General features: G+C 46.2%; 7 protein-coding genes across 10 annotated transcripts; 5 read left to right on the forward strand and 2 right to left on the reverse strand.

Moving 5' to 3' along the window:
* Positions 1-25,499: 25,499 nt before the first annotated feature.
* On the reverse strand, positions 25,500-61,516 carry COL11A2 (collagen type XI alpha 2 chain). The gene is made up of 68 exons (XM_036768449.1): positions 61,203-61,516; positions 61,014-61,102; positions 60,190-60,363; positions 56,769-56,918; positions 56,373-56,583; positions 56,031-56,193; positions 53,081-53,272; positions 52,139-52,216; positions 51,442-51,504; positions 50,664-50,843; positions 48,528-48,587; positions 48,359-48,400; positions 47,732-47,794; positions 47,350-47,424; positions 46,753-46,839; positions 46,373-46,429; positions 46,109-46,162; positions 45,907-45,960; positions 45,649-45,702; positions 45,382-45,435; positions 44,761-44,814; positions 44,563-44,607; positions 44,362-44,415; positions 43,915-43,959; positions 42,964-43,017; positions 42,598-42,642; positions 42,307-42,360; positions 41,945-41,989; positions 41,705-41,758; positions 41,529-41,573; positions 41,215-41,268; positions 40,678-40,785; positions 38,527-38,580; positions 37,916-37,969; positions 37,417-37,461; positions 37,276-37,329; positions 37,060-37,104; positions 36,823-36,876; positions 36,594-36,647; positions 36,350-36,403; positions 35,722-35,829; positions 35,482-35,571; positions 35,221-35,274; positions 34,826-34,933; positions 34,486-34,593; positions 34,264-34,317; positions 33,373-33,426; positions 33,027-33,134; positions 32,642-32,695; positions 32,298-32,351; positions 31,988-32,041; positions 31,734-31,787; positions 31,180-31,287; positions 30,833-30,886; positions 30,472-30,525; positions 30,234-30,287; positions 29,738-29,791; positions 29,356-29,463; positions 29,141-29,194; positions 28,897-28,950; positions 28,516-28,623; positions 28,224-28,277; positions 27,892-27,927; positions 27,513-27,566; positions 27,081-27,345; positions 26,494-26,606; positions 25,994-26,200; positions 25,500-25,760 (listed from the first exon to the last, which is right to left on the reverse strand). The coding sequence occupies exons 1-68, from the start codon at positions 61,514-61,516 to the stop codon at positions 25,620-25,622; spliced, it is 5,703 nt and encodes a 1,900-aa protein (XP_036624344.1). The 3' UTR covers positions 25,500-25,619.
* Positions 61,517-61,610: 94 nt separating this feature from the next.
* Positions 61,611-69,135, reverse strand: RXRB (retinoid X receptor beta). Its single transcript, XM_036766200.1, has 10 exons — positions 69,018-69,135; positions 67,816-68,066; positions 67,257-67,413; positions 66,530-66,709; positions 65,057-65,229; positions 64,545-64,674; positions 64,214-64,346; positions 63,998-64,089; positions 63,323-63,428; positions 61,611-62,996 (listed from the first exon to the last, which is right to left on the reverse strand). Exons 1-10 carry the CDS (start codon positions 69,034-69,036, stop codon positions 62,849-62,851), a joined length of 1,389 nt encoding a protein of 462 aa, XP_036622095.1. The 5' UTR covers positions 69,037-69,135; the 3' UTR covers positions 61,611-62,848.
* A 302-nt stretch (positions 69,136-69,437) lies between these two features.
* On the forward strand, positions 69,438-73,442 carry SLC39A7 (solute carrier family 39 member 7). 4 transcript variants are annotated; one of them, XM_036766199.1, is made up of 9 exons: positions 69,612-69,676; positions 69,952-70,119; positions 70,192-70,647; positions 70,763-70,931; positions 71,055-71,126; positions 71,289-71,438; positions 71,598-71,741; positions 71,964-72,160; positions 72,584-73,382. In XM_036766199.1, the coding sequence occupies exons 2-9, from the start codon at positions 69,961-69,963 to the stop codon at positions 72,854-72,856; spliced, it is 1,620 nt and encodes a 539-aa protein (XP_036622094.1). In that variant the 5' UTR covers positions 69,612-69,676; positions 69,952-69,960; the 3' UTR covers positions 72,857-73,382. The 4 variants fall into 4 exon arrangements, with proteins under 4 accessions (XP_036622091.1, XP_036622094.1, XP_036622092.1 ...); XM_036766197.1 differs by having other exon boundaries at positions 70,156-70,647; positions 72,584-73,381; XM_036766196.1 differs by having other exon boundaries at positions 69,438-69,676; positions 69,952-70,647; positions 72,584-73,442.
* Positions 73,443-73,746: 304 nt separating this feature from the next.
* On the forward strand, positions 73,747-76,078 carry HSD17B8 (hydroxysteroid 17-beta dehydrogenase 8). Its single transcript, XM_036766202.1, has 9 exons — positions 73,747-73,853; positions 74,116-74,333; positions 74,432-74,548; positions 74,696-74,788; positions 74,863-74,948; positions 75,141-75,225; positions 75,360-75,402; positions 75,642-75,716; positions 75,894-76,078. The coding sequence occupies exons 1-9, from the start codon at positions 73,808-73,810 to the stop codon at positions 75,908-75,910; spliced, it is 780 nt and encodes a 259-aa protein (XP_036622097.1). The 5' UTR covers positions 73,747-73,807; the 3' UTR covers positions 75,911-76,078.
* A 1,568-nt stretch (positions 76,079-77,646) lies between these two features.
* On the forward strand, positions 77,647-80,688 carry RING1 (ring finger protein 1). The gene is made up of 7 exons (XM_036766201.1): positions 77,647-77,786; positions 78,008-78,158; positions 78,310-78,470; positions 78,608-78,823; positions 79,001-79,396; positions 79,682-79,955; positions 80,279-80,688. The coding sequence occupies exons 2-7, from the start codon at positions 78,081-78,083 to the stop codon at positions 80,378-80,380; spliced, it is 1,227 nt and encodes a 408-aa protein (XP_036622096.1). The 5' UTR covers positions 77,647-77,786; positions 78,008-78,080; the 3' UTR covers positions 80,381-80,688.
* Positions 80,689-80,982: 294 nt separating this feature from the next.
* On the forward strand, positions 80,983-85,649 carry LOC118858023 (zinc finger protein 436-like). The gene is made up of 7 exons (XM_036768450.1): positions 80,983-80,995; positions 81,357-81,373; positions 81,459-81,732; positions 81,846-81,977; positions 83,036-83,107; positions 83,659-83,772; positions 84,355-85,649. The coding sequence occupies exons 1-7, from the start codon at positions 80,983-80,985 to the stop codon at positions 85,647-85,649; spliced, it is 1,917 nt and encodes a 638-aa protein (XP_036624345.1).
* Positions 85,650-100,438: 14,789 nt separating this feature from the next.
* On the forward strand, positions 100,439-100,917 carry LOC118858239 (ATP synthase F(0) complex subunit C2, mitochondrial-like). Its single transcript, XM_036768724.1, has one exon. The coding sequence runs from the start codon at positions 100,492-100,494 to the stop codon at positions 100,915-100,917; it is 426 nt and encodes a 141-aa protein (XP_036624619.1). The 5' UTR covers positions 100,439-100,491.
* The last annotated feature ends 39,801 nt before the right edge of the window (positions 100,918-140,718 follow it).

Here is a 140,718-nt window from a genome sequence, read left to right on the forward strand (position 1 = left end):
AAATTATGGCATATGAATATAATGAAATACTGTTGTGCTATAAGGAATGATGAAAGAGACAGTTTCAGAGAAATCGATGAACACCTGTATGAACTGATGCAAAGTGGAGTGAGCAGAAGCAAGAGAAAAATGTATACTAGAACAGCGTTACAGAGCCAAAGAGCTTTGAAAGACTTAAGAACTCTGTTCAGTGCAGTGACCGACCAACCATGATTCCAGAGGACTGATGCTGTAGCGATCTCCTCACAGAGAGATAGTAGGCTGAAGATGCAGAACAAGACATGTATTTCTGGACACAGTCTGGTTTGCTTGACTATGCGTGTTTGTTACCAGAATTTGGTTTTTCTTCCCATCCACCCCCTCCCTAGGGGAGGAAATGAGAGTGAGGAGATGGAAGGGAGAGGAAAATAAATAATTGTAAAAAAAGAAAATTTTAATTAAAATGTTTTAATTAAAATAAAAAAAAACAAACCTCCAGCACTAGGAGGGTGGCAGCCTCTGCTTACAATAAAGTACCGCTCTCAGAGGACAAGACTTTTAGGCTCAAGCTTCAGGTTGGCAGGCCTCTGGAAGAAAAGAAGATGCAGGAGCTAGCATTTTTTCCCTCCTGGCTGGTTCCTGTGAACCTCTGAAGGGTCACAGGAAACTGAGGGAATACTTGGGAGTGGCCCTTCAAAAGGAGGGCCATGCAAACCAGTCCTTCAAAGGAATGGCAGGACGAAAGATCTATACGAACCAAAAACAGAGGCTGCTCACCACAAGTCCACCACATAGGGTTTTGTTTTCCTAAAGAATTGATTCTGGGGAAAGTGAATGACCAACAAATGACAGCTGATCCTAGATGCCTGGAAAACACACTGCAAGCCAATGGACTATTAATAACAGCATTCGGGGGCAGCTAGGTGGCCCAGTGAGGAGAGCACCGGCCCTGGAGTCAGGAGGACCTGAGTTCAAATGTGGCCTCAGACACCTGACACAATTACTAGCTGTGTGACCTTGGGCAAGTCACGTAACCCCAATGGCCCTGTCTTCTTCCCTCCAAAAAAGAAGACTATATATAATAATAGCATTTTAAGGTTTGCAAAGCGCTTTATACAGGTTACCCCATTTGTTCCTCTCAACAAGTCAGTGAGGGAGGGGCTGTCATTATCCCGATTTTACAGATAGGGAAACTGAGGCTGACAGATGAATTGACTTGCCAAAGGTCAAATAGGAGACTTCTGAAGCAGATCTCCCTGATTCCAAGTCCTGCGCTCTATCCACTGAGCCACCTCAAACGAGATAATTCGTAAAAAGCACTTAGCACAGCGCCTGGCACGTAGCAGGTGCCACATGCCTCTTCCCACTCAGCGGCCTCCGTTGCCAATGTGAGCGACTTCCTTCTGGATACACGCAGGGAATTTGGATCACATGTGCCCTCATGGGAATGGGCTGGGAAGAACATAGAAAGTAACTAGACCAGGGCAACCAGGCCTTTACACCAGGCACTGGCATCCAGAGGGGGCACATTTCCTCCTTGGCTGAGTTTACAGTTTATAGTCCTCAACTGGCCCACGGACCACAAAGGTTAGGGGAGAACAGGGACACCAGTGGAGAATAAGGGAGAGTAAACGTAAGCCCGCAGAGGGTAAGGAAGTAGTGTAGGGGGACACTGTCCCTGTACGGCCACACCCATGGTCAGGCTTTCCCAAAGCCATTCCCCACTCACATATCACCCCACCCCCACCCTTACCCCGACACTGAATTTGTTATGCCATTTGTATTCCTGGAGAGGTTTTGCATCTGTCTGCTGGCAAGCTTCCTGAGGTTTGGGACATAAAGTTCAGGGAAGGTGTGGATGTCACGAACTCAGGAAAAGTGACATCGTTAACACTTTCTGAGTCCTTCTCTAGACTCTCAGGCATACCTGTGTCAGAGGTCACGGATTCCTGAGAGTCAGCTGCTGTGGGCCCTTCACAGCCAAAACAGCAACCCCAAAGGCATTGATATCAGAGAAACAGGACCCGTCAAAACCTGAGGGTCCACCTGGGAGTCCTGAGCCAGTCCAGAAGCTTCTCCAAAGGCTAATATAGTTGTGTCCCTGGTAGAATGGATAAAACAAGCGGCAAAGGTGCCCAGAAGCAGCAAGGCCCCCTGTGGGGAGCAAGGCATCGGCTAATAGGACTAGAGGCTTAGAAGCTCTTAGAAAAGGGGAGGGTTGTTATTTAGATCCAGAAGTCTTGACACCAGGACCGGTTTCAGAGACCCTAAAGTTTTCATATAAACAGTAGTTAGGGAATTTTCTAAACCCAATCAATGTTTCCCCAGGCCTAGGAGGAGTAGTCATGAGTCCCATTGTGAGGAACAGGCTCAGACAAGGATATCCTGATTGAACAAGAAGGAGAAAGGTGTTAGAGCTGCAGCAGGCTCCATCACAGGGGTAAAGAAAAAGCTCAGAGACTACGGACCGTCAAAAACAATTTTTAGTGATGTCTTTTGTTTTTAAATTGCTTTGTATATATTCTCCCTCTCCCTTCTCCCACCCGTAGAGCTGTACCTTAAAACAAAGGATTTCCTTGAAAGAGAATAAAGAAAAGTTCAGCAAAACTAACTCACAAATTATCCAAGTCTAACAGTATATACAGTGTTCTGCACCCACAATGCCCAATGTTTGCCAAGAAAGGAAGGCAACACCTTCTCACATCTTCCCTTGGTGCAAAATTTAGTCATTACAATTTTTTTTTTGTTCCGAATCAAGACCCCATTTGGAGCTTTCTTGGCAAAGGTATGAGAGTGATTGGCCATTTCCTTCTCCAGCTCATCTTACAGGCAAGAAAACTCAGGCATACAGGGGTAAGTGACTCGCCCAGGGTCACACGGCTAGGAAGTGTCTGAGGCCAGATTGGAACTCAGGGAGATGAATCTTCCTGATTCCTGGCTCAGCACGCTATCCACTGTGCCATGTGTGTAGTATTTAATACCAATTTGGTCATGGAGGTAGTAGTCGTAGTAGTATTAGTAGTAGTAGTAACACTGGTAATGATAGCTGACATGTATACAGCCCTCACCACTGTGCTAAGTGCTTTATAATCATTATCTCATTTTATCCTCACAACAGTCTTGGTACGTTTATGCCATAATTATCCCCCATTTTACAGATGAGGAAACTGAGGCAAACAGAAGTTAAGTGACTTGCCCAGGGCCACACAGCCGGTAAGTATCTGAGACTTGATTTGAACTCAGGTCTTCCTTGCTTCCGGTTGCTCCCGGCTCAGCGCTCTCTCTACCGCGTCGCTTTCCATCTTCATAATTGTGTTCACTTCGCTTATGTTCCGCCCCCCACCCCGGCCCCGGTTCTACTTCACTTCATGTCAGTTCACATGGGTCTCCCTACTTTATATTCATCACTTCTGTAGCACAGTTTGTTCAGTCGTCCGCCTGTCCATGAACATCCGTCTCCTGATTCTCTCGTTCTTTTCCATTTTTTTTTTCTGTTTTTGATTTCTTTGGGCCATGGCCTAGCAATGGAATCTCTGGGTCAAAGAGGATGAATATTTTAGGCACAATTTTCAAACACAGTCATGATTTGGAGGTGCTTTTTGCGGGGATTGTTTTAAAAGTTGCAGACTATGAGCATTTCCCCCACTTACCTTGGGACTCAGTGAGGAAGCCTTGATTCTTGATAAAACCTATCCTTTTGTCTTGTACTATGATGCAAATCCTGCATCTCCTATCTGTCTGGGAACTGGAGGCCCAGCTGGAAGCTGCTGTGGCAGGAAGAGAGGAGCTCCAGACTGGATTGAAAGGAGTATACAAGGTCCTCTGTGCACCCGTGAATGGGGATTTTGTGGGAAAGGTTGTAACCAAACTGCCGGCCTGACCTCTGATTACGCGTAGGCAGAGAGAGGTGACTGCCCACTTTTAAGCTTCTTTGGAAAGGGACCCTATATTTTTTTCTAGGAGACGTTGGTAGTTTGGAGACCTATTCCTTAAACTGACAAGTAGGAAAAAAGAGAATACGCTCTAATTGAAGACTCATCCTTGAAGGCAGTGGGGAGAATTAAACTGCGAAGGAAGTAACCTTTTCTTTTGGTATTGGGAGAAACATTCCTTCTGATTGGGGGTAGCAATTGTCTGTTTACAAGCAAGGAATATTGTTTAAGAGGAAAGAGCTCTGAACGCGTTTGTTGTGTTTCCTTACATCTGCCTCTCTGAGACTTCCACCTACCCTTTGCTGACAATCCTGGCCTTAAAAACCAAGAACATTTCTAACCCTTCTGCCAAAGGACAACCCTTCAGATACTTAAAGGCAATTATCAGGTGCTGTCCCCATCCCCCTTCTCTTCTCTAGGCCAAACAACTATAATTCCTTTAACAATTCCTCATTTGGAACAGTTTCCTAGATACGCTCTACAATTATCCCTTGCAGGGTGGTGGTGCCCCTGCAATCTGGAAAATCTGTGTAAAGTTTTTTAGCCCTCCCTTCACACTGAAGAAGTCTGAATTATTGGGGCAGCCAGGTGGCGCAGGGAGTAGAGCACCATCCCCCAAGTCAGGAGGACCCGAGTTCAAATGCGACCTCAGACACTTGACACTCTCACTAGTTGTGTGACCTTGGACAAGTCACTTAACCCCAATTGCCCAGCCTTCCCCCCCCCCACCCCTTGTATTAGCAGTTTGGATTTGAAGATCTTTCCCACCCATTAATAGGCCATGTGACCTGCTTACATCACAGGAAGCCTAAGACATATGTGGTGGGAGGAGCTTCCTGACAGGAAAAGGAAGTTATGTCACAGAAAGTGCTGAGAAAGATATTATGGCTACTGGTGGCTGCTAATGGCTGCCGTCGTGATTGTTAGAACTGAACACACCGACGTAGTGACTTAGCTGTGCTGTGAGCTTGTTTTGGGAAGACCCCAGCAGGGGGTCGGAGAGGTTTTGGGATGTTGAGGCTCCATGCTGTGATATTCTGTGTTGAATGTTTTGGGTTCCTTGCTGTTATGATGAAGTGGACTGACCGGCTGTGGGAGCTGAGCATTCGGTTATGGGATGTGGTTCTCTGGTGTCTGAACAAATGGTTCACTTCCTCTACCTTCTGTGTGGAGAGTCTCGTGTACTTTGCGATGCAGAACCACGTGGGCATATTCACAATTATCATCGACGTTGTGTTTACTGCCTTACCTGTTTCACCCCTCCAGAAAAAGTTAGAAGTCTGAATTCTTGTAGTATTAAAAGACAGAACATGTTGGTATTATACTGTACACATGTTTTATTAATTTCTGAGTTTCTAAACTTTTCTGTGTGGTCTGCTGGCCTTTGCGTGTAGTCTTCAGCTTCCACAAAACTCCCCCCAAATTCCCATTTAATTTCTTATGTTGACCTATAATATATTGAAACTGAGATGAGGAAAGTCGCAATGTGGAAGGAATAACGTAAAATGTATTGTCCAGAACTTAATGCAATTGGCCAGTGATGAGCAGACCAGAGGAGAATGGGGCAAAACTTAGGCCTTCTCATGCTAGATTCTGTTTCTGTCAATGAAATCTCACTTTTTTGGCTGAGCTAGTAGCCAAGTAAAATCTCCCATGTCCTGCTTATTCGCGTGTGAACCATTGTTTTGTCCTGCCTCCCCCAATTGGTACCTAAGTGGCTGATTTTCTGAACCCACGCATACACTATCTCTATTAAATTTCATCTCAGTAAATTCCAACCCTCATTTTGGTCTGCAAAGTGCTTTTGAGATCTGAGTACTGTCATCCAGCCTATTAGCCATCTTTTCCAGCTGAATTTCCTTTGCAAATTTGATGAGTTCACCAAGCCAGCAAGCCTTGGGCCTTCATCCGAGTCATTGATAAAAAGTTTGACGGGAACAGGACCAAGGACAGATCTCCTCCTGTTGAAGTTAATTCATTTGAAATGAATTCACATTGCTTCTGGCCATTCGATCCTTTGCTAATCCATTTATCTATGTTATGATGGAGCCTGTGCCTCTCTATATTGTTTGAAAGAATAGGATGAGAGATTTTGCCTAACACTTTGTTGAAATCCAGAGTTATATTATGTTTATGTTATTCCTGACTCCAGGGTCAGTGCTCTGTGCACTGCATCACCTAGCTGCCCCCCCTTTTATTTTGGTGAGGCAATCGGGGTTAAGTGATTTGCCAAGGGTCACACAGCTAGTAAGTGTCAAGTGTCTGAGGCCAGATTTGAACTCAGGTCCTTGTTTACGTTATTCTGCTTACCTATAAATATAGCAACCTTGTCAAAAAAGGAAGTGGGGTTAATTTGACATAACTTGTTCTTGGTGAATCCATGATTATTCAGAGGTCCCTTTATGGATCTAAATCCATGGTAATATGATTCTGTTGAACAATACATCCTACATTTTTGCCAGGGGCCAACATCAAGCCCTCCATCTATAGCTTGAAGAATTCACCTTTTCCCTTTTGAATTTCATAGTGCTGGAGCTTCCCTCCCCATCATCCTCCACAATAGCTCAGAGGTGACTGATAGCAATTCCCAGATAGCAATACCCAGAAGTTCTTTCAGAATGATAAGAAGGAAACCCCTCCCTAGGGGCAAATAAACAACCAACCCAAGAACAAAGGGCAGTGTCTAGATCTGGCTAATGAAATATGACTGTCACCCTAGTCTGTTCGGGAGTATACTGTCAGGCTAGAAGCAGGGACTAAGTGGAAGGTACAAGAGGCATGGGCTTAGAAACTAGAAAAGTCCATCTAGTTACAGGATTTTAGATTTAGAGTTAGAATCTGAAAGGTTGGCCTACTCTGACGCCCTCATTCTATAAATTGGGCAACCTGAGGCCCAAAGCGATTAGGTGACTCACTGAAGGTATTACATAGGTACACAGCCAGGATTCGAATCCATGTATTTTCACTCTAAATACTGCCTTCTTTCCCTTGCACCTCACTGTTGTCCTGGGTAGTAGGAGAAAGATCTGTGAAACCAGGCTATTCATGAACTGTTTAAGGCAGACCAGGTCCCGGGGCACTAGTTAGAAGGTGACATGAAAAGAAATGAACTTTCACTGCAGGAAGAATCAATCTTAATTCTGGTTAAGGCATATGGTTAAATTACTAGGGTGTGAGGGAGTAGAGTGCTAAACTTGGAGTCAGGATGACTTGAGTTCAAGTCTAACCTATGATACGTCCTAACTATGTGACTGTAGAAAGTCACTTAATTTTCTTTGAGCCTCGGTCTCCTCATCTGTAAAGTGATGACAATAATAACTAGTGTCTCACAGAGTTGTTGTGAGGATCAAATGAAGTAATAAACAGGAATCACTTTACTTTTAAACTTTAAAAGTGCTATGGAAATGTGGGTTGTTATTAATGTTAATCTATAAGGTGTTCCTAAAGTCGGGACACCTAGGCAAAAATGCATGTCCTCAAGAAATGAAATGAATGAAATTTTCAACCACATTTTATTTAATTGGAATATTAACAAATGACATCTTCAATATGATTTCCATCATTTGTGATGCAAAGGTTGATGGGCTTTGCAAGATTCACATGAACTCGATGCAATAACTCCACGTTGCTGTCAATTTTCCCATGTGTTCAGACTTTAGCAACATCCCTGCATACTGTACATTAAAGATAGTATGGCTTAGTGGATAGTGAATCAGTCCTCCAAACAGGGAGGTCTGGATTAAAATCCTGCTTTGACACATACCATGACCCTGGATAAGTCACTTAACCTCTCACTGCCTCCAGGCAATGGTCTCTAAAATGATAAATTACAGAATAGTTGTCAAGATACATTGATAGAAGGTAAATCAATAATAAACCAATGAAACTGCAGGTCTAGACCAAAAAAAATTGAATAAAGAAACAAACAACAGGGATAGTCAAGGTAGAAAGCAAAGCTATGAATTGGTCCAATCATTTTGGGAAAAAAAAATTTAGAATTGTGCAAATAAAGTCAAAGATTTCACTGTTGGGCATATACTCCAAGGAAGTCAAAGATAGAATGAGATTTCCCAAGCATGTCAGAATATTAATAGCAGCCCTTTTCATAGTAGCAAAGAATTGGAAATAAAGTAGATGCTTATCTGTTAGGGAATGGCTATACAAATTTGGCACACGGATGAAAAGGGATATCACTGTTATAAGAAATGGTGAGTATGAGGAATTCAGAGAATCATGGGAATATTATATAAACTGATATTGAGTGATGAAGTTAGAACCAGGAGGACAATATATAAAATGATTATGTAAATGGAAAAACTGAACAGTGTATAATTATAACAGCTAAGCTCATCTCTGAAGAAGAGATTGAAAGGAATTGAAATCCCTTCTCTTCTGAGGCTGGGACATTGCCTATCTTGTCAGACTTGGTTGATGTCTTGGTTAATTTTCTGAAATGCTTTTCTTTCTTATCTTTCTTTAAAAATTTTTAGTTATTACAAGGTATGGTTCACCAGGTAGAGGAGGCAAGAAGGATATGTTCAGAAAGGCAGTTACATAAATAAAAATCATAATGTTTTTTACAACTGGTGAGGGGGAAAAAAACTAACTTCTCAGACAGGCTTAGATGGAATGATAACGAAGATTTCTATGCCTTTGGAGACTAGGCACAGTGCTACGACTTCGGCCTTTGCTTGGTTTTGTTTTATTTTCCCCTTGATTCCCTAGCATAGTTTCTCCATCCTGACCACATCTCAGTTGCATTAAAGTAAGGAAATCTAGATAACACCTGACCATAAGAGTCGAGAGGGAACTCCCTTCAAAGTACAGGTGGAGAATGATGGTAGAAGAGACAGAGACTTGAGAAGAAAGAGGAAGAATAAGGAGTCACTTTGTGATTCAACATTAAAAATTACTCCTGCCCTCCCTGGGGTATTTTCTCCCCAGAATCTATCATGGATCCTTTCCAATGGGCCCCTTTACTAGTTGTTGGAAGACCTGAGCCTGGAAACTATTAATGACTTTTCAAAGCTCATACCCAGTGCCTCAAGAACACCAGAAAGCAGAAAGATGTACTAGTGACTGAGAGTTCAAAGCCAGAAATAGAGAGACATATGCCATAGCCTGCTCCAGACTTCTTCCTCATTGTGACAGCTGGGTGGTATAGTGGTTAGAATGCTGGACTTAGAGTCAGGAAGACCTGAGTTCAAATGCAGCCTCAGATACTAGGTATGTGACTCTGGTTAAGGCAGATAACCTCTGTCTACCTCAATTTCCTCACCTGTAAAATAGGACCAGTAGTAACACCTACCTCCCAGAGCTGTATGAGGATCAAATAAAACCATATTTGTAAAGTTCTTAGCACAGTGCCTGGAACATAGTAGGTACTAAATAAATGCTTGTTCCCTCACCCACCTTGAGCTCTCTAACTCCCACCTAGATACATTAGCCCCACACAACCATAATAGAAACAGATAAGAATAGAGATTAATATCTCTCAGGCACTCCTTACCTCTAGTTTCACGTCTCCATGTTATCAGTGAACCTTTTATATTAAGTCTTACATCCACTTGGACTATATCTCAGTATATGGTATGAAGTGTTGGTCTAAACCTAATTTCTGCCAGAGAGCTAGTCCTCTTTTTTTTTTTTTTTTTGGTTAGCTGAAGCAAAATAAATTTTGACATGTTCAGATGAAAATGAAGTCCGAGTGACACCTGCTCCTCCTCCATGCCTTCCTTCTTGTTTATATAATTTTCTGTTTGTGAGCCAAGATAATGTAAAATAGTATCCCCATTCATTTTTAGGATATTCTTTTTTCTCTCCCTCTATTTTCTTTTTTTAAAAAATATAATTAAAACTTAATAAAATCTCTCCCAATCTCTTTGTCTTATTTAATTCCCTCTGTGATCCCTAATGACATTTATTTCTTCTCTCCCAGTTAGAACGTAAAGACTTCATCATTATACAGATCATTCCAATTGCTCCAATGTACGTACCATTTTTCATGTTTTTCTTGATTCCTGTGTTTATTATTTCAAAATTTCTACTCAGCTCTGGTCTTTTCATCAAGAAAATTTGGAAGTCCTTAGTTTTTCTGGATAAGTTGTTTTTGGTTGTTAGACCATATACATATATATACACATATATGTGTGTTTGTATATATATATATATATGTATATATATATACATATATATATATATCATTTAGAATATTGTATTCCAATTTAATGAGAGAGCCATTAACTTCTGTATGCTACATTCAGATTTTCAGGAAATCTGCTACTCTTGTAAAGCTTTGATTCTCCTTCCAAGTCTTTCTTCTAGTACTCATTTTTTTTGCAACTCCTTACTTAATACATCTTATTTTGTTTATAATTTGATTTTTAAACTCTTGCTTCATTTCTTCTAGGAATTCCAGTTGACTTTGTGGCCAAGTTGTACTTTTCTTTGTGACTTTGCTTGTAGGTGTTCTGGAGTTGTTCTTTTCTTCTGGGTTTGTGTCATGGGTGTCACTAGCTCTCATCACAACTCTTTATCAGGTTTGTCTCTTTTTATTTACTCATCCTTCCAGCCTTATCCCCCAAATTAAGATTTTATGTTAAGGTCAGCCTCTACACACTTTTGGAAGGAATATTGGAGCTTTGTTTGGTCCTAATTTGTATTGTCTGGGATCCTGTTCTTGCTTTCTCCAAGTACTGAGTTCTTTAAGGATCTCAGGGGTGATGCAAGCTGGAGACCTACAGACTTTTAGCAGCAGTCTGATCTAGTACAAAGTTTGATCACTACTTTTCTCATCTGAGCTTTGCAAGTTCCTGACCCGAATTTGGATCTGGGTGACACAATTGCAGATTTACCCCTGATCAGTGCTCCAGTAGACCGCTGCTGCTTCTGAACCCTGTCAGTTCTTTAGGGTTAGAGCCACAAAATCACAGGTTCACCCTTGGTCTGAGTTTCTTGCTCTGGTTACCCAGCTTCAGGCCCCAGCCCGGGTTTGGAGGCTGAATCCATAATTCCAAGGAGTCAGAGCCACATAGTACATAATAGCTTCAGTGTGGTTGGCTGACAGCAGCCAGAATCATAGTGAACAACTGGTGTACCATTGTTATACTGGTACATAGAAATGTTGATGTTTACTGCTATTTGTCAAGTCCCAAATTTTAGAAAAGTGAAAATAAGAAAGAGTATTTGCAACCTTGGAGGACACATTTTCAGTGGAGTTGTAGGTGCAGAAACTAGACTGCCAGGGTTGGGAAGTGGGTAGGAATTGAGAAGGTGGCCTGGAAACTTGAGTTCAAATCCAGCCTCAGAAACTTACTAAGCTATGTGACCCTGGGCAAGTCACTTAACCCTGTTTGCCTCAGTTTCTTCCAGTGTTCTTGCCAAGAAAACCCCAAATGGGGTCATAAAGTATTAGACACAACTGAACAACAGAACTAGAAATCTTTATATTTTGATTAATTGCTCCCTATGCATATGTATTACATAGTGGATGTTGAACTAGACTGTTTTCCTTGAAGGTTGGCATGAAGTCTGGTCTTGCTAAAGGACATTTTGATGAAGCAACTTGCGTCAAAGACTACAAGCAGTTGAACTTACAGGCATCGCACTCATCAGGCTCTGAAAGGAATAAGGAGAAAGGCTCCACATCTCTCTTTGAAATTCTTCCAGCACTTCCTTTTTCTTGGATTTCCTGCCACCAAGGAAGGAGGGATTTTACTTCCTTTCAGTGACCCCCTCTTCTGTGGTGGCCCACAGCCTCCACATGAAAATAGAGATCCGTCTGTTTGCCTAGGCCAGCCTGGGTTCTGTCCCTTTCTTCTGCTTTCATATTTCTTCCCATGGATCCAGAGTCAATATTTCCAGCCTTGATGATCACCTCATGAGTTTGAGGCTCTTGAGGTGCCAGTGGGAGGCTGAGTGGGAGGTGATTCCTGTAACAAGAATCAACAGGAGGAGAAGAAGCATCTGCCAGAAGGATGTTGCAAGTGAAAGTGCCAAACCATGCCCTGGTTGGCCAGGATATCTGGACCTCGTCAGTTGCCCAAATAGTGCAGATCTATGATGAAAGCAAAATATCTATATAGGGGTCCCACAAAGTGCCTTTACCTTTCAGGAGAGTAGAATGCTGGTGATGGATTATCATTTTATGTTTTAAGAATTTGTTAACGCAAGATTATGTATTAATTGCGTCTTAAGTATTTCTTTTGTGGCAGATGAAACAAATAGCTGTCCTATATCTGATATCTGTTTTTTACGTTGAGTTTCTTTTCTAGAAGGAATGCTACAAATCCCTTTTGGGGAGATGTTAGACATGAGTCATACCTAAGCATTGTTTAACAGATTTGCCTTGGAATTTTACTGAAGGGTGGGAACATAATGAGCCAGGGAGGCTAAGTGAAGTCTGACCTGCTTCCACCCCTTTTTAGGGTCAGTCCTGCTTAGGACAAACTCAGTCAGTAGGAGTCTAGAGCCATCCCTGTGAGGGTCAGGGGGTGGGGGCGGGGAGCAGTGAGGATAGGGGAGAATGCTGAACCACAGGTCACATTTATCTTCCCAACTGGATTATAAGTACCCAGGACCACATCTTACCCCATTTAAACATTCCCCACAGAACTGGGCACATAGTAGACACTCTATAAATATGTATTTAATTGAAATGAGCATGACTTACATTAGGAATGAAAAATATTTTCTCTGAAGGTTCTGACCCACAAGACAAAGCTAAGCCAAGGACCAGTCACAAGTTTAAGCAACCTAATTATTCTTAAAGAGGGAACCAAAAGAGTCTATTTACCCACTTTAAAAGTTAGAAAAACATTGAACATAACTATTCCCCCTACCAAAAGGATAATCATTTGAATTCTATATTGTGGTCTGTTTGGGAAGCAGAAATGAAGGGAAATAGGACTGGAGCGAAAAGGAAAGGAAATGAAGAGGGAGACAAGGAGACATTGTGTTGTGAATGCGTCGCTGGCACCAGATTGAGGGATCATTGCTCTTTGAAATTCTGATTAGTTTTCAGTTCTTTAGAATAGTCTTTTTCTACACTGAGGAAATAGCTTTTCTTCTTTTATTTTCCAACTTCAAAGTTTACTTTTGAAATAAGTCTTTTTGCCCTTGGGACTCTGAGAGTTTTGCTCCTGTGTAATGGAAAGACTCAAGACACCTCTAAGATTTCCAAGTAAATTTCTAAAACCTACGAGTTAACCTGCTAAAACCTGATGGTCACTATAATGCTACGGCCAGTCCTAATCAATAAAACAAGAATCTATTAAGCATCTACTGTATACACAGCACTGAGGGATGACAAAGACACAAGCAAAAGTGTCTGCTTTCAAGGCACTTACATTCCAATGGACGATGAAAACATAGCAGCGCCTCCTCTGGGGAGCTACAGCCGCCATCTTGGTGGGGTGAGGTGGGACAATGGGCAAACAAGGGAACGCTTAGGGCGTGCTGCATCATCTCAAAATGTCAAGCCTTTAGCACGAGCCAGGTTCTCAAAGATGGTGTGGGGAGGGGAGGCTGAGGTCTCGTTTGTTTTCCCCTGTTATACTAATATATAATCATCCTTCTACCCCAATCACCACCACCTTTTTAGCCTGTACTGTTGCTTTGAAGTAGGGCATGCCTTTCCATAGCCACATTCCATTCATGGATCTCTTCTCACCGAGTCTCAGTGATTCCTAGGAGGTCACATTTGCTTCATTGCTGCTGAAGCTTACACAGTGCCGTAGTGCCTAGAGCACTAGACCTGGAGTCGGGAAGACCTGAGTTCAAATTTGTGTCACCCTGGGTACATCACTTCTGTCTGCTTTAGGTTCCTGAACTGTAAAATGCAGGCGATAATAATAGCAGCTACTTCCCAGGTTGTTGTTAGGAGATAATGTGTATAAAGTGCTTAGCACAGTGCCTGGCACATAGTAGGCACTTATAAATAATAGTAGGCACATAGTAGGCACTTATAATAAATGCTTATTTCCTTCCTGGCATTGAGTCTCTGTTTCACCTTTCTTGTTATCTGTAGTTTGCATTTGTATGTGGGCACATGAGGCCATGGGTTTTATTGTTGGTTCTGATTTCAGTCTCAAATGAATATCTGGATGTCTCTCCTGCTTTTTTTCTTCCTATTCTGCCTATGGTATCCAGCTTGGCAGATATACATAGATATACAGTTTTATCCCTCCTCTATCCCTTTCCTTTTGAATTGAGAGCCTTTTTTATTTACAAGACATTCTAAACCCATCCCTTGGCAAGAGTCATTCCTATTACAGATTTTAGGAAAGCAGATTTCAAAGGGTCCAGAGGAAAAGCAGGTAATATCTAATGGGCTAAATTGTTTCAGGAAACCAGTCCAGGAGAGATGGGAAATACTCAAAAATAAAATTCTGAAGACAAAAGGAAGCAGCTCCAGTGAGGAAGGAAAATGGGATTTGACTAAAAAGACTGATGTGGATGCACAGAAAACTCACTTAGGTTTTAAAAAGAAATTTATAAAGGATGGAATCAATGCCACTGATCAAATACTATATAAGAGTGGAGTATGATTCTAAAAGTAGCGTCAGGAACGCTAAAGTTTGGAATGAGCTGAGCTTGGTAAAGGAAACTAAGGACAATAAAATGATTGTTTCTTTATTAGAAAATTATATTGGGAGGAAAGGGATTATAGAAATTTGATTTAGAGTAGATGGGATATTGATAACTGACAGCAGAAAGAAGGCAGAGGAGCTCAGACTTCATCTTGTTTGTTTTCTCTGCAAAGGAGAATGACTTTACAATGGAAAAACAGAACAGAAATACTAAGATGGTGTTGATATTCAAGATAAGTAAAGAGATATTAAGAGGACACCTGGCTGCCATTGATAAATCCAAGTGACCTTGCCCAAAGGAACCAAGCACATTCTTGGATCCTGAAAGAAGTGGCAGACGTGATTGCTGAGTCATAGCATTTGAAAGGTACAGAAACCTGAGAGGGGAGCTACATGATTGGAAAAAGGTAAATGCTGTCCACATTTTCAAAAAAGGGAAGAAAACAGAGCCTGCAAACTATAGTGCCATGAGTTTGACTTCTAAGGAAAATTATTGAATGTGTCAATAAAGAGATAGTTGGCAAATGTCCATTAAGGAAAGTGGTGATCATAAGGAGCCTGCCTGCCTTCATCAAGCACAGGCGATGCCAGACCAACATAAGTTCTTAGTGGATAAAGGGCGTCTTGTGGATATGCAAAGGTTTTGTTAGCGCGTCACGTACCGTTCTTGTGGAGAAGACGAAGACACTAGGTTTAATGAGAATAGAGTCAGAGTGATTCAGGACTGGCTGGACAGCCAGACTCCAAGAGTAGTTAATGATTTGATGTTAACATGGCAGAAGGTCTTTAATAGAAGATTTCAGGGATGTGCTTGTCCCTGTGCTGTGTAACATTGCCATCAATAACTATAGAATAAAAGCTTGTATGGGCTGCTTATAAAATCTGCAGATGACATAAAGCTAAGAGTTACAGCTAACACAGTGGATTCGAGTCAGGATCCAAAAGGATCTTGACAGGCTAGAACATTGGGCTAAATATAATAAGAGAACATATGGACTCAAGATACAGATTGAGACATACGTTTTTGTACATGGCAATATGGGAATTTGTTTTGCTTGACTCTGCATAATTGTTATAAGGATTTTTTTTCTTTTTTCTTTTAAATTGGGGATGGAAGGGAAAGGAAATGCTTATTAATTAAAAAATAAAATGAAAAAGACAGATTCAATAAGGATAAATGTAAAGTCTTCCACTTGGGTGCAAAAAATCCATTTCATAAGTAGAAGATAGAGGAAGCATATGTAATGAGGGACTGACCAATAAGGAGCTAGTACTTAGGGCATCGGAAGTATGCTCTGCTTCCTGACAACCCACACTGGAGCTTAGTAAGTCTGCTTCCAGGCTTAAGGGAGGATCCTGCCTTCCTCTTCAGAGGATGCACTGACATTCTATGACTGTTTCCTCCCATTGGCTTACCGTTTGAGGATGAAAAGCCTTAATGAATGAAAATTAATTATCTGCTGAGCTGGCTGCTGAGGGTACATACCTCCAATATAGAACTTGATCTCTATCTGACTCTCTCCTCCCTATCTTTCTGTCTCTGTCTCTCTGTTCTTGTCTCTTCCCCCCACTTTCTCCACATTCCCCTCTCTCCTTCTCTCCCTCCTTTTCTCCTCTTCCCCAGGTGGGGGGAGTGGGGCAGAGAGGTGACTAAAGCAAGAGCTGCTATGAACCTCCAGTTGAGGAGAATGGTATTAGGGACTGCATTCACTTCTCAAATTTGCCTTTCTCTTTGGAAGCCGTTGCTTTTAAATTGGATACAATGATGAAAATAACACCTGTGTCCCAAAATACTTCAGTTTCTCACCCAAGATTTCACAATCTTTAGCAATGATTTCTAGATTCCTCTGGCAGTATCATTTGTGTCCATGGGAATAACCAGAGGTGGATAGCCATCATCCAATTGGACAAGGTTTAGGGAGTTCACTGTCATATCCTCGTAAAATTTTATGCAGTCATGCATATCCCAAAACACTAGACTGTCAAATTCCATCTTTAAATGTAGGGTTACTTTAACTGTGCTAGACCATTATTTTTCAAGTTCTGTTAACTGAGAATTACAACACCAATCTCTCTCTTATCATACTGGTTCCTGGTTGTGTAGTCTCCCCACCCAGGCCACTATGTGGCCATGAACCCTTAGGCACCTCTGTTTCTTCTTCTTCTGTTCATTTTTTCTTGATGTTAAATGGATGAGTATCAGACAGAACAGACCCTATGACAACTCTGTGAACTTCAGTAGGTCGGAAGAGCCACTAGAGGTCCAGCAATCAGAGTCCATAGCCATCCTCCACAGCCACGTAAACCCAGGCAGTTGGGGAGCTAGCTCTAAGGATCACCGTACTGGACCCAGCCCAGCAGATAATCAACCCAGCAGCCCAAACGCCAGTCCTGCAAGTCAGAGAGCAGTTCATCCATCAGATATGTCACACTTCAAGGGAATTTGGTGAGAAGAGGATTGCTAGTTATTCCTTTAAGGCTGAGTCCATTCTCCTCTGGGACAGAGGTAGTGGAAAACATTGGGTTCCCAGTTTGGGAGGCTTTTTGTATTTTAAGTCCTTGTAAAAGCTAATTTATGTTAATTGGTTCATTGAATTGAGAAGAGATTAACTAATCGAAATTGTATTGGGGCAGTAAGCACTGGTTAGATGATACTGGGGCAATATTAACTGGGGATAATATTTGAAGGAGTACAGTGGATGGGGGCTCATGAGCAACGGTATTGGAGAAAGATATTCTAAATTCCTCAGGGTTACCCCCTGGAACCCTGAAAGTGGGAGAAGTGGCTGATCTGGAGATCTGACCTTCCAGGGATGAGGGTCAGGGGACAGAAGAGGGGAGACTGAAAGTTTTCACTTCCCAAATCTGCCTTTGTCTTTGAAAGTCCCTACTCTCAAATTGGATACAAGGATGAAAATAACACCTGTGTCCCAAAATACTTCAGTTTCTCACCCAAGATTTCATAGTCTTTAGCAGTGATTTTTAGATTCCTCTGGCAATATCATTTGTGAATAACCAGAGGTGGATAGTAGTCATCCAATTAGACAAGCTTTAGGGGATTCGCTGTCATATCCTGATAAGATTTTATGCGATCGCATATATTCCAAAACACCAGACCTTCAAATTCCATCTTAAATGTAGTTATATTAACTCTGCTAACCCCCATTTTTAATTTCTGCTAGCTGAGAATTGCAATTTTTCTTCTATCACACTGGTTCCTCAAATCCTCACTGTCTTATATGTGAATTTCATACCCATTCCATCTCCTCCCAAGCCCTTATCACTAGTTCAATCAACTGGATTCCTCTCAATTTGACTATCTACTAGTCCATTCTATTGTGTACTTTAGAGCCATTTTATTTATTCTAAATAAACTTTCCTATATCTTCAAACTTTTCAACTAACATTTATTCAACCTCCTTATTTTACCAGAAACCTGGCTTCCATGTGATAACACTGCATTCATTATAGCCTTTTCAACTGGTGCACAATCTTCTCCCCCTCTCCCCAACTCATATGAGGAGGAGGCTGATGTACTCCTTCCCCCCTACTACCACCTTCTGACCATTTCTCTACCACCGTCCTTCAATGATTTTTTGAAATCTATGCCTTCAAGTATACCTTTCCTGTATTCTTGTTTCTATACTTTTCCAAATCTAGGTCATTTTTCCAACTTTCTCAGGGCTCCCTAGGCTTTATTATCACCTCGTACCCTAACATCGTGCATTGAGACTTTAATGCTCATATTGACAATGCCTCCAGTAATCTGACCATCTATTCCTCAATACTTTCAATAACCTCCTTTTATCCCTCACTTAAGCAGCACATCAGAATGGTCATACCTTGGACTTCACTCTCTCAGTTATACCACCTTTAGGATCTTGAAAATTGAAATTCCACTTTTGAACCTCTTATTCTTACTCCTTTTTCATTTTCTCACTCACATTAAATCTGATGTTGGGGGTGGGGTGATATTTGTGAGTCCACAATGAGCAACAGCAGGGGTACTTTCCCGCTGGAACAGGGCATAGATGGGTAATGGAACTGAGGAGGTTGCGCCATCATGGATCCAGTTTGTTTCTGCTGACTTTAGGAACGGACATGACAGTGGGTACAGCAGGTGATGTACAAAGAGTTTTAAAGGAGAATAGAGAAAGAATGAATGGTGATGAGGGCTGCAGGGAGAAGTAAGTAGAAAGGTTTCACCTCATCGTCACTACCCCCTCCCCGAAAGAAGACTGATAACTGATATGATTGCTGAATATGGGAAGGTATTGTTTGTGCCCATGTCTGGGAAGGAACTTGTTAAGAATGCCATTTTTAGTCTCTGGATAATCATTCTTATCTATGCCCTATAACAGCGGATTTATGATCTTTGCCACACACGGAAAGGTATCAGCTGTAACTGTGGTTCTTAAAGGTTCTCTCAGCTATCGCCAAGGCCAAAAGTGTAAACAACCCAACTTTAAGATGAATTTTGCATGACCAGTGTCTGTGGCAAGTCTAAATCCCTGAAAGTCCCTTATTCACAGTATTGTTTACTAAAATAGCTGTGGAAAGTCTTAGGGAACTCCCCTGGCATCTCAGTGGGGGAGGGGAAATGTTTCTTATTAGCAGGTTAATGTGAACTGATGGTTATGGAGCTTATGTAAACTCTAGTTGGGGTGCTTTTGGACATTACCACGCATTTTCTCTAATCTAATTAAGTGGTTTGGCCTATGCTGTTGAGGTTTCAGTGGTTGGAACAAGAGTTGGATCCAGAAAAAGAGGTATTTCCAATGGGATGGGACAGAACCGATGATTTGACAAGAAGTCTACACAGAGCCAAAGAGTAATGGGAAAAGGGAAATGTTCAAGGTGATTGACAGTTCACCTTAGGACACACCCCTTTCACATGTCCTGCTGCACAAAGGATAGTTATCATATGTGGGAACATCCCATTACATACTAAATAATCATTTCTAATCCTTTTTCATCATTCTTTTTCCAGTCTGTTTCCTTCTCTTTGCTTTTTCCCCCTTCATATCTGGCCTTTACATCATTATCATCTACTGTAATGTCTTACTACCTACTACACTACACAGAAAAGGCTTGCCTCTCTGAGCTTTTGCTATTCCTAAATTGCTAATCCTCAACCTTGAATTTTCTGCTGATGCTCTAGAACTGTGGATTGCTAGAGTCACAAAATTGAGTTGATTTCACCAGCAATAACTTACGGTGAAGAGGTAGGCAGTGTAGCATAGTAGTTAGAAAGCCATTCTTGGAGTCAGGAAAATTTGGATTCAAGTTCTGCTTCTGACACTGTGCAGCCAGACTAATCACTTCAACCTCTCAGAGCCCCAGCAGATCTCTAAGGCTACAAAATACGGGCAAGTTATCAACATGCACTGGTGGAGAGTTTCCTTCCCCAGAGTTCCTCCACAAGGATGAAATCACAACTCTACCCAAGAAAAGAAAACCTCAGCCAGGCCCTTCTGGCTGCTTGAAAATCCTTTCATTCTATTCTCATCAGTTCTCTATGCCATTCCTCACAACCGTTCAGTCCTTTTTCTCTTTTCTCAAATTCCAAGATCCACTCCCACCATCATGATTCCAGCAGATGCCATAATTCCCTAATTCCTTAACACAGCTGATACCAGCTGACATCGACTGCCTCAGCTCCCTTCTTTCATTACTGAAAATGCCATCCTTTGCTCTTTCCAGCTAATCATCAAAAAAGAAAAGATATTCTTACTCTGCTCTCAGCCCTCTACTTGTTCTCCAGATCCTACTCTCTCATGTTTCTCCAGAACCTTATTCCAGCAGTCATTCCATGTACATCTTAAATGTACCTTCACGCAAATCTCATATGTTCTTTCCACCGCTCCCTTCTCATCCTCCCACTCCACTAAAAATATTTTGTCAAAGTCACTAATGACCTTTCACTAATTTACAAGTCCAAAGGGCTTTTTGAGTGGTCGTCCTCCATCTCTTGGCAATCCTGGATATTGTTGAGTAGTCCCTCCTACTAGATAATCATTATTCCCTGGACTTCAGAGACACTTCTGGTTCTCCACTGGCTAAATCACATCCTCTTCCTCATCCCTTAAGGTAAGTGTTCCCTCAAGTTTCTGTCCTTGGCCCTCTCTCTCTCTCTCTCCTTCCCTCTCTCTCTCCCTCCCCCCCCCCCTTCTCTCTCCTCTTCTGTCTGTGTCTCTCCTCTCTGTCTTTCTGTCTCTCTCTGTCTCTGTCTCTCTTCTCTCTGTCTCTGTCTCTCTGTCTCTGTCTCTCTCTCCTCATTCTCTCTCTGTCCCTCCTCATTCTCTTTCTGTCTCTCTCTCTCTCTCTCTCTCTCTGTCTCTCTCTTTCTGTTTCTGTCTCTCTGTCTCTGTCTCTCTCCTCTTCTTTATCAATCTCATTATCTCACAAGACTTCAACCATCACCTTTATTCAAGTGATTCACAAATCTGTGTCTCCAGCCGTGACCTCTTTTCTTTGCACCAGCTTCACATCCCCAACAACCTACAGGTACCTTTACATGGACATACCATAGGCACCTCAAATTCTACAACGTGTTGTTTCTCCTTGATTGAATGTCAGCTCCTTGAGTGAAGACACTGTTTTTGTCTTCGTATCCTCAGAGCTTGACACAATAGCTGGTACACAGTGATTACTTAATAAATGCTTGTGAATGAACGAATGAATATTCAAGACCTTTAAGGCCTCCTTGAACCTGCCCCTTTACTTTCCAGGCAATAACCGTCCAGCCCATCTTCACCTGCAAAATCTTGGCATTATCACACTCTTCCTTCTCCTTCGCCTTTCACAATCAAGCTATCACCAATTTCTGATAATTCTACCCCCATAACATCTGTAGCATCCATTTCCTTTTTCTCCCACTGCTGGCACCCTAGTCCAGGCCCTTGTCACTCCCTGCCTTGTTTAGTCATTTTTCAGTCGTGTCCGACTCTCGGTGAAACTGTTTTGGGGTTTTCTTGGTAAAGACACTAGAGTGGTTTGCCATTTCTTTCATAGCTAAGGAAACTGAAACAAACAGGGCTAAACGACTTGTCCAGGGTCACACAGCTAGTAAGTATCTGAGGCTAGATTTGAACTCAGAAAGATGAATCTTCCTGACTCCAGGTCTGGGCCTCTACCCACTGTGCCATCTAGTTGCTCCCACTACCCCCCTGGCCCGTTGTAAATAGCCTCCTAATAGATATCACTGTCTCCATTCTACCCTTTGTCTGTATGCTGCTGCTAAAAATTAATCTTTCTTATTTATTGATTTGATCATATCTGATCGAAATCTCAAGCGACTCCCTGTTGTCTATCTTTTTGCCCCTCTCAGCCTGGCATCTTGGCCACAGCATCCTTTACCTGTCTGCTACCGGAACTGCTGTTCACCCTGCTTCAGTTTCAGCCTCTCTCTCTTCCCCTCACTCCTCAAGCCCTAGGTATTTTCTTTTGCCTGGCTCTCTTGGCTTCCTTTTTCTCAGTTTGAAGGAGATTCCTTATTCCATGTTTTTCTTCAGTTTCCTATTATTTTTTAGGTTTGGGGGAAACTCCCTCAGGTTCTTTGTTGGCCTTTTTCTCTTTCTAGTTTGGAGGTCCTTTCCCATGGTTCTCTTCTCTGCTCCTCCGATTCTGAAACGTTCTCTTTCTCTACCAAGACATATAAAAGACTGCTTTCCAGATCATCAACTCCCCTTTACTAGCCCCAGGCCCTCAGTGGACTTTCTTGGAAACTAATTTCCCCTTAGCCAACCCACCTCCGCCCTCTCCCCAGAGGCTGTGCATTGGCTAGAAATAGAACAGCCAAAAAGCAAGGACGTGTTCCACTCATAAACTTGCCCCTCTCACTTCCTGCAGCTGGGACGCTATTAATATCCTGAGCCAGTGAAGAGAAAGAGAGGAGAGGGGGAGGAGAGGAAAGGGAGGAGAGGAGGGGGAGAAGGAGAGGAGGGGGAGAAGGAGAAGGGTTAGGGGAAAGGGAGAAGGGGATAAAGAAGGGGAAGGAGAAATCAAAAAAGGAGGAGGAGGAAGAGGAGAAGGGGAGGAGGAGGAAAAATGTTTATCTGATTGGTTAGCACCAGCCTGAGGATTGGCTGCTTGCTTCTAAGGCAGAAATCCCAGTTTGTCCTTTACTGAATGCCAGTAGAATTCAGAGTATCGTGTCCAGCTCTAGGTTATATACTGTTTCTCATTGTTCCTCTGTTTACAGCCATTCTCTGCTACCCTGAAAGCTCCTAGAAAGCTGAGACTATCTGATTATTCTCTCATACTCCCTCCCAGTGCCCAGTACCGTTCCAGGCTCATAAAGAGACTCGAAAAATCCAACTGACTTGCAGGGCTAAGATTCCCTGTGGCTGCAAGGCTGGGTCTCCTGGTTGTGCCCCTCCTGCCCACCCCCTTGGGGCCCCAGCCTCTTTGGTGTGGTATATTTCAGAAAGCAGGGCCAGGGTTTCTTCCCACATTTCCCTTTTTGATTCTGGGGGAGAACTGAAAGTTAAGAAGATGATGACAGAAGGACCAGAAGAAGGGGAGAAGAGACTGGCGAGATTTAGATGTCTTGGAGGGGGTGAGAGCACAGGGCTACTATTTTCTCCAACCGCCAGCCCATAGCAATAACAGCTCACATTTCTATGGTGCTTTCAGGCTTACAAAGTACTTTCTCCAACAATGTGAGGTGGTAGTGAAAGTGTTACTCTCTATTCTGTAAGGAAACTGATATAGAGTTTGACATCGAGACTTTCCTAGGGTCAGAATTAGGCCTCAGAAATCCACACCCCACCCCCACCCCTGCTTTCTGAGGCAATTGGGGTTAAGTGACTTGCCCAGGGTCACATAGCTAGTCTGAGGCTGGATTTGAACTCAGGTCCTCCTGACTCCAGGGTCAGTGCTCTATCCACTGTTCCACCTAGCTGCCCTGGCCTGACTTCTAAGTCCAGCATTCTTTCCACTATGCTGAAATGCTTCCCTAGTTCTCTCCTTTTGACATAGGGTTAACAGCTGATGAAAGCAGGCAACCATGAGAGTGCCCCAGAGGTGCCACTAGGAGAGAAGAAGGACATTGAAAGGAGAGAAGCTGGGATTGGAACCAAAAAGACAACGCTTTGCACTTAACATGAAGTCAGTAACTAGATCCTAGGATTTTGAGTTGGGTGGGACCTTGGAGTTGTCTGTTTTGGTTTCCTCTTTTCACAGAGAAGAAACTGAAGCCCAGAGAGGGGGAGTGACCCAGCAATGGTAACACAGCATATACAAACAAACTGAAGGCCAGTAGTTTTATCCCACTCTTGAGGCAAACACAGGAACTTGTGACATGGAGTGGTAGAGATTCGGTCTCTACTTTGATATAAATACAACTTGGACTGAAATTCTGCCCCTGACACTATCTGTGCAGCCTTGAGCAAATAAACAACTTCCCTGGGCCTCAGCTCTAAGATGAGGGGGTTAGACTAAATGCCTTTGAGGGCCTTTTCTGCTCAAGGCCTTTAATTCTGTGACCATAATTTGCAAGTAGAGTGAGCAGTGTTGGTGATGTGCGAGGGAAGACCCTTCAAGATGGAAAGAGAACTGGACTTTGAGCCAGAAGATCTGAGTTCAAATTTAACTGTGTCACTTAATATCTTTGTAACCTTCGACAAGTTACTTTATGTCTCTGAACAGGAGTTCCCTCATCTGTAAGACCTGAGGCCATAATGTGGATGCTACCTGACTCAGGGTTCTTGGGAAGACCAAAGAATGTGTGTGTGTGTGTGTGTGTGTGTGTGTGTGTGTGTGTGTGTTCAAGTGCTTTCTGACAGTAAAACCCTAGAGAAATGTAAGCTTGGCTGAGCCAGGAAGAATCCTGAGATGTTTGAGGTTGAGGTCGGGAAGGGCCACACCTTCCCACAAACCATCTGCCCACACAGAAAGACAAAGACCACTAGACCGGACAGACTATTGGGCACACCCAGAATGTCACTGTGTATGATATAATTTTCTATTTGTCAACAAGTGGCTTTGCAATAGTCCTTCAGGTTCATTTGTGTGTCCCATGTCTTGATTTAGAATATACGCTCCCAGAAGGCAGGATCTGTCTTCCATGTCTTCTCTACCCCGGGTGGTCTGAACAAGGACCTCTATTCAGAAGCCCTCAGACTAAGTTTGCCCTCACTTCTTTCTTTTGGGATGCTAATAATATCCTGAACCAGTGAAGAAGAGAAAGAGGAGGAAGAGGTGGAGGAGGAGAGAGCCGCTTGATTGGCTAGCCCCAGTCTGAGGCCATGCCGGGATTGGCTGCTTGCTCTTGAGGTAGGAATCATAATTCTCTGGTTTCCGATAAAACTTAGAGCATCCAGTCCAGCAGTGGATTCATAGCTAATAATGCCCTCTTCCCCACCCCTGGGGGAAGGGGGAGGGAGAGGGAGTCATTTGATGTCATGTTGCCCTAAAAGCCCAGGACTAGTCCTGTGCCCTGCGGACAGTTAAGCACTCATCAAGTTTGTGGAATGAAATAAGAATTTGGAGGAGAGAAGAAAAGAAACTGGCCTTGACTGTGGGAGAGAGACTGAGAGCACGAGGGACACAAGGAGACAATATATTCCAGCATCCACCTTGGCACTACAGATGGGGTGGAGGAGGGAGAGGTACCACCCTACGGGGGAGGTCTCTCTCCCCTCCCCCTACAGTCACAGAGGAGAGTGCTGAAGAATTGAACGGGGCCTGGGGGGGAGGGGCACTCAGCCCTCTATCTCCTGTGTCGGGTTTCTCTGTTGGAGATCCTTTTTTTCTTTTTAGTTTCCGCTTGTTAAATAATTAATATAATTAATTTAAAATATAAAATACACAGTGTTCTTTCTCTTCTTCTCCTCTTCTGTTTGCTTGGGGGTGATTTTAAATATAGGTCTCATCTCCAATGGGCAAAGGGGCTTCAGGGAGGGGCATAGAGGCCCCCGAAACCCCCATCATGTGAGGGGATCTGACCCCCCCCAACTTCCCCCCTCCATGGGACCCCCATGGATAGAGGACATTTTCTGCCTTGCCCCAAGGCCCCTGGGATGGTGAAGGGGGTCTCTCTTAGGCAATGGCTCCGAGTTGGCCACAGGGGGTCCTGGCTTTGTGAAGGGTTGGGAGGGTTAAGCAGGCAGGGGTCCTAGCCCTGGAAACAGACAGGCCCCAGCATGACTCCACTCCGCCTAGGAGGGGCCCCCAAGTCCGAGAAGGAAGCATCCAACACAGGAAGCTGCTCCAATAAGGGCGTTCGAACTTCAAGCACTGTTCGGCCCTGATGTGTCTTAGGAAAGATAAAAAAGGATAAGAGGTGAAAATAAAGATGGGGTCCCCCTTTTACAACTGCCACCCCCAAACTGTAGGACTAGGCTCCTTCCTCTTTGGGCTACCCTGGAGAGGATCACTCCTCCCTACTCCCCTTGGCCTCCATCACCAAGGGTTCTTCTGGTTTGCATATTTGGAGCCCATAGCTTCTTCCACTGTCCCCAGCAGACCCCTGGCCTCCTCTCCCCATACCTGGCAGCCATCTCTGAATTCCTTGACATAGGGACTAGTCTCTGGGCTCAGTTCATCCTCATTGGCTCCCCGGAGCCGGAGGGGCCCATCCCGAGTCCCTCCTGCACATGGGTAGGACACATCTTGGTGAGCAGATACACTGAGCAGACGCAAGAATGTGAGCTGGACCACACCCACTGGGGATCCCCCGGAGTCCACATATGAGAACTGCAGAGAGAGATGGGAATGGGAGCCATCAGAATAGAGACCAGGGGCTTGTCCAGGCCTATAAGCAAAAGGTTGGAAGAAAGAGAGAAAGAGGTGGCGGTGAGCAAAAAGACATGAGGCAACGGAATGAGAAAGGGAGGTTCAGGAGAAAGAAAAAGATGGGGTGGGGGCAGGAAAGAGAAAGAGATGAGAGTCAGGAGAAGGGCTGAAGGGAAAGGAAATAAAAAGCCATGGAGAGAAGCAGTGAGGCTCAGGGAGTTATAGGGATTCAGAGGTTGGGAGGGCAGCTTCACCTGTGTGACATCATCCCTAGGTGACACACAGGTTTCTCCTCCTGCCGTGAAGTTACAGAAAACACGGAAAGCATCCCTGGCACAGCCTTGGTTAGGGTCAACCCAGTATTCACCTAGTCGGGGAGAGGGTGGGAGAAGATGGAGGGGTCAGAGCCACCTTCCACCCCTTCCCCACTGTCTGTGCCATCATCCATTTCCCTTTCATTTTCTGTTCCACATTCCCAGCCCCCTAATCCTACCTACCTTTAAGTTATTCACACACACACACACACACACAGACACACACACACACACACACACCCCTATGCCTACACATTCTTCTCTCTACTTGAGGCTTGCAGCTGAAACCTCCAATATGTGTTGTCTCCCCCATTAGAATGTGAGAGCAGGTCTTCTGTTCCCCCCAGAGCTTAGCCCAATGCTTTGTACGTAATGAGTTCTTAATCAATGCTTTTTCATTCATTCGTGCAATCATTCATTCAACATCCAGATTTCTCCATCCCCTAGACCTCTGTTTCCCCATATTCTCCTTTCCTCCCATACCAACCCCCTCCCTCTGTGTTTGTCTCCTCATGTTCCCCTCTGACCATCAGGAAGCTCAGGGTGACACAGTCTCAAGTCCTGACAGGTTCGGGCTGGGCTCTCCTGGGTTCCTGCAGGACGCCTCATTTGTTCAATCTCATCCCGGAGGGAATCCAGGGAGCCAAATATCTCCTCCAGACCCCCAGGGGCTCCAGGAGCTCCCCCCTCTGCAGCCTCATCCTCCTGCATCAGCTGGCTCGCATCTACCGAACGCCGAGACTTCTTGGGCATCTGGATGGGCAGTGGCTGGATCACCTCCCCAGGAGGACCCTGAAGGACAGAAAATTTAGTGAGAAGAAGCAGGAAGATGGAAACCAAAACTCTGGAAGAAAGAAATGGTGAGACAGACAGACAGACAGACAGACAGACAGAGAAAGCACCAGAGGCAGAGAGAAAAAAATGAGACAAATGGAGAGAGAACACTTCCCCTCACTCACCGGATGTCCAGGTGGACCTTGAACACCTTTTTCTCCCTTGGGTCCAGCTTGACCCTGATGTGGGGAGACACAAAGGGATCAGAGAGTGAGAGGATTCAAAAAGTCACTCAAAGGGACCATAGAGGTAAGCAGAGTCCAGGGTTAAAGAATGGTTGGCAGCAAGGGGTACAAGGTCATAGCCTATCAGATGGTCAGAGGGATCAAGGAATTGGGGTCCTACTAAGCCTGAAGTATCAAGTATCAAGGCCCATCTCCAAGAGCTGCTGCTCATACCAAGGTAGGGGCAATGTTTAGTCTAATCTGGGGGGATGTAGAAGGGGCCAGAGGATAGAGTTGGCTGGGAGGCGGAAAGGGGAGGGAAGGGGAAAGGCTTACTCACCGTAGCTCCTTTAGCACCTTTGGGGCCAGCAGGTCCCTATAGAGAGAGGACAAGGGAGACAGTTACCATGGAGAAATGAAAGGAGAGGGAGGGACGGATAAGGAGAGGAATGATCATGGGGTCACACAGACTATATATAGATAGGGCACTTCTGGGTGGTTGTGGGGGAGAATAAAGTGGCTTGCACTAAAGTATTTATGAAGATATTGGGAATGTAGGAAAAGGATACTGGGAGGAATTGGAAGTTGAATATCACCAGGCTAAGGGAGATTGGTGAAAGTCATTGAGGTGTATGAGTGGGAAGAAAGAAGCAGGGAGGAAGGGTTACTCACAGGAAGGCCAGGGGGTCCTCCAGGGCCAATTGGGCCAGATGCTCCAGGTATACCCTAGGAGGAGGAAAAGTCTAGTTAACTCCATTTTGTCTACCCCATTTCCACAATACTAAGCCTCCTCCCAATTTGTTCACCCTACAATGAAGACACCCCACTAATAACAAAGTTTTCCCAGGACTTTAATGTTAATCTCCCCCTCCCCTTCTCGTTCTCCTAGCCCTCAAGCACATTGAGGGTCAATGCCCATGAAGTGATTGGTAAAGGTGGTCCCTGGCCCCTCCCTCACACTCACCGTCTCTCCCTTCTGTCCATGTGCACCTTGGGGACCAGGAAGTCCTCGATCACCCTTTTCTCCTTGTTCTCCAGGAGGGCCAATCAGGCCAATGAGACCAGGGTGACCCTAGGGGAGGGAATAGGCAGGAAGAGAACCATTAACCATAGCAGTTGGACCCTTCCTTCCCTTGGTGGAAAAGGGGCTCTGTTTGGAGGACAGGGTCAGTGACCTTTATACAAAAGAGATGTTGAGGGAGCACAAAGGAAGGCAAGGAACCCAAAACATGGAGGTGAGGGGTTATTTTTCATCTCGTTGGAGGGTGTGGCATTCCATGCCCAGAATTAGAAGAGACGATAAGAAGGCCATCCAAAGTTGGCTGCTTATGTGTTTGTCTCTTACCTTTTCTCCTTTGGCTCCAGGGTCCCCCCTGAGACCAGGGAGGCCAGGAGGTCCCTGTATGGAAACAGATGATCATTCATTATGATGGAGTAATAACCAGAAGGCAGGCCCCATCATTTCCTACCCCTATATTCCCTCTCTCTTTCTCCATATCTGCAGCTGCTAATGTCCTCCACCCACAGGATCACCCATTCCCAGGTTCCTGCCCTCCCCCCACATACACCCTTCCCTGAGGGCCACTCACCACAGGACCTGGAGGCCCAGCTGGCCCAGTGGCTCCAGGTCGTCCCTGTTGTCCCTATAGAGGTGAGGGGGAAAACAGGGGTCAGAGAAGGATACCTTCCCCATGAGTCTTCTCCTTCCCATCAAACAACTGGTAACTGAACTCCCAGGTCCTTGGTTCCCATCCCCCAACTCCACAGGCACCATTTATCCCCTCTTCAGTCTGCTGTGACTCACCACTGAGCCCGGGATTCCCCTCAGACCATCAGGGCCTGGTTTTCCTGCTGCTCCAGCGGGACCCACTGGTCCTGTCTTTCCAGGAGCCCCAACAGCACCCTGCTCCCCCTGAAATACATAGAAGGGAATCAGAGAAGGCCGGGGGAGTATAAGTACAAAAGATAGTCAAAGGGCAGGAGTAGGCCAGGTCAGAGGACAAGAAGAGGTTAATGCTTCTGTGGGAAGACTCTGGGGCAGAAGGGGGTTAGCCCTTGAAGACAGAAGACCAGAGTGGCAACAGAGGGGGTTTTCTGGGTGTAATGGATCGGGTTTAGCAGCAGAAAAGTCCCCATGGTGAGGTGCGAGTAAATATGAGAGTCTTCTAGGAGCTACTCTCTGTTACCTTGGCTCCCTTCTCTCCTTGTCGACCCTCAGGGCCAGCTGTACCCGCAGGACCCTAGAGGGATGGGGAGAGAAAGAGGAAAAGGGCTTAGACAAAGGATAGATAACAGACAAACACACCTGTCTCCCCCTTACTTCACAAGTAGTAGAGCTTCCACCAGCACCACAAGAAAGAACCAGGGGGAGGAACACCACTGCCAGTCCTATCTCAAACTCCACCCCACCAGGGACTCAGTCATCCCTTTGATGGCCAGGGGGACCCAAGGTTCCAGACCCCTTCCCTCATTTTTAGCTAGTATCTACATAATCCTTTAAGATTTGCAAAGTGCTTTAAACATTATCTCATTTGATCCTCAAAATCACTCGGGGAGGTAAGTGCTGTTATCATTTTCCCAGTGATCTGGCCAGGATCATACGGCTTGTAAACGTCTGAGACGGGACTTGAATAAAAGTCTCACTGACTCCAAGTCTAGCACTCTGTCCACTATGCCACTTACCCTCTTGCCAGGAGGTCCAGGGGGACCATTCTCTCCAGTAGGACCTGGGGATCCCTGGGGAAAGGAGAAACAGATGGAGGTGTCGACGGTGAAGAGATAATGGAAGGTGGGAACTGAGGGTGATGAAGATGGAAAGATTAGGGAGAGGTTACTCTAGAGTTGGGGGCATCGAAAAATCTGGAAGTTGGGAGGTGAAGGGTCTGAAAGTTGAGGTGGTGAGAGAAACACAGTCACTCACAGGCTGGCCAGCTTCTCCGTCCTCTCCTCGGTCACCTTTAGCACCATCCTGACCCTGGAGAGATGGAGAGGTGCTTAGAGGAGGACCTCAATCCTTCCTAGAATTGTACCCCCAGGCTCTTCTGTCTGTCCAATTTTATTGCTCCCCCAATTAACTACCAAGCAACCAAGTGCTTAGTAAGTGCAGTGCATACTATGTGCATACACTGGGCAAGAAGCTGGGAATGCAAATACAAAGAATGAAATAATTGGCACTCCTGATGACTATGAAAACCTAAGAAATAATTCCCACTCCCCAAATAATCTATCAAAACCCTTGCCCCCCATTCCTTCCTACCCCCTTTCCCAAGTGCAAGACTTACTCGGGGACCCCCTTCTCCAGGAGGGCCAGGGTCACCAGGAAAACCAACAGAACCCTGAGGGCATAGGAGAAGAAAAGAGCTCAGTCAGAAGGCCAGGAACAGACTCACCACCCACTCTGGAACTGTCACAGCCCCACACAGCACACATCCCACCCACCACCACGAGTTTCTGACACACCTACTCCAGTCATGTCGCATGTTCACCCCCCTCCAGGGACAGAACCCCCTCCCAGAATCCTTGCCCCACCCCACCTTGCTGTCCCACACATTGGGGTTTGTGGGAATTGAACCACATCCTTCATTCTCATTCCCTCATACTCTCTGGGTGACCCTTACTCCATACTCACAGGGTTTCCTTTCGGGCCATCATCACCTGTGGGGCCCTTAGGTCCAGGTGGTCCAGCTTCCCCTGGTTGTCCTGACTCTCCTTTCTCTCCCCGTTCCCCTCTAGGTCCCTGCAGAGGGACAAAGGTGATGAAGACACACAAATGGAGGTTGGGACCGAATAACTGGGATTAATGGAAAGGTCACAAGGAGGCCAAGAGAATAAGAGGCATGTCCTATGCCCTCAACTGCCCTTACCCATTCCCTCCATCCCCAACCCCCTCCTGAAAGGAATGAGAGTGCGGAAGAGTTCAGGAAACAGAAGATTGATGCAGATAAAGGACAACCCATGTGCCCGATTCTCTTAATAGTCAGTGAGGAAAGAAGGAAATAGGGAAGGGGGGCTGGGGGCATCACACAGATCCAGAGACCTTAGCTCTCCTGGCAAGAACTAAGAATACAACAGAAAGAATCACTGATGGGAGGAAGGGAAGGGAAGCTACTGGGCTTTCAGTGCCTTATAAGGTCAAGGATTAAGGAAAGGGGGTGTCAGCTCGGGGTTAGAGATGTCACTCACCTTGACCCCAGGTTCCCCAGGGACTCCTGGAGAGCCCGACTCTCCTGGTTCCCCCTATAATGAGATCAGAATCAATACAGGCTCTCCCCATCCCACCTCCCCTTAGACCCATTCCTTCTCAGCCAGCCTCCATGCTCCCTTTCCAAACACTATTCCTCACCACCTTTGCTCAACAACCAAAAAGATTCCCCTTCCCTTTTCCTCCCTCTGATTCTCCCTGCCCAGCTCATCCAACCCATTTCCCCAACAGTTACCTTTTCTCCAAGAGGACCCTGGTTTCCAACACCTCCTGGGGGGCCTTGTGGACCCTAAAAGAGGGACACAGTGACAAAGAGTTACCACCCAGAGAGTGAATAGTTAAAAGAAATGGAAGGGGATGGATGGACCTTCAGGACACAGCAGAAAATTAGGAGAGGGGAACTGGAGGGACTTCTTGATGCCCAAGATAAAGGGGCTGAAGGAGTGTAACTTCTTCCAAGGAGATTTATTGTCCCTGAAGAGAAACTGAAGGATGAGCCAAATGACCTGAGAGGGACATCAAGGTGGGAGAGAGGAGATACTCACATCTGCTCCATTAGGTCCAGCAGGGCCTCGGGGTCCTGGTGGGCCAGGTGGGCCCTGGGGAGAGACAGAAACACATAAACAGAGGGAGAAAAAGGGGAAGAGATACAAGGAGACAAAGAAACGAATAGGATGAGGTCTAAATGGAGAAAGTCAGACCTTTAAGGAAAAGGGTAAGGAACCAAAGTGGCCACTTGGCCAGGGATCAATAAAAGAGGTCTTTGGGAGTTAGTAAAGGGGCCACAGTGGGGTCAGAGCAGGGGTTATTGAAAAACAGAGGAGGGGTATAATAAGTCAGTGGTTAGAGTTGTGGGGGGGGGGGTGGTCAATGGATATGTCACACTCACCATGGGCCCCACATCTCCTGTCTCTCCTTTCTCTCCAGAAGGGCCTGGTAAACCCTGTGGGTAGACAAACATATAGAGAATGACATGAGAAAAAAGACTGGGGGCTTTCCTTAAAGAAAGGTTAAGGTCCCAATGCTCTTTCGGTGGCATCCCCACCTCCCTAAAAAAAAACTGTCTCTTTCCCTCAAAATTTTTCACCTTCTGTTAATTCTACACCACCTCTTACTTCTCTCTGAAGTCTCTACTCCCCCATATCACCCCTACCTTCAGTTCTGGAGTTGGAGTGAGTTGGGGGAGGGAGGCAGACCCCATCTTCTCACCCCTTATCCACCACATCTCTAACCCTGACCTTCAACACAAATACATACACACAGAGAGAGCTCACCTGTAGGCCAATGGGTCCAGGAGGGCCATTAAATCCCCTTGTTCCCTCATCCCCTTTGGCTCCAAAATGTCCCTGGGGTCCCCGAGCACCAGGTTCTCCATCTACTCCCTATACATAGAGAAGGGATTTGGGGGTTGCATACACAGAGAGAGAGAGAGAGAAAACCATACTAGGGGAAAGAAAAGAGGTCCCAGATCCAGAAACTGAGGGGGTCCCCCAAACAAAGTAGGGAGGCACTTTCTCTGAGGAATGAGTGATATTAACCATGACAGCCCACAAATAGAGGAGGATTTGGGGGATAGGATTGGGGCAGAATCAGGGAAGTCAGGGGTATCTGCTCACTCACCGCTGCTCCAGGTTGACCCAGGGGACCCAGTGGTCCAGGGGGTCCAGGAGGGCCCTGGCAAGGGAAAGAGAAGGTTAGTCAGAGAGAAAGAGAGAGAGGCAGAGTAGAAATGTGGTCAGGAAAGATCAAAAGATGGGAATAGTTGATGTTGGAGGGGCTACAAAGATAGGCACGCTCAGGCATTGTTGGTGGAGCTGTGAATTGATCCAACCATTCTGGAAAGCAATTTGGAATCACGCAAGGAACGTGGCTGAAGCGTCTCTTCCCTTTGACCAGAGATTCCACCACTAGGTATGTACAAAAATGGTCAGTGACTAAAAGATAGGTCCGATAAAACAAATATATTTGTAGCAACACTTTTTTTGTGATAGCAAAGAACTAGAACCAAAACAGATGTCCATCAATTAGAGGATGGCTAAAAAATTGTTGTGCGTGAATATAATGAAATATGCTATAAGAAATGAGGAACATGATGAATAAAGAAAAGCATGGGAAGAGTTACGTGAACTGATGCAAAGTGAAGGAACCCTAGAGAACCCTTGTATACAGTGACAAAAATGTAAATGAAAAAGAACTGAAACTGAATGCTGTGAAATTCCAATGACCAAGCTTGTCCCCAAAGAAGAGCTAGGAAAAGACACCTCCTTCCTTCTTCTTGGGGTGGGGTGTGGGGAACCACGGGTATGGAATCCTGCAAATAATGTCAGACTTTTTTGATTGCTAACTAGAATTGTAGAATTTTTTTCTTCCTCTTTTAAAAAATTCTTTATTATAAAAGATGGAAGAGAAAAACAATGGGAAATCCAGGAAATGTAAAACAAAAAGATGTCAATAAAAATGCATGCTTTTAAAAGAAAGGAGGCCAAGAAGGCTGAGGTCATGGTTACTCACATGTTCACCCTTGTTCCCTTTGCTGCCCTTCTGTCCAGCATCACCAACCTCACCCTAGAAGGGAGAGAGATGTCAGAGACACAGAATGATAAATGGGAAATGAGAGATGATTACCGTAGCAGAATTAGAGAGCCACAAATGAGTTCTCTTGAACCTATCCTCTTCAGGAAGAGCCTAGCAATGATAATGGGGTGGGGAGTAAGGAAGTGTCAGGTGAATTACCTTGTCTCCATCTTCTCCAGCCACACCTGGGGGGCCAGCAGGACCAGGTAGCCCCACAGGCCCTTGGACACCGTCTCGGCCAGTTGGGCCAATGGGACCTTTCTCACCCTGCGAGAAGTAAAGTCAGACACCAGAGGGGACACATTGACCTTTGTCCCACAAAAACTTCTCAGCAAAAATTCCTCCTCCATTACTCAATTCACATAGCTCCCTCCAAGTTCCCCCAAGGCCCTCTTACCCAGCAGCATCTTCATCACTCCTCTGCTCACAGACCTCCCCCAACACCTTCAATACAGAGACTTCATAAACATCCCTGTCTCATCTCCTTACACACACTCACCGGAACACCTTTCTCTCCAGCAGCACCCGGGGGACCCTGAGGCCCAGGCCTTCCTGGGGGACCAATGGGTCCTCCTGTACCTGCCACACCCCGCTCTCCAGGAGAGCCCTAGAGGAAGAAACAGGGCAAAATGTGGGTTAGCAAGAGGAACTGCTGACCTACAGGCTTCCTGGAGATTACTCTACATTGAATAATGTTTTCCCTAAAAAATAGGGAAAGTCCACACAACCCCCCGACCCATATCCAACAATCCTGTGCTCCTCTGAAGGGTCTCAGAGGAGTAATCTCCTCTCCCACTTCTGAGCTTTCTCCACATGGAAGGGAGGAAGGACTCAATGACCTCCTCAGGGTCTTCCACTTTAAGCTCCCTCTCCCTCAAAGACCCCCCAGCTCACCGCAGGGCCTGGGGGGCCGGGCGGACCTTCATTTCCCTTCAGGCCACCACCTCCCTGTAAAAGAAAGAGATAAGAGTGAAGAAGACGAAGAATCAGAGAAAAGGGACATGGCAAGTCAGACACTGAGGGAGGCATCAGAGAATCAGGCAGCAGACAATGGAGGGCCAGCAATCATGAAGGTGGGAGGAAATCAGAGATCGGGCTGGGGTGTTGGTGGAGACATCTGCATTTATGTATATTATTCTGTGGGGTTACACTCACTCCAGTGCCTGGGAGGCCCCTTTCACCAGGGAAGCCCCTCAAACCGGCTGGTCCATCCTTCCCGGGAGCTCCAGGGGGGCCAGGGTCTCCCTAAATGTGGGGCACAGTGATGGAGATGATAAGAAATAGATACAGTCTCTTCCTAAATGCCCAAGGCACCCTCACTCCCTCCCTTCCCCTGGATCCCCAGTCCCTGGTCTGTCCCTTTCCCACGCTCCCTATATTCCTCCCCATCCTTACCTTAGTTCCCTCTTTGCCAGATGGCCCAGTCAGGCCCTGCTCTCCTGGGGGACCAGGGGGGCCTGGGTGGCCTCGTTCCCCCATAGGTCCTGACTCTCCCGCAGCTCCCTGTGGGATGGGAACGGCAATCACGGACCCTCCCAACAACCCCCTAAGTTGTCTATCCAACAACACCATCCTCACTTTCTGATTTCCATGATCTTTCGGGGGACAACAGGGGTTCTAAGAGACTCCCCACTCTTGGGCCAAGTTATCTTTGGGGGGTGAGGGAGATTATGTGTACAAATAAATGCGCCATCTTGCGGCTATATCTAGAAACTGCATTTTCCCCAAGAGCCCCAGGGGGATGGAATAAAACCTTCCAGAACGGGAAGACATGGAAGGTTCCACATCCCTCTGTCCCCAGAGTCTTCGGAACAGAAGCAACTGAAGGTCGGACTAGACTGCCCAAGGCCTCCCACCTCCAGCTCCTAGGCTGCATCACTGTCTCATCCAGTAACTACAGAGGAAATCATTTCATCCCTTCCCCAGTGAGGAGACAATACGGGAAACATGGAGGAGGTGGGGGTGGGGGAGAGGGTACAGATCCCTAGGTTTGAGGTCTATCATCCCCCAGAGTAAGACATACCTGAGGACCCACCACCCCTGGAGGCCCAGGGGGGCCTGTCTTTCCTTGGAAACCCTGGAGAGAGATGTGCAGTTGTCAGATTATCATCGGTGTCCATCAGGGAAAGAGGGGTCACCACTGGGACTATATTTAAATGGTTCCATATGAGCTGTGCTCACCCATTCAAAAGTGCCTAAAATTGGGGCTGCGTGGATCGGGGGGGCAGGAGGGTTACAGGGGGGATCAAGAAGGGACAGTCACTCACCACTTCTCCTCGTTGGCCAGGGTGCCCTGGAAGCCCATCCTTACCAGGGGGACCCTAGAATAAAGGGTCAAAGATATGAGGACAAGGAAGGGTAGAGAGAGGGGAAAAGAGTTAAAAGGGGGTGCCCATTGGAGGATGCATGATACAGTCCTTTGAGGGAGGCTGGTAGGGGTAGTTACAGAATAGAAGGATAAAGGGGTTGGAAGTCAGAGATCAAGGTTATACTTACTGGGGGCCCTTTAGGGCCAGGGAAGCCATTAGGACCCTGGGGTCCGGGAAGACCCTAGAAACAAGAGATGGGAATAAGATGGTAAGTCAGTGGGATAAGGAGGGAAGATACCCCCAGATATCTGGGGAATAGATCACCCTCTGCACAGCAGAAGACTGGCTCCCCCAAGCCCTAGCTCTGTGCACTACTCAGACACATTATTGCTGAGAAGACTGACAGTTATTGGGTCAGACTTACCCTCTCCCCAGGGGGACCGTGGGGACCATCGCCACCTGACGTTCCCTGTGGGAGAGAAACAGAGTTAGGGTGTTGGGCACACCAACAAGCCTTCCCTGTGCAGAGGGAAAGGCAGTCGAGTAGGGGGAGATGTGGGCAAAGCTGAAGAGTGAACAAATGACAAAAGGCGAAATTAGAAGATGTGAAGGATGTTTGCTCCAAACAAGTGTCGCTGACCTTGGCTCCTGATTTTCCTGTGGCTCCTCGAGGTCCTCGTTGGCCTCGTGGACCCTAGCAAGATATTGGGGGATGATGGTGAGAGACACAGACACAAGAATGGATTCTCCCACACTTCACGTGACTCTCCCTCTCACTTACCGTGGGACCACGTTCCCCTCGAGGTCCTGACTTCCCAGACAGGCCCTGTGGAGAAAGGGGTAGTGGGAGGTGAATACATCACCGGCTACTCAGACCATCTAAACAAGGGGTTTTTAACTTGGGGTCCACGGGGTCTGTGGATAGATTCCAGGGGGCTCATGAACTTGGATGGGGGGGGGGGAAATTATATCTTTATTTCACTATAGTTGGTTTCCTTTGTAATCCTATATATTCTATTTTATGCATTTAAAAGCATTCTTCTGAGAAGGGGTCCATAGGTTTCACCAGACTGCCAAAGGGGTCCAGTGATATGAAAACCTTAGGGCTCTGCTCTACAAGAACCTTCATTCAATCCCACATTCTCTGCCCCTGGCATCCTGCTTCCCGGACCCTTCAGAACTCTTCTTTGAACCTCTTCCTCCAACCCACAACCCAAGCCCACCCTATCTCAGCCCCCCACCACACACTTTGCCCTCCAGCTTTTCTCCTCCCTTCTTACCCGGGCTCCCTTCTCTCCATTGGCACCAGGAAATCCAGGGAATCCGAGTGACCCCTGGGAGGGAAAGAGAGAGGAAGACATACATGGAGGAGTCATGGGATGGGAGATGAGATCATAAGAAAGGCCTTAGGGGGTCTCTCACAAGTACAAATATAACAAGGTGAAAAGAACTCTGGGCCAAGAGTCAGGGGGCCTGGGATTTGCCCCAACTCTGCTTGTGACTAGTGAGCCATCTCCAGTCGTCCTGATCTATATCTGGCCACTGGACTCAGGTGGCTCCAGAGGAGAAAATGAGGCTGATGACCTTGCACAGCCCTCCCTCCCTCAAATCCAGTTTGCTTGCAGGTCATGGCATTAGCTTCCTGATGTCACGGCCCTCTTTGAGAACGAAGGACAAACAACAAGCTTCTGACCAGCTGCATAATCTCAGAGGACTCGCTTCCCTTCTCTGGGCCTGTTTCCTCCTCTGTGAACCGAATAGGCTGAACTATATGCTGCTGGCATTCTATAGTCTCTATTGGCCTGAAATAGGACATCAGTAAAGGGCAGAGAAACATGGGATGTGGGAGAAGGAAACAGAATCGAAATGGGTTTCATAGCCTAAACCTTACCTTGGGTCCCTGACGTCCTGGGTATCCAGGTAGACCAGGAACACCCAGTTTGCCCTGTGGAGAAGAGAGAAAGAGCAATGGGGGTGAGAGGAAGAGCAGGGGCAAGACTTCAGAGAGAGAGACACACCCTTGGCATTAGTCCCCCAGTCCCACCCAAACCCAGGCCCTTAGCCCCACTGCTTGCTCCAAGGGGCCCAAGTCTCCCAACCCCATTCTCTCTCCCCCAGACCTATCTGCCTGACTACCCAATTTCTCTATTTCTGTTAAAAAAAAAGAGGCTTTGCTTCCTTCCCTGTTCTTAGACTCCAATCAGTCCCTGGGCTCTGTTGAGTCTTCCTCGTAATGTCTCTTAGATCCTTGCCGTTTTCTCTCCTGCCCTAGTTCAGGTGCTCCTGTCATCTATCTATACAGCATCCTAACTGGTCTACCAGCCTCCAGACTCTCCCTTTTCCTACCTAACCTGCATGCACTACTAGACCAACCTGCCTAAAACAGCCCTCTCATCAGATCATTCCACAGCTGTTAATCCTCCAGTGGTTCCCCTTGTCTATAAGGAGAAAATCCAGATTCCCTGGGCTGATCTTCAAAGCCCTCCATGCTCTAGTCACAACCTCCAGGACTCACACCCTCCATTCAAGTCAGGCGAGTCTCCCACCAACACCCCAAGCTTCATTCTTACCTCTGGCCCTTGGCTTATGCTGATCCTCTCAGTGCCCCCTCCTCAAATCTCATCCATCTTTAAAGTTCATCTTAAACCTTCCTCTCTCAAAGCTGCCCTGGTCACCCCATTGCACTCACTCCTTCCTTCTCTAAACACCTTCTGGATGTAGAGTCCCACGGTCTCACTTGGTTACATACTACCTTGCATATTCTTGAGCCAACTCATCTGCATCAATCCAGTCTTCCCGATTAGACCAGGAAGTCTTCTACTGCTCCACTGTATTCCTGACAGCACCCAACGCAGGGCTGGGCATGCTGTTGTGTCCACTAACTACCCAGTGACTTCATCTACTGAGATAACGGGTTGCCTGTGTAGTAAGCCAAAGCTGACCAGTGCCCCCACTATTGCCTGTTTCTCCTAGAAACCCAAGCCTCTGCGTCATAGGTTCAAGTATCGGTTTTATACAGATGCATATATCCAGCCCTAGGGTCTCTCCCAAGCTCCAGTCCCATATCACCAACTGCCCGTTTGGTCATTTCACCCTAGATGTGCCTGCCAAAGGCATCTCAAACTGAGCACATCCAAAGCAGCACTCATCCTTCTCCTCAAATACACCCCTCTCCCAAATTTCCCTATTTCTGTCAAGGGTACCACCATCCTTCCAGGCAGCCTCCATTCCTCACTCTCACTCACTCCTCACATTCCATCGGTTGCCAAACCTTGTCAATTCTACCTCCCCAACATCTCTCCCGTCTCTCTACTCACAGGCCCACCATCCTAATTTGTGTCCTTAGTTCTTCTCACTGGGACTATGGCAGTAGCCTCCTAACTGGTCTCCCGGCCTCTGGCCTCTCCCCTCTCCAATTCCTCCTCTACACAGCTGCCAAAGTGAAGTTCCCAAAGCACAAGGCTGACCATGCTGACCATGTCTCTGGGATAAATTGTAACATCCACTTTGGCCTTTAAAGGCTCTCACAGTCTGGCCCTAGCCCACCTTTTCAGGTTGATTATACACCCATTCCCCTTCACACGCTCTATATTCCAGCCAAACTGGCCTCCTTGCTGTTTCTTGAACACAAGACTTCCTTTCCCTTCCCCATGTCTTTGCCCAGGATATTCCCTATGCTTGGAATGCCCTGCCTTCATTAGGCTCCTTCAAAGATGAGGTCAAGAGCTACCTCCTACATGGGGCCTTTCCTGAAACAAACCTTCCTAGATGCCAGCTCCCCTTAAAAATGAAAATTCTGTATCTACTTGCATATGTGTGTGTGTGTGTGTGTGTGTGTGTGTGTGTGTCTATCTTTCTATCTATCTATCTATCCATCTATCTCTAGTTTTCCCCAACAGAATGTAAGTTCCTTGAGGGCAAGAACTACTTGATTTTTGCCTTTGTATTCAAAGCACATGGTGCCATGCTTGGCACGTAAGAGGAACTTAATATATGCCTGTTGATTTGCTGAGTTTGATTTGTCCTCCTTGCCCCCCATTACCTTCTCCCCCACAAGCCCTATGGGGCCTGGGTCTCCATTCGGTCCAGTTCTTCCCTTCGGCCCCTCAGGACCATCTTCTCCTCTTGAACCAGGGACTCCAACCTCACCCTGAGGGGAGTGGAGAGAACATGAGGATCAGGAGGTCAGAGCTCAGAGTAAGGGTTGAGAGGTAAGGTAAGCAGGTGGGTCATTTGGTATCAGGATTACTTGAGGTGAGGAAACACCTGTGATAGGGATCTACAAAAGGTAAGAGAGTCATAGGATGTTGAGGTATGCTCTTGGGAGATAGAGGAGACTTGGGAAGGTCAGGGATATCCATGGCACTGCCTCTGGAGAGTTGGGATGATATTGGGGTTTTCAGGTAATATGAACAGCAATGTAACATTGGGGGTCATTGTAACATTGGGGTATGAAGGTGGGCCAAGGGGGTTGGAATTGGAGACTCAGACCTAGGGCATGGAAGATTCACTGAAGGCCCAAGTAGATGTGGGGGGGGGGGGCGGCACTGGGAGCTAAGGGAGGACTCCTCATACTTACCCGGTCGCCTTTCACACCCATGTCACCTTTGAAACCAGGAAAACCATCTTCCCCCTGAGAAGAGGCAGAGGCAAAGAAATAGGAAGAAAAAGTGTAGGAGGACCCCAGAGAGGCATGAGCAGCATTTTTTTGAGACCAGGAATTAGGAGCTTGAAGGGACATGGTGGATAAAGATTGGGAAGATTGGTTCAGGAAGCATTGGAGGGTGAGAGGTGAGAGATGGAGGCTCAGATGATGGGAGGAGGTGTCAGGATAAAGGTGCCTGGAGAGGGTAGTGGGGGGAAGCTACAGGAGACAACTAGGGGTTCTCTCACCTTCTCTCCCTTATGACCTTTCAGGCCTCGAATTCCATCCACACCCTGGGAAGAGAGATGGAGAATGATCAAGAGACAAAGTTCAGGTTTGGAGAACAGGACCCTGAGACACAGGAATCCTTCCCCTGGCCACTCCCACCCCTGCAAAGTCCATCTCCCTCTCTGGCCACAGTTACCTTGACACCTCGAGGTCCAGGGTATCCTAGGGGACCCTGTGGACCAGATGGACCCTGGATGGAGAGGGAAAAAGAGAAGTCACAGGAGGGTTTGAGGAATGCAGGCACTGGGAGGTCAGGGGAACAGGGGTGGACAGGTCAGGCTGGAAGAACTGGAGGAAGACAGCAGCAAGCACTTCTGGGATCTCATAGTGACCTTGTAATCACAGGATACTCAAAAGAGAAAGCAAGGTCTCTTACCTGGTTCCCTTTAGTTCCTGGTGGACCCTCCTTTCCTGGATGGCCCTGGAGGGGGAGGGAGGAAAGAGAATGAGATCTCATACCATGAGTTCTCTTATCTCCCCTTCCCCAGCTCTAACCTAGCAACCATCAAATCCTCATGAATAGCTAGAAACCTTTCAAGGCAAAGAAGATGGGAGGGAGGAATCTAGGGAGGGGAGAAGAGGCAAGATGGTATTGGAAGATCTTTGGGAGTCAGAAATAACAAAGTTACTTTTTGAGCATGGGGAAAGTCAAGAGACTGGCTCCGACATAACCAGGAGTAACTGGGTTATGAGCTCACAGGACTCAGAAATTATGAGGGGTTAGGGGAAAGCACTCACCGGGGGTCCATCAGAGCCAGGCATCCCTGGAAGACCTGGTTTCCCTTGAGGACCCTGCAAAAGGCAATGAGGGGATCATAGCTACAGGTAGCAAAGGTCTGGATAGACAGGCAGAATCCTACACAGTTGTATAGTCCCTTCCCCCCCTCCACCCCGCCACAGCATACCTCGACTCCCTATCCTTCCCAAACTACTCCATTGTCCTGGCCTCAATATGTCCTCTTTCCCTCTCTTTCCCATGACCCTCCTCTTCCTAACCCCCATTTGCTTGCCCCCACCCCCATCACTCACCTTCTCTCCATGGGGGCCAATAGCACCTTGAGGCCCAGGAAGACCCTGACAGATACAAGAAGAGGGGTGTTATGGGAGGATCATAGGGTCTGTTCCTCTCTATCCTCCCAGCCCTGGCCACACCTCCTCCTCCTCCCCCACCATTGCATGGCAGGACCTATAAGAGACAAAGCCCCCTAACTCCATTGCCCCAATCTTAGCACTGACCCCATCGGAGTGACCAGGGACATTATAAGCTCTCACTCTGTCCTAACTAACACCAAAGGTCTGGGTATGGGCTTAGCAGGGAGAGTGGGGCAATGTGTAAGGGTAGAGGGGGTGAGGCAGATCATAGGGTCTAGAAGATGGAGCAATGGGGCCACTCACCTGGGTTCCTGGTGTACCCTGTTGTCCAGGAGGGCCAGGCTCTCCCTGGGGACCCTGGAGACAAAGAACAACATAGGGGTCAGCTGGGAAGGTGACATGAGGACCAACCCCCAGAAGAAAGAAGGCAAAGGGCACTGAACTATGAATCAGGAGACTTGAGTTCTGGTCTCAGGTGTACCACTGATGTACTAGGTGACCTCTCTAAGCCTCAGTTTCCCTTTCTGTAAAAAGAAGAGGTCTTTCTGGGGTCTAACCTAGCAACCATCAAATCCTCATGAATAGCTAGAAAGCTTTCAAGGCAAAGAAGATGGGAGGGAGGAATCTAAGGAGGGGAGAGGAGGTAAGATGGTATTGGAAGGTCTTTGGGGGTCAGAAATAACAAAGTCACTCTTTAAGAATGGGAAAAGTCAAGAGATTGGTTCCAACATAACCAGAAGTAACCAGATTATGAGCTCATGTCAGGTTGGGACTCAGAAATTATGAGGGGTTAGGGGAAAGCCCTACACCCCCCTCACATCTGACCTCTAACCGTAAGTGGCCCAGATGGTTCTCTAGGTCCTTTTGGACGCATTCTTGGGTGCTGGAGGACACCAAAACTCTGCTCCTTTCCTAAACACCTAGTCTGTCCCACACACAACTGTCCCTCTCTTTCCCTCCCTCTTCTCTCTGGTTCTAGGTACTATGGTTCTAGGACCCATGACCATAACTGAGGGCCAAGGGGCTTCTGGGAAAGGCCCATGGAAGATCAAAGTGAAGAGGATTTTGGGGGGTGGGAATAACAATCAGGGGAGCCTTCCCAAGAACATAAGTCAATTAGCTTCAATCAGCATGCATTTATATACTTAAATATGTTATGCTTATAGATGTGTAATAAGTACATACGTATAGAACATATATGGATGAAATTTCTATATTACACCTATTGTTGGCTGGGTACTGTGCCAGGCTTACCAAGTTCCCTTTGGGGCCATGGGGTCCATCGATGCCTCTGACTCCCTGAAACATAAAAAGAAACTGAGAGAAGGAAGAAAAGGGGGCAAAGATATGGGGACTGGGGGTGGGTCTGTGGGTTTCTGGGTGTGGGTGTGTCCCCTCCATCTCTCAGGTGCCCCATTCACCCAAAACCCAAGTAAATAAACCCATATCCCTGGCTCCCTGCCAGGCGTGGGTATGTGGATTTGTGGGTCCATTTTGCATTTCTTGAGGGTTTTTTTTTTGGTAACACATAAAGCACACAGTGAACTATATGACATGGTCATTTGAGACCTGGGCGTAAAAATGAGGACAGAACAGCGAGCTCCTTGAGGAGCCAGAAGAGAGGCCAGGAGGTTAAGATTTCAGAGAGCCAGGGTTTAAAAGTTCAGGAGGTGGGTTAAGGTGTGAGGAAGGGTTACTCACTGGGGGTCCAGGGATTCCAGGAGGACCTTTGGGGCCCAAGAGACCTCGGGGACCCTAGGTTAGGAGTACAGCAGAAGAAGAAGACATTTGTATCAAAGAGAACGGCCCAGGACTATGACTTTTCAGCTCTTGTTCTCCCTGGGTCCACAGCCCTACCACAACCACAACCACTATCCTCCCCACAAATCCTCCCATACTCACCGACTCCCCAGGCAGGCCTCGTGGTCCAATTTCTCCATCATCTCCCTAGCGGGAAGAGAGGAACAGGGAAGAAGTTGGGAGACACTCCCAAAACCCACATACCTTCAACTTCCTCACCCAAACATTATATATGCACCGCCCCCCCCCCCTTCAGCTCTCTCCTTTCCTGCCTATCCAGCAGCCCCCATTGCCACTCACCCTCTCTCCGTCCTCCCCTGGAGGACCAGGAAGACCTTGGGATCCGCTCTCACCCTGGAGTAAGGAAGACCAGTGTCACTGGGACCTCAGAGCCACCCCCTTCCACCCAACACATACCCCACAGACAGGCACCAACTCCCTCCTCCCCAACCAAGTTCCCAAAACCAAGGCTTCTCAACCTGGCACCTGCAAACCTGTGTTTTAAAACATTTTGATGACTATTTCTGTATATTGGTTCTCTGCAATTCCATGTATTTTATGGATTTAAAAACATTATTCTGAGGAGGGGTCCATAGGTTTCACCTGACTGCCAAAGGGGTCCATGACCCAAAAAAGATTAGGAACCCTTTTAGTGAGTACCTTAGTATTGCGAGCTGGTACCACTCCAACCTCATTTCTTCCTTTGGGAATTTACACTTTGGCCCACATCCCCCTCATGTCTGACCTCCAACCCCAAGTGGTCTAGATGGTTCTCATTCTTGGGTGCTGGAAGACACTAAAACTCTGCTCCTTCCCCAAGCACGTAGTCTAGCCCACACACAACTGTCCCTCTCTTTCCCTCCCTCTTTTCTCTGGTAATCAGCCCCTCATTCCCTTTCCCCACACCCAGGCAATACTCACTCTGTGTCCTTTCTCTCCTGGAAGCCCTGGGAGCCCGTCAAATCCTCGGTCGCCCTGAAGGAATAAGTGTGAGAGCCCAACTCACTCCCACCCCAAAAAGAAATCCTTGAGGGAGAGTGAGGGAATGCCTGGAGCACATGATAACAAGCAGAAAATTAAAGGAAGCACCCAGGAAGGAGAATGGGGAATCAGTGGCCTGGGGGGCTCAAGAGGGCACTGAGAATTGTAGAGACAGGAGGGTCACAGAGATGTTTCTTGTGCTGTTACCTTCACCCCAGGCTCCCCTGGCATCCCTCGGGCTCCGTCAGCTCCAGCACGACCCTGCAGGGAAAGGAGGAAAGGATGGGGTTACAGTCAAGTGAGAGAGAAGCAGTCCCCTACAGATCTCTGGCCCCTCATCCCCACTCACAGACCCACCTCTCCATACCCTCCCCCAGCAAAGCCACATTCTTTCCACAACACATCCCTCACCACCACAAGGCTACCTGCCCCCAAGTGACTCCCCATCTTAACCCCTCCACTTACTCTGCGTCCAGCTTTGCCTGGGGGGCCTGACAGGCCCTGGGGACCCCTTGGGCCCTGGTGCAGGGGAAAAACAGGATATAAGAGGTCAGTGGAAAAGGAAGATGAAGAGGTTACTAATGATGGGATTGAGGGTTAAAGGGTCAGGGTGAAAAGTAAGAGAAATAAGGAAAGAGAAATTAGGGGTCAGGGCTGTCACTGTTACCTGAGGGCCTAAGTCTCCAGATTCTCCCTTTAGTCCAGGACTCCCAGGGTGGCCCTGAGATAAGAGATAAAAGGAGGGCATGTGGGGAACAGGTCCCCCAGTGCCCTCCCAAGGACCTCAACATTGAAGACTAATCCAGATCCCCCCAGGAACACTATATCGTAAGACTTTCCATACTCTTTTTGTTTTCCACAAAAAATTCTCCACCTTCCATCCCCAGACACACGCGCGCGCGCGCACACACACACACTCCCCATCACTCACCAGGGGTCCAGGGCGGCCTGTATATCCCATGGGGCCAGGAGGACCCCGGAGCGCCAACTAGGGAGTAGAGAGATATTAGAACTGAGAAGAGGAAGCAGAAGATGAAACCCCCAACATTCTCCCAATATCTATCCCCCAAGTCTTAAAACCCCTGTCCTAAATTCACTTCTGACCTCTTCCCAACTCTTTCCTCCAACACCAGCCAACCCTCCAAATTCCTACAGAAGTTTCCCTTTGCCCTCACTCCCTCCCAGCTCACCATCCTTATCCCCAATCCCAACAGGTTTCATTTCCCCAGACCCTCCCAACACATTCTCCCACCGAGGGGAACTGGCATGGACACAGCTGAGCCCCTCACTCTAATGACACTCCCTGCTCACCCGAGCCTGCTGCAGGATAGCCTGGGCCTGAGCCTCCTGAGCTGCCACCACAGGACCTTTGTCCCCACCACCACTGCCAAACCGGAACTGGGGTGTGAGAAGTAGTGGAATCGAGGGTAAAATGGAAAAGGAACCAAAAAAAGGTGATTCAGTGCTCTGAAGCCACCCATCTAGCACCTCTCCCCCATTTTAGGTTGCCCAAGTGGCCATCCCTACACCATCTTCAGGACTATACACCACCTAAACACCTGAGCCCTGTCCCTCCAAATATCCTTCTGAGTTCTAGGTAACAACACCAGGGTCCCTGTACCCAACTTAACACCTATTCCAGGCATATTCATCTCTCTTCTTTGGTTTTCTCTGGTATAAACTATGCCATTCCTGTTTCTAGATCACATCCATACTCTTCCCCCATCCCATCTTACCCTAGAGAAATCCCTTTTGGCTTAGACTCCTCCCCCTTCAGACTCTCCTCACCCCTTTAGTACTCCTCGATTTCAGGTCCCCCAATATGCTAATCCTGAGATTCCTGATATCTTGGGTTCTAGCTAGCCCACCCCAATGACACCAACTTCTGAGGCCCAGAACAGAACTCACGGGAAGCATAAGCGATGTTCCAGGAGGACCAGGGGTCCCATCTGAGCCAGGAAGCCCTGCACGGCCTGGGGGACCCTTTTGAGGGTAGAGGGAAGAAATAGGGGAATAAGGATAGAATTAGGGTGGGAGAAAGGAGAATAGAGAGATGGTGGGGAAAGCTATCAGAGCCAGAAGACTCCTTTAAGAGTCCTCCAACCCCTCCCCAGCTCCCACAAGGAGAAATGAGGAAGCTGACACCAGGCACCTCCTCCTTAAACATGAATTTCAGATGACAAGCATCACATTTCCCTTATCAATCCACCAAGTAGAAAATATTTATTCTCAACACCGAGGGTATCCCAGTGTCTCCCCAGCCCTTCCACTTAGGCCATCATGCTCTTACCCTTTCTCCAGGATCACCAACAGGACCAGGGTTCCCCTGAATTCCAGGGGGGCCAATCAATCCCTATGAGGACAGAAGGAGGAAGCAATCAGATGTAGGAGGTGGGAAGCAAGAATTCAGGAAGGCGGTAGACATGGGCCAAGAAGGGTGAGTCTGGAGTAGACAAGAGGTTCAGAAAGCATTCCCAAGGGAGTTCAGGATTAATTCAAAGAGGGTAGGAGTAGAAGGGGCAGCTGATATGGGTACAAACTTTGTACAGTTTCCAAAGCATTTTACTGATTATTATCTGGTTGGAGCCTCCTAACCACCCTGTGAGATAGACACTCAAGCTAGTATGACCCCCATTTTACAGGTGAGGAAGCTGAGGCTCAGAGAGATTCAATGATCTGCCCAGAGTCACTCAGCCAATAGTGTAAGAAGTAGGATTCAGACTCAGGTTTTCCTGTCTCTAAGTCCACTGTGGGGACTTAGTGAGGGCTGCGCGGGTGAGTCATATAAGGAGAGAGGAAGATCGAGGGAGAAATGAGCCAGTGGCTACTGTAGGGGAATGATCAGGGAAATGGGGGGGGGGGGTGGCAAGAAGAGTTCACTGAGAGTTTGAAGAGCAAAGGTCAAGGCTAGACTCACCGCGGGTCCTTCAGGGCCTGGTGGCCCCTCCACTAACATCCCCTGTAAAGATGGAGGTCAGAGGCTAGGTCAAGATCATTATCATCCTAATACCTTCCCCTGCCCTCGGGACCCCCAAGAATCTGTCACCCCAGTAATTCTTGCTGAGACAGCAACTGTCATGACTTACAGGTTCCAGGACAGCAGGTTCCCCCTTCTCTCCCTTCAGCCCCCGGACTCCATGGGCAGCCTGAGGGAGACACACATGTAACCCCAAGTGGGGTCTGTGAGCAGCAGACACCTATCCAACAACCCCCCACAAACAGTCCCACCCCAAAGATACTTTACACCCCATTTCCCTTCTACCACACTGAAATCATCTGCACCTGAACAACTCTGATGCATAGATTCCTCTTGGCTTGCCTAGCCTCCTCTTACAAATCCCTGACCCCAAATATCTCTACCAGAAACCCCTCAAAGCTAACTCAGAGCCTACTAATTTCCATTTACCCTCACCCAGGAAAGATATCTGCAGAGGCCCCACTCTGACTGCTGTAGGGGTCCCTCACAGGAAAACCCCAAGACCCACCTACAGATCCTCAATCTTTCCCCAAACCCAATCCTCCTGAATTTTCTGTCCAAGGATTTTCCCCCAAGTAACTTCCTCTACTTCTTCAGGAATATGTAAAAGCACACACAAAAAATTTATCTACTACATCAGATTCTTTTCTACCCTAACCCCAACCCTATAAGATCATCCAACCTAGACTCACTTGAGGAGACTTTTAGAAACAATCCCTTAAACTTGGGCCTCACATCCTGCTTTTCCCAGGTTCCCTGAACCAAGCTCCCCACTCTCAGTGCAGAACACCTCACAACCCACCCAGCTCATCCTCGATCAGCACCGTGCAACTGCCCCAACTCTGAAACCAGAACCCCACCCTATGCCAAGCCCTCCCATTCCCACGGTCCTTGTTTCTAATCCCTTCTCCCCTTTTGCCCCCATGATCATGGTAGGGCAGGCTGAACGCCTCCTTCAAGATCTTCAGAATTCCCAGGAATGTCCTCCCCCACTCTCCCAGTCCCTTGGATACCCCCAAATTACTAGACAACAGCAGAGGCAGCAGGAGGTAGTAGAGGGCTAGGGGTGGGAATGTTAGAGAATAATCATGATGGTAAAACAGCAGGGCAGAGGAGTCAGCCATGACAACGGGGAAGGAGCGAGAGACACACAGGAAGGAGCCCCGAAGAAAAACCAATAGCACACGAAAAAGGCTATACTGAGACACACACGATCAAGACAGACAGAAAATGGTTGGAAACACCAAGAAAGATAGACAGCAAATGGTACCAAGAGACTAGAAAGAGACACTGAGGTAAGAATCTCTGGGATGCTCTCCGGGTAGAAGAATATGACTTTCACAAACAAGAGAAAAAGGAAATTGTATGAGACAGATAAGAAATGGCTCCTTTCAAGAGGGCATTACGTGTGAGGGGAAAAAAATGTTAAGAAAAATACAGGACACCTAGGAAACAGCCATAAAGTGCAAGCTCACAGCAGGAGCATCAGCGCTAGCATCGCCCGGCGTACACAAGAAGTGGCTTATTCACAGGAAATGGGAAGGGAAAACATGGCTACTGCAGCCAGGACACACGGTCACAAACAACCGGCCAACACCAACATGAAGATGGACGCCATGACTAAGACAAACAGGAAGTGACTGGTTGAGCAGGAAGTGGGCCTAGTTTTGGAAAAGCGACACGACACTGAAAGTGAAATCTTTAACTACCGATGCAGACAGTAAGGAAGAATAAGAAACGTGGTGTGGAAACAGTCAGGAGCTGGTCACAGAGTGGAGGCTTGTTGCCCCAGAACAGCGTGTATGCATCAGCCTAAATATTCAGAAAGCGTCCGAAACAAATAGGAAATGGTCCAGGGGGAAAAAATGACCTAGGCAAAAGGAGATCCACAATTGCACCAGAGGAGACAGACAGGGAAATGCAAACAGGAAATGATCTGAAGCAACATAGACCCTCCCTCTCCCCCAAATGAACAGGGGTGGCTAACCACCAAAAGGAAGTAGTTTACAACCAACAGGAAGTGATATGTTAACAACAGGAAGTGATGCAATAACGACTGGAAATGGTGCATTGACAACTGGAAGACGTGCATTAACAAGAACCGCATTAACAACAGGAAGTGATGCAGTCACAACAGGAAATGATGCGTTAACAACAGGAAGTGATGTATTAACAACAGGAAGTGATGCATTAACAACAGGAAGTGGTGCCCACAACTCTGGCAGAGGAGACCCACATCACTTACGGCTCCTGAATGGGTGGTCTCAGCAGAGAGGGCTGGCCCAAGCTCTGTCTCCTCCCGATAATCATCCCCATAGCCATAGGTGTAATCGTAGGGACCTGGAGGGGGATCTGTGGTCCCCTCCCCATATTCCTCAGCTCGAAACCTGCCATCGGTGGGGGGACCCTCGGGGTCCGTCTGCTCCTTCCCAGAGTGGGAAGAGGAGGTAGAGGGGAGACAGTGAGGAGGCAGCTAAGAAGAGCATACCCTTGAACCCCTCTCGAATCTGACCAGGGGGCTAGGGAGGGGAGAGGGGGCAGGTAAAGACTTTCACCGAATGGGACCTGGGGCCATTTGAGAAGGGTCAAGGGCACTAACTGTGAGGGAAAGGACCCCACCAAAGGCTCAAACGGGGCTCAGGTGGCCAAAAAGTTTACCCGTGAGGGTGGATGAAGGAGCAGGGTGGCCAGAGGGCTGAAAAGCAAGAAAGGGGGATCAGCTGGACATGGTCGTCCGGCGAAGGAGACCAGGAAGTGGCCAGAAGACTGAAGGGGACACAGGTGGCTGTGGAGGGGATGAGTAATCAACCAAACGGAGAGAGATGGTGGGGTCGATGGAAAAAGCCAGATGCAGCTTCAGGAGCTGCTAGGAGGATGAATCTAAAGCAGTCAGAAGAATGGACATACAGCTGGACACCTAATAGCCCTCTGGCCAGGAGAAGAAAAAATGATTCATCAAGATGAAGTGGGGAGGTGTCAGAGAGGTCCGGACCATGCACTAGGGTGGGAGGGGGCATAGTTACCTCCTCAGGGGGTGGCAGGGGATTGGACTCCTGGGTCCCATCTTCTTCACCTAGGGGAGGGTCCTGACCTCAAGGAAGGGGGGGAAGGGGGAAAGAGCACAGCCAGAAGCGGAGGGGAAAGAGGATTAATGTAGATGGGTGCAAAGCAGCAGATATCCCCCCACTTGTAGAAACCTGTCCACCCTGGGGGGTGGGGGTAAATCTCAGATCTTGCAACCCCTCTAGGAGAGAGTATTGAAGGGGTAAATTTAGGAGACTGGAGAGAGCAGAGATCTGGATCCCCCTGTTCTACCTGCCGGTAACCGCTGCCTCTAGTGCGAGGGGGACCCCGGACTTGTGGGGTAACTGCCCGTCGAGCAGGGCGGCGGGATGGGGGAACCCGGTCCCTGGACAACCCTGCACCCCTACCACGGGGAGGCTGCCGGGCAGGTGAGGTGGAGGCCCTCTCGGCCGCTGACCTCTTGGCAGGTGGGGAAAGCCGGGAAAGCCGGCGAGGGGGTGCCCTGCGTCCCAGGGAGGCGGGGGGAGCCCGCTGAGAGGGGCTTCGAGGCCTCTGTGGCAGGAAAGAGACATGGGAAGGGGTATGAGTGAGTGAGCTTCCCCACCACCCCATACAAAGTGTCTCCCACATTTGTGAGGTCATGAGGGATGGCCTAAAGTAGATGATGTGAGAAAGAGGAATCTCTGAGGGGGTTACCTGGTAATCAGGGGTGGTCCCTGTGGTCATCACATCATAATAAGGGGGCTCGTAGTCATAGTAGAAAGAATCAGGGGACTGGGAATAGGGCAAGAGGGAATAGGAAACCAGATAGGGACAGGACAGGAATCAGGAGGTCATGGGGGGAGATGACAAAAGAAGGGAAAGGTGACAGAAAGAGTTAGCAAATGAAGAGGTGTTAGGCATTAGGGAGATGAAGAGGAGAGAAGGATGGGTGGAGATGGGTGATAGGGGAAGTAGAGAAGCCGGTTGAAGGTGAGTCCCGCATGTGGATAGAAGCAAACATAATTAAGAGATTGATCCAACACTTGAGCCACCAACCCTGTATCAGGACCTTCACCCCACTCATCCTTCACCTCAGTTTTCTGCTAGAGTTCCCCTCCCCTCTTAGGCTTATCTATCCATACATTTCCAGACACTTGTAGACTAGACCCCTTCATACACATCTCCCTAGACCCTTAACTATTACTGTCTCTACATGTGTTTCCCCATCTTTGTTTCTTTCTACTTCTCCATCTCCTATCTCCATATCTCCATTTTCTCTCAACCTCTTCCTTCCCCCAATCTCTTAATTTGGGAGTGAGGATGCAGTGGAGGGACAGGGGTACATGTTAAACTAGAAGGAGATAAGGGGTGGAGGAATAAGCAGTTCCCATCCTGCATTCCTCCAAATTCCTTCATCACAAAACCTTTTTTAATGAAAATAAAAACAGCTTTGTGAATGAGCATTGTGGATAAAGGAGGACAAGATGGCAGCATAAAATTGGGGGCTGGGTCAGGGGTCAGGGGTCAGGGCTGGCAGGGGTGAAACACCATCCAGGAGGGCGACCTGAGTTTTGAGGGAAGCTTCATGGAGACAGGTCTGGAGTTGCCCATTCCAGGATTTCCTGTAAGTTGAGGATTCCTATGGTTCTTGCTCACCTGTCTCTGGGGTTCCTGGTTTTGGGGCCTATGGAGTCTATGTACTTCCCGGGTCTGGGATCTGCGGGCTCTGTGGGGCTCTTGATTCTGGGGTCTTTCCGCACGGCTCCCCTCACATTGGAGCTGTCGTCGCTCACAGGACTCATAGGCAGCCTGCGCTCCGGGGATGATGACCAGCTGCTGGATGTCACCCTGGGGGGGTTGGGGAGGAGAAGCATAATGAGGTGAAGCATGGTATCCCTCCTGTCTCTTTCACAGAAGAGTGGAAGCAGTGAGGGACAGAAGACAGGAACTAGGAAAGGAAGAAAGGGGTGCACGGAGAGGAAGCTAGGAGGGGAAAGCCCTGGAACATGAAGGAAGACAGATGGGGCTAGCTAACTAGAGGGGAAACTGTGAAACAGAAGTTTTTTCACTGCAATCATCACCCTTGGAGGTCGCCACAGCCCAGATTCCCATGACCCTCACACTGCCCTCCCTCTTATTTGGGCCATGGTCTCTGTTAGGTTCCTCCCAATGAAACTTCCACCTCTTGCATCTCAGTTTCTTAGGGCCCTGGTGGTTGAGAGCTAATCTACCAGATGGATTTAGGCTGACGTGCTCATGGAAGTGGTCCAAAGGGCTCACTCAATGGTAGATCTCCCCAAAGAAGCCCTCTGCCTCCAGCCCCTCCTTACTTCCCATCCCCCATCCCTCTCTCCTTTCTACCCCTTTCTAGATCACAGTCAACCTGTTCCCCCACCCCACCCTACCCTAGAGAAATCCGTTTTAGCTTAGACTCCTTCCCCAGACTCTCCTCACTGCTTTAGCTCTCCTTGGTTTCAAGTTCCCCAATTGGCAATACTGGGGTTCCTGACATCTCCATTTCTAGCTAGCTTAGCCACCACCACTAACACCACTTCCCAGCAATTTCACAGAAGCCTTCTTAAAATAATGCCCTGGCCTTTGCTGTCTCACCAAAGGGTGAGCGACTAGGATGAGCCTCTCAGACTCCACGGGACAGGAGGGCAGCAGGGCACAGCTCAAGGGGCACAGGAACTGTTGTCAGGGAACCTATGTTCAAATCCTCATTCTGTTACTCCCCCCGCCCTCCCCCCATGTGATCTTGGGCAAGTCACTCCCCCTTTCTACACCTAAATTTCACCCCCTGTAAAGTGAGGGAATTGGACTAGCTCATTTCTAAACCCCTCCTATAGCTGACTTTTTTGGGGTTCTAGATTTCTGGTATCTATCTGTTCCTCTTCCTCTCTTGCCTGAATAATAACAGTTCTCTAGCCGACCTCTCTGCTTTCTCCAGTTTTTCCCTGTCGTGTGCAATACTACCCAAATAAATTCCTAACATATTGTTCTGATTTTATCGTTTACCTCCTCAAGAGCCTTTAGTTTACAGGTCCTAGGCCAATGGCATATCCAGCCTACAGTTTCCCAGGGTAAGAGAGCCTGTCCAGAGGAGCTTTAACTTTGGGTCTCAAGGCCAAAAGGCCCTTCTCACTACTTTTTAATCATCCTTGATCCCTGCACTCCAACTCCAGGCACTGGACCTCAAGTGCTGCCCTTACCTCTGAACCAGTTTGGCTACTTGGGTTCAGAGATCTCCCAAGCTCAATCCACCTTCTGCCCCAGCTGCCATATCTATCTCAGAACCCATTTCTAGCACCCATTCTCATCTTTCTACTTCCACATTCTCTCTCCACACCACAGACCACAATACTGTTTTCTCAAATTCTTTTCCCCCAAAAGAAGGAACACACAAAATTTGAAGTAATGCAGCAGGGTAAGGTGATTAGATGTCTAAAATTTTTTAAAGTCCTAGGAAAGGACTAGACTAGGTTTGAATTAAAAGGCCCAGCTAAGTGATAGCTGATGTCCATAATGAAACATCCCTAGCCTAGCTTGGCTGTGATTTCCTCTCTGGCAGATCCTTAGTAGAAAGCCAAACAGGTTCAGGGGCTAAGAAGGCCTAAGGGGCCCTTTATTGTCACTGGGGATTCAGGAACAGGTAGACATTCTGAAAGTTGGGAAATGTAAAAAGCCTTTGGGCCAAATGCAAAAGTTCCCTGACCCACTGGCTGAACATAAAAGCCAGCTCCTTCAGCCAAGTGAGAAGGTTCAGCAAGGCCTATAAGGAAGACCCAGGGCTTGATCTTAAACAGGCCGCCCACTACTTACACAACTCCTCTTACTGATACTCAAAGTTTTGCAACATCTGATGCCAATCTACCTTTTTATCTCCTGCTACTCCCTTCCACGAATGGTTGGTGCCCCCTGAGCAATTCCTAAGCTTCCCTGACTGTGCTGTACTTTGCTCATGCCTTTTCCTCTCTTAGAAAGTCTTCGTTTGATCCCTAACTGTGGAAAACCTGTTCCTCTTTCAGGGCCCAGCTCAAATGTCACTTCTTTCAGGAAGCCTCCTCTAATCCGCATAGCCAGAAGAGATTCAATGCTCACATGGCATTTATCATATATGGCCTTTTATGATAGTTATATCATACTCTCATAGCTTTAAGTACTAGAAGGGACCTCAGAGGTTACTGAGTCTGACCTCATTTTACAGGTTAAATGACTTCTTCAAGATCACACAGCTAGTAAATGTCTGAGGCAGTATTTGAACCTTGTTCTTCCTGGCTCCAAGTCCATTACACCATTATTCATCTCACCATCCTATTGGATGACATACCACATCTTATTCATCTTTGTCCCATCCCCACCCCAATAGTATATTTCACACAGTAGATGACAGCAAATCTTTTTGAATGACTATTTGGGCAGAAAAAGCCAAATGACAAACCCCAAGTCATACCACATAGGCAGCTACTAAGTGTGCCTGGGGCGTAGGGCAGACCTTAGGGACAAAAATTGAAGAGAGATACGCCAAAAGCGAGAACTCTAGGGTATGAAGTGGGAGAGGACAGAAGGACTTGGGAGCAGGAAATGCCTCTGAAGACCTAGTTACCTCAAAAACCTCATCATCCAGGATTCGGGCACCAAAGATGAGGACTCCACGGGTGTCCAGAATAGGGCGGGCACTCCGGGGGAGGGGCCGGGTGACCCGCTTCTTACAGTCAACAATTAGGGTGACAGAGTGACCTTTAACAGCCACAGCCACACGGTGCCACCTGTGGAAGGGAAGCAAGAGAAAAGAAGAATGAGCAAGGAGGAGGGTAATGTCTGAGAGTGGCCAAGCTGGTAAATCAACGAGGAGTGGGAGGATCAGGGAAATAGTACACTTCAGGTCAGGGGGGAGGCCAGTGGTCAGCGGAATTAGGGGAACAGTCAGCAGGTAGAGGTGACTCACTTGCCATCAGCCAAGCTAATGCCTCGGAAGGCAGGCAAAGCAGGGGGTCTGGGCCGCCCAGTTTGATCTTCGTACAGGAATCGAGGGGGCCGGCCGAGCTCTAGCCCCAGCTGCCGAACACCTTGGGCACTGTACAGCGTCAACAGAGGGGCCTGGAGGCCAGGATTTGGCCGGAGCACAGACAGCAATGAGAAATCAGCAGGGAATCCACCTAGAGTGGGGCAATGAGAAAGAGATGGGAGAGAAAGAGTGTCATAGAGGACTGAAAGAAATAGAGATGAGGGCAATGGACGCATATCCCTATCAGATGGGGTCTGACCTTTCCTCCCTTAGGACATTTGGCCCCTGGTTCTCCTGTAACCTTTAGTAGCCTCTAGTTCCCCATGCTTCCCATACCTGGGAATAACTGCCTGGTAGGAGCACTGAGTTGGGCAGGCCGGGTCACTCGATAAGCCACATCAGCTGGACAGACACCAACAACCCTCCGGACACCATCAGGGAGTGAGGGGAACTGAAGAGCACGGAGCACATCCACAGGAGGACCCCCTGGAAGTAAAGAAGATCAGGAAGCAAGAACTATACCATGAAGAGACTAATTTGGCTTTTGAGTCACAGGCCACAGGGAGGTAGGTGGTGGTTGGGATAGGGGGGAGGAATAACTTGAATCAGGGCAGATCTGTCCTTAGCATTCTTCACAGGACTTGGAAACTCCCACCCTTTTCCTTTTACTCCATTTCCTTCTGTCTCCATTTATGTGTCCTGCTTCTATCTGTTTTTATCTCTCTCTGTTTCTCTCATTCCCTCTATTTATATCTGCCTCATAGTGTCTCTGTTTCTGTCTCTCTCTCTCCCTCTCCATATCTTTCTCTTTGTGCCTCTGGCCTTTATCCCAGCTTTGACACAAACAACGTCTGGGGAATCGATCAGTCTGGGCACAGAGAGGTGTGTATGTGTGAGAGGGGAGGGGGCATCAAAAACGGAGACACAGAGCTGCATGGATAGAACGGTCTTAGGAATCCACTTGGACTCCATGGTTTGATGTGGGAGTGGGCACTCCTAAGCAATGCTGGGTATGCCAGGGGGAAGAAGGATCCGAGACCCCAGGCCTCAAATCCATGCCGCCTAGAGTGGAGGAGAAAGGGAGTGATTCAGGGGAGGGAAGGAATGGGGGGCGATGGAACTGCCACATGAAGTCTGAGTTGATCCAGGGCCCTGAGCCACACACATCTGGGGAACCCATCAGAAATAGTCAGAGAGTTCTTGCCCAGGAACCAGTTGGCCCATTGCTTCCCCTCCCTTATACCTGGGACCTAAACATCTTGCCTCAAACACCACCCCACCACCAGGAGCCAGCTAACTATCCCCTTCTGTTCCTAGACTTGGGCTTGTGCTGTCAGAATTCTCCTGGAAGACAGAAGCCACCTCTCCCTTTTCCCTTTTCTCTCTATTTCACTCCAGTCCCAAGTCTGAAGAAAGTCCTATATTAGATCCAGCAAAATTGGCAGAACTACAGAGATGGGGGGCGGGGGGGGAGAGGGAGGAAGGGAGAGAGAGAGAGAGAGAGAGAGAGAGAGAGAGAGAGAGAGAGAGAAAAAAAGAGGTGCCCAGGAGATCAGGAGAGCTGGACTGGGCGGGGTGGGGCAGAGAAAAGGCCCTTTGAGTTCTGGAGCTGGGGAAACCACGGACTACTCACCCCTCCCCATCCCTCCCCGGCCCCCACGTGTGGTGGCTCCGCAAACACCAACTCACAAGGGCGGCTTTCAGACACAGAGACAGAGGGAGACAGAGAGACAGAGACACATACAGAGACCCCAAGCCCAAGAGACCTCAGACTCTAGCCCATCTAAAAACACACACACACAAATACACACACACACACACACACACACACACACCCCACCCAGGAGAATGCTGTTCAGCCCTATCAGCTCCCTACATCTAGCCAGGCTCCTCAAGTCTATAAGCATGGAATCCTTGTATTTGGCACTACAGGCTCCCCACATTTTTCTTACAAACTTTTCACCTTTGTCTTATGTACTCCCCACTTTTGGATCTATAAACATCCCTGCTCCTTTTCCCTTCCCCCACTGATTCCATTCCCCCTTGCCTGTCCCAGTCACAGTCCAGAAGTGGTAGTGAGAAATGTATCTTCCCCTCTGATGTTATGCAATTCATTACTAGAGTAAGCTATATAGTTTCTTGTTCCCTATCTCAAACATAGGGCACCCCAAAAATATGTATGTATATACACGTACACATACATGCAGTGGTTTTCCCAAGGCTCCATGGCAGTTGGGCCCTCCCCAAATTCAAACAGATGCTAGAGGATTTTTCTCCTGCCTTAAATTATCCTGAAAAAAGTGGGCTTTTTTCTAACTCCTTAAACAGTAAGAATAGAAATTCCTTAAATTTCCTCTCTCTGAGAGCACCAGCTCTGGAATCTGAAGTCCTGGGTTCAAATCCTACTCTGATGATGACTATCTGTGACCTCGGTCGAAACACTTAATCTCCCTGTGCCTCCTCAGCCACTTAATCAGTAAAAGGAAGGGATTGGACTAGGTGACCTCTGAGCTGGTTTCTAGATCTACAGTTCTATGTCCTTCACACGCTATAGTGTCTGGGAGTTCTTCCTGCTGCACTCTAACTGAAATCCTTTATGCTGCAGTTTCTGATCTGTTTTCCTTGGGGGAAAAAAGAGTGAAGAAGGAAAGAGAATAAATTAATGTGCATATTGAATGCAAACTATACCTAATCTCTTCAAAGGGGATCCCAGCCCTCATTCCACCACCTACGACCCTGAAGTCCTATTCCTCAGGCTCCTCTTCTGTGAAATCATACCTCCCCTCACTGTGGTCCCATCTCAGGAAAGCTGGGGGAAAGCCTGGGGTCCTGGATGCTGGGGTCCGGGGGAACAAGCCTGGCCGCAAGGGGGGAGGGGTAGGAATGCAGAGAGCTGGCTACCATCTCAGACACCTGATCCCAGCCCCGTCCGGCCCGGCCCGTTGGCAGCGGCCCCAGCACTCTCCAGAGCCAGCCGCGTGGCAGCAGCGAGGGCACAGGGGAAATGGGGTGGGGGCACCGGTGGGGGAAGAGAACAGGGACAGAGAGAACTAAGGAGCACGGGAGTATCACAGAAGCTCCCCTGAACCTTTGACTCATCCCCTAATTTCTCCCATCCTCATTCCACACTCCAAGAAGAGAGAAAAATAGAGACACAATGAGACAGGTACGGGCTACTGGTGTCCGTGGGCTCCCAAGTACCAGGAGACCTGCCCACTCAGCAGGATGTTGGTTCACCTAGTTAACCGCCCCCCCCCCCCCATGTATAGCCTCCAATTTCAACTCTCTGAATGGCGACTCTGACATTTCTTCCCCAACTCCCTTTCAAAGAATACAGGTGTTCCTAGGCTCCTAGACCAGTTTTTCCACTTACGTTACCCTATGCATCTTTTCCAACACCCGCTATTTGGAAGTTGAGACGTAAGATGAGAGGGGTTCCTGTCCACTCTACCTCCAACCCTGAAATCTTGACCTCCAGACTCGATCTCCTTGCCTCCTCTCCCGGGACAGGATGTCCCATCTCCAGTCCCCAGGGTTACTGACACAGGGTTCCAGGTGTCTCCTCACACACCACTATATCCTGCCCAAAATCTAGGTACCGAAATTTTAGGGGATCCTTCATCCTCACCAGATCCCAACACTCCCAACCTCGTTCCATCCAGGGACTCATTAATTCCCCTATCTTGCCAGATTCCCTCGAATCCAAGGCTCCTCCCATCCTCCCAACTCTGGTGTTTGATAACCTGGCCTCACTTACCTGCTCGGGCTGGGGGAGGCGCGCTCAGCCCCAGCACCAAAGGGACCAGCAGAAGGAGACGTCTGCAACGGCTGCACCGCTCCATGGCTGGGCGACCGGGACGCCCAGGTCCCGAGGAGCCAGGGAGCGGAGATTGAGGGAGGGAGGGCGGAACAGCTGGAAGCGCTAGGACACCTGACTCAGGGAAAAGGAGCAGTGGCGCTCTTGGTGCTCAAACTCCTGGGTCCCCTGGAGAGGGGAGGTTGGCTGAGGACCGCTGCAATTCTCAGCCCTAAGATTCCATGCACCGAAGGGGAGATGTCAGGGCTACCGCGCTGCCGCTGCTGCTCCCTCCTCTGCTGCAGCCACTTGTGTGTCCCGGGCCACCCTACCAGTCAAGAGCCCCCGACCCCGCCCCCGGCCCAGCCCCCCCCACCCCCCATATGCCCCTCCCGCAACCGGAGAGGGAAAATCCCACCTCCCTTTTTACACCTTCTCTGGGGAAATCCCTGCTCCGCCCAATGGGACCAAGGCCTTCCGGGGACCCAGGTATTCTACCTCTCTTACCTTCCTAGGGATCTAGGCATCCTGTCCTCTTATCCCCATCTCTTCTAGGGCCCCAGGTGCCCTGCTTCCCTTTCTGTCTCCCTTCCGAGAACCCAGTCCAGTTTGGGGGGCGGGTCCTGGTTTTGGGGGGCGGGGTCGGGGGGGGTCTCCCCTATAATCAGTTGTCCATAATTACACACACCCCCGCCCCTCCCCGCCGAGGTAATTACAGAGTCCAGGTATTTATAGAAGAGGCTAAAGATAGTGATGGGCGGGACATTGGGGGGACAGAGGCCCACAGTACAAGTACACTAGGGGATGGGAAGTATGGAGGACTCTAGAAGAGTCCGAGAGCCGCACGTACAGGCCGAGGCACACAGCCCCCGAGCTTTGAGAGTGGTAAAGAGAGAGGGGCGGGGAGCCCAAGGGGATGGAGAAGAATCAGTTTGGGGATATGGACAGGCGCCGCTGTCCTGGCATCTTCGCACCGGTGGGACGCGCGGAGCCCCAGGGTCTGCCCGGAGCCCTCGGTGCGACGGGTGAAAAGCTGGGATTGAGCAGACACCGCCCGCTCCCCGCCGCCACCTCCGCCTAGGAGGGGGGCGGAGGTGGCAGGGAAACAAGGAGCCTTTGAAAGCCGGCTCTCCACACTCACACCCTCCACTCCACCGACCCCTGCCCCGCCCCTGGCCTGGCACACCACCCCCCGGACAAAGCGCTCCTTGTCCCCCCACTCCCACCCCTTCAAGCCCCAGGGAAACCCCGCAGCGTCAGGGGAGTCTGAGCGGTATTTCTCTCCCATTCTTGAAGTCACCACACATGGACAACACAGCACCCCTTTTCCAGTCCCTGCTCCTCCACTCCGCCCCCCCCCCGCCCCCACAGAGACCCCTACATCCAGAAAAGCAGCGGCTTTAATTTGAAAGCATTTTTTGGAAGGAAAATTCCTGTGGGAGAGCTGGAACCTATAGAATCATGCAGGCCCCAGAAGACACCCCCTCCCCTTTCCCTAGGATTGACCCCTTCCTCCAATCCCTGCAGCAACCCTGCCTCCTCAAACCAGGAGCTCTCCCAATTAGGGAGGGCAGGGCAAAAAGTTAATGTGAGTAATGGGAAGACATGATTATGGAGGGAGATGGTGCAATCAGGTATGGGGTGGGGGTGGGGGGGTCAGTGATAACCGAATCATCTCGAAAGCATCTCTCTTGAACAGCTCCCTACTCCAATCACCCCTCTCCCTGGCTTGGCTGCCCAGCTAGACTGGGCGGATAGAAACGGTGAAGTTTGGGGAGGACAAATCACTCATGCTTGGAGATCCCCAGGGATGGATACAACCTATACCCTTCCCTTAACACATTTCTCTTTCACCAGCAGGGAGGTCTTTGAGACTAACCCCTGGCTCTCCCTGTAAAAACTCAGCAAACCAAGGTGGGGAAAAAGCCAGTCTATCCTCTTTCCCATCCTACTCCCTTTCAGTCTGACTGGAAAGGGAGATGGCCATAAAAAGGATGTAAGAAACAGGCTGTTAAGATTTCAGAGTGATTCCTCTCCCGGTCACTATTATCGTCTCCCACAATCTTTCCATGTCTTCATAAGGGAGGGAGGCATGAGCCCCATGGCCAATGTCCATCATCGTGTGGAGGGGTCCTGCCCCCCAATGTCCATTTCTCTGGGTGAAGAACAGAGCCCCCATTTCAATTGTCTCATTCAAAAAATGGGGAAGGGGAACAAGCTCAAAAAGTCCCCAGACAGAGGAACAGGGTCCTAGGAGAGAAGCACAGCAGATCCCCAGTGCTGTATCGAGGGAAATAGATGGGGGAGTGAGGGAATTTCTTTACCAGTATGAGAACTCAGTTCAAAACTTGGGCATCCTCCATAAGTTAGAGGACCAGGCCAGCTGAGGACAGGGACCACCCCATCCCTCTCAGGGTTCTGGGGTCTCCTTGGATGGTGGCATCACATGAACTAGTATAAACCCTCAGAGGGTTTCAGTTTAGTTCTGATCTCTATCCAAGGTCCTGAAGCTTTCTTCCCCACCCTCACCTCCCACAGTTTGGGGCCCATCTTGCATTCCAGCCTCCCTCTAGGCCTCCATCCAGGTATGAGGGTCACCTCGCCCTTCTATTTTTCAATGTTAGGCAAGCTGGTGTGGTGCCTCTAGCATTTCCATGAGGAAGGTGTCGATGGGTGTGTCCCCGATGAGCTTGAAGAAAAACAGATGCTCCAAGCACTTGAGGCCAATAGATCGGAGGGCAGGGAGACGAAGGAGCAGCTTTGCAAACCTGGGGTGGCAGGGAGGGAGAGTGGAGGAGGAGATGGGGGCCAGGGGAGATAAGGGGAGAACATCAGAAACCCCTCCATAAAAATATGTGTGTGTGTGTGTGTGGAGAGGGAGAGGGAGAGAGAGAGAGAGAGAGAGAGAGAGAGAGAGAGAGAGAGAGAGAGAATTTAGAGAGAACTTAGAGAAAGAGACAAATTAGATACACACACATACTCATTACTGGCATCACCCCCCCCCCCATCCCCCATCTCTCCCTCCCTCCTCTTTAGTTCCACAAACAAATACTTTCCAAGGCTCTTCCCTGCCCTGTCCTCCCTCTCATCTCACCGTCCCTGCTGCTCAGGGTATTTCTGTTTACAGTATGACTCCAAAGATGCATAGACTTTCTCCCTCAGAATCTCTACCTCCCCAGGGTTGGAGAGGCCCTTGGCATCTGCAGGAGGGGAGGAGAAAGTGGAATGGGAAAGGATTAGATGAAGAAAACAGATGAAGAGGAAGATCAGAGAGAAAGAGTAATAACGAGGTCAAGGGTCCCTCCCCTCCCCATCACTCTCACTCCCAGGGAGCCCTCTACCTCCACATTTAGCATTGTTTTGCAAGTGTTGGCTGTATTTTGTCTTTCCAGGACACTAGGGAGAAAAAAAATGTCTCTGGGTTATGAAATAGGGTATCTATCCCCAAACTAAGCTAAGAGGGTGAATTTTGAAATTTAGAAGCTGTTAGAAGGGATTGTGGAGATCACCTAGTGTAACCCTATGGTTTTATACATAAAACTGAAGTCCACAGAGAAGTGACTTGTCCAAAGTCACACAACTAATAACTGGCAAAGCCAGGACTTGAACCCAGGTCTTCAAAGGCTGAAGTTCAAAGTTCTTTTCACTACTGCAAAATGCCTTCCATAACAGAAAGTTATATTTAGGGAAAGGTTGCTTGCTTACTTGGGAGATCTCTGGATTATCTGGGGTGGGTAGGGGTATCTCATATAGAAAAATGTCTTCCTACCTGGATTGAATAAGATAATTGCCCTCAGACAGCCAAGTTCTGTCTTATCCATTCGCATATCACGCATCTTGGACACCAGTTCGGTCAGCACCCTAGGGACAGGCATGGGAGTCACACTTCTATCTAGCTCAGGAAACCAAACAACCAAAGATCAGCCCACATCCTCCTCTGCACCAGCCAACTGCCTAGTCTATGAGTGCCCCAGGGAACACTGACCGGTCAAAAATGGCTCCAACACCAGCTGAATGAGCAGAGTTTCGATGGACATGGAGCCCTGTGGCAAGGAGGATGCCATCCCTGACGGAGATGGAACGATGGGAGAAGGAGGCGATGAGGAGCTCATTCCAGCCTAAGAGGCAGAGGCCATTCGGTCAGGTGCCAGAGACCAGGCTGGAGAGTTACTGGAGCTGAAGGGGGCAGTGAGTTTCCCTACTAGAGACAGTCTGTTCACCTAGAGGTGACTCAGGGTAATGGTCCCAGGAAACCAGGAGGTCACATGGAGATAGGGTCAAAAGGTCACCTAGACCAAAGGATAGAAATCACTGACCTGCTCGAAGCAGGATGACCTGGTCATCCAGAGGCAGAGAGGAGAAGTGTGGGATCCTTTTTGCCCACTCGACCAGGGTAAACAGCTGTTTGTCCGCTGCCTGACAGATGTTAGTCACAGGGTCATTTGGCTGAAGGAGAATGATACACATAGTTGGGGAAATATTAGGACCCCACCCCCTCTCTTACACAAATACCGCCCCCCATGCCCAAGAGGTTCCACTCCCCCTCCCCCTAGCCAGGGCTAGAGTCTTCCCATCATTTAAATTTCTATTCCATCCCTTATTGCTGGGGGAGGGAGGGTTGGGAAAGGAGGGGAAGTATTATACTTTGGGGATAAGGGAGGGGAGGGAAGTTTGTTTATGTGTCTTAAGTATTCCTGCCCTGCAAACCATTCCGATTTCAATTACTACTATTTGGATTATTGGGAGCCAGAGGGACATCAGATCTATATTCAAGAACTCCCTCCCCCCGGCGTCATTTGAGAGGGTGGATCTCTCCCTGGTCACTCACGCTACTGCCGCCGCCCCCGGCCCCCCCGGGCCCTTCTACGCCCTGGTCACTCTTCTGCTCCACGGCGAGTTCAGCCTCCAGGATCCTGTCCACAGGCATCTCCTCAGGGGCCCCCCCGGCCCCCTCCCCTTCCCCGTCCTTCTCCTTGCCCCTTTGACGCTCCTCCTGTACCGCTGGGAAGGTGGGAGGGGGGAGAAGAAAAATGGGTGGGAAGTCAGAAGTGGGTCATGGGGGGAAACAGCATAAGAGTCAGTCATGTTCTTGGGGGTTATAGGGGACTATGGAGGTACCTAGAGGATGTAGAGAAGTTAGAGGTGGGTGACTTGGTGAAGGAGAAGCAGAGATCACCTAGAGGGTCGGAGAAACTCTAACTAAATCCAAACACTCTCTTGTTTAGATAGGTTTTCAGAAAGCGTTTTTACATTCCTCACCTCACTTGATCCCTTGCAACAATTCTACGAGGTAGATAAGGGTAAGTACTATTACCCCAATTTTATATGTGAGGAAACCAAGTCTCAGAGAGGTTAAGTGACAAGGGTCACGTACCTGGGAAGTGGAAGAGCCAGGACCAGAACCCAGGTTATGTGATTCCTGGTAGAGTTTAGGAAAATGTCACTGCTTGACCAGTATGGGTAGGGAAAAAAAGTCAGGACTTGCAGTTTTCAAGAGACCTAGGTTCTTGTTCTGGTTCTGCAACTTACTGGCTGTGTGACCTTGGGCAATTCACTTCCCCCTTGATGAACTTGTTTCCCAATCTGTAAAAATGAAGGGGATGGACTAGATGATCTCTAAGGCTCCTTCCAGCTCTAACATATTTGGATTCTTACAGTGAGACTCTCAGGTAGTAAAGGAAAAAAGAAGTAAGACTTCCCCGAGCCTCCCCCAAACTTTATGTCACAATGGGGACAGAAAAATCCCCCAGAGGTCACAGAAAAGAAAGGTTTGAGGGAGTTCCTCCTTGAACCACACAGACAAATGGTCAGGAACCAGAGACCAGAGAAGAAACAACAAGATTACAGAGTGGAGGAGAAAGCCAGAGAGGCCATGACCACAAGTTATAGAGAGTAACGGTTGATGGAGTGGAAGAGGCCAGAAACACAGGGAGGGTCAAAGAGCTAGTTCCGCTAGATGGGTTCCAGAAAGTTGCTAGATCTGGGACAGACACACCAAGGCAGAACCACTGAAAGAGGAGGTTAGAGAAACCAGATCAGGATCTTTGGGGGAGACCAGCTGAAAGTGGAAATGAGGAAAGAAGACGCATGGCAGAGGAGGAAGAAAGGGGCAGAGGGGATGGTTTCCTTACTCTGGTTCTCTTTCTCTTTCTGGCTTGACTCTAAGGTTGTAAGATAGGGGCTGGTGGGCACTTCAATCCACTTCCCCCATATGACCTCAATGAAGGAGAAATTGGAAAAACCAACAGGTGGGACAGGAAGAGGGGTGGGGCTGTATCAGGGTACAGAGCTGATTTCTTACCCTCCCTCTTCATGCCAGTGGCAAGGCATTTCTGGTAGCGGCAGTACTGACAGCGATTCCGTTGCCGCTTGTCCACAGTACAATCCTTGTTGTCGCGACACGAGTAAGTCAAATCCTTTCGGATGGTTCGCTTGAAGAAACCTTTACAACCTTCGCAGCTGTAGACCCCATAGTGTTTGCCTAGAATGGCAGATAACGGGAGGCGGGGGGGGGACACACAAATAGCTAGAGAGAGACACTCCCCACCCAGATCTAGCAACTTTCTGGAACCCCAGGGTAGGAAGACTCATCACCTTTCCCTCTGAACCCCTGCAAACATGCGCCCTGTTGTGTTGTCTAAAACAAGAACAGGGCCCAGGGCCCAGGGCCGCTGACAGCTTACAGCCAAGTATAAGTTCAGCTATGCCCATTCTGTATACAGATTTTTACATACAGGCCAAGTGATGCGCCCCTAAAACTAGTAAGTGAAGAACTAGGTTTCAAATTCAAGTCACCCGATTCTAAGACCATTACTCCATATATATTATGCTTTACCCTCTTTAACCTTGACGGGTGACCTGTGGGACATATCCTCCCATTCACCCACGCAGGTCCTGAAGCTCTCCCCAGGCCCCTTCTCTGCCTCTTAGATGACCACCAGTCATTTATCTAAGTTCTAACTGCCGCAAGTGGGACATGGCCTGGCCCCTTTTCTCACTGAGCTTTGAGTGACCCCATGACACCATACCTGAACTTCTGTCCCCACAGATTGCACAAAGACGTTTGCCAGCCCCTGGACCTGCTGGGGGAGGTGGACAGTGCAGGCCTCGAACACCCAACAGTGGTGGCTTCACATCTTCCGGGGGGCCGGACCCTCCCCCAGGGAGTGACACTGTGGAGTTAATCTGAGGGGATATTACAGGGATGTCTGTTGGGAGGGCTGGTGGTGATGGTGACAAGGACCTAAATCTACTCTCCACCTCTTCTATTATCTATCTATCTATCTATAGGTGGGAAACAGGGCAAAGGAGATTGAATACAGGCCCAAGGATGATGGGAAGAGGGGTCAAGGGAATAAAGTAGAATTGTCAACTTTAAGAGGGATTGAAAGGTTATTTGTTATGGTAAAAAAAAAAAAGGGGGGGGGGGGACCAAGGACATTATGGATCAAGATATCAGAGGTCACAAGGCACAGAGATTCACACCAGGGCCTGGTGTAATGAAAGATCACCAGGTTATATGGAAATTCAAAGCAGGATCAAGGGTTATATATAGCTCAAGAGGATCACGGGATCACAACAGCTCACCTGGGGACTGCTGACAGGGCCATAGGGTCCAGGAGGGGCTGGGGGAGGCAGCCCAGGCGACCCCATGGAGGAGCTGATGACAGGGAAGGGGGAGCCAAGTGGGAGTTGGGGTGGGCCCCCTGTTCCTAGAAGGGATGGAGCTGCAGAGGGGAGGGGAGCCAGGGGGGGCCCAGGAGGAGAAGGGGGAGGGCCCCCCCGGGGAGGGGGTTGTGGGGATGAGCTCAGGGAGGAGCTGTCTGGGCTTCTACAGTCTGGCATGGGAAGACAGGAGAGACAGAAACAGAGATGTAGAGAGACAAAAAAAGAGAGAGATAATCAGTCTTCATCTGGTCAACTACTCCAATTCAAATTCAACACACATTTATTGAGAGCCTACTATGTGCAAGTTCCCGTGGTAATCTCTGGGGACACAAAGATAAAGGGAGATTTTTAAACTTTCTCCAGCCCAAGTGAATTCACTTTATTCGCCGTTAATCATTTTTTTGGTTCGCCCAAAGCAGCCCAGGGCTCCCTCTGGTTAGGAAGTTTGGGGGTGGGGGTGGGGGAAGGAGAGAATTGGAGTAAAATGACAAACTCCCATGCTGCTCTTCTCGAACTGGGCAGAGATTCGTGACCCTCTCATTTTACGGGAGGACATCGAGGCCCAGACAGGAAAAGCCGACTGCTCGGGGTCCCGCGGCCGCTAAGAGCCGAAGCTAGCATTCGAACTCAGGTCTCCTCTGCCCAGCCGGGAGCCCGAGGCATGAGACGGCAGCGGGCCGGTCTGGGAGTGACGGAACGATGACCGCGGACGTTCGGGTCCGAACTGAGTTGGGGTGGCCCGCAGCCCGCCTAGTCTCAGTGTGGGTGGGGTCACAAGCGAGGTGCACGAACGGCCCCCCGGGCATAACCATACCAGCCTAAGATCGGGGTCGGGGTCGCCGCAGGGGGAGATTGGAAGATGCTGACCCCTCCCTGGCACGTGCTCCGCCCCCCAGCCCTCCTCCTCTCCAATCCCTCCCGACTCCAGCAGAGTGCTGTCCAGTCCCCTCGTCCCACTCCGGGCTCTCGATTTAACGGGGAGCGAGACCCTCCCAGCGTTCGGCAGGGAAGGGGGAGGGGAGACGGTAGGCAAAGACACCCGTGGGTGTACTTAGAAGGGGAAGAAGACATGCACATGACTCGGGCTCGCCCGCCCTGGCCCTACCCTGCCGACCACTCACCCCGCCCGCTGTCGCCCATCCCGTCCCGCTCCCCCCGGCTCCGGCTCCGGCTCCGGGGCTTGTTGTTCTCCGGCCGCCACCTCCACCCGCCGCCGCCACCACCACCACCGGGTCCCGGCCCCACAATGCTTCGCGCCACGCTCCCCCGCAGGCCCACACTGCCCCGCGGCATGGGGGCTAGAGAAGGTTCCATGGGGGAGGGCAAAGCTACCAACGGCATGGCCCTCAGAAGGAGGTGTGGAAGGACTTGGAGTCGGATACCTACGGAACTCTGGGGTCGGGAGAGAAGGGCAGGATACTGTCAGGGTCTTGGAATGGGGCGCCAGATCTGGCGGAACAAGGTACTTCACTTTGCCCTATACCAAGATGGCAGCACCGTGGTGACAGCCATCTAGGTAAGGACAGGAAGCTGCTGAGTTCGCTTCCGCCCTTCACCAAGATGGAAGAAGCCGAGCCGTTCTTTCCGGCTGGCCCGCTTCCTCTGTATACGCATGCGTATCAAGGGATAAGTTTCCCCGTAGCTCCAGCTGAGAGAGCCGCTGTCCGGGTAAAGGAAAGGGGCGGAGAAAGGGCGGAACTTCCTCTTCTCGCGGGAGCGAGGGACGCGGGAGTGCCACGTCCGTCCGTGTGAACCGGGGAGCGAGAAGACCCCGGAGCCGGTGAGACCCCCGCCTCCGTTTGCATTCGCGATCCCCTCATCCTCTCCGGGTACCATAGAGACGGTGGCCCAGAGGGAACACCAAACTGGAATTCCCGAAGACTAGCGAGACTTTCCCAGGGACCAGAGAGCCTGGGGAGGGGATGCGGGGCGGGGGGAGGGGGAAAGGAGTCAGAAAGACTACAGACCATGGTTGGGGAGAACAGGAAAGCAACCATACTGGAGAATAGACCCCTTGGATGGACCCAGAAGGGTCACTATCTCTCTTCTTTTTAGATAATCGCCATGGCCCACGGAGTCCCAGGGGCCAGATGCTGGGCAGCTGTGGGGTTGGTGACTTGGGTTGCCTTAGAGCTGCTGGTGTCTGGACTTGGGGGCCACGCAGACTTGCATGAAGATATGCATGAAGATTTCCACCATCCTGGCCATGGGCACTCACATGAGGATTTCCACCATCCTGGCCATGGGCACTCTCATGAGGATTTCCACCATCCTGGCCATGGGCACTCTCATGAGGATTTCCACCATCCTGGCCATGGGCACTCACATGAGGATTTCCACCGTCCTGGCCATGGGCACTCACATGAGGATTTCCACCATCATGACCATGGGCACTCACATGAGGATTTCCACCGTCCTGGCCATGGGCACTCACATGAGGATTTCCACCATCCTGGCCATGGGCACTCACATGAGGATTTCCAGCATCATGGCCATGGACATTTGCATGATGATCTCCATCATGGTCACAGACATGCACCAGGACATCATGGCCACACACATGAGAGCTTTTATTATGAGTCTGACTCCTTGCACAGTAGACAGTCACATGAAGGAAATGGACACAGAGGTCACACTCATGACCATGGACACAGCCATGCTCATGAATACGGACAAAGCCCTAAAGGCATTGGGGATTCTGAGGTTCTAGGCAGTGGGCAGGACTTGGACACTGTCAGTCTTTGGGCATATGTGAGTTCCCAGAGAATAATGGGGATAATGGAAGGGGTTATGTGGCGTGGGATCCCACCCTTATATAGTAATTAACTTATATTCTTGACTTATTTCCTTAATCCCAACTTCTTAGGCTCTGGGGGCTACAGTGCTGATCTCAGCAGCTCCATTTTTCATCCTATTCCTTGTGCCTGTGGAATCCAATTCTCCTCAGCACCGCTCACTCCTGCAAATCCTGCTCAGCTTTGCCTCAGGGGGACTTCTGGGAGATGCTTTCCTGCACCTGATCCCTCATGCCCTGGGTGAGTGATCTCTGACCTCTAACCTTCCATTTCCCCTCAGTCTCACTCTGCCTTACACTTTGAGTCTCCGTTAGCTGTGATGTTTATAGCGTAGGCTCGATATTTCCGACCTTCTTTTCTCAGAACCTCATTCTCATCATGGGGATGTAGAACCTCAGCTTGAGGAAAGACTAGGACACGGACACTCCCATAGCCGTGAGGAGGGAATGGGGGGAGGAATGGGGCAAAGTCTGGGTCTGAGGTGGGGGGAGGGTATTTGACCATCTCCCCCACTTTCCCCAACTTTATGCCAGAGGATGTGGGGGGATCGAGGGACTGTTTTTCTATCTTAGTATCCTTCTGTCTCCCTGCCCTCAGACCAGGGCCCCATTCTCTCTGTTGGGCTCTGGGTTCTCGGTGGAATTGTTGCCTTTCTTGTGGTGGAAAAATTTGTGACACACGTGAAGGGAGGACACGGACGCGGACACGGACATGGACACGGGCACGGACACGGGCACGGCCAGCGTGGTAAGATTTAGAAATACCTTCTCCCCTATACTTCATTCTCCTGCCTTGGGATTTCAGGAAGGTGGTGGTTATCTAGGAATCTTCTTGGCTTAGGGTTGAATCTGCCTCTGAATGAAATGGGGAGATCTCATCATTCTGATCACTCTTTTCTTTCCTCAGAATCCTCCAAGGAAAAACAGAGCTCCGATGAGGAAGAGAAAGAGAAGGAGGTTGGAGGAGCAAGGAGGAGAAGAGGAGCAGGCAGACAGCCCAGTGATGGTCCGGTGAAACTGCTTAAATCTGAAGAGGAGAAAGGAGGCTCAGGTGAGGGATGTGGGACGGTGCCTGAAACATTCTGAAAGTTTGGAGACTGCTTGGGGGAGGGGGTGGTATTTTCATGAGCCACTGTTTATTGTTACATCTGGTCACTATGCTTAGATATTGTTTATCTAAAAGTCATTTTGGGGTGAATATGGGAGCTATAGAAGTGGCTGAGGGAATTTGGAGTATCTTACTGTGTTCACCTTCCCTGCTTCTCCTGTTCAGACTTGCGTGTGTCTGGATACCTAAACCTAGCTGCTGACCTGGCTCACAACTTCACAGATGGTCTCGCAATTGGGGCTTCTTTCCGAGGGGGCCGTGGACTAGGGATCTTGACCACACTAACTGTCCTGCTACATGAGGTGCCCCATGAAGTTGGGGATTTTGCCATACTTGTCCAGTCTGGCTGCAGCAAGAGGCAGGTCAGTAATTGGGGGAATCAGGAACATTCCACAAGTATCTGTTCCTCCAAGGTACCTCTGGAACCCCTTAGCTCTTGATTCCTTGCCACTGTCTCTGATCCCATCCCCCCATATCACCTCCCTGAAATCTTGAGAAATTAGCTTCCCTGTATTCTTTGTGTTTTCTCTGTTGTTTCAAGCAGGAATCAGTACTTTCTCTTTCTTTCTCTGGTATACAAATTATTTCTACTTTTTTACCTCTTTAGACTCTAGACTTTGAAAAAGACAAAACAAAAAAATTTCAAGTCCCTCTTCTTGCCCATATACTGCATGCCTTTCCACAAGCCTCAGGACATTAACTTACATTTTATCTCTCACCAGGCATAATTTTGAAGGTTTCTCTCTTTTTCTTTCCCTTCCCCAAACCTCCTACCCCCGCTTCAGGCAATGCGTCTTCAACTGCTGACAGCACTGGGGGCCTTAGCAGGCACAACCTGTGCGCTCTTGGCTGAAGGAGGGTCCCAGGGAAACAGTGCTGCTGGTGGTAGTGGTTCAGGTTGGGTCCTCCCATTTACAGCTGGTGGCTTCATCTATGTGGCAACTGTGTCTGTATTGCCTGAGCTACTGAGGGAGGCTTCTCCCCTGCAGTCCTTGCTGGAGGTCCTGGGGCTGCTGGGTGGAGTTGCTATGATGGTGCTGATTGCCTACCTCGAATGAGAGGTGGGAGACCCCTCCCCCTAAACCCTGGAGGGTAGAGTGACTTGGATGGGGGCACTAGCCAAAGGGAGGAGGAGCCAAGTACCAGAACAATATACAGTCTAGAAGGGCAATGAACTTGGGTCGGCCCTATAGGCCTGAAGGTCTCAGAGGGCAGTAGACTTGAGAATGAGACGCTAGAATGGCCGTAGTACTGAGAATTCACTGACAGTGAAGTTGGATTTTAGGTGGCATGGCTAAATGTGGCCATGGTAGAAGGGCCAGCCCCAAGAATCAAGGAAGAGGGACCACAGAATAGGGACTCCTGTCACCTGTGTCCCCCATACCTGTTTTCAAGGGAGCAAGTTGCCCCAGCTGCTCCTCCATCTCTCCTCTTGAGGAGGGCGTGCCTTTCTGAAAGGCCTGAGCCCTGGACCGAGGGGGTGGAGGGGAGGGGTCAGGATTAAGGTCAATCGTGTACAGTGATTGGGGGGGCTTGTTACTAATCTTCCACCTGTTTAGTTTTTGCTTTTTTTATATGAGTGGGGGGGGTCGGATTGGGGGAAGGGTGGTGACCGGAAATAAAGGCACCGGCTCTTTCACCCCATCTGGTGTCCTGTCTTAATTTCGGGAAGGGGCGCAGCGTTCCCAGCCTCTGGTCACTTCTTGCCTGGGGCTTGCACTCTAGGGAGGTGATGCGCATGTATTCAGTCCTGATTGGCTCCAAGTTCTCGGCCCCGCCCTCTCTCCGCCCATTGGCTTGGGGCCGAAGTCCTTACCATGGCTGCCCAATGCGCATGTATTCAGTCCTGATTGGCTCCAAGTTCTCGGCCCCGCCCTCTCTCCGCCCATTGGCTTGGGGCCGAAGTCCTTACCATGGCTGCCCAATGCGCATGTATTCAGTCCTGATTGGCTCCAAGTTCTCGGCCCCGCCCTCTCTCCGCCCATCGGCTTGGGGCCGAAGTCCTTACCATGGCTGCCCAGCTTCGGCTGCGTTCAGCGCTCGCCCTGGTCACAGGTTAGGGAGCCCCGCCGCACTTCGCGAGGAGGGAGGCGCATATTCGGGCGCTGGGGACATGGCGCGACATGGGCTTCCCGGGGCGGTGTTGTGCCCCTGTCCCCGCTCCCCTCCTTTGCCCAGGCTCTAAGGGTGATGTGCCCGGCGTTGGGTCCCGGGGCGTTCCCCGAGCTGCCCCCGCCTCCGACGCAGGCGCCCGCCTTCTGCCTTGGCCCGCATCCCGGGTCCGGCGTCTGTACTCCTTCCTCTCCCGATTCCCTAGGTGCGGGTAGTGGCATCGGCCGGGCAGTCAGCCTGCGCCTGGCCAGGGAAGGGGCCCTCGTGGTGGCAAGCGACCGGGATGGGGCAGCGGCCGAGGAGACTATGCGGCTTCTGGAGGGGCCGAGGAGTGAGGCTGGGGCTGGCCCCGGGTGTCACGCGGCTTTCCAGGCTGATGTGGCCGAGGCAGGGGCGGTGCAGGGGCTGATAGAGCAAATCCAGGTGAGAGCGAGTCCGTATGAGTCCACCCGTGGGAACGGGAGAAGAAATTGCTCTCACGCGCCTCTTTCTCCACTTCGTACCCTTCCTGTCTCCCCCAGGCCTGCTTCTCCCGCCCACCATCAGTGGTGGTCTCTTGTGCGGGCATCACCCGGGATGAGTTTTTGCTCCGAATGCCTGAGGATTACTGGGATGAAGTCATCGCTGTCAACCTCAAGGTCTTGGCCGCTGAACGTTTCATATCCTGTGGTCCTCCTGATCGAGTTACCTGCCTAGGAGGGAGGGAGAGGGGGTGCCCAAAGTAAGGAGAGTGCTGAGGGCTATGACCACCCACCATCTTTGCCATCTTTTCCTTTCATTTTCAGGGCACCTTTTTGGTCACTCAGGCTGCAGCTAGAGCCCTGGTATCCAGTGGCTGTGCTGGATCCATAATCAACATTGGCAGCATCATAGGAAAGGTCAGCCTGGGAAAAGGCAAATGGGAGGAAAGGGAAAGGGTCCCTTGTGATCTCTAACCATGACTCATCTACAGGTGGGGAACCTGGGGCAGGCAAACTACGCAGCATCCAAAGCTGGAGTGGAAGGAATGACCCGAACTGTGGCCAGAGAACTTGGACGGTTAGCCTGGGGAGATGAGAGGGATCATTAAGCTAGTTACTCTGTAAAGTGCCAAAGTAACCAGCCCCCTGGATGTGCTTGATCCCAGCTCAGCTAACAGTAGATAGACTGATATCCAGCCTGGCAATCTCTAGGGTTAGAATGGGGAATTAGCAATCATCAGTGGTTAGTGATAATTTTCCCTCCTCACAGACATGGAATCCGATGTAACTCCATTCTTCCAGGATTAATTATAACACCCATGACAAAGAAAGTACCACAGAAAGTATTGGACCAGGTAGGGGTTACCTAAATCCCTCCCTCGCTACCCATCAAACCCTTTCATAGAGAAAATTCTGGACAAGAAGCAGAGGCCAAAGAAACCACTTCTCCATAAAAATCCTTCCTTTCCCATTGTATGTCTACTTTCAGATAACGTCACAAATTCCGATGGGCCATCTGGGGGTTCCTGAGGGTGAGAAACAAGGATGAAGAAAACGGAGAAAACATGAAAGGGGAGACAGAAACTGGGGTGGAGATTGAAAGATGCCCTTGGGCATAACAAGGCTAGGGTGTTTGCGAGGTGATGTCCTTAGGGTTGGGAGTTATATGTTACTTTATGTTCCTTGCCTTGGTTATTTTTGGGGGGAGGGGGGAAATCATTCCTGGGATCCCGTGGGCAGCAGTAGTCAGAATTCTGAACCCTTTCCCCAGATGTGGCAGATGTGGTGGCATTTCTGGCATCAGATGACAGTGGATACATCACAGGGACCACTGTGGAAGTCACTGGTATGATTAAAAGAGAATTGGAAACAGGACTCAAAAAAGGGAGGAGTTAATGGAAACCTCTGAAACAATTCTTGAAAAACTGGGGATGATGTGGGAGGTTGGAGAAATCCCTATTCCAAGCTTTTCTCTTTTTCTCTCTCCTCCCTCTCTGTTTCTCTGTGTTTCTGACCCTCCCAGGAGGTCTCTTCATGTAATTCCCACAGCGTCCCATGACACTGAACTTATCTCTTCCCCCAAGCAGCACCACGGCCAGGCAAAGGAAGATTCAGATAGAGGGTGGGGGACCATCGACTGTATGTTGGGAAGACAAGTTATGAGAAAAGGGTGTCTGTGACCCTAATAAATTCCAAACCTTCCTACCACCTCTGGCTCCTTCTTGTGTCCAAGCCTTCAGACTCCTCCCCATTTCCTCCTCCCCTTCTTCTCCTGGTGGGATTGTTCCCATTCAGTGGCTCGTTTCCCAGGGCAACCCCCGCCGCCGGGTGTGAGAGGGAAAGAGTGTGGGATACAGTGCCGGCAGAAGGAGGGGTCTTGGCCCCACCCCTGTAGACAGTGCCCCACATCCCCGAAATTCCCCCTAACTTTTCCTGTCCCTGTGTCCCGCAAGGGGGAGGGGGACAGGGAATCCGCGCAGCCATACTCCTGACTCTGGCCTTGGTAAGGGGGGACAACGTGGAACAGGTGCCTCAACCTTCATCCTTTTTCTCTCAGTCCCCTTTCTATTCCCCCCCCCCCTTCTCGATGCTTCACAATAGTGCAGCCGGCCCGGGGTCGGGGTGGGGGGTGGGGGATTAGGGGAGGTGGCCAGGATTAGGGGAGGGGGCCAGCCACTGAAAGGGGCCGGAGGGGATGAAAAAGAGGCCGGGGGAGAAAAGAAAGGAGGAGTAATGGGGAGGGGAGAGGAGGGGGCCGGGGGCGAATCGCCTCTGGATCCCACTTAAGGACTGGCCACGGACGGAAGGAGAGAACAGGGAAGTGGGGGGCTCGGAAGGGAGGGAGGACCGGGAGGGAAAAAGGGTGGTCCACGGGGGCAGGGTGGGGGAAGAAGAAACAACTCCCCCACCTCCGCCGATTCCCCGCTCGGTCCCCAGCTTGGTCTCTGGTCCATGTGTACCTGCTCGGGCGCGGGTCCGGGCTCCTCTCCATCTCCCGTGCAGTTCCCGCTCCCATTCCTTTTCAGAGCTGGCATCCCTTCCCTGCCCTTCCCTCCCCATCATCTCCCCCCTCCTCCCACCCCCAGACTGGTCCAGGTCTCTACCCGCTCCCCTCCTCATCGCCCGGGGCGGCCCCCTTACCCCGATCACAGCTCTCTCCGGCCCCCACGGGCGGGGCTCTCTATCCCCTGGGTGACCCTCCTCCTCCCCGGGCCGCGGCTCTTGATTGTCCAAACGCAATTCTCGTGGCTCCGGCCCTCGAGAGTTGAGTCTGGACATCCCGAGCCGCGGCCCCCAAGCCTCGCCGAGGAGGGCGGACGAGGGGACTTCGGGACGCCTGACACAGAAGAGAGGAGTCCCTGAGGCGGAGCGGGGGGGTGGGAGCGAGGACTCCGGGGCCGTGCCCTTGGGACTGGGGGCGCCCGAACCCCGGGGGCAGGGACGGGAGGCGATGGGGATAAGGGCGGCGGCGGGATGCTGGGAGCGGCAGGGGGGCTGGGGGCTGGGGGCGGGCGGCCGAGGGGAGGAGCGTGCCCCTCCCCCAGTGCACTGCGGCGTGGGCAGCCGCCGGAGGCGCGTCCCGTCCAGTCCCGTCTCCATCCCGCGTGGAGCTGGGGGAAGGAGCCCCACGTGGAGCAAGACAGCGCCGCGCTAGCCCGTCCCCTCACGTGGAGAGGGTGTGTCACGTGTGCAAAGGGAGGGGCACCCCCTTCGTTCCACGTTCCACCCGCGTTCCGAGCAGCCCGGTGACGTAACCATCGTTCTGAGTCAGACAGGGGAGGGAATGGGGAGGCGGAAGTGACGCAAGGGCCCGAGCGCCCCAGCCATGGCGGCGGCGGGAGTGGTGGCGGCGGCGGCGGCGGGACCGGGGTCCTGAGTGGGAGGGACCGCGGACTGAGCGAGCTGGGCCCGGGAGGTACGCGGCGCTGGGGCACTGGGATGGGGTGGGACGCTGGCGGCGGGGCGAGCCCGAGAAGAGGGCCTGGGGCTGGGGGGCGGGGGGAGGGAAAGGAGGAGGGGAGGGGGAGGGGAAGGAAACGTAAGGGGGCGGGGCCTCGGGACCGGGGCGCGTGCAGAAGGGGCGGGTCGAGGCGGGGAGGACTCTCACCCCCCTTCCACTCCCCTCCCCACCCCCAGGATTCCTTCGGCTGCTCCTTGGTGGCCCTGTCTGCCCCCAGATCTCGGGGGTGGTGGTCGACTCCTTGTTACCATGGCGACCCCGGCGAATGCACAGAGCGCCAGCAAAACATGGGAACTGAGTCTCTATGAGCTGCATCGGACCCCACAGGTGAGGAGGGGGGGCTCTCCCGCGCACCCCTATTCCTGGAACGTATACTATTTCTTGGGAATTTCCACCTTCCTAGGAGACCCAAAGGTTGCATCTCTCCTGCGCTTCTCAAGCGTGATCTCGCTGCCTGCCCCTCTCGCCCCTCTTGCAGGAGGCTATCATGGATGGCACGGAGATTGCCGTTTCCCCACGATCCCTCCATTCAGAGCTCATGTGCCCAATCTGTCTGGACATGCTGAAGAACACCATGACCACAAAGGAGTGTCTCCATCGCTTCTGCTCCGACTGCATTGTCACTGCGCTCCGCAGCGGGTATCAGGAGCCCCATGCGCTGGGATGGAGTGGGGCGGTGTGTGTGGGGGAAAGGATCCGTGCCTTTGCCGCTGGTGGAGATCTTCTAGACCCCTGTTACCGGTTAACGTTTTAAGTGGTTTCTTTCCTCGATTCAGGAACAAAGAGTGCCCTACCTGTAGGAAGAAGCTGGTGTCAAAGCGGTCTCTTCGGCCCGATCCAAACTTTGACGCCCTGATCTCCAAGATTTACCCAAGTCGAGAAGAGTATGAGGCACACCAGGATCGTGTCCTCATCCGGCTTAGCCGTCTGCACAACCAGCAAGCGCTGAGCTCCAGCATTGAGGAGGGGCTCCGGATGCAGGCAATGCACAGGTATGAAAGTGGTCACGCTGAAGTGCTAGGTACGGAATTCTGGAAGGTTTCTGGACATGGGATAGGCAAAAATTCGTGATTCTCACTTTCTGAGTCTTTGACCTCCCGACATCTGATCTCTGACTCCATAACCTTCCTACATGCTGATTTCCTAACTGGTGTTCTTTGCCTCTACAGGGCCCAACGTGTAAGGAGGCCAATGCCAGAGTCAGACCAGACAACAACAATGAGTGGTGGGGAGGGCGAGCCTGGTGAGGGAGAGGGAGATGGGGATGGGGAAGATGTTAGCTCAGACTCCGCCCCAGACTCCACTCCTGGACCTGCCCCCAAACGACATCGAACAGGAGTTGTGGGAAGTAGCAGTGGAGGGACAGGGGGAGGGGCTGCTGGAGGTATAGGTGGGGGAGCAGGTTCTGAGGATTCTGGGGACCGGGGTGCCCCCCTGGGTGGCGGGACCCTGGGTCCACCGAGCCCACCTGGGGCCCCCAGTCCTCCTGAGCCAGGAGGAGAGATCGAGCTTGTGTTCCGGCCCCACCCTCTGCTGGTCGAAAAAGGAGAATACAGTCAGACTAGGTGAGGAGATTCCACCCCCCCAAGCAACTATCTAAAAACTGGGGAACCGGGGACCAAATGGGGTACCTCAAAGTTACAGAGCTTCCGTCCCATAACCAAGACAATGATTTTATCCAGCAGTTTGGCCTCCCCGAACTCAAAAACATACCTGATGCACAATCGTGGTCACCTCCAAACTCTAAACAGAAAAGACACTCCTAGAAAATCCCATGAGTGGGATTCAACATATCTTGCATCCTATCAGGCCTTTGCTTTTTTCACTGATCATTTGCCCCCATTCCTCAGATATGTGAAGACGACAGGGAATGCCACAGTTGACCACCTCTCCAAGTACTTGGCTCTAAGGATTGCACTTGAGCGGAGGCAGCAACAAGAGGCTGGGGAGCCTGGGGCACCAGGTGGAGGAGTCCCAGAAGCTGGAGGACCTGAGGGAGGTGGGGGGGAGGCACCAGGAACTGGAGGAACTGATGGGCCAGAGGAGCCAGCCCTGCCCAGCCTGGAGGGTGTCAGTGAGAAGCAGTATACCATCTACATCGCACCTGGGGGAGGAGCTTTCACGGTGAGAGATAGGAGGGAATGATTGGGGGGGGGGGGGGGTTGGGGATGAGAGAAGTTTAAGATAAAACGCTGTCCATTCACCCTGTCACTAATCAGCTTTTCTGTATACTGTTCTCTCCCATTTTTCTCCTTGTCCTTCTGTTTATCTCCCGTTACTTTCCTCTTCTATTCTTATTTTCTTCCTATTCCTCTCCCTCTTCTCTTTTCATACTTGGATACTTTTCTTCATATCTCTTCTGTTCCCTTTTTTCCTTCCCTCCCTACTGATACCAATCTTTTCTCTCCTTCCCTCCACTTTCTTTCTGGTTTATTCCATATACCCAGACCCTGAATGGCTCACTGACCCTGGAGTTGGTGAATGAGAAGTTCTGGAAGGTGTCCAGACCCCTGGAGCTGTGCTATGCCCCCACTAAGGACCCCAAGTGACCCAAGGGGTTGGGGATCATAGGGCTTCTGTGTGTATGTCCTAGCTCCGCCTCCAGGTCTGTGTTCCCCCCACCCACCACCCCCTTACCCTGCCCGGCGGGCCGGCGAGAGGACACCGATGAGGACAAGTGGCTTTTATACAAAGTGTCTATATCAGATTCTTCTATATTGTACAGAGTGGGGTGTGCGCCCCCAACTCCTTCCTTTTCTACTCACCAGTCACCTCCCTTCTGTAATGGGGATACTGTGGAGGAAGGAAAACCTCCCTTTCCCCCAAAAACAACGCATTTGCTTTTTTTTCTTTGAAATTTGTGTCTGTCTGTGTGTTAGGGGAGGGGGGACATAGGGGCCATGATGCCTCCGTGGAAAAAAACCATTCTTCCTTTGGGAGAGGGGGTTGGGAAAGGCGGCTAATACACCTTGAAAGCTGGCAGGAGCAAAGTGGAAGAGATACAAATACCTCCCCAATAAACTAGAGCTGGCAAGCAGAGGCCGCCGCCGCGCCGCTAGTTCAGGTCCCTTGTCCTTGGTGGTAGCTCCAGCTCCGTGGCGCTCCGCCTCCCACGCCGCTGAGAGGGGCGGGAGTTGAGACTACGATTCCCATGAGGCCTCGGGGTAGGGGATCGCTGGCCCTAGAACGCTGCTGTCCCGAGGGCCTGTGGGAGTTGTAGTTCTTGCTTCCCCAGACAGTTGGAGGGGCGTGGAAATCATCCATTCCCTTTCCCTCCCACCAGGTGGGTAGAATGTGGGCTCGGGAGCCGAGACTGGGCTGCAGGGGCTGAGAAGAAGTGACAGGGTTCGATCCCCATCTTCGGGAAGGCCAGCGGGAGGGGAAGGGGGTCGGCTCCGGGAGGGATCAAGGGCCCCCCGCCCTTTCTTTGGGCACTCTGCCCCTCACTTCCTGTTTCCGCTGCTCGTCTCATCCCCCCCCCCCCAAATTCCTGTGGCTGAGCTCAGTCCGCTGTCTTGCTGGCAGACGAGTCGGTGGTGCAGGTAATTGGCCCGCCCGGCCCCCTCCCTAATACCCCGACCCCAGGCGTCAGTCCTCCCCAGCCCCTGGACCCTCTCACCCCACCAGGATCCTCAAAATACCAGGGACCTTCCCACACCCTCTAGATCTGTGCTGTGGACCCTCCCACCCACCCCACCCCCCCGGCATCCTCAATACCAGGGACCCTCCCACATCCCCGGGACTCTATACCGGGGACCCTCCGTGGGTCGCTGGACCATCAATAGTAGAGACCCTTCCCGAGACCCAGGATCCTCGATTCCGTGGACCCCCAGCCCTCGATCCTCAATACAAGGGACTCTCCCACCCCTGAAACCCTCCCACAGCCCCAGGGCCCTCAATAGTAATAACAGCCCCAGAACCCTTCAATACCGGAGACACGCCTCTGCCCCTCCCACTCAACCCCAGCTCTCAATACCCGAGACCCTACCACTCCCAGACCCTTGTGATCCTCAGTACCAAGGACTCTCTCACAGCCTCCGACCCTCCTACAATTCGAGGACACTCCCACAGCCCTTGGGGATCTTCACTATCAGGGACCCTCCTATTCCCGGTCCCTCAACACAGGGGACTCACAGATCCTTTACTGTAACCTTCCGACAGTCTTTAGAGCCCCTCAATGCCAAAACCCTCTAAAGACCCCTGGGACCCTCGATACTATAGATCTTCCTCTCAATTCCTGCGCCTTCCCACAGCCTTTGGGACTCTTCAATACCGAGACCATGCTACAACCCCCCATCCTGGACATCCAATACCAGGGAGCCTCCCCAGAACCAAAGACTCTTCCTATAGCCTCTGGGAATGCCCCAGTGCCATAAACTCTCCCAGTTTTTCCCCAATATCACCATCTCCCATAGTTCTAGGAACCCTGCAATATCAGGGACTCTCCTACATGTGTCTTCTCCAGCTTTGAGCGTCCTCTAATAACCACATATACTCCTCCAGCCCCCCAACATCAAACCCAGGCAGCACCTCCCCAGTCCCCAGGATTCCTAATAAGTCATCCTAGTTCCTGACCTATATAACCCTGCAACCCACTTCTAAATACCTCCCCAGGCATCCTGTTCCTGACTCCCCCAGCTTGCCTTCTTTTCCTCTGTCCCTGATCTGGGAGGTGTGGTGTTTCTGGCATGCTAGGGGAAGGGAAGACGAGACCAGTCTGAGCACTGAGGCGTTGTTTGCTCAGCCTGAGCCTGGTGCCCCAGAGAAGTCTAAACTTGCTAACTTCATGGTGCCTGGAAGAAATCTCAAGAGGTGGGCGTGAGGGGAGGGGCAGGATGATGTGGAAAAAGGAGGGGAGAAAAGGACTAGAAATGCTTGAGGAGAGAAGTGGAATTTATCTCTTCTCTATTTTGGTTCCAGAGACAGTGTCCCTTCCCCTTCCCTCCTCATCAAACCTAACTTCCCAGTGGCCCTTCCTTTCTACCTGGTCGGGCTCCCCTCTTACTCCACCCTGGCGCAGCCTACAATTCCCCTTTCCCCCTGCCCTTCTCCTTCCTCCCCATGTCCCTGTCCCTCCCCTTCTCCTCCAGCTCCTATGTCACCTACATCCTCCCATCCTCCTCTACTCTCTACTTCTCACTTTTCCCCCCCTTCCCCCTCATTGTCTTCCACTCTTCACCTTGATCCCCCACCCCCCATGCCAGTGACTTTCACAGACATGGCCGTGTATTTTGGAGATGTCATGTGGGAAAGCTACCGGAACCTCATCTCCTTGGGTGAGTAACTACCCACCCCCCAAAAAATACCACCCTGATTCAGACATTCATTTTATCGGGGTATTGAATTAAATTGAAATGCTAAATTGAGAGGTGATGTCTCTGAATTCCCTGCATAGAACCCTAGCATTTTACACCCCTCCTAGAGGTCCCTAGCTCTCTCCTCTCTATTCCCCCTCAGGCATCCTGCTTCCCCATCTCCTGAGTCTTCCTGAACCCAGCAATCAGATATTTGTCAAGCACTTTGAATTTGCAAGTATCTATACTAGATGTAGAGGATATAAAAGCACACCAAAAAGGTGTCCTACTGTCTGTTTGGGAAGATGAGACGTACAGAAACTGACAGTACAGTGAAGTGTATGCTAAATACCATTTAATAGACCGTAAGTGCAAGATTCCTGAGGAAAAAAAATCACAGCGATCTAGAGTGGTCAAGAAAGACTTCATGGAAAAAGAAACTTGAGCTGGGCCTTGAAGAATGGTTAGGATTCAGCTGGGGGAGGGGCAAATATCTTAGGCAGAATAATGAATCTTGTTCTTTCTTGCTCCAGGATTTCCAATCCCCAAACCAGAATTGATCACTCACCTGGAGCAAGGGGCTGAGCCATGGGGTCCAGGGTCTCAGGAGTCTGAAGAAAAGGGAGTCCTGAAAGATCTCTACCCAGGTGAGTAACTAACAAGGAAAAGATCTTTTTGCCTTCACCCTTTGCATCCTCCTCCTACCCCAGAGAAGGAATCATCAGGTCTGGGACTGAGAGCTTGACAGGGCTTTGGAAATCAAGTGGTCTAACCTCATTTCGCAGGCAAGGAAACTGAGGTCTAGAGAAGAGAATCTGCTTGACTAAAAGTGGCAGGAGCAGGAGTCCTGAGGTTCTCCTATGCCAAGACCATTGCACTTCCTAGTGTATCACACTGCCCCAAGGAGGGAGCACCACCTGACACCTCTTCACTTTCCTAAACTATACTTTTGCTTCCCAGTAACTGGGGAGAATCACCAAAGTCCTTCCCCTTGCCGTCAGTAGAGAGGGCTAACCTCTGCCCCCCATCTCTTCCTCCTTCTGCCTCCAGGGATACAAGCTGCTCTCTGAGATGTCCTGCTCCACTCTCAATCCCTTCAGGGATGCTATCTGTCAGGGAGGGCGGGGAGGAGAGCAGCTTCCACAGGGATTCTCCAGTTCACCACAAGATCCTCATTTTCCTCTATTTCCTGCTTCATTTCCTTGATTCCACCACTGTCTCTTTCACAGGCATGAGGACCAAGGAAGAAGAGGAGACAGAATCAGTCCCTGACCCTCCCTCTGCCTTGGAGGGTTCCCCACCACCAGCCACACCGTGTGGCCCAGCCCTGCCCCCACCCCCAGCATCCCCACCCCCACCCCCAAAGCCCTTTTCCTGCCCTGAATGTGGTTCCTGCTTCTCAAGACGCTCCCACCTCTCACGCCATAGGCTGATCCACTCTGGCGAGCGCCCCTTCCCTTGCCCTGAATGTGGCAAGTGCTTTGCCCAGGGTGCCCACCTTGCCTTGCATCTGCGTTCCCACACAGGCGACCGACCCTATTCTTGCGGTCAGTGTGGCCGAAGCTTTCGCCATGGCTCCCACCTGGCCCGGCACCGACGTACACATCTGCCTGAGCCCCCCTACCGATGTGGCCAGTGTGGCAAGGGTTTCTCCCAGAGTTCTGGGCTCCTGCAGCACGCCACTGTCCACACAGGCGAGCGTCCCTATATCTGTGCTGTTTGTGGCAGAGGCTTTGGCCGCCACCCCAGTCTCATCCGACACCAGAAGTCTCATTCAGGTGAACGCCCCTTCCCCTGTCCTGAATGTGGCAAGCGCTTTACTCAGAGCGCCAATCTTGCCCGCCACCTTCGGACACACACTGGAGAGACACCATACCTGTGTGGGGAGTGTGGACGTGGCTTTAGCCAGCACCCTCGCCTCGTGGCACACCGAAAAGCCCATCACACAGGACCCCCACCCCCACCTCCTCCTGTCCACTCCTGTGCTGACTGTGGGCTACTGTTCCCTCAGGCTCTGGCACTGGCCCGTCACCGGGCAGCCCAGCATGGTGGTGAGAAGCCATTCCGCTGCACCCAGTGTGGGGAGGGTTTTGGCCACCGCTCGAACCTGCGACGCCACCAGCGTGGTCATGGTGGGGAGCGACCATACCGCTGCAGTCAGTGTGGCAAAGGCTTTGGTCAAAGCTCAGGGCTGGTCCAGCACCAGCGTGTTCACACTGGTGAGAAGCCCTTCCGCTGTCCAGACTGTGGGCGTGGATTCCGCTATAGCTCCAACCTGGCACAACATTACCGTGGCCACACTGGGGACCGGCCCTTCCGCTGTGAGCACTGTGGTCGTGGCTTTACCCGTAGTTCTCACCTGCTGCGGCACCGTGCTACACATGGTGGGGAGGATGGAGGTGAGGACTGTGGGCCTGGAGGGGTCCCTGTGCTGACAATTAAGGCAACATCCCTAAGTCAGGAATCCCCCAAGGAATCTGGAGAGACTGCCCAAGTGATCGAACCCCTATCTCAGCCAGAGTGATCTATTTATTCCCTGTGGTTGGAGCAACCGAGTCTGACTCCAGCCTTATCTTTGGCCAAAGTGACCCCCAAAACAACCACTTTCTTGTGGTCCAAATGATTATTCTCCCCTTATCTTTCCTCAGAGAGGGGATGACCAGCTCACTCTGCCCATGCCAGGAGTGAGAGTCCCTAAGTGCCCTCCTTGTGTCACTGGCCTGGAGGGGGTGAGGTTCCCTGTGCCTAAGGAAGAGTATTCCCCAAAGGAGAGTAAGCGCCATGTTCATTTTGGGTAGAGAAAAGTTCTCCGTCTTCATCTTTCTCTGTCTGAGGGGCTTGGTGAGGCTGTCTCAGGGATAGCTGGGAATCACTGGTCTCTGCAGGAGACCTCAAGGGAGATAAACTGAATCCCTGCCTGGGATACAGAGAAACCACATACAGAGATGTTAGTGAACCTCTAGAAGTTGCACTTGGTCCTTAACTGCCATCCCTTTAATTCTCTGTCTGACCTCATGATGCCCTGGAAGCTACCTGGGGTCCTCTCTTCTCTGGGTACCAAAGAGCTATCTCCAATTTCCTCTGACAATGTGATCTCCCATCTCCCTAGGGGTCACTAAACACTGACTACAGAACTCTCTAAGGGTTCCAGAGCTCCCTAAAAGTCCTTGTCACACTTGAAGCCAAGAAGACAGGCAAGCCAGGCTATCCCCTTCCAGTTACATTCCCTTACATTACTAACATTCTATAGAAAACCTGTGATTTCTGTGCTGTAGGTGCTCTCTCCAGTGATGTAGCCCAGAAGTTACCCATGCCTGTGGCAATTCTTCTTACTGTGGGCAAAAAAAGGCGTTGCCTGGTGGCCAGCCTTTAGATGATGAACCCCTCCAAACTTAGGTTGTTCTTGGTGTAGCAGACTCAGTGGGTTGTCAGACTGTGTTTTTGGAAGCCTTTTCCATTTGGTAAGACCTGCTGAAGTTTAAGTGGACTGCTCTTGTAGCAGAACCTTCAAGAATCCAACCTCACCTCCACACCAAAATAAGGCATCAGAATAACACTATAGTGGATGTTCCCTCGGATTGAAGCCTAAGAATGTGGGGAGACATGACGAGGGAAATCAGGAGCATGATGGGAGTGCAATAGTTGGGCAGGTTGAAGGAAACTAAAGGGAGTTTGAAGGGGAGCAAGGGAATTTAGAGAAGTTAGGAGACAGAAAGAAGGGAATGAGGTGAGGGAAAGGGGTGTCACTTTTACAAAGTAATAATTTCACCACACATGTATTGTGCTTTATAATCAAAAAAATGTTTGCCTCATGTTATTTGATGCCCACAACCCTGTGAGGTAGATAGGGTAGATAGTCTCATTCTCATTTTTAGAGATGAGGGAAAACAAGGGCCCGAGAGAGGAAGGGTCATCCTCACACACCCATAGAAGTCTGATTTGAGGCCAACAGATGTCCCACAGTGCCATACCACCACTAAGGCATTGGTTGGCTTGGCCCCTGCCATCAGAGAGTGTATAGTCTATTTGAGGAAACAGGACACATCTAGAAAAAATTACAAGGCAATATATCTATGAGGGCAAAACGGTATGTAGTAAGGCCCCTTATTTACATTCATGAGATATATATATTTCCTCACAACCTACACTTTCCCCCTAGGTTGCTAAGGTGCTGAATTCCTACCACAAGCACTACATTTCCTACCCTTTGCAAGTAAGAGACCCTGTATGAAAAACAGTCCATGGTTCCCATAAAAGTTTCCAGTGAAGCTATCATACAGACAGGTCACAGTTGAGAAAACTGGAACTAGTGCCAAAGCTGACACCAAAGGCGGGAACTATTCCCATCTGTCTTTGGAGAAGGCACTGTGGGTTGACTAGGATGAAGAAGATCCATACTTGCAATATCCTTTATTCTTATTGTTCATATTAAAGTATGAAGTTATTTTAGTTAATTTATTAACTTTTCTCAATGTAACTTTTGGGCTGTTACAAGCAAACACTCAATAAATGTTTGAATTGAAATCTCTCCTAGAACGTGTCAAAGGGATTTACCGTTCTTTGTATCCCCAACATTGTGGCAGGGCCTTGGCACATAGGCAGCACTTAGTAAATGTTTGTTTATTGACTATTTTGACAAGTGCAAGAAAGAACCATGGGATGGTTAATTTTCAGCCTTTGAGATCGCTGCAGCCAAACTTCTTGCTTTGCAAAGGAGGAAACAGAGACCCTGAGAGGGGAAATAGGTTATATTGCAAGACAGTGTCATGCCATAATATGAACTATATAAAAATGCTAAAGAGACATAGTGATAGAGGGATGTGAATCAAGGAAACACTTTCCAAAGGAGGTAAGAGTGGAGAGAGGGAAGGACATAGGCCTGTGGAGAGGAGAGAATCATATGCTAATGAACTGACTGGATGACTATGGCAAATAGTAAAGAATATGTGGGAGGATGGAAAGAAGGGAATGACTCATGGGAAGGAAGAGTCTGATTTGACCGCCAGTGAGAATGAATGGTACAGAAGTGTAGGAAATAAAACTGGCTAGTCGGTGGAGGACTTTGAGTGCCAGACTGAGAATTGTGGATTGGTTTTGTTGGTGATAAAAGAGTCACTGTAGATCCTTGAATAGGGAGCTGGCATGATGGAAATGGCTTATTCAGAAGAGTTTTATCAGTAGCTAGGAAGGATTGGAGCAGGAAGAATTAGGTCCAAAAATGTAGTTTAAAGGTTTGGTGCCAACCCCATCTCAGATTGCTGAAGGGAGAAGAAGACTCTGGGAAGAAGCCAGCAGGAGAGGAGCTGAGAGTCTGCATCATGTCCATATCCCCAGCTTACTATACTAGAGACTTTGAGGACCTTCACCTTGAATGGGATCTAGGACTCTCTCTTTACCTCATTCCCAATGCAAAGCTCCTTCACTTTATATAGTCCACTCTATAATTTCTATACGTTCTCTGATCTGATTTCTGTTTTGCTATTGACTTGGATTTCTTTGCTACCTGCAAAAAGACAAAACGAACAAACAAAAAGGCTTTATGGATAATTGACTCGTAAGATGGTACATGTATGGAGTGCTTATTATGTACCAGGCATTATGCTAGGGGCTGGGAATAAAAGTACATAACCCAGTCCCTGCCCTCAAGGAGCTTACACTCTACTGGGGAAGATACTGTTCAGAGATAAGTAAAATACTGGGTCTATACAAAATAAATTCAGTAATTTTGTGGGGCATTAAAAACTTGTAGGATATATGTGTGTATATATACATAGACAGAGGTCACAGGGTGAGTTGAATATGAAGGGATGATATCTAAAAAAATAAAATCAAATTAAGGGATGAGAGAGGGAGAAAGGGAGAGATAGAATGGGGTAAATTATCTCGCATAAAAGTGGCAAGAAAAAGCACTTCTGTAGGAAGGGAAGAGGGGGCAGGTGAGGGGGAATGAGTGAATCTTGCTCTCATCGGATTTGACCTGAGGAGGGAACAACATACACACTCAACTGGGTGTCTTACCCCACAGGAAAGAAGGAGGAAGAAGATAAAAAAGGGGGGATGATAGAAGGGAGGGCAGAGAGGGGGAGGACATAATCAAAAACAAACACTTCCAAAAAGGGACAGGGTCAAGGGAGAAAATTCAATAAAGGGGGATGGGTTAGGAAGGAGCAAAATATAGTTAGTCTTTCACAACATGAGTATTGTGGAAGGGTTTTACATAATGATACACATGTGGCCTATGTTGAATTGCTTGCCTTCTTAGGGAGGGTGGGAGGGGAGGGAAGAGGGGAGAGAATTTGGAACTCAAAGTTTTAAAAACAGATGTTCAAAAACAAAAAAAAAAAGTTTTTGCGTGCAACTAGGAAATAAGATACACAGGCAATGGGGCATAGAAATTTATCTTGCCCTACAAGAAAGTAAGGGAAAAGGGGATGGGAGGGGAATGGGGTGACAGAAGGGAGGACTGACTGGGGAACGGGGCAACCAGAATATATGCCATCTTGGAGTGGGCAGGAGGGTGGAAATGGGGAGAAAATTCATAATTCAAACTCTTGTGAAAATCAATGCTGAAAACTAAATATATTAAATAAATTAAATAAATAAATTTTAAAGAAAACTTGTAGGAATCAGAAAAAGCCTCTTGAAGGAAGTGGCACCTGAGCAGATCCTGGGCAGGAGAGTATGCCAGTCTTGGGGGACAGCATATACCAAGGCGTGGAGGCAGGAGATAGAATGTCACATACAGGAAACAGCAAATAGGTCAGTTTGCCTGGAGCTTAGATTTCTGAAGGGGTGTTTAATCACTCTGGAAAGATAGATTGGAGCCTAACTGTGAATGACTTTAAATGCCAAGCAAAGAAGTAATTTTATATTAAGTCACTGAAGCTTCTTAAGCAGGGGAATAAGTGGTCAGACCTGTACTTTAGTGATTTCACTTTGGCCACAGTGTAGAAGATAGAGTGAAAAAAGAGAGACTAGAAACAAGGAGACCAGTTGGAAAGCTATTACACAAATTCAGGCAAGAGGTATTGAGGCCTTAAATTAGGATGGTGGCCATATGAATGAAAAGAAGAGAACTGGTAAGAGATGTTATGGAGGTAGAATTGACAACATCTGTCAGATCCTTGGATATGATTGTTGAGGGACAGGGATAAGTCAGTAATGATGCCTAGGCTGTGAACATGGGTGTCTGTTTTCAACAGAGATAAAAAAGTTGAGAAAAAAATGAGTTTAGAGGGAAAGATAAATTCTGTCATGACTCATTGGGGTTTGAGATGACTATGGGCCATGTGGGTAGAGGTGGCCAGCAAGAAGTTGGATGTATAAACTAGAATTCAGGAGATAGGAGAGCTGGATGTGTGGATTTGGAAATCATCTGCATAGAGGCAACAATTAAATCCATGGGAGCTGATGAGATCATCAAAGCAATGTTGCTAGCAGCTACTGTGGCTGTGTAAGACCAATAACACTAGCACACAGGAAGGCTGCTAGCACAGGTTCTTTGATCTGCTTTTCTAAGGAAAACAACTTTAAGAGGTTTAGAATCTCACTTTAATTACACATACATATATCATTCACTTAGTTCAGGGAAAAAGGCAGCACCTTGAATTTCAGAGAAAACACAAACAGAAATTGCAAGCAGAAATTATATAAATAGAGCAAATAACACAAATCAATAGACAAGTTTCTAGCTGTCTGACCAAGACATTATACACAGTTACCAGAGAGAGAAGCACCAACATCTGGGTTTTTCAAAGCAGGGGGCTCCTTAACAGCTACCCAGAATCTCCACATGAACACTCTTCCGATGAGTGACCCCCAAAAGGAAAATGCTAACCTCAGAGCATATGTGCCCTATTTAGGGCCCTGTGACTTAGCACCTACTTAGCAAAAGGGTGTGGGAAAGATCTTTAATTACCAACTAGCACTACATCATATATATTGTTTTCAATCAATGACTCTTGATTCAAACAAAGGCAAGGCTCATCAAAGGTACTTGATTGCCTTAGTGCTGAGAAGCATTCCAAAGCAAAAGACAAGAAAAGTCCCACTCAGCTTGCCATTACAATATGGAAGGTGAAGGAAAAAGAAATTAAAGGTAAATTAGAGGTTGTGGTCTGTTAGCCAATAAAACAAGGAACCAAGGGAAGCAAAAAGGGAACAAATAGGGGTAGCCAGAGAAAGTAGGAAAACTAGCAGAATAATGTCATAGAGGTCAAGTGAGAAGAATCATGTTCTATAATATCAAATACAACAGAGACCTGAAAGAAGATGAAAACTTCAAATCATTGCATTTGGGCAAGAAGTAACTGGTGAACTTAGAATGATAGGTGGCATTTATACAGTGCTTCAAGGTTTGCAAAACGTTTTACAAATAATACCTTATTTGATCCCTCTGAACAACCTACCTGGGAGGTAGGTGCTATTACTTTCCCCATTTTACACACGAGGAAAGTAAGGCAAGCAGATGTTAAGTGACTTGCCCAGGATCACATAAATGGTAAGGGTCTGAGGCTAGATTTGAATTCAAGTCCATTCACTGTGCCACTGAGTTGCCTCCAAATCCATCTTTGAAACAGCTTGGGTTTTGCCCCAAGAAATTTCCTGCCTCTTTTAGGTACCAGACAAGGTCAGGAAATGTAGGGACCTGTGAGGTGAATCACCTGCTACTTTAAACTTAAAGGGGAATGCTGAGGGTAAAAAGCTAGATTTGAGGTCTAGGAGAGGGTAAGGTGTCCTCTAGTAAGAAACAGAAGGAAATGGACCCAGGGCCACTGTTAGGTCAGAACAGCTGAAAACTGGGTGATACATTATTGGATCTAGATGCACAGGTGCCAAATGTAGGGGGCAGGTGGAAACTTGAACACAACTCTCATACGCCCTCATTCTTCAGAATGAGAAGCTTCTCCTTCCCATGTTATCATTACTATCAGTTTATTCTCCCATGGATAGGGTCTGTGCTTGGCTGGGAGTTGGGGCAGAGAGGAAAGTAGAATAGAAATTCAAGAATCAGGTGGTGTAAACATTTGTTCTCTACAGCTCTTGTTTCCCAGGGGTCAGTCTCCTCCCCTAGACGACCCTGAATATGCATCAGATGGGAAAGGAGAGGGAGCAAGGGCAGCATCAAGGAAGAAGAACAGCTCCAAGGAGGGTTGATTCTTGGAATTCGAGGGGCAAAGGCAGAAGCTTTTGCTGGGGCTCCTGGAGCTCAGCTTCCACTTCACCAGGCTTAGCTTTGGAGATGCTAACTTAGACAGTCCAGACCCAGTATTGGGGAATTCTACCTTGATGGAAACAAAGCCAATTTTTCTGTTTCAGTTTCTAGAGCATCTGTACATGTCCCCTGTCTCTAAGGGTCTGAGGAAGGGGTCAAAAAGGTGTAAAAGAAAGGAAAGATGAGTAGGCGTCATTAGCGAAGCCACGTTAGAAAGACCACTGGATTTGAAGCCAGAGGACCTGGACTCTGGAGGAGAGAGTGAGACTGACGACTTTTCAAAGCTCTGCCTCACTTAAATCCAATACTTGCAAGTCAAGACATCACCCTCATGATGTCAGTGATCCTCTTTGAGCATGAAGCATGAACAATAATAACAACCTAGGCTCAAACCCTGCTTCTCTCCTTACTAACTGTAGGACCTCAGTTTCCTCATCTGTAAAAAGAGAAAATTGAATTAAATTAGTTATAAGTCCCTTCCAACTCTAAATACTATGAAATCACATTTCAGAGGTGAGAAATTTACCCAGCTTCTCCCCATCCTGAGCCATGGACACTCCTAGAACTCCTGGTCTGTGGATTTTTTTAGTCTCAACGTCACCCACGGAAACCAGTCAATGAACAGGGAAATACCATCACTTTGGATAGGACTGAGAGGAAGAGAACTAGTCAGGACAGGACGAGGAAAATGACTTGCTTCTGGTCACACCCAGAGGTGCACTAGAGTCAGGCATAGGGAGAACCAAATGTTAAATTTTCAGTGTGAATAATTACACTTCAGAAGTTAGCACATGTTGCAGATCAGGGTTTGATTTATTGTTTTTTGGGAGATCTAGACTTAAGAAAGTGATGAAGAAAATGTTAATAACGCATATTGAACTTAAAAGTGGCACAGGTAAATTTTTTTTTTTGGATAGCCAGTTGTTCGGTATTTACAGCACACTCCTGCCTCACACCCTGAGGTAGTAACTATAGTATAAAGAATCAGATATTAGCCACCTCTCTCCTTCTAGCTTCTGCCTGAAATGTGACTGCTTCTAGAGAAACTTCTGGTTTCACTGATTCAAGGCCTGGATCCATTCATTGTTGTAGTACAAAAAGAATTTTATTTTGGAGACCTGAATTTGAATCTTGGCTCTGACACTGGCTATGTCACTTAACCTCTGCCAAGAACCAAGAAGTATACTTTACCATCAGCCCTCTGAAGGCTGAACTGAATACCACATTATTTAAAGTTCTGAAGTATTTATAGGCTCTTTTTCTTTACATTACTGTGATAATCATGTAAATTGTTCTGCTAGTTCTCACCTCTTTCTGCATCAATTCATGCAAGTCTTTGTAAGTTTCTCTGGATTCTTCATATTTGTCATTTCCTATTGCTGATAATATTCCATTGCATTCATATACAATTTGTTCAGCCCAGTCAATGGGCACCCACTTTCTTTCCAGTTTTTTGTTACTACAAAAGGGGGGTTGCTATAACTATTGTTGTGTCTACAGGGAGTACTCTTGAAATGTTAAGAGATGTCTCCCCAATATGTTGGGTTTTTACCCTCTGGAAGAGTATGAAGAGACATTGCCTCAAGCAAGGTGCATACTATGAACCAGGGGAAGATGAATTTAGTTTACTAGTCATTTAATAAATGCTTACTATGTGCAAGGCAAGAAGCTGGAACAGGGATTCTTTCATCATTCAACAAGTAGTATTTATTAAACACCTGCTGTGTACTGAACACTCTGCTCTGTGTTCAAGACAGTAGCACAATAGTCCTTGCCCTAGACGAGCTAAAGAAGAGCTGTAGCAGCCACCTGAGTGGCATCATGGATGGAACGCTGGACCTATGAGTTCAATCCAGCCTCAAATTCTTACTAGCTGAGTTACCTTGGACAAGTCACTTGACCCCCAAGTACCTCAGTTTCCTCAGCTGTAAAGTATGGACAAAAATAGCATCTACCTTCCGTGGCCGTGAGGATCAAAGGAGGCAAAACTCAAAGTGCTGCATGAGAGCTAGCTATCATTCTAACAGCTGCCACTTCGTCTTCTATGTGTCTATTCCCACAGCATCGCCTCAGCTCCTGTGGCTCCCCACTTTGTCACTGAGCCCTGATTTCCATTCCCAGTGCTAAAACTCCCCCTGCTTCACTCTCGCTCTCCTCGGTAAGCGACGTTGTCTTCAAGGCTGTGAAGGGGAGGGGGGAGTATTAGCAAATCGTTCTCCCACATACCCTTCCTCTGTCACATGATGCTTCCATATACTACCCTGTGTTCTCTGCTGACTCTCTACTGATAAAGATACTACTTTACTATTAGAATACTTAACATTCAACCCTCTGGTTCCCGCAAAGCTCCACACGGTCCCCAAATGCCCAGTCCTCTTGGAATTATACACAAAGAATCAAAGGATTCCAAGTTGTAAATGATGAGGAAACTGAAGCCTACAACGATGAAATGACTTGTGTAGGGTCACACCGAAAGTGAGAGACAGAGAGATAGAGAGAGAGACAGACAGACAGCAAGAGAGAGAGACAGAGAGAGAGAGACAAAGACAGAGACAGAGAGAGAGAGACAGAGACAAAGACAGAGACAGAGAGACAGAGAGAGAGAGACAGAGAGACAGAGACAGAGAGAGTAAGAAAGTAAACAGCAAAGCTGAGATTTAAACCCATGTTCTCAAACCCCAACCCCACCAGGTCTTTTCCACTAGTAAAATAAAAAATAATTGTTCATTGGTGCATAAAATCCTCCCAAGGAAAAAATCCTGAAAGAAGCTCAGTGCCCGGCATTTCCTGAGCCCCAGAGAAGAGTGAATTTTTGGCCACCCATTCTAAATAGAGGCAGGGACACAAGGACTCCAGTCACTAGGGTGGTTCTCTGGGAAAGAATACTGAAGCAGCTGTCACCTTCCAGTATTCCCACATCCCCTTTGTACGTTGAGTGCTTATGTGGGTGTTGGGAACCCTGTCATCTACTTTGGGGAAAATATAAATAATACACATATCTAAGCTTTAGTCAAAATGATCCCTTTGGGGTAACCCCCAACCAAGATTGAACCTGGTCCATATAAGCCCAGAGTTCTGCAGGAGAGGTGGGGAGGAAAGAAAGGAAAAACTCAGAGGGCAAATCACCTCTACCTGCCTATCTCTTTACCCATATATATAAGACCAGATTGCCTCTTCTGAACTGGATTGCTCCAAGCAGATTGTGTGACACTTAGGATAGGTCTTTCCTTAGAAACTGTGTTACGTAGGGAGATTAGCTTCCCAGGCCAATTCAGAAAACGCTTTTTAACCCACAATGCACTTGATACAATGAGGTATGAACAGTACTACAGAATCTAACCAGTATGGGTAACAATGTTTCTTTTTTCTACATTCATATGTGTGTGTGCCTGTGTGTATGCATATACGCATATATACTTATACATATACGTATACGTATGTGTGTATATATATATTCTTCCTTAATTTTAATTAATTTTTTAAACATTCATTTAAAAATAAATGTGAGTTCCAAATTCTCTCCTTCCCTTCTGCCCCTTGAGAAGCAATATATCAATCATACCTGTGAAGTCATGCAAAACATTTTCATATTAGTCATTTTGCAAAAGAAAACAGACAAAAATAAAACAAGAAAAATAAAGAAAGTTTTAGGTTTTGTTAACGTATGCTTCAATCTACACTTAGAATTCACCAGTCTTCTCTCTGGAGGGGGATAAGATTTTTCATCACGGGTCCTTTAGAATTGTCTTGGATCATTGTCTTGATCAGAGTAGCCAAGTATTCCACATATTACTATGTTGCTGGGTAACAATGTTGGGATGAGGGAGAAGGGGGCGGGGGATGAGGCTTTGGGATGGAGGGATAAGGAGGTGTAAAGAATCAGACAGTCTTGGTGTTTAAAATCCTGGGGATCCCCTCTAGATCTTAGGCTGGCTCCCAGACTACTCCTTGTCCATCTGTAGAAGACCTGTAGAAGAAACAGAACAGTCCTGTTTTTCTCCATTTTTTGACAGTACCTACCACCTGTTGCTTCTGACCTGAGTTTCCTCCTCTAAATCACCAAAGAAGAGAGGAGAAGTAGCATGGGACAGAAGTGAGGATATGAGTCCAAAACTTGGGCTCTGACGCTTATCACCTGTATGACCCTGGGCAAGGCTTTTAAACCGCTGGACCTCAGTTTCTTCCTCTGTAAAATGGATAGGGTCAGCTAGATGTCCTGAGGTCCCTTCTAGCTTTAGAGCCATAATAGTCTCACAGTTCCTACTTGTCCTTTAAGCAAAGACAGAGAACTTTGAAAGGATTCTGACGGTTTTTGCTTCTAGTAACGACAAAAAAGAGGGAGTCAGGATGGGGGGAAGAGGGGAAGAAATATTTCTTTCTGTTTCTCCTTTGCACTCTTTCTGTCTCTCTGTCTCTCTCTCTCTGTCTGTCTCTCTCTCTCTCCATCTCTCTGTCTCTCCCCCCATAAGGAAAGAAAGAAGCTATATGTGTTAATGGTGAGGTTGGAAATAAACAAAAGACTCAGTAAGATTTGTGTTTATTTCAAAGGCATGCCCATATTCATTGAGGCCTTATATTGGCCTTTAGGGTATTTCTTGAAGCTGGAGTTGGGGCTGGGCCTTTAGTATAGCATGAAGAGATGAGACAGGGGCTATCAACACAGCCAGCAATGGAAGCGGGGAAGGAGGGGGAGGTTGAGGTGGAGAGATGAAGAATAACTCACATTTCCACAGCATTTTAGGTTCCATTTCATATTTATTTCACAGCAACCCTGTGAGGTTGTAAATAACAGCTAAAAACATGTCCTTTTTACAGATAAGGCTACACAGGCCCAGAGAGGTTAAGGGATTCATCCATGATGACATAGCTAGTCACTGTTAAAGCCAGGATTGGAATCCATCTCCTCAGATTCCAACTCCAGTGTCTTTCCCATTCTTCCCCCTTCCCTTTGATCTTCCCTGCCATTGTAATTGTGGACCTTGTTCTTGATTGTCCCCTCAATCGGGTGAGAAGACAAACAAGGGATGGGGTGTGGGAAGGGTCCCAAGTGGCAGTAGGCTTGGCAGAGCAAGGGAGATGAGGAAGGAAGTCTTAATGGGTAGCAGCCAGGAGAGAATTTGGAGTGAGATCCTGTGGCCAGGGGGCCACGTTCTCAAATAGTTGCTGGTATGTGAGGAATGTGAATAAACTGGGCGTCTACAAGTTGGGCACTGCTGGTGCTGCCGCTGCCTTGTCCAGGCTTTGCTCTCCTACCACTTAAGTCAGCTTCCCTGACTTACACCTCTTTGTAGCCCCCAGAATACTCAGAGCAACACTTAGCACAGAAGAGAGGCATAATAAATCTGTAATTAACACCCCTACCATCGATGGCCAGAAACCGAAGTAGGAGAAATTCAGGTTAAACATGGGGAAGAATATTCCCAATGAATAGGAGTAAGAGATAGGAAAGAAATAAGCATTTATTAAGCACCAAGCTTGTTACAAATAAGATCATCACAACAACTCTGGGAGGTAGGTGCTACTATTATCATCCCCATTTTACCAATGAGAAAACTGAGGCAAACAAGGTTAAGTGACTTGCCCAGGGTCACACAACTAGTAAGTGTCTGAGGTTGGATTTGAACCCAAGATTTGAACTTCCTGATTCTAGGCCCAGCCCTCTACCCACTGAGTCACCTAACTGGCACAGACTGGAGCAAGACTGAGGCAGCCAGATATTGTGGAAAGAATAGTGGCTTTGGAGTTGGAGAACCTGGGTTTAAATACTAGCTCTGTTAGTAACTACTTGTCTAACTTCAGACGAGTCACTTAATTTCTCTGGATTCCCAGTTTTCTCCTCTGCAGAATGAGGGTTTTGGACACAGTGATCTTTAAGCTCTGACACCCTAAATCTGTGATCCATGAGGCACCAGCTTCTAAATAGGAAAGACAACAGTATGGAATTCCTGGGAAAGAGACCGACCGGTTTTCAGGAACTCCTTAAACCCTAACAAGAATTTGACACCCTCACTCACTTTACCTCTTGAACCCCAAAGCATATTTCTTTGGCTAGTCTGGGTTGGGGGGCAGCTGCTAGAACTTATTTGAGGTATCTCTGCCTATAACAATAGCATCAGAGCTTTATCCAAGAGCCCCCAAAGACCCATAAACACCCCAGAGTCAGAGTGGAAAGAAGACCACTTATTTAAGCATATTTACCCCCAATTTGTGTGCCAGCATCACAACCCTCCAAATCCTCCTGTGATTGTTTCAACTCTTTTTCAAAAACAAGTTTTACTTGACTTTTTTTGCATCACCAGAATTTTCCCAGTCTCTCTCTCTCTCCCTCTCTCCTTCTCTCTCCCTCTCCCTCCCTCCTCTCTCTTTTCCTCCTCTCTCTGTCTTTCTGTCTCTGTCTCTCTCTCCCTCCCTCCCAGAAAGTCATCCTATATAACACTTAACATTTTTAAAGCAAAAAAAAAAAGGAAAAATCAACATGATTGATTAATACATCAAAAAAAAATTTCAAAATACGTACAATGTATCATGTTTGTGGACCTTCTGCCTCTACAGAAGGGTAAGTTGGAGGTGTTTTCTCATATCTCTTCTTTGGAACCATGCTTGTCCTTTGAAATTTTGCAACATCCATTTTTAAATTTTGTGTGTGATTGTTCTTTCCATTTCCATTGAGTATATGGTTTTCTTAACTCTGCTTACTTTTCTGCATCAGTTCAGTTAGATCTTTCCACACTTCTCAGTGTTCATTACATTCGTTTCTTATAGCACACTAATATTACATTCATGTGCCACAATTTGTTTAGTCTTTCACAATCAATGAACAGCTACTTTGTTTCCAACTCTTTGCTATCGAAAAAAAAGTGCCGCGATAAATATTTTGGTTAGGTTTATTCTTGGACAGGAAACTAATCAGCATAGAAACTCACTTGTGGATTATCAGTCACCAGGAAGATACTTTTCTCCAGATTCCTTCTTTGGGAGTACTGATGAAACAAAGAATAACACCTTAAGGAAAGGCAGTATGGTGGGAGAGACAGAGGACTTGTCATGGAGTTCTGATACATGCTGGCTAGGTGACCAAGAGCAAGTTATTTAACCTATCAGAGCGCCAGACAACTCTTGAAGACAGGGGGTCCCAACCTGGGGTATTTGGTAGATATATTATCAAATTGAAATTAATCTTGCTTTTTAATTCTCACATGTACATTCATGGTAAACTTATAATGTATTTCCAGTGCCCTGGAGTCTGGAAGACCTAAGTTTAAATCCAACTTCAGACACTTATTAGCTGTCTGAACATGAACAAGTCACCTAACTTTTGTCTACCTCAGTTTCCTCTAACGTAAAAAAGGGATAATGATAGCACTTGACTCCCAAGGTTGCTGTGAGGATCAATTGAGACAATATTCACAAGGAGCTTAACACAGTGCCTGCCACATAGTAGGTATCTAATGAACGCTTATTCCTTCCTTCCTTCCTTTCCTATTGAATAGGGTGTATAGAAAGTTTGATGAAAGACAAGGGAAATATTTTGATGGAAAAAGATTCCATTGATCTACCTTTCTATTTCTTAGCCAGTATCAGATTGGTTGTTGTCCTTCTTCCTTCTCAGAGGACCAAAATGACATCACTATGCTAGAGTCAAGTTTCAATGTGTCCGACTGTGGCTGCTCAGACCAATATGAGCTCGGAATGTTCTACCACAGGTCAGGCACAAATAGTCCATGTGAACATTTGGGGTGGATATTCTAAATTTGCACATCCAGCATTTCCTTTGAGCTGCTTCAATTCTGCTTTGCTCATACAGCACAGCACCTTCTCTGATGTGGGAACACCACCCTGAGCAGTCCGGTGCCAGTATCTCCCATGTCATACAGTCAATTCCAGAGTTCTTGAGAGAGACCTTGAGAGTGTCCTTGTAGCCAGTACCAGATAGTTTTGCAGCAAATGAACATAGGATTTAAGTTTGGGGGATAAGAATTCATTATTTGGTTAAAAAAATTGTTGGGAAAACTAGAAAGTAATCTGGTAGAAATTGGGCATAGACCAATATTTTATACCCTTTACCAAGATAAGATCAAAATGATTACATGACCCCTCTCTGTCTCCTCTACTCTGCCAGCAGCTCTTCAGCTTTGCCCCTCACCCCCTGAGAATGTACACCTGCACCAAGTTCATCTCTACCCTTGCCCTTGTGAGGAGCAGCTCTCAGATGCTGAGTAGACCATTAGCTGCAGTGGTACTGAAACAGCCAGAGGTTCGGACAGATGAGAACCTCAGCATTTCGGCAGCATCGGGTCCCTTGACCTCACTTGTCCCCAGATGTGGATTCCAAACTAGCACCATCTCAAGGGACATTGACACAGCAGCCAAGTTCATTGGGGCTGGGGCTGCCACCGTGGGGGTGGCCGGCTCTGGAGCTGGGATTGAGACTGTGTTTGGAAGTCTTATCATCTGTTATGCCAGGAACCCTTCCCTGAAGCAACAGCTCTTTTCCTACGCCATCCTGGGTTTTGCCCTGTCTGAGGCCATGGGGCGCTTTTGCCTGATGGTGGCCTTCCTCATCCTCTTCACCATGTGATGGAGCCATTTCTATCCCCCAACGTTTCTGAATGCTCCTCCTCGTCCTGGTCCTTCCATGTCTCTTTTCAGCCTGCGTATACCTTCCCCTCCATCTTGCCAGGCAGCCCTGGGGAAAGCCATGGGCTCAGAGTTTGACAGAGGGAAGACAAATAAATACTTTATTAATGTTTAAAAAAATGATTACATGACCTAGATATAAAGAGAGATATTACAAGAAAAAATTTTAAGAACATGGAACATATTACCTATGAGACTTATGGACAGGTGAACAATTTATACAAGATCCCTATTCTAAAACTATAAATTATCTATAGTTGCAGATCTGCATTTGTAAAGGGAGTTTCTATACCGGGGAGTTCCCTACATGGAATGAAATTATATCTGAACACCCTAAACCATTAACATTGATAACAGGGTGAAAAGTCCCGAAAAGCAGAGACATGGGAGGACAGTTCTTAAGTTGGGGGAACAGAGCCACAATCCAGAGAAGAAGCTAGTAAGACCCCCTGGGATACTAATCCTTGACGTCCCACTGTTCAGCAACCTATCTAGAGTAAAGTACTTGATTTGTTTTAGCCTTGACTCCCTCCCTTCCTTACATGTGAGCATCAAAAATATCTTAAATTTTGATTCTTTGAAATGGGAGGAGGTCCCATTTGGAATGGATGAGGTATCTGCACTACCTTCCCCCTCGTTCTAAGGTTTTCTCCTTGCTTTCGGGATGTAGGGGTATTTAAGGAGTCCCTGTATGCCTGCCCTCCCAATGCTATGTTATTCCCTTATTCTCCAGGGACAACTACAAACAACAAGCATTCATTAACTTCCTATTGGGTGCACTGGAAGGACTCTGGGAACACCAAAATGAAAAGTGAAATAGTTACCTCCTTAAAAACTGGTCTTCAACTGCAGGAATAGAGATGGGCATTGGACCTGTGATTTCCCTGGTACGGCAAATACAAGATAGGGAAGTAATAAAGGCAAAGGGAAATTCCAGACAAAGTGCATAGGAAAATCTGAGTGGGGAGAAGCTACTTTCAGCATGGGACAATGGCAGAAGATGGAAAGATTTCACATAGAAGGGGCTCCGAGTTGAGCCTTGAAAGAAGATAGGATTCTGAAAGGCTGAGAGAAGGAGGGAGTACTCTCCAGGAATGAGGATAGGTCTACAGGAATGCACACAGCTGAGAGAGCATGTCAGGATTGAGAAACTGCTATTCCATTTGGGTGGAATGTAAAATGAATGAAGGGCAGTTATCTGAGACAAGCCTGGAAAGACAGATTGGGAATGTATCATAGAGGGCCTTAAATACCAGGAAAAGAAGGTCATATTTCATCCTAGAAATAAGGAGATTCTCATTTAAAAAAAAATTGTTGGTTATAAGGGATGGCTCTCTAGGAAGGAAGAAGAGAAGGTTACAGGGGGAAATCTAGGCAACATATAAACAAAAGATACCAATAAAATTTTGTTGTGTGTGCAGTTTGGTTTTTTTAAGAAGCAATAAGAAGAAGCTGAAAATATTTGAGCAGGAGGGTGATGTGGCACTTTAGGAAGATAATTTTGGAAGTTCTATAAAAGATAAATTGAGGAGGGGAGATATTGGAGGCATGGAGACCAATTAAGGGGCTAATGTCATAGTACAATGAGAGGTGATAAGAGTGGTCAATGTGAATGGAGAAAAGGAAGCATATTTGAGGGACATTGTGGAAATAGATTTAACACTGTTTGGCAATGGATTTTATGTGGAAGATGAAAAAGGGAGAAGAGTCAAAGATGAACTGAAATTAAAGCCTGAATAAATAAGAATATGTTGATGCCATCAGCAGAAATGGGGAAATTGGTAGGAGAGTCAGGTTTAAGGGAAAACTTTAGTTTGGAACATGTTCAGTATGAGGTATTCAGGGGATATTCAGGGAAGATTTTTAACATGAAGTTGCAGTTGTGAAGCTTAGGAGAAACACTAGGGCTGAATATGTAGATTTGAGAGTCATTCATATAGATTGTGTATCACCAAGGGAAGGGGATGAGACAACCAAGGTAGATGGTGTAGGGGGAGAGGATATGTAGAAAGAAGAGATGGTCCAGGAAAGAGCCTTGAGGCTCCCCCACTTAAGGAGTAGGAAGAAGATGATGAACCAGAGGTGATGGTCAGCAGCCATCAGATGCAGCTGTTAAGGAATCAATAGTCAAACAAAGGATAGAACTAGTCATAAAAGACAAAATAAATAGCTTTGATTACATAAATGTAGTAGTTACTCTCAACTCACTTTTCCAGTGTGAGGCCAGCTATGGCTCACTCTGAAGATTCTAGAGGTACAGTTGGGATGCTGGGGTCCTCTTTCTTTAATGCTATCAGCTTGAGCCCCTTTTCTGATGTATTCCTACCCATTGTTAATCACCAATGATTGCATCCCAATTCCATTTCATCAATTAACATCAATTAGCTTTTACAGAGGGATATTTACTACAAAGACATAACAAGAAAAGAAGTTACAAACATTTTCATCTAATACTATACTATTATACCATACTTCTATACTATCTCAACCCCTTGGGGGAGAAAGGGCTTGTTTTTAAGACTTAAGGTAGTTTCTCCACAGAATTCACACCACCAAGTTCACTTCCAAATGCAATATGCCCTCATGGACAAGATGAGTAAGTCTTCATCTCTGCTGCTGCTGGTCTAGGTCAAGTAGTTTTTGACTTCACTCTTAAGTGTCTGGCTTCAAGCAAATCCTGGCATGGACTCCAATGCCTAGACTTTTGGTGGCTCACTCTTCTGACTTTTCAAAGCTTTCAAGGTCATAGACATCATCAATCTCTTCACTTAAAAGCAATAACGAACAGGCATGAGCTTCTGTCTCTACAGTAACAAGAGCATCACCATGTACTCCTGGTGTCATTCCGACTCCAAACAAGAAAGGGCCAAGACCCTACCTTCCAAAGGTGGCCAGCAGTTCATTCTCCTTCTCCATGCTAGGCAGAGTCATAGTTAAGAGACTCTTCCAGCCTAATGAATGCCTTTTGAATATACCCCATTTCCAGCTCCACAACCAATCAAAAAAGGCTCATCTTTAGCATGTGATTAGCAAACTGTCTCAGCAGACAGGCTAAACCAGGTTGAAGGTAACCAACGGGCCTCAGACCCATCAGTGAGTTAGGGGGATGTCTACCCCGAGCATATGAAGACCTCCTGGAGGAATGGGTGGATGAGAACAATTTGTTCCCAAAACCATGAAAGTGATGAAGCAGGCCTTGTGTAGCATTTAGAGCTTTGGTCAGACATGGAAGATGCCAAGATCATCCACTGCATCTGGAGACGTTGCTAGTCATCTTGACTCGTCTGGCCGTTGGACTTTGATGAATCTGGAGGGGAGAGTGAGGCTGATGACTCTGTGCAACTCTGCCTCACTTAAATCTAATTCACTCAAAAGTCAAGATGCCACCCATGATGTCACTGGTTCTCTTTGAAGATAAAGTATGAACAAATGCCCAGTACACAGTGTCTGGTATATGACTGTTTAACAGATGCTCAGACAAACAAAAATGCTGATATTCAAAATGTTGTGACCGTGTCTGAAAGGTGGTCTCCCCTTTTATCATAAAGGAGAAGGAAAAGCTTAGTAGCAAGTGAGCTAAGGGGAGGATTTCAGGAGCTCCAGCTGTGCCACTTGGGAGGAAAAGCTCATACATGATAATGTAATAGAGCTTTTTTCCCAAGGAGCAGCTAGGTGGCATAATGGATAGGGCACCAGGCCTGACCTCAAAAAGACCCGGTCTCAGACACTTACTAGCTGGGTGACCCTGGGCAAGTCAATTAATCCTGTTTGCCTCAATTCCTCCATCTGTAAAATGAATTGGAGAAGGAAATGGTAAACCACTCCAGTAATCCCTGCCAAGAAAACCCCAAATGGGGTCATGAAGAGTAGGACATGACTGAAAAAAACGACTGAACAATGAAACAGAGAAAGAAGCAACTATGTTGGTGTAGATGGAGGTAAATAAAGTGTTAGAAGACTGGAAAGGTGAGAAAGGGCCATGTTATGAAGACCTTTAAACAGAGGACTTTTCTATTTGACCCTGCAGGAAACAGAGAACTAATAGAGTTCACTTAGCAGGGAAGTGACATACTCAGACCTACAATTTTGAAACATCATCCTGGCAGCTGAATGGAGGATAGACCTCAATGGGGAGAGCCTTAAAGGAGGGAGACTAGTTAGCGCATACAAGATGTAATGAGGGCCTTGACTAGGATTGAGGCGGTATATGTGGAGAGAAGAGTACTTACTTATAGGAGAGATACTGTGAAGGCAAACATGACAAGATGTGGGTATGTTGAGGGAGTGGGAGTGAGCAGTTAAGGATGATGCCAAAGCGTGTATTGATTCCTTTTCCTTTCTTCTTTTTCTTTAATTATCTAATTTCCCCCCTCTTTCTTCCTTTCTTTTTTCCCCTTTCATTTAAGTAGTTAAATTTAAGTAGTTAAAAACCTTCCTCACTTCGGCCCCTTCAATTTCTTTTGTTTGTTAGGGTTTTTCCCCTCATTTTCAACACTTTTTTTATAAAAAAAAATTATGCCTTATTTTCTTTATTAGTTCTCTTCCTGTTCTGTCTATTCAAAGTGTTTATTGTTTAATTCATGATCTTTCTATTTATTAATTCTCTTGTCAATCTGTGTTCATGGAATTAAAACCTGGGTGCCTAGGTGAATAGAGGAAATGGTTGTGTCATGAAAAGTAATTGGGAAGTTTGAAAAGGGGGCAGGGTTGGGTGGGGGGGTAAGATATTGAGTTCAGTTTGGGATATGTTGAGTTGAGTCCTAGGAGGGACATGGAGATGTCCAAGAAGCAGTTGGAGATGTATTACTATGGTGAAAGAGAGAGACTAAGGATGAACGAAGAGACCTTGAAGTATAGTTCCAAGGAGAACATGCTCCCCCTACATTAGCAATTAAGGAAATATGTTTGCCTGTAATAAGAGGCAGTGTAGAACAGTAGATTGAGAGCTATCATCAAAGCCAGGAACATGTGAGTCTCACCCTTGGCATACAAACCTTTGTAACAAACATGAGGTAGTCAAGCAAAACAACTTTTTCATAGGCTAGGTCTGAAAATACGTCTTATTCTGCATCTTGTGCCCATCAGCTCTGTCGGGTAGTTAGTATCCTTCATCATTAGTCCCCTGGAATCATGTTTGGTCATTGCATTGATTAGAATTCTGAAGTTTTTCAAAGTTGTTCTTCTTTATAATGTTGTTGTTATTGTATAAAATGTTTTCCTGATTCTACTTACTTCATTCTGCATCAGTTCATAGAGGTCTCCCCAGGTTTCTCTGAAAACATACTTTTTGTCATTTCTTATAGAATAATAGTATTCCTTTTTTAATTTTTAATTTTTCATATTTTTCATAATTTTTCAAATTTTTAATATTTCAATCAAATACAATTAAGTTGAAATACAGATATAGAAATATAATACCTGATCAGGTGCTGTTGGTTTGGAACAAATAAAATAGCCCCTTTTGTACAGCATCCTTTCCCCTTGGGTTGTCTGCAAACGCAGTGTTTATTGTGCATCAGTTATGTGAGTTAACAATAGAGTCTCACTAGAAAATCCTGCATACAGTAGCAGATGTTCAGTTGGTTTGGATATTTTGTACTAAGAAACTTATCAAAATTGCAAATACATTTATGCGGTATCTCCGATCTTTCCATAAGCCTTTGCATAAACACTGTGCATCTGGCAAGAAATTGCACAATATAACTTCAAGTTACTCAGAAACACCGATAAACAAGAACTATATTTGACATAGCAATAACCATTTCAGTGGGGAAGAAAATCTTGATAACTGTATCATTACTAGTGTAAGATATTCATTCTTAATATTTTTTACAAATTTTTAGGTCAGTTGTGAAAAGTGACATAATTTATATGAAGTTATTTTACCAGAAACTCCTTAGTATTACATATTCATTTACCATAATTTGTTTAGCCATTCCCCAACTGATGGGCATTCCCTTTGTTTCCAGTTTGTTGCCTCTGCAAAAAAAGAACTGGTATAAATATCTTTGTACATATAGATGCTTTTCCTCTTTCTTGGATCTCTTTGGGGTAGTGGCCCCTAGGGCCAAAGGCTATACACAGTTTAGTGACTTTTAGAGCATGATTTTAAATTGCTTTCCAGAAAGACTGGACCAAGTCACCAATGTTGGACCACCAACAGTGCATTAATGTACTTCTTTTTCTGTAGCCCTACGATAATTGCATTTTCTCATTTCTGTCATCTTTGCTAATCTGATGGGTGTGAAGTAGAACCTCAGAATTGTTTTGATTTACATTTTGCTAATTAATAGTGATTTAGAGCATTTTTCATATAATTGTTTTTAACTTGGATTTCTTCCTTTGAAAACTGCTGCATATTCCTATTCTTTGACTATTTATTTATTGGTGAATAGCTCTTAGTCTTATAAATACAAATCAATTCCTTATATATCTTGGATGTGAGACTTTTATCAGAGAAATTTATTGCAAAGGTTTTCCCCCAATCTTAAAAGAAGAAGAGAAATAAAAAAATCCTAATTCAGAAAAAAAAAAAAAAACCAACCCAGTACCAGAGACAAAATAGAGGAAATATAAACCTAGATCTCATAACTTTAAATGAATGGATTAAATCATCTAATAAAATGAAAGAGAGTAGCAGATTGGACAAAAAAACAAACCACCACAATCTGCTGCTTACAAGAAACACATCTAAAAAACAAAGGTATTGGCCTATTTTTCTTCTAATTTAACTACGGTGGTTTTATTTCTACAGAATCTTTTTTAGTTTTATGTAACCCAAATTGTCCATTTTATCTTCTGTGATCCTTTGTATTCCTTTTTGGTCACGAACTTTTCCCCTATTCACAAGTCAGAGAGGTACTGTCTTCCTTGTTCCTCTAAATCGTTTATTATATATTTTATGGCTAAGTCATGTATCCATTCGGAGCTCCTGCTTTTTTGGATTTAGCTAATGTACAGTAAATTTTACAGACGTCTCACTTTTATTCTACATATACCTTTGTTTTTTAGTTGTGTTTCTTGTAAGGAACAGATTGTGGGGGATTGTTTTCTTATCCAATCTGCTACTGCCCTTTATCAGATTGTTTGATCTACTCACATTTCAAGTTATTGAGAGCTAGATTTGTATTTCCTCCATTTGGTTCTCTACTATTGCTTCTTCTTCTTTGTAAGATCTGAATTAGAATTTTTTATTCCTCTTTTTTTAAGAATCTGCTTTATCCCTATAATTATTTTTGGCTCATTCTACTCGAAGACAATCCTATTTCCTCAGGTTCCCTTCCCCCCTCCCCCTCAAACTCACCCCCTTAGCCTGCCTTCCCACTTGTCAACTCTTTCCTGAGTTTTGGAGTTTTACTTAACTTATTAATTCCTTTTATTTAATTATTTAATTCTCCCCCTCTTCCTTCTTTTTTCTTCCTCTCATTTAAGTGGTTTATTAAAAATTCCCTTCCTTTCTGTCCCTTTAATTTCTTTTGTTTGTTAAGGCTTTAAATTTTTTTTTCACCACCTTCTTCTAGAAAAGATTTTTTTACTTTGTTCTCATAATTAGTTCTTTTTATCTATTTGAAGCTTTCATTCTTTGATTCATAATTATTCATATTTTGAGTATGCTTATTTATTTATTCTTCATTCTGTATTCCTCCTGGAATAAAAATTTCTAAGGAGTCAAGTTTAATTCTCTCTTGTAAACAATTTCTTTGTTACTGCCTTGTAAATCTTGCCCTCTTTCCCACCCCCCCCCCCTTTTGTGCTGTTGTCTTACTCTTAGAACTATTGATTCCTGCAGGAGGTGTAAGGACAGAGGCATTGCCCCCTAGTACAAATATCCCAGTAACCCACATTGTGCAATCTAATTCTACCTCCTGCTCTTCCCATGATTATTTTCTTTTCAATTTGCCATGGAATCTCCTCTGAGTCCGTGCCTCCCCACCCTTCTGGTGAGGCCAGTGGTTCCAAGTGACTGATTTCCCTCCTTTTGAGGCAGGATGTTGTTCGTGAAAGAACAATGCTCTGTCAGAGGAAGTCATGTGCCTTAGCACCAAGTCCCTATATATTTTACTCATTATAAGTCTCTGTATATTTTACTCATTATAAGGTCCCCATCTTTGTTACAGAACATTTCTCTCCCTACATGGAAGCATCCTTCAGTGTAACCCTCTCCCACCATTGAATCAAAATCTCCACCTCTCTTTCCTCCCTCTTTCAATCCCTACCTTCGCCAATTCACCCATTCTCCTAAAGCCTCTCTTCTCACTGAGAGACTACAGGAGTTGTTTTCACTTCACTGTACCATTGACTTGACTAGATGTCATGCAAATTTCGGGCAGAGTTTCAGTAATGAATTTAGGATCTGTTAGAGTGGTGGACTGATATTCCCAACTAAGAGCAGCATAGGATGACCCAGACAGATGAAGTCAGGGATAGAATCACAAACCTTTTGTCCCAGTATCCCTTGGGACAACATGCTAGGTGGTGGTCTGGTGGAGCAGTCAGATGTGGTCTCCTGTGGAAGGCTTAGAAGTGCTGGTGGCTCCTCCAGAGAAAGAGCTGATAGAGTCTGAATGCAGATCAGACCATACTATTTTTCACCTTCAGTATTTTTTTATGGAACGCTCCCCCTTTGGGTCTGCGTCTTCTTTAACTACATGACTAATATGGTAATATATTTTGCATGATTGAACGTATGTAACCTATATGAAATTGCTTACCATCTCAGGGAGGAGGGAGAGAGAAAATTTGGAACTCAAAATTTTTTGAAAATGAATGTTAAAAATTGTCTTGGGGCAGCTAGGTGGCGCAGTGAGTAGAGCACCAGCCCTGGAGTCAGGTGGACCTGAGTTCAAATTCAGACTCAGACGCTTGACACACTTACAAGCTGTGTGACCTTGGGCAAGTCACTTAACCCCAATTGCCCTGCCTTCCCCCCCACCAAAAAATAGAACAAAAGAGTAAAAAAATTGTCTTGACATGTAATTGGGGAAAATAAAACGTTACATAAAAAAGAAGTGCTGGCAGCTCAGGTTTACACAGGGTTTTGAAACAAAGGTTTAAAAAAAAAAGAAACAAAGGGTCTGCGTGGCAGCTGTCACATCACCAGAGGGACAACATGGTCAGGGAGCATTGTCAATAACAAAAAGGAGGTTTATAAGAATTAGCCAAGAAGGCCAGCTCAGGAGGAGGAAAGTGGAATTTTAACTATGTTTTAGCAGCCAGATTGCTGGAGAGTTCCAGCAGCCAGTTCTAAGCAGAAGAGCGTGTATTTCAAATCTTAAATGCACAGATTATGTAACAGTATGACAATCCTATGAGCATGAAACCATAGGTTCCTCCTCATTCAGGAGGCTACTACATAAATTCCTTTCTATCTTTTTACCTCCCCTATTCTCTTTCATGCATCTCCCATTCTATAGTTTAGTTTCACAAAATCCTTTGATTCACCTGTAAGGGGCTGTTGTGAGGTTTAGTCCATGGTTTTTTAGACTTCTTTCACTGTCAAAGCCCCTATATCTTTCCATCTCATATTCAACTTTATTCCCTTACAGACTTTTACAAAAAAAATATCTTATTGTTCCTTTGTTTTCTTTTGTTTTTTAGTCCCTACCGGAGGTGTCTTTCTTTTCCTAGTTTTTTTTAATAGTCCCTAGAGATGGGATAATTTAGTGTTTTGCCTGGTAGTTATGTTTACTGACTTTTCCTGTGTTTCTGTTTTTTGGAGTATTTAAAAGTTGAATGGTGCAGCTAGGTGGCACAGTAGATAGAGTGCTAAGCTGGAAGTCAGGAAGACTCAGTTCCTGAGTTTAAATCTGGCCTCGGACATTTACTAGCTTTGTGACCCTGGGCAAATCACTTAACCCTGTTTGCCTCAGTTTCTTCATCTGGGAAAATGAGCTGGAGAAAGAAGTGGCAAACCACTCCAGTATCTTTGCCAAGAAAAGCCCAAGTGAAGTCACAAAGAGTTGGACGTGACTTATTTCTGGGTTATTGTTTTTTTGTAAGAATGCTTCAAATTCCTCTCTTTCATTGAATGTCCATCATTTTTCATTGATGATCAGGCTTGCATTTGCAAAGTGTCATTTTGGATTCACTCTTTTGCTTTTCAGAAGATATTATTCTATTCTTTTCTACAGTTTCTGGTGGGTATGGAATAGTCTTATCCGATTCAAATTTCCTTTCCTTTATATTTAAATGTCTTTTTTCCTGGTTGCTTGCAGAATTTGTTGGTTGGAATCCTTACATTTATTTTTTTTGGTAATTTTTAAAAATTTTACACTTAAAAACAAAATGAGAAAAGACAAAAAAAGCATTGCCACGTACACAGCAAACCATAAGAGAGGATTCAATACAAAACAATACATTTCCACCTCAAGAAAACCTATATAATAAATACTATCCATTGTTTTCAAAGCTGCCCAGTTTTCTTTGCTTCCTTGTTGGTCCTCTTTTGTTCTCTGCTGTGCACTTTTTACTTTATTTTTTTCCCTTCCCTCCTCTCCCTGACTCTAACAAAAGCTACAATTAAGCATGGGCGTATATACATATACATAGATATCTATACGCATAGACATATATATACATATACACTCATACACACATATACAGGACTGTACTATGTCTATTTCTTCCTGTCATCTGTTTCTCTGAAGGCGGATAGCGTCTTCCTTCATAAGTTCAAGTCTTTCCCTGTTTCTCTAAATCACCCGGCTCACCATGTTCTGCATCACAATATTCTCTTCTGGATTCAAGTAGCATTTTCCTTTATAGGATCTTTGAGGTTCATTTGGGTATTTGTGATAGTCAGAAGGACTCGGTCGCTCCAAGTTGTTCTTAAAACGATACCGCTGTTACCGTATACAATGTCCTCTTGGTTCTGAGCATTGCGCTCTTCGTTATTTCGTGGAGGTCTCTCCGCGCTTTTCTAAAATCATTGAGCTCTTCGTTTCTTATAGCAGAGTAATATTCCATCATGAGCATATGCCACAATCTGTTTCACCATTCCCCGGTTGACCGGCATCCCTACGATTTCCGGTTCTTTGCCACCACAAAGAAAGCTGTTCTAAATATTTTAGAACATGTAGGTTCTTTTCCATTTTCCCTAATCATCTTGGAAAACACACCTAACAGGGGTATAGCTGGGTCAAAGGGTATATGTAGGCAGTTTACTAACTCTTAGGGCAAAATTCCAAATCTCTCTCCAAAATGGTTGGATCAGCTCATAGATCCACCAACAATGAGTTAAGGTCCCAATTTTTCCACATCCCCCCTAACATTTGTCACTTTCCCCTTCTATCATTTTAGCCAATCTGATAGATGTAATATGATACCTCGAAGTTGTTTTAATTTTAATTTCTCTAATCAGTAATGATTTAGAGCATTTTTGTATGACTACAAATTGTTTTGATTTCTTCATCGGAGAACTGCCTGTTCATACTCTTTGACCATTTATCAATTGGGGAATGACTTGCATTTTTCTTGGAGTTTGTTTACAGTATAGGGTAAGCCGAGGACCCTTTTGATTAGTTCTTTGTTTTTATATTCAGAAGTTCTTAGCAGTTTTCTTCTATCATTTCTTGCTTCATGGTATTCAGGTCTTTTGGCTTGTCATGTCCTTTTGAGAAGGCTATGAGCCTTAAGTTCTCTATGTGTCCTGTCTTCAGCATGCATGTATTTTGCTTACATAGCAAGATCGGGCGTCCTTTTTAACATTATTGCCTTTTGTTTCTCTTCTTCCAAGTTACCGTTCAATATACTTACAAACATATAATACGGAGGATAAGGTGAGTTCGGGGAGCACCGGCACCTCCGGTGTGATGGCTGCTGAGCTCTCTCCAAGGCTGCTTTCCACCTTTGGTGTCCGCCCGTTCCACCCGCCTCTCACCTGCGGTTCCACCTCGGTAAACCATTTCGGCAGATGGGCTAAACCAGGTTGAGGATAACCGAGGGGTCTCAAACCCATGGGTGAGTTAGGGGGTGTCTACCCCAAGCGTGTGAAGATTTCCCCTAGGTGGATGAGAACAATTTGTTCCAATGGCCACGAAGGCGGCTGAAGCAGATGCTGCGGAAACTCTTAGAGCTTGGTTAGATATTGAAGACACCAAGGTCATCCGCTGCATCTTGAGCCATCACCAGTCATCTTGATTCTGTCCTGCCCCTAGACTGTGATGACTCTGGAGGAGAGAGTGAGGCTACGCACAAATCAAAAGATATCACTCACACCATTTTACCAACAAATATATAATATAAACGTACTTCAGTATATTTGTGTTTTCAATCAGTTGTTCTCTCTTGTGCTTCTTTGGAGAGATTTGCCTTTATGAATTCAAGTTTTTATATTCTACTAATTATTTCTGCTGTATAAACAATAAATCTTACCATTCATTCCCTTTAAACTTCTTTCAAGATTCTGTTTTCTCTTTTGAACCATTCAGGAGCATCCTGTTAATGTTCCATTCCCCCCTGGGAATCCACAGGTTTCATCAGGTATTGTTTCAATTTCCTTTGTCTTACAATATGTATTTAGAGATATTTGCAATCTTTTAGGTGTCATGGTTGTCATCTTCTCTTCCAATTTCAGTACCACACCTGTCAATTAATCTGCTTGCGCTCTAGGTTTTTAACTGAGTTTTCTTCCACTTAAAATCTTTAGTGGTTTTAGTTTTTTTCCATCCCCTCTCAAATTCCCCTATTGCCTACTCTTTTATTCTTTCTCCTTTGATGGTGGATTTATTCCTGAAACTTTACTCCAAAGTCATTTTAGCTTCCTCCCGCATTGGGAAGTTCACTTTGGACTGGCCTCAGTCCCAGCCCTAGGCAATTTGTGGAAGGACAGAACTGGCCCTACCGAGACATCCTTTATCTTAGACCTTGTGCAGCCCTCTATGCTGGATCCATACTCCATTTTCTTTTATTCTTTAGTGCTCTGGCTGAGCATAATCACCACAGTTCTAGCCCCCTATGCCTCCCCTTGCATCAAAATTGATGAGCAGAAGTTGAGGTCCACAGCTTGTTGCCACAGAATGGTGGAGTCAGGGCAGGAACAAGTGTCCTGGCAAAGATTGCAGCATCAGAAGGTTAATTCCTGAGTGGGTTTGAGAATGCAAATTGCTGAATTGGGTCCACTGTTCAGATGGAGAGAAGAGGCTAGTTTGAGGAAGGAGTTGGATGAGTGAGCAGTTTAGGGATTAAAATTCCCCACTGTTAATTCATAAGACTGTTATTTTCTTAGATTTCCTATTTCTTTTGGTCTTTGGGGACAGATGTAATTGTTCTACCTCTGGCATGCAGTTTCTTTTTGAGGGGAAGAAGGGTTGAGAGTTAATGGAAACTAGAGAAAATGTCTCCCTCGTGTATCCATCTGAAGTTTATCTTGATTTGTAGTGTGAATTATTGGTCTATCCCAATTTCTGCCCAACTACATTCCAGTTTTTCCAGCAATTTTTGTTTAATTGTGAGTCCTTATCATAGTAGCACAAGTCTTTGGACTTATCAAACACTTTGCTAGTGTTGGCTTCTTTACATTGTGTACATAACCTATTCCACTGATCAACTACTCTATTTTTGAACCAGTATCAAAGAATTTTGGTGATTTATGCTTTGTAATAAAGTTTGAGCTCTGGTGCTGCAAGTTCTCCTTCTTTCTCACTTTTTTTCATTACTTCCCTTCAGATAACTGACCTTGTTCCTCTAAATCAGGGGTGGGGAACCTGTGGCCTCAAGGCCAGATTTGGTCCCCTAGGTCCTCAAGTTCCTTTAGGTCCTCAAGTGTTGCCCTTTGACTGAATTCAAACTTCACAGAATAAATCCCCTTAATAAAATGATTTGTTCTGTAAAACTTACTCATTCTGTAAAACTTGGATTCAGTTAAAAAGCTGCACCCACAGACCTAGAAGGCCACGTGTAGCCTTGAGGATGCAGATTCCTTACCCTTGCTCTAGATGAATTTCATTTTTGTCCTCTAACTTTATCCAATAATCTTCTGGCATTTTAATTGCTGTAGTATTGAATATATTAATTAATTTCATTTCATTTGGCATTTGTGTTATATTGGCCTGACCTAGCAATGGGTAACCAATATTTCTCCAGTTATTTTTCTCCATCCTTATTTCTTTAAAGAGTGTTTCACAGTTGCGTTCACGTAGTTCTTGTGTGTGTATTGGTAGAGAGACCCCCAAACAGGCTATGAATTCTGTAGGAATTTTTAATAAAATTTCTCCATCCTGTTAGGTGTCTTTTGTTAATGTACAGAAATGCTGAGGATTGATCTGGATTTATCTTCTATCTGGCAAGCTCGCTCAAGTTATTTCAACCAATTTTTAGGTGACTCGTCTGGGTTCTCTAGCAAGAACATCGAACAGCTGCAAAAAGGAACAGTTCTGTTTCCTCTTTGCCTATCTTTATTTCCTTGAGTCCTTTTCCTTTTCTTCTTACTATAGCTAGCATTTCTAGCACTCTGTTTAATAATAGTGGTGATAATAAATACCCTTGCTTTATTTTTTATGAGAAAAGCCTCTAGCCTTTCTCCTTTACATGTAATGTTGGCTCTACTTAACTGTACTAAGGAAAAGTCCATTTGTTTCTATCCTTTGCATTGTTTTTAAAAATAAAAGTGAGTGTTGGACTTTGTAAAAATCTTTTGCAGAATCTAGATATATAATCATGTAGGTTTTATTATTTTGCTATGAATATGGTCTCTTATGGTTAGAGTTTTCCTTCTACCAATCAATCCTACAGGAAACTTCTTAAATAATAACTTTAATAACAATAAATACCTTTCTGTTGTATTCTCTTTGCTAATATTTTATTTAATATTTTCCCTGGTATATTTGCAAGGATTCTTTCAGTATACTTTTGTTTCTTTGTTTGTTTTTTAAATTTTAAATATTTTCGAGTCAACCTAAACCTGGTGGAGACCCATTAAAGAAAACCAATTTTTCTCCCTGAACATTTGTGCTATAATATGTTAGCAAGCTCTATTAGTCAAACTGATTTAAGGAACCAATGAATGACTTTTAAGTAAGTATGAAAGCATTTGGGCGTGTTGTGGGTGAACATATACATGGAGTTTAGTGAAAGAGGAAGGAAAAGAGGAAGAGAGAGTGGGGGAGGAAGGAGGGAAGGAAATATAGAGAAAGAAAAGAGAGAAGGAGAAAGACAGAAAGAGGAGGCAGAAAAACAGACACAGAGGCATAGAGAAGGCAGCCATAGCATCAGTGTGAAGTAGTATATAGAGAACCAACCTCGGAACTAAGAGTTCCTGAGTTCAAGTCAGGACACATACAGGCTATGACCCTGAGCAAGTCACTTAAATTCTCAATGCTCTGTGATCTAGGCATAGATCATAAAAAAGAGCTGGCTTGTATTAGTAAAATGAATTCCCTAAAACAATGAATTCACAGGTAAATATATATATATATTCTATGTGTGTTATTTACATACATATATGCATACATGTCCAGGACATGGATATATGGATATATTTGTGTGTGTGTGTGTGTATTGTGCATATATGGCTTTGAAATGACATGACTGAACTCCTATTTTACATAACTTACCTTTGCGTCGTCAATGACTACTCGGGTATTGGAGAAACGGTGTTCACTGGGAGGTCAGGTCCTCATCAAGGACTGTTGATTGGCAGGCAGGTTGCCCACAGATGATGATAAGAAGATACTGAAGAGATTTTACGCCGTGCCACAGATTATTCGGGAGTGATATAAAGTACTGGGTAAAACACAGAAGAGGAGCCGAGCCAGGGCCTGGTGTTGTACTGTGTTAGCTGCCTGAATCTCAAAGGCTTTCATTCTTAGAACCCAAAGAGAAAACTAACAAAGGGAAATTAGTAACATCCCCTCCCTTCTTGCCATCTAATGACCAGGAATTGATGAGTGAATTTAAAACTCTCATAGTCATCAGGATGGATGGAGGAGGTTGTAGAGTCCCATGGAGGAGAGAGTCACTCTTCCCAGAAATCAGGGACTCTTTGAGGGCAGTGATCATCTGCTGGCACGACAGACTGCTCTAGACTGTTCTAGACTGAGCAGTAGGGCAGGGGGCTCTCTGGTCAAGTAAAGCTATTCTCACTGTGACTTGACAGATCAGCTAAAGAGGAAACCTTTACTGGCCGCCTAGAACATGCCGCAATCATGCCTGGGGACCAGTGCAGAGCGGCATAAACAATGACTAGAAAGCTCAGGGGACTTGCTTTTGATATTATTCGAACTGAAAACCAAACACCTTGAGGACGCAGGGCTCAAATGTTTGTGGTGTTGATTATTCAGTGTGTTAGTGCCGGAAGCACCAAAGATCCTTATATGAAATTCCTGTCTCCAAACAGGATGAAGAGGAGTCCTCCCACTTTGTTTTAATGTTGGAGAAACTGATGCTGAAAGTCAAAATCAGGGGTGTAGTAGCCCCTATAGCGTGTACAGATGATAGCAAGCTGACTTACAAGTGCAGGGGTATTGTATATAATTATCAGAGAACCTAGAGCTGGAAGAGATCTCGGAGACCATCCGGTCCAACCCTCTCATTTTACAAATGAGGAAACCGAGGCCAAGAAAATTAAGGAATTTTCCCAAGAGCCCAGACATTAACAGCTGGTATTTAAGCCAAGGTCCTCTGACTTCTAATCCAGCACAGCCTGTGACAGAACTAGGATTCAGACTCTAGTCCTGTGCCATCAAGTTCAGCCCCAGAGCTCTTTCCACCACACTGCCCTGCCTTCCCTAGTGTGCCTGTGATTGCTTGAGCGATGGGAAGAACATCTAGTCTCCCACTGACTCAGAACATCCAGCCAATCCTGGAGGTAGAGAAAGAGGACATGGCCAGAAAGAACACATTTAGGCAAAACAAAAAAACAGCGATAGAAGTCTCCAGGTGCTGGACCAAGGCACAGTCACTCCTTCCAGAGGTCATCTACCCTCACAGAGGCCCACACAGACAGAGCACAGCCAAAGGGATTTTGCTGAGGTTTTTTTTTTTTTTCTACAATTGTGGACTAGAAGGGCATATGAATGGAAGATGTATACTACCGCATATGTGCCCTCCCCAACCCATTTCCAGATCCCCTTTATATTTTGTCTTCCCTCTATTAAAATGTACGCTGCTCAAAGATAAGGACTTTCTTGCTCGCTTGTATGTATATCTCCAGTCCTTAGTACTGGCATACAGTGAGTGTTTAATAAATGCTGTATTATGTATGTATGCGTCTGTCTATCTATCTAATCATCCATCCACGTAGCTATCTATCTGAAGGAAGAATTTGTGAGAACCTAATTTCAGCTGCTTGAGGAAGCAGAAGTAGGGTAAGAGAGAGGGGCTGCTTCTGGTTGCCATGCTAACCCTTCCTCGTGTATCCCCACGGAATTTTATGTTTCTCAGCCTCTCTGAAGCTCGCAAGAGCTAGAGACTGACTCGAAGAAAGGGAGCAATTTCTAAGAGCTCGTGTGATCCCTTTTGAGACAACTAGCTGCACAACAGGATGCAAGGATGTCATTTGTCTATAACATCTTCCTAGTCTCATTCAGACTCCAGGGTTGTGAGAGACAAGAATCATGGGGCTGGAGCACATGGTGGGAGCGGGGAACCTTGAACAGTAGGATTGGGCATGCTAGAGTAACTGGGACCGGTCCTGGGAAGATCATTTCTACCCAGAATCTTCGAGTACTGGGAACACCTAAAGACTCTCATTCACTATCTGATTAGAGAGTCTCCCTACATTTCATGCTCCTAAGAGAAAAAAGAGCAAGGCCAGCCTGCTTTCCCACGTGTTGAGGAGCTAGCGCCGTGAGTGCTCGTCTGAGAACATTACTTCCACGAAACTCCGAAGGGGGAGTGAGGAGAGACAGCTAGCAATGACTGTATCCTCATAGGGTGGAGGAAGGACTCTCTATTTTCCTTTGCTATATTCATAGCGAAAATGATAAACCCTCCGTGATCATATGTCTAGATGCTGCAAAAGATTTTGACAAAGTCCGACACTCACTTTTATTTGTAAAAACACCACAAAGGATAGAAACAAACCGTTAAGTAGAGCCGACATTACACATTGAGGAGAAAGGCTAGAGGCTTTTCCAATAAAAAGTCAGGCAAGTATTTATCACCACTATTACTAAATAGATAGAATTCACGGCGTCAGGAGGGTGAGGACACATCCAAAATATGATTGTTACGTATTTTAATAGTTCATCATCTTTCATCCTTCAGACCGGGATTCAGGAGAAGCGGAAACTGGCAAAGGCACCATGTTGGGGGGAAAAAGGCCTTCAGGATTTTGCAGACTGCGGCTGGCTGCGGCTTTGAGCGTCATCTAGTGGCCAGAAGGATATTGCAGCATGTTAAAAAAAAAAAAAGGTGCCTACCCCTCCTCCCCCGATTCTGTCTGCCCTTCGCATTCCCCGCCCTCCGCCCCTTTGGAGTTTTCGGGGAAGGTATAGCTATGGTAGAGCGCCATCTTGTGGCTATCTCAGATATTGCACTTTAAACTAACTGGTCTCTGCCTGTAGACTATCCATGTCTGAGAATTGAAGAGTCAGTGTTTCTTGCTGTTTAAACAGTGGCTCTGCAGTGACTGCTGCATTCCAGATATTTTAGGAACAATAGATGCAGAGAAGTTCAGATTTGGAGACTTTCTCTGTGCCTGAGATTTCTCAGGTAGAATTATCTGAAAAAAGCAGGAGAGCCAGTGTGTTCTTACTGCATGAGAGAAATATGGGACATGCGCAAGAAGCAGAACTTACAGTCCACCTCAGTGACTTGCAGCTTTTTTAGTTACTGTTTAGGAAAACTCCTCTCTTTGGTAGATCTCAGGACCCAACTGAAGGAATTGTTATATCAATGAAATCTCAGAACCCTGCAGTCCACATGCTTCATCCATAGTGGTCCCAAAGAAGATTGAGGAGAACAGGATGTATGTGGACTGTTGGACTGTGAGTAAGAGAACTAAGGTGGATCAGTAACCCACGACATAAAGTTCAAGTTGCCCTGGGGAGTCAGTCAGTCAATGAACATTTATTAAGTGCTTACTACATACCACTCACCGTGCTAAGCACTGGGCATATAAAAAAAGGCAAAAACATCCCTGTCCTCAAGAAGTTCACATTATAATGTGGGAGACAACATGCAAATAATTATCTATATCCAGTGTAAATGGAAAGTAGGAGGAAAAGGAGGAAAGAGACTAGCAGGGAAGGAGAACCAGGAAAGGTCTCCTGCAGAAGGTGAGATTTGAGTTGAGTCTTAAAGAAAGCCAAGACAGCTAGGAGTTGGAGGTGAGGAGAGAGAGCGTTCTAGGCATGGTTGGCAGCTGATGGAACAGGACAAGGTTGGTATTCCCAAAGAACAATCAAACTGTGCTCACCCTTTGATCCAGCAGTGCCATAAGAAAGGGAGAAGGACCTACATGTACAAAAATATTTACAGCGCCTCTTTTCGTGGCGGCAAAGAATTGGAAATTGAGGGGAAGCCCATCAATTGGGGAATGGCTGAATAAGTTGTGGTATATGCATGAAATGGAATACTATTGTGCTATAAGAAATGATGAGTAGGCAGACTTCAGAAAAACCTAGAAAGACTTATATGAACTGATGCAAGAGTGAAGTGAGCAGAACCAGGAGAACACTGTATACAGTGACAGCAACACTGTGCAATGATCAGCTACGACTGACTTGACCCTTCTCAGCAATACAATGATGCAGACAAGTGCAAAAGGCTCCTGATAGAAAACGCCAGAGAAAGGACTTATGGAGTCTTAATGCAGATCAAAGCAGACTATTCTCATTTGCTTTATTTTTTTCCTTTTGTTCTGTTTCTTCTTTCACAACATTAGGTATGTTTTACCTGATTGCACATGTATTACCTATATCAGATTGCTTACTGTCTTAGGGAGGAGGGGAAGAACAGAGGGAGGGAGGAAGAAAATTTGGAACTCAAAGTAATATTAAAAATGAATATTAAAAATTATCTTTACATGTACTTGGAAAAAATGAAATCCTATTTAAAAGTGTTTTTTTTTTAAAAGAGGACAAAATTGGAAAAGGAAGGAATGTTATGTCAGGAACAGCAAGTAAACCAGTGTAGCTGGATTATAGAACATGTGGCAGTAAATTACAAATAGACTAGAAAGTTCAGAAGGGGCCATGTTGTAAAGACCTTTAAACTACTTGAGGATCAAATATTCCTGAAGGAAATAAGGAGCCACCGAAATTTATTGAGGTGAGGGGTGACACAGTCAGATTATGCTTTAGGAAAACCACTTTGGATTCTGAATGGAGGATGATTATCGGTCAATAGGCATTTGGTAAGCTCCCAATATGTGCCAAGCACTGTTCAAAGTACTGGGGATACCAAGAAAGGCAAAAGACAGTCCCTGCCCTTGAGGAACTCACAATCTAATGGGAGAGACAATAAGCAAATAATTATGTACAAAAGAAACTACATACAGGATAAATAAGAAATAGTAAACAGAGGGAAGGCACTAGAATTAAGAGGGATTGGGAAAGGCTTCTTGTAGAAGGTGGAATTTTAGCTGGGTCTTGAAGGGAGCCTAGGAAGTCAAGTGCCAGAGAAGGGGAGGGGAGAGTATTCAAAGCATGGGGAACAGCCAGAGGAAATGCCCAGAGTCAGGAGTGTCTTGTTTGTCAGCTATCAAGGAGGTCAGGGTCAATATCAAAGAGTTGTTGTGTTTGTCCTTTGTTCTTGAAGAGGACTATGACATCAGGGAAATGATGACATGACGTACAGTTGACTTTGATTTGAGTGAAGGAGGGCTGTGCAAGGTCACCAACCTCACTTTCTCCTCCAGAGCCATCTGGGTCTAGTGGCCTGATATTCACCAGGATCACTGGAGATGGCCCAGGATGCACTGGCAGACTCTGGTCCTTTCAGGCTGAAGGCTGCCTCCTTAACTTTGGGTTTACTGGCTAGATTTCTTTCTCAAAAACCAAGCCTTAAACCCAATTCATTCTGGAACTCATAGATTGGACAATAGGTCCCTGCCCTCCTAGCACAGAGTGAATGTAAATACTAAATAGTAACTGTTTCCCTTTTGGCCAGGAATCCTGAAGGTCTACCCCTCTCAGTTTGATTTTTTTTTTCTCTGAGTTTTGATTAAAGAGGCCATCCCTCAATTAACCTCTTAAAGAGGCTGACTGGGCGTTACTTTACTCAAAGTGAGAACCTGAAAAGACCTTAGCCTGAAAAGGCCAGGCCCTCCCAATGAATCCTCGGCCATCTCCAGTCATCCTGGTGAATATCAGACCACTGGACCCAAATGGCTCTGGAGGAGAAAGTGAGGCTGGTGTAACCCTAACCTTGCACAGCCCTCCCTCACTCAAATCAAAGTCAACTGCAAGCCATGTCATCATTTCCCTGATGTCATGGTCCTCTTTGAGAATGAAGGACAAACACAACCTGTGAGTAGCCTCTCCCTCTCCCATGTCAAAGAGTATGTAGGGGTGTAAGAAGGCATAAGAGACTAAGTGGGAGAAGGTTATGAAGGGCTTTGAATACCAGAGGATTATATATTTGATCCAGACACTGGAGTTTATGGAATGGTGGGAGTGGGGAATGACATAGTTAGATCTGGGCTTTCAGAAAGTCACATTTGTGATTGAATGGCAGATGGACTGAAGTGGGGAGACACTTGTGGCAGACAGCCCAAATAGCAGGCTAACCAACAATCCAGGAGTGAAACGAAGAGGGCCGACATCAGGATAGTAACAATATCAGAGAAGGGGGCGTACTGAAGAGAGGATGTAAAGGTGAAAGTGGTAGACCTTGGCAACAGATTGGTTATGGGGGCAGAGTGCAGAGTTGAGGATTACACCTAAGGCAGGAACCTGTATGACTGGACAAATTATGGCACCCTTGAGAATGAAATGCAGGGTCAGGAGAGAGGTGGCTTTAGGGGGAAAGATAATGAATTCAGTTTTGGACATGTTGAGTTGAGGATGTAATGGCAAGCAAAATGGGATATGTTGGGAATATTATGCTTTAGTTCTGAGATGGGATCACAAAGTATAATGCCTCTGTGGTTCCAGGATCCATGGCTATTTCGATTATGTTAACCCAAGGATCCAGGAGGGGTGGAAATGCTCTGGCAATCAGACTTTTCTTCCCTTTTGGGATGCTAAGACTACCAAGTCTCCCCCTTGTTTGAATCAGTAGTGGGAACTGTTTCGCTGTCTTTGTTTTGGCGTATTTCTCAGCTCTCAGCACTAAGGCAATCAGGAGTCATTGACTTGTGTATGATGTGATGCTGGGGATGGGGAACTTTCACACACCCAGCCTGGGTGAGGTCAGAGCCCTCAGGGTTCTGAACAGGATATAATTGAGGGGAGCTTGGTGTTTGACTTTTGGGGATGACTCATGGAAGGAGTGTTGAGACTCTGGGCAAGCCATTGTAACTGCCCCCCCACCCCACCCCCAGCTTTGCTAACCCAGACCCATTGGTTCTTCTCTGGTAACTATGAATTGTGATTTGAATCAGACAAGGTCTGTCTGTTGATGTTTGCAATTTCTGTTTGTATTTGCCTTGAAGTTCAAAGGGCTGATCTTTTCCCCCTGAACTAAGTGAATGATTATGTATGTTTAATTAAACTGAGATTGTTAACCCCTTCAAGTTGCTTTCCTTAGAAAAGCAGATCAAAGAACCTGTGTTAGCAGCCTTCTGTGTGCCTGTTGCTGTTGGTCTTACACAGCCACAGTAGCTGCTTGCAGATTGTTACTACAGATGTCTATACTGAACATCTAGTTCAAGATGTCTGATGGGCAGTTGGAAATGTGAGACTGGAGGGCAGCAGAGAATTTAGGAGAGAATAGGTAGATTTCAATAAATTCATTAATAATTCAATAAACATTAAGTGCCTACTATATTCTAAGTGCTGGTTTGAGAATCATCAACATAGATGTAATAATTGAATCCATAGGGACTGATGAGATCACCAAGTGAAATAGAATAGAGGGAGAAGAGGTAATAGGGAACCACTGGAGCTTATTGAATATAGGGGGAATATAGTCAGACTAGTACTTTAATAAAATCACTTGGGCAACTGAATGGAGTGTGGAATGAGGCAAGGAGACCATTTAGAAAGTTATTGTAATTGTCCAGGAAAGAGGTGATAAAAGTCTGTACTAGGGGTGGTAGTTGTTTGAACAGAAGGAAGGGGACATTTAGTTGAAATGCTGTGAAGGCAGAAATGACAAGATTTGACAATCAATTGGATATGTGAAGAGTTGAAGATGACACCAAGTTTGCAAACCTTGTGTCTTTCGCCTTTCTTTTTATCTCCAGCATTTAGCACAGAGCCTGTCACATAGTAGACACTTAGTAAATGTTTGTTGATTGACTGACAAGACCATGGAAGAGCATAAGGAATACTAAAAGCATTACATTAGCTAGAAGCCCCCAATATAAAACTATCAATTGCCAATTGCCAGTTATACAGCACCTCTATCAAGTCACATAGTATTTCAGCATCGAGTAAGTACTCATCCCCAGGAAAAAAAACTCTCATCAGCTGGCCAATTCCAAGGAATTATTAGTAACTAAAGACTTCTAGGATTGGCGACTACTTATCTGAAATTTATAAAGAACCATGCCATCATTGCAAAGCCTCCCAACAATCTCACCTATGGTTATGAAGAACCAAAATCAGAAGAACCTCTGAATGCAGATCGAAACATATAATTTTCACTGATTTTTATTCTTGCGGGTTTTTTCCTGTTTTGATCTGTTTCTTCTTCCACATCTGGCTCCATACATGACAGCACAACTGCTAAACTATATCAAACTGCCCACCATTTTTAGAAGAGGGGAGGGGAGGGAGGGAGAAAAATTTGGAACTCATAATCTTGTAAAAATGAATGCTAAAATTTTTCTTGATATGTAATTAAGGAAAAAAATAAAATACTATTTTTAAAAAATCAGAAGAACCAAAGTGAAAATCTGGCCTGACTATCCTTGTTTATGTTTTGTTGACCTGAAAGTTTGGTTAAAGGAGGCAAACAGGCTAGGTGATATGTAAATTCACATTGTTTATTCCCTTAAAGCTAGCAGCATACATACATGTATGGAGCCACATGAAATCTGACGGTCTGAACAAAAGAATGAAAAGGCTTAAATACATTTTTAGAACATTTTAAAGAAATAAGGATGAGTGATACATGGGTGGCCTATGTTGAATTGCTTGCCTTCTCAAGCAGGGTGGGTTGGGAAGGAAGAGGGGAAAGAATTTGGAAGTCAAAGTTCTAAAAACAAATGCTCAAAAAAAACCAGTTGCTTTTACATGCAACTGGGAAATAAGATATACAGGCAATGAGGTATAGAAGTTTATCTTGCCCTACAAGGAAGTAAGGGGAAAAGGGATGGGGGGAGGAGTGAGGTGAAAAAAAAGGGCAGACTGGGGAAAGGGGCAATCAGTATATATGGCATCTTGGGGTTGGGGGGAGAGTAGAAATGGGGAGAAAATTTGTAACACAAAATCTTGTGGAAATCAATGTTGAAAACTAAAAAATATTATAAATAATAAAAAGTTAAACTCAAAAAAAAAAGAAATTCCTTTCTTATACTGTGATTAAACATACATGGAGATTATAAATTTTGAGTGACACAGACATACTGAGCTGTTCTGAAATGCATTTAAGCCTTCTCATTCTTTTGTTCAGAGAGTCAGACTTCATCTGGCTCCATACACACACGTATTCTGCTAGCTTTAAGGGAATAAACAATGTGAATTTGCATATCATCTAGCTTATTTGCCTCCTTTAAACAAGCTTTCAGGTTGACAAGTTATAAAAAGGCAGGTGGCACTATTGATCCAGGGCTATGAAAACTCTCCATGATAACTTTGGACATTTGGACAAACAAACAAACAAAAAGACAACCCTCTGGAGCTGATCAGGTGCTATTGGTCCAAGATGTAGACCCCTCCCCAAACCATTTTGAACCCCTAAGATTTGAGAAAGACCTAAAACCGGGATTGGCCAATCAGGAGAGGCATTGTGGCTCACTCTGAGCTTAATCTACCATAATGCTTTGCAATTTTTTTGGCATTACAGACATGCCTTGCTCTCTGAGTAAACTCAAAGAATGCCTCTTCCTGTGTCAACAAGGCCAGATGGAGCTGACTGAGAGCATTTTTCCTCTGTTTATGGCCATTAAGGATGAGGACTTTAACCTAGGACAGCATCTTGAATAATGGGACTTTTTCTTATCTTAATATTTTATGGACATATATTATTTAATGGCATGTTAATGGTAAAGAAAACACAGATGTCCTGGGTCATAATTTCAATTGACACTTTGTCAACTCTCTTATCTTATTGTATTTATCACCTATCCAATTAAGAAAATTCCTTTCTCATACCATGATTAAACATATATGGAGGTCATAAATTTGAGTGACACAGCCACCCTGAAATTGGGATGGTTCTAAAATGTATTTAAGCCTTCTCATTCCTTTTGTCAGGCAGTCAGATTTTATCTGGTTCCATACACGTATGTATTCTGCTAGCTTTAAGGGAATAAATAATATATATGTGTGTATATATATATATACATACACACACATACATATACATACACACACACACACACACACACACACGCGCGCGCGCGCGCGCGCACATCACCTAACCTGTCTGCCTCTTTTAACAAACTTTCAGGTCAACACAGCTATGGCTCAAACAGCTTATTTAGAGAACATAAGCCAAAGCCAGCCTTTGGAGAGCTTTTTTTTTCCCCTAGAAAGGGGTAGAAGAAATAATAACAGTAATATGGTTGTGACTGACACCTTTCCAACCAGGAATAAGAAGCCTTCTGCCCCGCCTTTCTCCCCTCCCCTCCCCCCCAGCCAAAGTGTTCTAGGAAAAGTCTATCTGTCAATAACTTACCTCCCAGTGACAAGGTCAGAGTGGGAGAACTGGTTCAAACGTGAAGAATTCACTTAGACCTTCTCTGCAGCCATTGGGAGCTTTACTGATGCAAAAGCAGCAGGCTAGCCCTGGAAGGACGAGCAATTCACAGAGGGACAGGGGCTTTTTTTTTATAAGGACAGGATAAGGGAGATAAGGGAAAATGTATGACCCAAAATGAGGGAGACAAGGAATTTTGTGGTCCAGAATAAGGGAGAAGTTTTATGGTATTCCAAGATAAGGGAAAGAGACTCTAGAATGCCCGCAGGCTCAAGAGGGCCCTCGCAAAGTACTGACCATAGTTGATCAGTCCAACATGAGCTCAGAAGGCTCTACCACAGATCAGGCACAAAGAGTCCACATGAACATTTGGGAGGGAGATGTCTCTAGATTTGTGCATCTTATGTTTCCTTTGTGCTTATGAAGCACAGTGCCTTCTTTGATGCAGGCATACCATGCTGGGTGGTCCTGTGCCAGCCTCTCCCAAGTGTCGCAAATGATACTAAAGTTCTTCGGAGAGACCTTGAGAGTGTCCTTGTACCCTTCACATAAAGATGGTGGAGTTTATTGTACTGTTTCAGGATCAGGTCTTTGTCATCAGAAATTATACATGGGCTCTCCTTAAGGAGCCCGAACTTGCTGATTAATGCAGATTGTGAAAAGAAATTGTAGAAACTGTGCAACACATCACTGCATGGTGTAAAAAGAAAATGGCACCTGTGAAATACCTGGCAAGAAAGGACCTGGTGGCTGCATCAAAAACTCAATATAACGTAAGAAAGTTCTCAAAATATCCCTTAGGATTCAACAAATAAAAAAACAAACAAACAAAAAAAAGAATTCAACAGATAAGTTTGGAACTTGGAATTTTAAAAAACGAATGTTAAAAATTGTTTTTACATGTGATTAGGGAAAAATAAAATATTTATTAAATTTTTTATTCATCCTGAACCCAAATACAAAAAGACAAAAAACAAGAAAAAAATAGTTGCATGTACACAGCACAACATAAAGAGAGGATTCAACATATAGTCATGGATTCCATTTCAGACCGTTGACTTGTTTTGGCAAAACTATGTACTAAAGACCACACATTGTTTTCAAAGCTATGCTGCTTTTTTCTGCCTCCTTCTAAGTCTTCTTTTGTTCTCTGCTGCACGCTTTTTTTTCTCCCTCCCTCTCCACCCTACCCAAAGAAGGCTACCATTAAATACAAATATACATACATATATATATGTATACACACATACATATTACGCACACACACTGTGTGTGTGTAAACCATACTATACATACTTCTATTTATGAGCTCTTTTCTTTCAAGGTAGGTAGTATCTTCCTTCATAGGTCCTTCATAGCTGCTTTGAGTATTCATGATAGCCAATATGAATTAGTCATTCAAAGTTGTTCTTAGGACAAAATTTCTGTTACTATGCACACATTCACTTTGTACTGTCCATTCCACTTTTAATTAATTTCATGGAAGTCGTTCTGTTTTTCTAAAACCAACCAGCTCATCATTTCTTATAATGCAGTAGTCTTCCATCTCAATCATATACCACACCTTGTTTGGCCTTTCCCCAATTGAAGGATATCTATCATTTTAGCCCATCTCATAGGTATAAAATGACAACTCAAAGTTGTTTTAATTCGCGTTTCTCTAATCATTAATGATCTAGAGCAGGGCTGTCCAAAACGTGGCCCGCAGGCTGCATGCAGGCCCACAGTGCAATTTATGCAGCCTGCCTACAAGCATAGAAATTTACACAAATGCTTTAGTAAACGAAGCCAAGCTACTGCAGAGCTCTCACTAACATGGCAAATCAAAATATATTGTCTATTGCTTCAGTAAAAACCTAAGGTTGGACAGCCCTGATTTAGAGCATTTTTCCATAAGACTATACATTCTTTTGATTTCTTCATCAAAAAATTGCTTGTTCATATCCTTTGACCAATATCAACTAGGGAGTGACTCACATTCTTATAAATTTGACGAAATTCTTTATATATTTCAGAAATGAGACCTTTATTTGACAGACCATCTCTAAGGGTTTTTTTTCCCTAAATTTTCTGCTTTCCTTCTAATCTTGGATACATTGGTTTTATTTGTACAAACCCTTTTTAATTTAATGTAATTAAAATTACCTGTTTTATACCTCACAGCGCTCTCTATCTCTTGTTTATACATAAATTGTTCTCCCATTCATGAGTCTAATAGGTAATATGTTGCATGTTCATCTAATTTTCTCGTGATATCTCCCTTTATATTAGGATCACATATCTATTTGACCTTGTCTTGGTAAATGGTTTCTTTCTAGCTTTTCCAACAATTTTTAGGAAACAATGAATTCTTATCCCCAAAACTTAAATCTTTATATTTGTCAAACACAAAGTTGCTGCTGTATACTGTTTGTTTACTCTGTTCCACTGATGTACCTTTCTATTTCTTAGCCAGTACCAGATAGTTTTGATAATTACTACCTTATAATATAGTTTAAGACCTGCTACGTTAAACCTCCTTTTACATTTTTATTAGTTTCATTAGTTAGGCAAAATCACCATTTTGTGATAATAAATAATAATAAACTATAATAGCCTTTGCCCGCTCATGAACAGTTAATACTTCTCTAATTACTTAATCTGACTTTATTTGTATAAAGAATGTTTTATAATTCTGTTCATGTAGTTCCTCAGTCTATTTTAGCAGGTGTACTCTCAGGTATTTCATATTGTCTATAGTTATTTTAAATGGGGTATCTCTCACTAGTTCTTCTTGCAGGATTTGGGTGGTGATATATAAAAATGCTGATGATTTATGTGGTTTTATTTTATAACTACTGCTTTGCAAAAATTATGTTTTCAGCTAACTTTTTAGTTGAATCTTTAGGATTTTTCAAATATTTCATTATATCATCTGCAAAAAGTCATAGTTTATTACCTCATTTCCCATTCTAATTCCTTCAATTTCTTTTTTTTCCTCTTGTTGATATTACTAGCATTTCTAAAACAATATTGAATAATATTGGTAAGGACAGCCAGGTGGCGCAGTGAGTAGAGCACCAGCCCTGGAGTAAGGAGGACCTGAGTTCAAATCCAGCCTCAGATACTTGACACACTGTTTCAACAATCCGGCTAGCAGCGGCTGTGGAGGTGAAAGACCAACACAAGCCCAACAACAAGAATGCTGCCAGCATAGGTTCGTTTGATCTGCTTTACTAAGGAAAGCAGCATTACAGGGTTGACAACCTCACTTTAATCCAGTACACAAATATCATTCACTTAGTTTAGGGGAAAAAGCCAGCACCCTGAACTTCAGAGCAAAAACAAACAAATTACAAACATCAACAGACAGACCAAATACAGATTCATAGTTACCAACATCTAAGTTCAGCCCGGGAGCTCATAACAAGGGCTGGCCCAGAGTCACTTGAGCCACCACGACTGTGGGTAAGAGCTTCGAAAAAGAGAAAGCCAACCCCTGGTTTTATATCTTTTTCAGGGTCAAGGGTGAGTCACACATGCGACTCACCCACATGACCTAAAATCATCACAAAGAGGTGACTTAAACCCACGTGGTCTAAAAGCCTCTGATGTCCCAAACATGCCACTCAAACCCATGTAAACTAGGCCCTCCCCTGAGGCAAGGAGATCACCAAGGACTCCCAATCTAATCAAGGAAACAAAAGCCAAACTCTTCAAGGGCACTTGGTTGAACTGAGTGCTAAGAGCCCATTTTGATTACCAACACACACACTTACTAGCTGTGTGACCTTGGGCAAGTTGCTTTACCCCAATTGCCCTGCCTTCCCCCCTCCTCCCTTTTCTATTTCCTCATTCAGAAATAAATCTCCATTGGTTATACAGCCAGTGCTTGTGAAGGACATTGGTGACATAAATTTTTTAAAAGCCCAGCTCCTCAATATTTCCTCTATGAGTAAAAGATAAAAATGCCCCCAAATAAATATTAATTAATTTTTAAAAATAAAATTAATTAATAAAAAGGAGATCAATTCAAAAGAGAATAGCTTTTAGGTAAGAAAAGAGCAAGAAGGTATACAGGCAGAAAACGTGATGAACAAATATTAGAGATTTAAATATCCCAAGGAAACATGAACATAAGAGAAAAATAAGGCAAAAATTTCACCAGCAGCAACAGAAACAAAGATGGTGTTAATGCAAGTCTCAATTGAGTTAAATTTTAAAAATAAAATATTTTCTAGGAAATGAAAGAGAATTGAGTGTCAATAAAGGTTTGACATCTGGAATGAGAAGCTATTCCTCCCCTTTTCCCTCCTCCATCTGTGATTTCATCAGAGTGAGAAATTCCCTGTTGTACAAACTCCCTGCAAAGACACAGATCAGAATCTCATTAAATATTTTAGATAGCTGTTTGTGGGGGCAGGGGGGACTGAGAAGGCAAATAACTTGTAGTTGGTGGGTATCTCATGTAATGTGAGGTGCACCAATTTGTTTGCTGCCCTCCAAAAAAAAACAGGGTGTTATTATATTAATTAATTAATTAATCAATAAGGATGTGTAATATATAGTTTGCCCATGAGGTAACAATATATTTATGCCACCACCCTATGGTCTCATCAAGGTCTCTCAGATGTATTGTAATGGTAATTTAAATTTGAAGATCTTTCCCACCTATTAATAGGCCCATGTGACCTGCTTACATCACAAGAAGCATAAGTCATACGTAGTGGGAGGAGCCTGCTGAAAGAAAAAGGAAAGTGTGCCACAGGAAATGCTCAGAGAGCGGTTAGAGCCGAGAGAGAGAGGGGGGGGGGGGGAGAGCTCGCAGAAGTGTGTGTGGCATGGCTTGGCTCCCTGCTGTGATGTTGTGTATTGATTTCTTTGCTGCTATGGTGGATTGGACTTATTGGTTTAGGGATCTGGTTCTCTAGTGTCTGAATAAATGGCTTACTTTCTTCTACCTTCTATATGGATAGTCTCTTATATTCTGTGATACAGAACTACATAGGCATATTCATAATTATCGTCTATATTGTGATAATTGCCTTACTAATACATATACACACAGGAAATCCTCTCTAATACACGTCTCCTACCAACACTATGCTTGAGCATAATCTGTAACTGTAGTTTCTCTGCCCTTCTCACAAAAAACTTTTTAGACCTCTGCTGCCTGGGGTTTCTTGTACTAATTTGGGGGAGACTCAAGGTGAAACACTTCATCTCCCCCCAACCCTCAGGATCCTCCAGCATGTCCTGCTCCCCTCCCCCTTCTCATTGCCCTGTACTTGCAGCTATGAATGGATGCCCAGTTAAAGGGCTTTAGGGCTGTGTGTTGTAAACCATTTTGATGCCCCCCTCACCTGAGAAAGGCCTAAAGCCTGCACTGGCCAATCAGGAGACATTTTGGCCCACTCTGAGCTTAACCTACCATCATGCCTTGCGTGCTCTGGCATAACAGACATGCTTTGCTTTGCTCTCTGAGTGAACCCAAAATGCCCCTTCCTGTGTCAGCAACTACAAGGCCGGATAAAGCTGACCAGGAGCATTCTTCTGTTTATGACTGTCCAAGGCAAGATGCCTCGAACCGGACACTATCCTGAATAATGGGACTTCTTATGCTGGTATTTTATGGACATCTGCTGTGCTATAAATATATATATATATAGTCACGCTAATGATAAAAGAAGCACAGATATCCTGGACCTATAATTTTAATCGACACCTTGACATTCTCTTATCTTATTATATTTCCAATCTATCCAATGAAGAAATTCCTTTCTCCTGTTATGGTTAACACATATGGAGACTATAACTTTGGCTGACACAGGCATCCTGAGCAAAGAAGAAAGGGAGGGGTGAGAGAGAATTATTCTGAAGGTAAAAAGTCCCCTTTGTCTCTCCGTCCTTGGGCTCATTTTTCATGCATATCTATATGAACGTTCCACCAGCTTTGAGAGAAATAAACACGTACATTCGGCCTAATTTTGTCTTTCTTAGAACGAACTCAGAATGGTTGGCAGTGTCTAAGCGTGTGTGTCTGAATGTGCATGTCCCGCTGAGCCCCAATCCTGTGTACTAAATATTTAAAAACTAATTTTAACATTAACAGAAATAAAAGCAAAAACGATCTGTGGAAAAAGGGGGGAGGCGGTATAGCTCGGGGTAGAGGATTGGACCACAGATCAAGAGATCTGCCGCTTTGAGAGATGTAGTATATTGATTAGTCACCAGATGGCGCCCCAGCTCCCCATAAGTATACATACTACTCATCCCATCCCTCCACTCCTTGTTCCACCCAATTGCTTAAGCTGTCCCGTTTCACTGGAAGTCTGCTGGTAGGACCTGGAGTATATCCAAAATTTTCAAAAACACAAAATCTCTTCAACTCATTAAGTTTCCATTTCTTTGATATGGCTCAAGCGCTCCTCAACCACAATTCCCCGAACTCATAGTGTAAAAGTGAGGTTTGCAGATATGTAATGGGAGAGGGCTTCTTGGAGTCATTTAATGTTATGGTGGGCTGGCCACATTGTTTGAACACCAAACGTACACTTGCCTAAAAGACTATTTTATGGAGAACTCACACAGGGCAAGCATTCATATAGTGGGCAGAAGAAGCGATACAAGGACACTCTCGAGGTCTCTCTTAAGAACTTTGGAATTGATTGTGTGACATGGGAGACACTGGCACAGGACTGTTCAGCATGGTGTGTCCTCTTCAGAGAAGGTGCTGTGCTCTATGGGCAAAGCAGAATTGAAGTAACTCAAAAGAAACACAAGATGCGCAAATTTAGAGAATCCACCCCAAATATTCACATATCTGTGTCCAACCTAACATTCTGAGCTTGTCTGATTAGCCACAGTTGGATGCATTGTAACTTGACTCTAACATAGGGCTGTCATTTTGGTCCTCTTTGAGAGCCAAGGACAACAGGCAACCAAACAATCAATGCCGACCAAAGCTAGGTACAAACAGCAGTGCCAAACTGGCTTGTTTCTTTGTTAAATTTTTCTCGTCCTGATTGGCGCATCCCCATCCTAATCTGATAGGAGAAAAATCTTTTCTTGAGGTCAGCTTCCCCTATCTCGATCCTGTCGAAACATTTTGGAGATACCCTGTTTTCCAGAGCTAAAGCCTAACAAGCAGGATGTGCCCTGAGCATTGCATAACAATAGTCCTTTTCATTCAGGATGATATCACCCTCTGGCAAAGTGTACCACTTGGACCAGCACCAGGTGTTCACTGAGGAATTTAGCTCCCCCTGTTTCCCAGGGCCATCCATTACATGTTCACAATCTCTGACAGGTACTGCACTCCTGTTCCCATCACAGAACTCTGGTTCTGTGCCCCATAGGGTGGGTATGAACCCCAAGACTTGAGACAATACTGTTCCTACAGGGCCCATGGGAACAGTAACTCAAGACCTAAAAATGTTTATGTCATGGATCATCCCAGGATGTATATAAGACCTGCCTTAAGTCCAGCATGTTAGGCCCTCCTTTTGGGGGGGGGGCTTCCATATTCATACATCATTTTCCTCACTCTGAAATTAATCAAACTTCTGTTTGTGTCCTGACTCTCCTACCTCTAGCCTACTCTGTTTGGCTCCAGCCACCCACAGGTTAGAAGCCGGTTCCAATCCCAAGCAGCACACTTATGGACTCATTCACAAGTCATAATTAATAACCATATACTTTAATAGTATTAACAAATAACATAAAATACAGAGGAGTATTAAAATAGCAGTCTGCAATATGGCTGGCAGACTGGGGATTAGGTCTCTTTTCTCCTCCCTGCCCTCTCTTTCCTCCTACCAGTCTGAGAGAAAAATAGCAGAACAAAACAAAAGAAAGCCCAAAAAGTTGGACAGGAGCTTCCTCGGGCAGCACTCCAGAAAATCGGGGGCAGGAAATGAAACGAGCTTCGGGGCTGGACTTTACCCTCACCAAATACCACAGTTGTTGGTTTTCAGTCAGCTTTTTATTCCTCTGGTCTAATCAGCACCTTGCTTTCACTTGAAGCCTCGCTTCCACCATTCCCTGATTTGGGTGGTCAAAGGGCCAGGAACATTTGTTCTAAGCTTTGGGCCTCAGGGCAACCAGATGTCCACTGTATCTGACCCTCCACATAGTTTCTCCCTAAAAATATGATTACCTGTCTGTTTCCCACTGCCAGTTGTGGTCTTTCCCAGGCAATACTCAGAGAACTGGGCATGCCTGCCTCCACTTCCTAATTTCATAAATGATCAATTGTGAATTGATAGGTATTTTATATATAAAGTGTAGCCGCAAGCAATTTAGAAAGATTTCCTAAATGCAGAAGCAGCTGCCTCTCTATCTTAGCCCACATTCCTCTCACTTGAGTCTAGGGCAGGTGTTCTTCACCTGGGGTCTGTGAATTTGTACACACACACACACACACACACACACACACTCATAGTAGAATAATTAGGGAAATAAGAAAATTGGAGTTTTGCCAGGATCATTCTTTGCATCAGAGACAGCCCATTTGACTTCGTTCTGTATGGCTTCTACATGGTTCAGCTACAGTATTTTCCCAGGATTTCACTCCTGGGTGGGGCAATGGCAGCAGCACCAGAGTGGGCAGCACTGAGTGCTTCCTGCCTTGATCTATCTCTCAGACTCTCTCGTTTCATACTTGGCTGCTGAGTGTTTCGGTCGTCAGGAGCAGACAGGAACTCCTCTCCTCACAGAGACCAGTCTTCTATAGTCCTTGCATCACAATGCATTAGGATTTCTATCTTACTCAATGCACCTAAAATTAGAAGAAAAGTGGGAAATGGGGTTGGGGAGGAGGAATCTTTGCATCAAATTTCTCTGATAAAGATCTCATTTCTAAGATATGTAGGAGAACGAGCCAAATTTACAAGAATAAGAGCCATTCTCCAATTGATAAATGGTCAAAAGATATGAATAGGCAGTTTTCAGAAGAAGAAATCCAAACTATCAATAGCCATACGAAAAGTTATTCTGAAACATTAATAATTAAAGAAATGCAAATTAAAATAACTCTGAGGTACAATCATCAGATTGGTTAAAATGACAAATGCTGATTTGGAAATATGCCCAAAGGGCTATAAAACCATGCATACCCTTTGACCAAGCAATAACTACTAAGTTTGTACCCCAGAGATAAAAAAAGAAAAAGAACCTATATGGTGAAAAATATTTATCGCATCTCTTTTAGTAGTGGCAAAGAATTGGAAGTTGAGGGGATGTCCATCAACTGGGGATGATTGAACAAGTCATCATATATGATTATAATAGAACACTATTGTACTGTTACAGCAGAAGCGAGTGAGACACACCACAGAGGATAAGTTTTAAGTGGAGAATTTATTTAGCCGGCGGCCACTGGGGCTTCCCAAATCAATGGCAACGTTTGAAGCGAGAGGGTAGTTTATATAGACAATACAGGATTCAGTGCTTAATTATCTCTTGAAGTTTACATATGTTACTTTGCAGACTCAGCAAGCCTGTGCTACTTCACTTTTTATGACCACGATACATTAGAGGAACCTCCTGAATAGATTGTAGATACAACATATCAGATAGCTGACAAAGTGTCAATTGGAATTACAACCCAGGATCCCTGTGTCCATCTTGCCATAACTCCCACAACAAGGAAGGCTCAAGATAAGGCAAAAGTCATATAATTCAAGATAATGTCTAGGACCAAGGCTTCCATCCTTAATGGCCATGGTCAGAGAAAGGGATGCTCTGGCTCAGTCTGTTGACATAAGATAGAGACATCTCTGAGCCCACTCAGCCAGAGGAAGATCGTTAGGCACTAGACTTTTCCTGGTCATTAGGTTACATTCCTTAGGAGAGTCTTAGGGGCCCAGGCCCCTTGCCAAATGGCAGGAACTCAGTCTGGTTTTTTTTTTTTTTTTTATGCAGACTGGGGTTTGCAGTTAGGGGCTGGGGGCAGGGTTTTTCTAGCAATAGCTGGCTACTCAAGTATCACAGTACTACAAGAAATGACGAGCAGGGTGCTCTCATAAAAACCTGGAAAGACTTACATGAACTGATGCAAAGTGAAATGAGCAGAACCAGGAGAACATTGTACACAGTAACAGCAATATTGTACAATGATCAACTGTGAATAACAGCTCTTCTCAGCAATACAATGATCCAAGACAATTCTGAAGGACTTAGGATGCAAAAATGCTATCCATCTTCAGAAGGGGAAAAAAACTGATGGAGTCTGAATGAAGATTGAAGCAAATGTTTTTCTTTACTTTATTTTTCTTGGGGTTTTTTTCTGTCTGTTTTCTTTCACAACATGACTAATAGAAATTTTTTAAAATGACAAATGCTGGAGGAGTTGTGGGAAAACAGGTTCACTAATGTACTATTGGTGGAGCTGTGAACCAGTCCAACCATTCTGGAAAGCAATTTGGAACTATATTTAAAAACAAACAGCTATTAAAGTATGCACACTCTTTGACCCAGTGATACTGCTACTAGGTCTATACCCTAAAAAGATCAAAGAAAAGAAAAGGATCCATATGTATAAAAATATTTATAGCAGCTCTTTTTGTAGTGGTAATGAAATGAAAACTGAGGGGATGTCCATCAATTGAGGAACAGCTGAATAAGTTGTGGTATAAGAATGTGATGACTTCAAAGAAACCTGGAAAGACTTGTATGAACTGACACAGAGTGAAGTAAGCAGAACCAGGAGAACAATTTCTATAATAACAGTAAAGTCTTAAAGATAATGAAGTTTGGAAGACTTAGTAACACAATGACCAACCACAATTTCAAAGGACTCATAATGAAACATGCAAGCTGCCTCCAGATAGAAAGCTGATGGAGTCAGAGTGCTTATTGAAACCTGTTTTCCTCTTTCTTTTTTTAAAAATAAATTTATTTTCAATTCCAAATTTTCTCTCTCCCCCCGCCCTTCCTTTACCCATTGAAAAGGCAAGAAATATGATACGCATTACACATATGAAGTCATGTAAAACACATTTCCACATTAGCCATGTTGTTTAAAAAAAAAAAAGACAAGAAAAAGCAAGAGAAAAAAATTGCTTCAATCCGCACTCAGAGTCCATCAGTTCTTTATCTGGAGGTAGATAGCATTTTTCATCATGAGTTCTTTGGAATTGTCATGGATCATTGCATTCATCAGAATTGCTAAGTCTTTCACAGTTGAGTATCATTACAATATTGCTATTTCTGGGTACATTGTTCTCCTGGTTCACTTCATCAATTCACATAAGTGTTCCCAGGTTTTTCTGGAGCCATCCCCTTCATCATTTCTTACAGCCCAATAGTATCCCAACACATTCATATAACCATAACTTGTTCAACTATTCCTCAATTAAACTTATCCCCTTAGATTCCAGTTCTTTGCCGTCACAAAAAAAAAGCTGCTCTAAATATTTTTTGTACATATAGTGTGTTTTTCTTTGATCTCCTTGGGGTTCAGATATAGTAGCAGTATTTCTGGGTTGAAGGGCATGCACAGTTTTACAGTCCTTTAGGCATAGTTCCAAAATGCTCCTGGGAATGGTTGAACTAGTTCTCAATTCCACCAACAATGCATCAGTGTCCCTATTTTTCCACATCCCTTTCAGCATTTGTCATTTTCCTTTTCTGTCAATCTGATGGGTGTGAGATAGTTCCTCAGAGTTGTTTTAATTTTCATTTATTTAATTATTAGTGATTTAGAGCACTTTTCATACGATCATTGATGGTTTTGACTTCTTCTGAAAACTGCCTTTGACCATTTATCAATTGGGGAATGTTTCTTATTTTTATAAATTTGGTTCATTTCCATATACATTTGAGAAATGAGACTTTATCAGAGAAATTTGATATAATTTTTTTCTTTTTTTTGGACATGGCTAATGTAAGAATTTGTTTTATATGACTTTATATATTTATAATGGGTTTTGTTTTTCTTGCCTTCTCAATGGATACAAGAGGGGAAGGTAGGAGGGAAAGAATTTGGAGTTAAAATTAAATAAAATTGAACTAAAGGGGAAAAAAAGATTTTTATCCTTTCCTACAGATATCCATCTCAGTTATACTCCAACTCCCTGGATAAAGGGATGGGTGCTAGAAACAATGTCTACCTAGGTCCTTGCCATGTAGGCTAAGCTAGTTTTCCCTCTCAAAGCAAGAAAGATGTCATCCTTGATGGGTTCAAGGAGTAGTGCCTAAGCATTTGATGCCGCTTCCTGATCTCCTAGAGGCATGAAAGGGGTCAGTGGGCTCATGAGGAATTGTTACCCCAGATTGGCGGGCATCCTGCTGTAGAAATCACTGCCCCTCTGTTAACACCAGATGTGTTTCTGTATGGAAGAAAGGAGTGTGCTGAATCTACCCAAACCGATGCTATACTTTTGCTGAGCATCCATTCCGCATCATGACTAAATCAGTCTCCTTTTGTTAATTGTTAGGTGGTCCATGAGTGCCAGACCATCCTGAGTCAGGTCTGGCCTGCAAAAAGGTGCTATGAAAAAAAGTTTCCCTTAGTTATTCTTTGTATAAGGATCTCAAGCAAAAATATGAAAGTTTTTAAATTAAATCTAATTATCTATATTGAGGAGGAAATACTTTGTTATTTATTGTTTATTAATATGGTTTGAATCTAGTTTTATGTGGCTAGAAATAGTCTAACCTAAAACCATAGATTATGCTGACCTCAGGGTTTCTTCAGGGAAGCCAAAGTGCTTGTTTTGGGTCCACCCAGGTCTTAGGCGTTTTGGCTTTGTTCAAATTTTATTGAATGTTTATACTTTCCCAGTGATATATATCTCAAGCAACCTTTCCTTTTCTGGAAACTGGCCAACTATCTATACGCTGGCCACCCACCTGCTTGTCCTTATACCCCTATTTGTACTCTATATAATATAAACCTCGAAGGGACTGGAGAAAAGTGAGCCACACCTTTTCTGGCTCTCTTTCCTCTGACAAATGACTTAATAAGATTTTTTCCTAAAACTTTTTCAGGATTTGGGGTCAGAAGTGGGATCCCTGATAGTCAACCCACCCCCAAAAAAACCCAAAGGTTCCCTGAGACCACAGAAGTTGAGTAAGTCTCTGTGATCTCTGGATTGAGCACATGTGGGTCCAATTTATGAGGGATTAATTGATGTGTTGAAAACCTGGTGAGTATCCCTGGGATTCAGGTTGAACACAATGAAGGCCTCAGAGTAGGACTGAAGACCACAGGTATCCAGGAAGTTAAAAGGTTGTGTTGGCCTCAGCCCAGGGAATGACTCAGCAGATGTGGTTAAAACTAGCCTGGCTGCCCTGACCTGAAAACAAGTAGTTCCCTCAGTTTGATTACTCAAGGGCTCTGGAGGCCACCCTGATATCCTAGTGATTAGGGTGCTATGATCTAGGACTCAAAAGCAAAAGTGACTAGTTGAATCTAGTGACCTGCTGGAAAGAAACCATCTTATCAGATATTTGTGTAGCTGATCGATCGACTCTGATGAACCAGCTGAACCATTTGCCCAATATTAGTTCTATACTCTTTCACTTAGCATGATCCCAGGTTTGTGAGGAAAACTAGAATTTGGTGGGCAATGAAGTGGGCTTTGACTGGAGCTTCCACTTCAGAAGTTCTCTTGCTCACAAAAGGTTGTGATATTTTTGAACACACGGTCAGCCATAAAAATTGCTATAAATAATTGCAGAAAAAGAGCTTAGAAGGGTTGGAAAGACTAATAAAGTTTCATACCTAAAACAACTCTCCCAGCTATCTGTGATATAATAAACAGGAACTTGCTTCCACTGACCTTTTGATCAGACTTTCAGTGGGAGGTAAGATTTTGGAATAAAGGGAAAATGCTTCAAGATACTT

This window comes from Trichosurus vulpecula, chromosome 7, assembly GCF_011100635.1.
Source record: "Trichosurus vulpecula isolate mTriVul1 chromosome 7, mTriVul1.pri, whole genome shotgun sequence".
NCBI classification, from domain to species: Eukaryota; Metazoa; Chordata; class Mammalia; order Diprotodontia; family Phalangeridae; genus Trichosurus; species Trichosurus vulpecula.

Bases quoted from the DNA above. Each gene is read 5' to 3' on its own strand.
- LOC118858239 (XM_036768724.1), top strand. From the start codon at position 100,492: ATGTACACCTGCACCAAGTTCATCTCTACCCTTGCCCTTGTGAGGAGC.
- RING1 (XM_036766201.1), top strand. From the start codon at position 78,081: ATGGCGACCCCGGCGAATGCACAGAGCGCCAGCAAAACATGGGAACTG. The intron at 78,824-79,000 runs GTATGAAAGTGG...TTGCCTCTACAG, and splicing joins CGGATGCAGGCAATGCACAG to GGCCCAACGTGTAAGGAGGC. The intron at 79,397-79,681 runs GTGAGGAGATTC...CCCATTCCTCAG, and splicing joins GGAGAATACAGTCAGACTAG to ATATGTGAAGACGACAGGGA.
- RXRB (XM_036766200.1), bottom strand. The intron at 66,710-67,256 runs GTATGGTGTCAT...CTGCCATTCTAG, and splicing joins CTGTGGGGACAGAAGTTCAG to GCAAACACTATGGGGTCTAC. The intron at 64,090-64,213 runs GTCAGTGTTCCC...GCCTGTCCCTAG, and splicing joins GTTGGAGCCATTTTTGACCG to GGTGCTGACCGAACTGGTGT.
- HSD17B8 (XM_036766202.1), top strand. From the start codon at position 73,808: ATGGCTGCCCAGCTTCGGCTGCGTTCAGCGCTCGCCCTGGTCACAG. The intron at 75,226-75,359 runs GTAGGGGTTACC...GTCTACTTTCAG, and splicing joins CACAGAAAGTATTGGACCAG to ATAACGTCACAAATTCCGAT. The intron at 75,403-75,641 runs GTGAGAAACAAG...CCCTTTCCCCAG, and splicing joins CCATCTGGGGGTTCCTGAGG to ATGTGGCAGATGTGGTGGCA.
- LOC118858023 (XM_036768450.1), top strand. The intron at 83,108-83,658 runs GTGAGTAACTAC...TTCTTGCTCCAG, and splicing joins CCGGAACCTCATCTCCTTGG to GATTTCCAATCCCCAAACCA. The intron at 83,773-84,354 runs GTGAGTAACTAA...TCTCTTTCACAG, and splicing joins CCTGAAAGATCTCTACCCAG to GCATGAGGACCAAGGAAGAA.
- COL11A2 (XM_036768449.1), bottom strand. From the start codon at position 61,516: ATGGGAGAGAAATACCGCTCAGACTCCCCTGACGCTGCGGGGTTTCCC. The intron at 50,844-51,441 runs GTAACTATGCCC...CACTCTGGGAAG, and splicing joins CCCTGCCACCCCCTGAGGAG to GAGCAGACGGACCCCGAGGG. The intron at 31,788-31,987 runs GTAACTGTTGGG...ATCTCATTATAG, and splicing joins AGGGTCCTCTTGGAGAAAAG to GGGGAACCAGGAGAGTCGGG.
- SLC39A7 (XM_036766196.1), top strand. From the start codon at position 69,961: ATGGCCCACGGAGTCCCAGGGGCCAGATGCTGGGCAGCTGTGGGGTTG. The intron at 70,648-70,762 runs GTGAGTTCCCAG...CCAACTTCTTAG, and splicing joins CTGTCAGTCTTTGGGCATAT to GCTCTGGGGGCTACAGTGCT. The intron at 72,161-72,583 runs GTCAGTAATTGG...CCCCCGCTTCAG, and splicing joins CTGGCTGCAGCAAGAGGCAG to GCAATGCGTCTTCAACTGCT.